We start from the raw sequence: 108,842 nt of genomic DNA, 5'->3' as shown, positions 1-108,842 counted from the left end.
TTGGAAACTTAATCCCCAATGCAACAGTGTTGAGAGCCGGGACCTTTATGAGGTAATCAGGTCATAAGGGCTCTATGCATTAATGCTGTTATTGCAGCATTTGAACCAGATTTGAACCAAAACTTTATTATTTACATGATATTAAGAATTAGGAAAAAAAGAATTAGAAATATGAGTGGTAATGGAGTAGATATAAGGATGTCACATTTTTATATTGCTTCATAGTTTACATGAAGTAACTTAGTATCCTAACTTAGTGGTAATTAAATGTCCTATATGATTTGTATCTGGCTTAAATACTCTCAGGAAAGCTAAGAAAACCATGCAGTTCCTGGAGGACTACTTCACAGTTGGTGTGTAATGGGCTCTGTGGTAAATTACCATACAGTTGATGCAGGTAAATATCGAAACCAAAAGCAGCATAATTTAGTGATTGAAAGCATGAGCTTTGGAGTCAGGCAGATTTGAGTTCAGACCCTGGGCTCTTACCTTGGGCAAGTCACTTATCCCTTCAGCTTCCATTTCTTCATTTGTAAAACAGAAACAACAATGCCAACCATACGATAGGTTAGGATTAAACAGGAGAATGCACACGAAACTGGCAGCACCTGGTGAGAACTCATTGAAAGTGTGGGTCTGCCTACCGATGAGGGAACCTGTTACAGCTGCCTGTCTGAAGAGATGAGATGAGGCAACCCTTGCTCTGGGAAGGCAGAGTCACCTGGTATCATCAAAGTATGATAAGAAAAAAGACTCTCTGGAGAGCAGGGTAATAATGACTTCATTATTCTGCTAGAATGTAAGCTTCCAAAGGGCAGTGATCTTTTTCTATGTTATACATTGATGCCCCCAAGTGCTTAGAAAAGTGTCTGGCACAAAGTGGCTGTTCAGAAATTATACGTTGAATGAATGAATGAATCATTTCCATTCTGATATTTGATCACTCATGTAAGCAGGCACTAAATGGAAATACCTATGTAAATATATATGGCCAAAATCTTAATATATTGTCAATATATTATCCTTTGTAATTTTTATTAGCTTTCCCTTCTTGATACCTGCTTTGCAACAGACTACAACTGGGAGTAGACTCCTTCATGTATTGTTTTATTTAATTATTCATTCAGCAAATGTTTCCTGGTTTATTGAGTGTCTTCTGTGGGTGAGGCACTGTGCGTGGTGTTGGGGAAATGAAAATGGAAAAAGCAAAGTTTTCTGTCATCATGAAGTTCACAGTTCAGCAGAGACAGACTAGTGGTGGAATAGTTAATAAGTCAAACGTGATCAATGATACATATAATAGTAGCAATACAGGAGCCAGTGGGAGGACAGAGGCAGGCATCGAAAACTTAACATGTTCCAAATCTTTATTTATACACCTTCAAATCCATCCCTCCTCCATTCTTCCCCTTCAATCTTCATTTCAGGAAACACAGTCAGCAAGAAAGTAGGAGGCTTCATTGATTCCTCCTCTTTTCTCAATGTAAGTTCCAGGATCTCTTCTCTCAAAACTGTCCTAAATATCCCCACTTCCCTGTATCACTACTGCTCTCCTCCTAGTCCAGCTGACTCATGCTCTACCTGGGTGTCTGCTGCAGAAGCTTCTTTCTTGCTCTCACTCCTCCCAGTCTTTCCACTCATACCCACCACCATAGCATAATCCAGGTTCCACAATGCAGTATTGTTGGAATATTGCATTCCACAAGCCAATATTGTGGAAATGCTGCATTGTGTAGTAAAACAATATTTTAAAGTGTGAATTAGAACAAATCATCTCTAAACCATGTAAAGATGTCCCATCCCATTTGGAATGACACCTTGTCTCCTTAAAAACATGATTATTTGCTTCCTTCCCAACCCTTCCATTCCTCCCTGCTCCCCTGCCTCACCATGTTGGGCTCCTTTTTCTGTTCTTTGAGCAAACTAGGCTCTCCCAGTCTAATAATTTTTTGCATTTTTCTCTCCCTGGGAAAAATATTCCTGTGTTCTTCATATAACTGTTTCCTTCTCCTTCTCAGGTCTCACCCCAATTGTCATCCGTTCAGAGATGACATTTGATGACCGCCTTTGACTATGAAATCAGCTCTTCACTCTCATTCTGTCATCACTCTACTTTTCTTTCATAGCCCATGTCATCATCTTCAGTCTTCTCTTGTGGTATTTATGTGTTGACTTGTTCATTGTATGGTCACTCTGAATGAGTATAGAAACTTCAGCATGATCAAAATCTTTTCAATCTTGGCGATTGCTTTATTCCCAGCCCCCAGGGGCTCAATACTATTTGCTGGGGTGGGGGGAAATGGGTCATTGGATTAATAGGACCCTTATGTCCACCCAAATTAGAAATCTTTACACTAACTACACCATGTTCTTGAAACACAATTATTTGGGCACACACACATATTCAAGTAGGTGAGATACAGGGCAGGTGGAAAATTACATTAAAAGTAGAGTGCAGAATAAATATTGTCAGTCTTCTTCATTAAGGCAATGAAAGTCTTGAAAATATGATTCTCTCTAAGCTGGAAGGGCCAAGTGTGAACTGTAGAAGATTTGTGGCTAAGACCTCTCTCTGCTTTTGGACAAATGGTGCCTAACAGAGCTGTGTGACAGAAAAAGGTGAGATCATTTTTAGCAGATGCCAGCCAACGTCAGAAGGGTTGACCGATGTGACAAAGTCTTTTCACAAAAAACTCAAATCAAAGAAGATGACTGACAGTGAAGTAAACATTTTAGAACTAGAGTAATTAGGAATATATTAGCAATTAAAATAAACTTATTATCATTAGCAAAATTGGCAGTTACTGGCAATTTCCCCAGGGGCCTCATTTCAAGTTTATCTTAGTTGATTATATTAAAAAGGATTAATGTGTTCAGAGATATGGTTTTAATTTTTGTGCATTTCATGTACTCACATCCCTATTCATAATTAGTTGAACTTAATGGTTCTGAAATAATAATCTTGTGGATACCACGTTTTCTATTAGTTGGACCCGGGTATTCTAACACTAAAACTGAATAAAGCTATTGTTTACTTACTTCTCAGAGAAAATTAAATTAGTTTCTTAGAATTATTAAATTAAATTAGATATGTTTCTTAGTTTTTTCCTCTTATAATTTCTTTAGGCCTTTAGCACCTGCTACCACTTGTCTGCTAGGAAGTAACAGAAAATGACAAAACCCCTGGACTTAAAGCAAATAAACTAACCAAGTAAAAACTCTGAACGCCACCCTTCTCAGATTAATAGGGTCTTCACTGTGTGGAAATGTGTGTGATGGATGAGACATCACATGGTAAGAGGGAAAGGATTGAACTCTCTATTTCCTTCACCCTTTGGTTCTTTTCTCACAATGGGGAGGCTACTTTTTAGCATCACAAGACATCAATGTTTTATCACTTAGCATTATTTATTGTTAGCAATGAAAATGACCCTGGCAACAGAATCAAAAGGATTAGAAGAATATTGGGGAGCTCATATGAATTATGGAAATCTGAGTAGGTTTGTAGCAAATAATTTGTCCTTGACCAAAGAGAAAGACTGGCCTTTGTGATCAGTTTCTAGGAGGCAACTCTAGTGTCTTTATTTATCTAGGGACATTGGGTAACACTGGTTAGTCCAACAATGTGATTTAGGGGACTCATGTAGTCTTAGGGTGGGGATTTTCCATGCCAGAAAGACCAATCATGTAACTTAGTATGGGGGTGAGGGCTTTGGATCACATGATATCAGTCAACCAAGCGACTGAGATTAACTACATGGACAATCAATCAGTCAATCAATTATGCCTATGTGATGAAACCCCAATAAAAAGTCTGGACAATGAAGTTCAGGTGAGCTTTTTTGGTTGGCAGTGTTCTATACCTGTGAGCAAACGTTGGTGCTGGGAGAGTAATGTGTCCTGACTCCACGAGGAGAGAGCAACAAAAGCCTCTGGACTCTGCCCCATGTATCTCTTCATTTGGCTGATTTAATCTACATCCTTTTTCTTTAATAAACTGTAGCTGTTTCTGTAACAACTTCCAGGAAGTTCTGTGAGTTCATCTAGTGAACTGATGAAACTGAGGGTGGTTTTTCGAAATCCCTGAAATTGCAGTTGGTGTCAGAAGTGAAGGAAGTGTTGTATGGAGAAAGTGCCTTCTAAAATTTCGTAGTTGGTCTTAAAAATTTGCTGTAGCTGCACCAAAGCTTGCAATGGGCAAAAACCGGGGGTGCCATGGAGTGCCAAGAAGGTAGAATCAAGAGGCATATCAACCAGGTGAAACAGTCTGGCCAGGACACCATGGGGATGACTCCACTAATCTTTCTGTCTACAGGTGTTCCCTAAAGAGAAGACCTACATGACCTCACCATATGAGCAAAGTGAGGTCATGTATTCCCACACTGGCCATTCTTCCAGGGGTGGTAGGAAAATAGGAGGGGTCACTTTTAGGTTTTCCAGCAGAAAACTGGCAACTGGACTTGTCCTCCAAAGAGATCCAGGGGAAAAGACACTGGGTACCAAACATGGCACATTCCTACTTCAAAAGTAACACATGAGAAACTATCAATAGCAGCAAGATTCCATTTTGTGTTAGAGATACTCTATGCAGAAGAACCTGAAGGCTTGGTCTCCTCCTACTGAGGCTGTGTAGGGGCCAGAAACAATAGCTGCCTACCCCCAGGGGCACTGGCAGGATGGAGCTGGGAGGCAAAGGAGAAGGCTGGACTGAGGGGTAAATAAGGAAACACGTCAGGAGACCAAAAAGAACGAGGGAGGGCATGTTATTCTAGGTGCCCATCCAAGAGTAGCTGACCTGGTGGGAGGCTGTGCTGGCTGGGTTGTTCTGGGCACATTGAGGATATGCCTCAATGGGCTCAGAGGGGGCCAAGGGGCGTCTTTAGCTCAATGATTTTCCAACCCTATTTTTGTGGAGTATCTTATGAGCTGGGTTCATGTGTTCCCCCTTCAACATCAAACAAAATCCAATACTTCTCTTTTCCCAGGTCTACATAGACAAGACATTGATTAGATTGTCTCAGTTCTCCTCAGGTTGGTCCTCATGGTCATTGACCCCTGGTTCAACCTGAAAAGATCCTTTTTTATTTGTCCTGTATATTAGGATTTGAATAGAAGATTTAGGCTGCTAAATCAAAGCTCAAATACCTTGGAATCCAGCTGCTATTATGTGGATTTGATTTTTCCCCTCCAAATCTCATTTTTAAAATTTGATTCCCAGTGTTGGAGGTGGGGCCTAATGGTGGTGTTTGAGTTATTGGAGCAGATCCCTAATAAATAGATGAGTGCCTTCCCTTGGGGGTGAGCGCATTCTCGCTCTGTTAATACCAGAGAGAGATGGTTGTTAAAAAGAGCCTTGTCTCTCTTGCCTCCTCTCTTGCCTTGTGGTCTCTGCACAGGCTAGCTCTCCATCATCCTCTGCCATGAGTGGAAGTATCCTGAAGCCCTTACCAGATGCAGTTGCCCAACCCTGAACTTTTCAGCCATCAGAATCATGAGCCAAATAAGTATTTTTTCTTTATAAATTACACAGCCTCATGTATTACTTTATAGCAACACAAAATGAGCTAAGACACTAGTTTGTTACCTACGTAAAGTGTCACCTTCTACTGGAAGAGTAATGTGTCCACACTGCTGACCTATCCCATTAAAAACAGTAGTGAAAGGGGCTTGTTCACTTCCCAAGTCAGTCAGTGTATTAAAATTAGTCCCATATTTAAAACAGATATTTGACTATATCTCATGATTCTGTGGGTCAAAAATTCTACCAGGGATCAGCTGGATGATTCTTCTGTTCCTTGTGGCATTGACAGTGGTCAGTCATTCAGTGATATTCAGCTGATGGATGAAATGGTTCAGAGAGTCCAAGACAGCATCAATGATGTGTCTGGTGCCTTGGCAGGGAGGGCTGGAAGGCTGGGGCTGGCCTGCAGGGGGCATCTACATTCCAGATGGAAAAAAAAGTTATCTCTTATATTGGATGCAACAGATCTACTTAAGCAATGCTGCCCTCCTCCAGTTTTCTCTGTGCAAGCAAAACAGTTAAGTTTGATTTTTTTCAGATCTTTTTCACTATGTTGATACAAAGCAAACAGAATTTCTTTATCTGTAAGATGGAGACAGTAATTGTACCCACTTTTTAGGGTAACCATCTATGGATTGCTTTGTTTCAAAAAAAAAAAAAAAAGGAATAGTTGGCTGGGTGTGGTTCCTCACACCTGTAATCCCAGCACTTTGGGAGACTGAGGCAGGTGGATAACGTGAGGTCAGGAGTTCAAGACCAGTCTAACCAACATGGAAAAACCCCATCTCTACTAAAAATACAAAATTAGCCAGGCGTGGTGGTACATGCCTGTAATCCCAGCTACTTGGGAGGCCGAGGCAGGAGAATCTCTTGAACCCAGAAAGCAGAGGTTGCAGTGAGCCGAGATCACACCATTACACTCCAGCCTGGGCAACAAGAGCAAAACTCCGTCTCAAAAAAAAAAAAAAAAAAAAAGTTATTGGGTGCAAAAGGAATTGCAAAAACCACAATTCCTTTTGCACCAACCTAAAAGCTCATACTGAGTATTTTCTACATGTTAAATACTCTTCTAAGTGTTTTACATGTAATGTGTCAATTAGTCCTCAAGGTGCCTGGTATATGGAAGGCACTCAATAAATACATGCTGATGGAAATAAAGAAGGAAGGAGGGAAGAAATGAACCAAGAAGGGAAGGAAGGAAGGGAGGGGGAAAAAAAAAGAAAGGAAGGAAGGGAAGAGAAGAGGGGGAAAGGGGTAAGAAAGAAGGGATAAGGCAAGAGGAGGATGAAAGGAAGGAACTGAGACTTGTAGTGGTGCTGGTAAACTTGGGAGGTTGGTTTACCTTTCATAAAGTTGCAATGAAGAAACTTTTCTGAAGAAAAAAATGCAAAGTATGGTGTAATTCTAGTCACAATATTGGTTACACATCAAAAAAATATGAACTTATGTAAATTAAAATGAAAATAAAAAGAACTAAATTGCTTTCTAGGCCAATGTCCCTGGAATTTATCCAGCATAAAAGAAGTAGGAGGACTATTTTGCTGTTACTGGAATTAATAAAAAAAAAAACCTGTTTAAGATTTATTTTTTCTACTTGTATACATGAAATGTCACAACTTTTTTCAGGAAGCACAGCTCATCTTGTTATAGTTCCAAGAGTCAAAGAAATAAGTCTATTTGGACAACAATTGGCATAAACAGACACATGTCGCAACTCTTTAAACTCTTTCATTCACTTTGAGTGAAATGAACTTGACTTACTTAAAGCTGTCACATTGTGATTTCCCGATTGTTCTCCCTGTCAGTGGACTGTGACAATCACAGCACACTGTACACATGTCCTTCATATCCCCTGGGTCCTCTGTTTCTAAGAAACACAGTGGCTGTGATGTTGGGTTGAGGAAGGACACATCATAACCAGCCCAGCCTGGCCCATGACAAACTGCAAAGAAGAGATTGTTGATTTCCTTGCTTTCTCATCCAAAGCTTTTCTCTGCTTGTATTAGTCTGTTTTCATGCTGCTGATAAAGACATACCCAAGACTGGGCAATGTGCAAAAGAAAGAGGTTTAACTGGACTTACAGTTCCATGTGGCTGGGAAGGCCTCACAATCATGGCAGAAGGCAACGAAGAGCAAGTCACATCTTATATGGATGTCAGCAGGCAAAGAGAAAAGCTTGTGCAGAGAAACTCTCAGTTTTAAAACCATCGGATCTTGTGAGATCCATTTACTACCACGAGAACAGCAAGAGAAAGACCCACCCCATGGTTTACCTCCCACCAGTTCCCTCCCACAACACGTGGGAATTATGGGCACTACAAGAGGAGAACTGGGTGGGGACACAGAGCCAAACACTGCTCCACCAGAGCGTCAGGACGATCTGTCAAGACCTTGCCTCTGGAACCAGATCTTATCCTAGATTTTGGTTAAAAAGTCCCAAGAAAAGGTACTGTCCAATGACCAGAGAATAAGGTACCCTTCCTGGTAAACCTGCTAGATCCCTTTACAGCAGGGACACCTCTGTGGTTGGTGATCCTACTGAAGTGACAAGATGTGGGCCTTACACCCAAGACAGCCAAGCTCTTGAAGAAACTGGCTCACCGACTCATTCATTCAATCATTCAACAAATATTTATTGAGCACCCAACGAGTGTCAGGAATTGTGCTGAGAGCTAGGATTCAGGGATGGAAACAAACAAACAACAACAACAAAATTTCCTCTCTGGCCTCGAGTAGCTCTCAGTCTAAAAAAGTGATGCAGTATAGAATTAAGGTTTAGGCACAACATTCTGATTCACCATGCTTTAGTAAAATAATATCACCGGGCTTTAGTTTCCTAATCTGTAATATGTTCATGACAGTATGACCTCCTTGAGGGTTACTGTGAGAATTGAGTTAGTAATTTCAAAGTACATGGGCAGTGTTGAGCGCACAGTGATTAAAAATACCTTAGAGATTTTTCTCCAGTAGAATGACAGCCTCGTTGTTTATTCATTTATGAATGAATGAACAGAATGCTTGAGTCCCACAGATATAAAATTTCACAGGAAAAAATTCAAGACACGTGTCCTAGTCTATTGGTACTTCTATAATGAAATATCTAAGACTAAGTCATTTATCAAGAATAAAAATTTATTTTTATTCTTGATAAAAGTCCAATATTGGAAGTCCAATATAAGGGCACTAGGCACCAGTTGCAGTAGCTCACGCCTATAATCTCAGCCCTTTAGGACGCCCAGGCGGGAGGATCCCTTGAGGCCAGGAGTTCAAGACCAGCCTGGGCAACATAGTGAGATCTTATCTCTACAAAAAAAAAAAAAAATTAAAAAAATATTAGCCAGACATGATGGTGCTCACACATAGTCCCAGCTACTTGGGAGGCTGAGGTGGGAGGACTGCTTGAGCTCAGGAGTTCAAGGCTGCAGTGAGCCATGATCACTGCACTTCATCCTGGGCGACACACTGAGACTCTGTGTCTAAAATAAAAATCAGGGTGCTGGTACGTTGGGTGCCTGATGAAGCCTGGTCTCCACTTCCAAGATGGTGCCTCATTGCTGCATTCTTCTGAGGAAAGGAGCCCTCTGTCCTCACATGACAGGAGGGATAGAAAAGGCGAAAAGGGGTGAACTCCATTTGGCTAGCCCTTTTATAAGGGCATCTCATCCTATTCATAAGGGTGGAGCCCCTACAACTCAATCACCTCCTTAAGGCCATGCCTCTTAATACTGCGACACAGGGGATTAAATTTCAACATGAATTTTGGAAGGGACAAAAACATTCAAACCACAGCAGCCCCTTTGACAACTAGAGAGTTTAAGAGTAAGATTGAAAGTTCAAGAGTGATGAGAAAGAAAATAAACTTTCCATCTGAGGAATGGGAGCCCCCTTTAAATTATCAGGCCCAGAGAGGCACTGAAATGTGACAGCAGTCAAGTTCCAGTCCCCCATCCCATTAAGCTAAGTAATTGTTTCAAAGTTGCCCGCCATAATGTCTCTAGACTGAGTGTTGCCACCGATGGCTATAAATTAACCTAACAATGCTGTACACTGGACATCATAACTCACTCCCCATAGTTTAACAACGTACAGCCAATAACTAATCAATGTTATTTCTGTAAACGAGTGAGAATTCCTAACAAGCAACTTTCATTGTCACCCCTCTCCTGATTAGTCCTTTTTTCTTTAAAACTGGAGCCTCAACTTTGTTCCGCAGAGCACTTCCCAGTGTTTCCCAGGCTTCAGTCCTCAACCTTGGCCCAAATAAAACTCTCTACCTATATTAATTTTACCTCAGTTTCTTTTTTTAGGTCAACAATGAGTAGGTCTGAGAATGAGGATAGAAGCTTAGAGCCAACATATCAAACACCTGGGTTGCAATTGCTCTTGAGAACTATCTACGGTCTGGAGTGGCTCCCTTTGTCTCCTGATCCAGAGGCTGAGATCCTTTATTTTTATTATTTTTAAAAATTTTTGTTAAGAGACATAGTTTCTTTGTGTCACCCAAGCTAGAGAGCAATGGCACAATCCTAGTTCACTGCAAGCTGAGATCCTTTATAGTAGGCCTGACCTCATGGCTCTGTCAGCTTAGAAACTAACCTTTCTACCCAGTAGCAGCTTCCTTCCAGAAGCTAGATCCTTTTTAGCCTTGATGAACCCCTTGTTGTTAAAATGCACAATTCAAGCCCAGGTGTATCTGCTAAACTTGCCTGCTGCTCATAGCATTTTATCTCCCTTGTGAGTAATCAGACATCAGTACTCAGAACTGTCAGTGGCACAGCCACGGATGTTTACCCATATTGTCATCTTCATGTGGAAATAGAGAAGTTTTAGCTTTCGAAGGTGAAGTCTGATGCCACACAGTAATAAATCCGTGTATTTAATCTATGTTTCCAATGCCAGAGCTAATACTGTTCACCTCACACTAACCTGCTTTCAGAAAAATAATAGTGGATGTCAGGCAAGTTTATAGTTTGAGTGCCTTTTGGCCTCCTTGGAAATCCAAATATTTCACTCCTTAGAAATCCAAATATTCAGGGAAATAGTGCCTGAAATCCCACTCTTCCAGTTCAATTCCTTTGGCCTGGCATTTAAGGCCCCCATTACCCCCGATCTAAACTCTCATTCTTACTGTTTGAAGATCTCTTCTATCTAGCTCTCTTTATTGTCAAACTAATGTGTCTGCTTCCCCCCATCACCTCACTCTGTTAGACTTTCCTGCCTCTCTGTCCAAGTTCATGAACTTGTCTCTACCTGGCAAACTCTAATAATTGCCAGCTGTAAATGCTTAACAGCTATTTGCTAGAAAAATTAATTTCTTTGCACTCAGCATTGCTCTAGGAATCTTCTTTTAAAATGCAAACATAATACACATATCAAGATAAGAAGCACGCACTCCATACTGTTTACGACGACTTTTGGAGAAGGGTCTGGGGAAACGTGAGGGGAGTGTGGGGCTGTAGGAGATATACTTCCTACATTTTACAATTAAGAGACTGGAGAATAGGGAAATTGATGGAGGGGGTAATGGGTGGCGTTTATGGAAAACTTGTTAGCCGGAAATGGGTGTTGGGGAGTGACTTTAAAAAACTGGACTATGACAATGACAACGAACCTTTATAGTGAGCCTGTTGATTTTATAGTGTCCTTCCTTCGTTCAAATTATCTAAAGCTTCACAGTGATCCTCTTAGGTTATTACTTCTCATCTTACAGATGTGGAAACTGAGGAGAAGTAAGTGTAAGGTCACGCCGCTGGTAGAGTAGAGGGCGAAATCCAGATCTCCTGGCTCTGGAAGCTTGAAATCAAACACAAAAAGGAAAAAGTCAAAGGCGGTCTGGAAGGCACAGGAAAGAGGAGCGTCCTGATTCTTTGTTCAGTCTGGACCAGTGGGAGAGGGAAGCAGTCTGTGGCAAGTCGGAGGTGGGACGAGGACGAAGACTGGGTTTGGGTTGGAGAGCCCCTGTCTGCTGAGACCCTTCTACTGCAGTCTCCTCCGCTTGCTCCGCGGAGCTCAGGAAACGCGGCGTGTCTTGGCCCCGCGCGGCCGCCGTAGAGTCCCCGTTGCCATGGCTCCCGAATTCCAATGGGGACGCGCTGAGGAGGGGAGGTGAAGGGTGAAAAGCGTCCTTCGGGGTCCGGGTCCGGCTTGCGGGGCCAGCGAACTGGAGAGGCGCCATGGGCTGGAGTAAGCCCCCCTCCACCTTCCGTCCTCGGTCGTTCCCCTTGTGGACATCGTCCCGGGTCCCGTGGGATCCTTGTCGCCGGCACCAGCCCCGCGCTGTCGGTTCCCCGGCGCCTGGGCGGACCCCAACCCCACCCGGCCCTCCGCCCCGCAGCCCCGGCTGCGCTAGGTCCTCTGCAGACTGGCCGGGCAGCCTGGCCTTTTCCAGCTCAGGTTCCTAATCTGTAAAATGGGCGGGGCCGTGGGAAGCAGAGGAAGAGGCAGAAAGGCACTGGACTCCAGGAAAGGGGGTCGGGGAAGGTGCAGGGTATTTGGCGTTAGACACACCGGGTTCCGGCCAAGCGGCTCCTGACTCGCTGTGAACGTGGGCCAGTTACTGTCTCCAAGCCGCAATCTTCGGACTCATTCCGGAAGGCAGTGTAGCCTAGCGGTGGAGGGTCCCGACTCTGGAGCCAGGGTTGAAGTCCTCCCTCTTCCTGTGACTTTGAGCGAGTGACTTCACCCCTTGGGCCTCAGCTTCTTCATCTCCAAAATAAAGGCAATCATAGTACTGTTTTAGACACAGTAAGTGTTATAAACGTGTTTTGTTGTTGTTGTTATTTTTGTTTGAGACGGAGTCTTGCTCTGTCGCCAGGCTGGAGTGCAGCGGCGCGATCTCAGCTCACTGCAGCTTCCGCCTCCCAGGTTCAAGCAATTCTCCTGCCTCAGCCTCCTGAGTAGCTGGGATTACAGGCGTGCGCCACCACGCCAGGCTAATTTTTGTATTTTTAGTAGAGACGGGGTTTCGCCATATTGGCCAGGCTGGTCTCGAACTCCTGACCTCAGGTGATCCACCCGCCTCGGCCTCCCAAAGTGCTGGGATTACAGGCGTGAGCCACCGCGCCCGGTCGTAAACGTGTTTCTTAAAAAATATACTAACAGACTGCAAGGTGATGCGGGTAAGTTATGTTGGATGAACCATTTTGATATCAACAACGTTTTTGAGCTCCCCATATGGCAGTTTTGTACAGCTCCACCTAAACGATCACTTATCATTGTAAAAATGTCATAATTAACTTCTTTTTAAATCAAGAGACTGCTCCAGATGATGGGCTTTCTGACCCGGAAAACCTGACAGCCTGCAAGTGGGAGGGGCGGGGTGGGGGGAGTGATTTGTAGATGTTAGAACTCCTTTCCTAAACCAGCTGCTGATAGTTCTTCCTCTCTTCTCAGGGCTGTTTCCCCATGCCCTGGTGTCACCCTAGTTGTTGTTGTTGTTGTTTTTTCCTTCTTCTTCTCATTAGCTTTTTTATGTCGTGAATTTTCCTTTGCCGCCTTTCTCTGAGTCGTGTCCACTTTGACTTGTTAAATCATTAACTTCTCAGACTTGCATTGGAGTGTTTACCTTGAGTCAGGTATTGAATGCAGGAAACAGTGAGGAAGGAGACAGATGTAGGCCTGCCCTCCTGGGGAGAGAGAAGACAAACACAAGCTTGGTGGTTACAGCCGGGAGAGAGAGGGGTGCCTGCACCCTGAGGGCATGGGTGGGTGGAGGCTTCTTTGAGGAAGTGGTGCTGTCTGGAAGGGAAACAGGAAGGCACAGTGAATTGCCCAAAGGTGAGAAAGAGCAGGGCTTCTTGGTGGCTAATTGTCACTGACAGGAACTGGTGTGAGACAGAAAGGAGGAGTGGAGGGCAAAGAGAGAAGCAAGGCCTGACAGGTGGGCAGGGATCGGCTTATACAGGTTTTGTACTTAAGATTTAGAAATTTATCAAAAGAGCCACAGGGAAACCAAAAGGTTTTGTTCACGGGCATGGCTTGGCCCTGTAGGAGACTGAGTGGGAGACAGTAGTCTGAACTGAGGTCATGGCAGCAGGACAGATGACAAGCACTCCTCCAATGAGTAGCTCTGATGTGCCAGGCTTGGTTAACATGCTTTACCTTCATTCTCCTGTTTGATCTTCCCAGCAGCCTTTTAAGGCAGGGAAGGATTACTGACATCACCATTTCTGAGGTGAGGCACAGAGAGTAAATCCCATAGTAACTGTCAGCGCTGGGAACAGAACCCATGAAGATTTCCTCTGGGTCCTGCATTACACTGCACTGCCTCCCACAGGACTGAGGCTAAGGGGACAGATTTGAAAGATGTGGGTGGAGAAAGTGGTCCTCTCTTGCTGTGCCACAAACCCTTTTTACGTGTTCTCTCTCTCCCGTGCTTCCCAATAAATGGCCTTCTGCCTCTTGCCAACATCTCCTGACTGCTCCTGTGTGCCCTTTTTTCCACTGCCTTTCCTGTATTTTCCAGAAAAATATGCAGGGATGTTATTAGTACAGGTTTTAGAGAGACCATGCTCAAAATATCATCTAGTGTACCTGTTCATTTTAGAGATGAGAAGGGGAACATTGATCCAACCAATGTCACATCCCGTCAGTCAGGAGAGATGTTGGACCTAGGATACGAGCTTCCCGGCTTTCACTGCTCTTTCCACAATTCTCAGCTTCCTACAGCTGAAGGAGAAATTTGGGCTCTGAGAAAGGATGATAATAATAGCTCACTCACACTTATTGAGCTGCTTATTGCCTTCTAGTCAGTATTCTGAAAGTTTCTGTGTGTGTGTACTCATTGAATTCTCACAAAAATCTTTTGAGGTAGTCACTAGTATCATCGTATCCACCTTGCAGATGAGGAATCTGGAGCACAAAGAGGTTAAGCAGGGTGCCCAGTGCCGCACAGTAAGTGGTATATCTGGGATGGTAAGCAGAGCCCGCACTCTTGTATATGGTTGCTATATTGTCTCTTAGGAGTAAGAGACGGGTGAGAAAAAGAGAGGTCATGGTGCAAATTCTCATGTAAAGTGGAAGAGGCCACTATTTTTGGTGTTCGTGTCTGCTCAGGAGGACCAATACTGAGCCTGGGGATGGTGGCGAGAGGAAAATGAATTAGGTCCTCTCTGTGCATTTAATCTGGTGTGTATTGTGATTTAGAGAAGATCTAGGGTCTTTGTTTTTAAATTTTATATGATCGAATGCATTTTGTATTACTGTGACACCTTTGTCATCTATGGATCTTCTTTGGTGAAATGACTTCAGGTATTTTGCCCATTTTATACATTGATTTGTTTTCTTATCATTGAGCTTTAAGAGTCCTCTATATATTCTGGATATAAGGTATCAGATATATGATTTGCAAATATTTTCTCCCCATCTATGGCTTACATTTTCCTTCTCTTAATTATTTTGAAAGAAGTTTTAAATTTTGAGGTTTAATTTATTATTTTATAGATCTTGCTTTTGGTGTCATATCCAAGAAATCTTTGCTAAGTTTACATAGATTTTTCTCTTTTTTTCCTAGAAATTTTATAAATTTTGGTTTTACACTATTCCATCATTCATTTGACTCAATTTTTGTATATGTGAGATGTAGATTAAATTGTTGTTGGGGTGTGTGTGTGTGTGTGTGTGTGTGTTTAATGTGGAAATCCAGTAGTACCAGCAACACTTGTTGAGGACTATGCTCTCTCCATTGAATTGAACCTTTGGATAAACCAGTAGCATGAATATGTGTGTTCTGGACTTTCTTTTCTGATTTATTGATTTATTTGTCTTCCTTTGTGCCAATTTCACACTCTCTTGATTACTGGAGCTTTGTAATAAGTAGTCTTGAAATCCAGTAGTGTTTTTCCTCTAAATTTTTTTATCTATCAAAGTTGTTTTAGGTATTCAGATCCTTTGCATTTCTCTATGAATTTGAGTAGTATCTTGCCAATTTGTACAAAAATAAGTCTCCTGGGATTTTGACCTGGATTGTGTGAAATCGGTAGCTCAATTTGGGGAGAATGAGCATCTTAACAATATTGAATCTTCTGACCCAAAAACAAGGGATATATCTCCATTTATTTAGATCTTACAAAATGTCTACAATATTTTTGAAGTTTTCAATAGACAGACTTTGCACATATTTTTCTGATTTATCTCTAAGTACTTCATATTTTTGATGGCATTGTAAATGGTTAATATATAGAAGTATACTTGATTCTTTCATATAGATCTTATATTCTGCAATCTTGCCAAACTTTCCTATTCAAGTAGCTTTTTATGTGAATTCCATTTGATGTTCTCTGTAAACAGTCATATCATCTGCAAATAGAAATAATTCTACTTCTCTACCATATAAATGCCTTTTTTTCCCTTGCCTATTGCTAGAACCTTCAGTATAATGTTGAAGAGGAGAGAATGGATTTCCTGGCCTTTTTTTCTGATTCTTAGGGGAAAAGTCTTTCTCCACTCGATATAATATTGCTTATAGGTCTTTTATGGATGCTCCTTATCAAGTTGAGTTCCTTTTTATTTCTGGTTTTCCGAGTTGTTGTCTTTTTAAAATCAGGAATGGATGGTGGATTTTGTCAACTGCTGTTTTGCATCTCCTGACATTATCACTTTGTTAGTTTATTAATATTGTATGTCACATGGATTTCTGAGCATTATATCAACCTTGTATACATTGGATAATCCCCCCCTTAGTTATAATGTATAATCTTTGTATTACATTATTGAATTGGATTTGCTAAATTTTTTGCCTAGGATTTTTACATATGTGTTCATGAGGTACATGGGTCTGTAGTTTTCTTTTCTTGTAATGCATTTGATTGGTTGTAATTCTGGCCTTACAGAATATAACGGGAAGTATTTTTCCTTTTCTATTTTCTACAAGAGTTTGTGTATATGGGGTATTATTTTCCCCTAAGTTCTTGGTAGAAGTAGTCAAATGAGACATCTGTGCCATAGTTTTATTTGTGGAAAGAAAGGTGTTTAACTACATATCCAGTAGATACAGGGCTGTTCAGCTCATCTATATATTCTTGAGTGAGTTTTTGTAAGTTGTGTCTTTTAAGGGATTCACCCATTTAATTTAAGTTCTTAAATTTATTGGCATAAAGTTACTTATATTTTTTATCATTTTAATATCTGTAGAATACATATGCTGTCACCTCTCTCACTCCTAATATTGTCAATTTGTGTATTCTCTCTTTTTTGCTGATAAGTCTGACTAAAAGTTTACCAATTTTATTTTCTTAAAGAGCCAGCTTTGATCTTTATTGATTTTTCTCTGTTTTTTCCTGCTTTTCATTTCATTGATTTCTGTTATAATCTTCATAATTTACTTTCTTCTGCTTATTTTGGATTTTATTTGTTCTTTTTCTAGATCCTTAAAGTGGAAGCCAATATTCGATACCTTTCTTTATTCCTACTATAAGTATTTAATGCTATACATTTACCAGTAAGTAATGTTTTAGCTGTATCCCGCAAATTTTGATATGTTGCTTTTTTGTGTGTAATTTTTAATTCTGTTCAAAATACTTTCTAATTTTCCTTTTTATTTCCTTATGCCCAAGTTTAAAAAATTACTTTTGTATGGTTTGTATAGATTTTTAGTTATTTTGGGCTAGAGGGTAAACCCTGTTTTATTACTCTATTATGTCCAGAACCTGATGTCACTGCTAATCTTATGATGAAGTACTGGTCCTAGCCCTCAGCTTTCTCTGTCCTCTGGTTTCAGGAAATGAAAACCTCTTCATAGTGCTCCCAATGCAGTCCTCTGGTTTTACACTTCCTCTGTCAGCCTTTCCTGATTAGTTGTGTTTAGCAGCAGCCTTTATACAATACAATATAATTGTTCTTTAAGTTAGAGTTTCTCTCACATTTCTCTAACACCTGACATGTTACACTTACTAGTACATTCCCTTCTACTTGTATCCTATCTCTGTTCAACACCAGGGCAAGTCTTTACAACTGCATATCTGCCTTGGGCCAGGCACTATCTATGTTCTGCCTACCAGGAATAACAGTGTCCTTGCCACTCAGGCAACCTGTAATCTGACTCTGAAATCCTATCTTCGTTAGCATCTGCTTTCATGCACCACTTCTGGTATCAACTCTTCCAGGTTGGGCTCTTCAGGAAGCTGAAATCTAGGTGGGAATTAGCATGCAGGAGGTTTATTAGGGAGCATTGTTAGGGTGGGTAGGAAAGAAATCAAAATTGAGCAGAGGGAGAAGTTGGGCTGTGATGCATCTAACAAAGACCTTAGGAAACCAACCAGGAGATCTGAACTTGGAATGAACCTTCTGACTTGCCCAAGTTGGGGTGAAGAACTGGGTCTTTACAGCCCCTACATTAACCAGTCATTGAATTTGGGCTTTCCCGGGAAAGGAAAGGGCATGACCTTGGTTGAACAATCTCTTCAGCTGAGGCAGCTCAGGAAGAAGGTGGGCAGCCGAGGGCTGTCTGTCAATAAAGCCCCCAGCAGCTAGAGGAATTAATCCTTCAGTTTTGAGGAGGGACCTGAGAAGTGCATCATGTCATCCACGATGGCCTGAGATGCTCTTTCCTGGTTTATCTAACAAACATCTACTCCCATTTCAAGATTCAGCTCAGGGCCGGGCACAGTGGCTCATGCCTGTAATCCCAGGACTTTGGGGGGCCGAGGTGGGTGGAACACGAGCTCAAGAGATCGACACCATCGTGGCTCGATCTCTATTAAGAGACCCCGTTTCTATTAAAAATACAAAAAAAAAAAAAAAAAATTAGCTGGGCATGGTGGCGGGTGCCTGTAGTCCCAGCTACTCGGGAGGCTGAGGCAGGAGAATGGTGTGAACCTGGGAGGCGGAGCTTGCTTTTAGTGAGCCGAGATCGCGCCGCTGCACTCCAGCCTGGGCGACAGAGCGAGACTCCGTCTCAAAAAAAAAAAAAAAAAAAAAAAAAAAAAAAAAAAAAAAAAAAAAAGATTCAGCTCAGACTCCTCCTCCATGAAGCTTCTTCTGACCTCCCTTTTCTCAGTAGCACCGATCACTCTCCTGCGCACTCATCATACTTTCTATGTGGTTCTCTCAGTGCCCCATAGCACTTAGTGCTTCTGAGTAGCACACTCTACTAAGTAGTCCCTAAAGATATCACTAGACTGGGGTGCCAAATGGCTATTGCCGCAAATTATGATGAGCCTGGGTCAGCAAGAAAAGACAGGCAAGTGTACAATCCTGCTTTTAAGAGTTTCCATTGAAAACGGTTAAAAAATGTTTTAAATGCTGCAAGAGGTGACCTTCACCCGTCTGTAACCCTTCATTCTATTAAATCTCAATTTTATGTACATATCTGATAGGTCTTTTAAGATGTCTGAAAATGCTACAAAATCTTCAATAAATACATATTGGTTGATTTTATTCTAATCTAGCAGGGAAAAAGAGTTGCTTACAAAACATGATGTAAAGCCTGAAGGAATGAACACTAAATTATTGGCTTTGGGAGTTTTTAGAACTTTGCTCAATGTAATGAAAAACTTTAGAAGCAAACACAGCAGGATAGCCTCCAGTGTCCCAGAAACCTCCTCAGTGTGCCCTCTGTCCCTGCTCCCTGCAAAGTCATTTTACTGATACACCCTCAAATTTTGGAGAACCCATTCATATTAACGAATTGGAAAGAAACTTAGGTGAGCTGGATGTGTTTTGTTAAACCCTTGGATCCCTTCACTGCATCTTTTAGTGAGGGGAGTATGTATCTGTGGTTGAAGCTGTCAATATCCTTCATCAAGTACTTATTTCTCCAGTCATGCAGGTATTGGTTAGCACTCACCCGTCTGCATCTTATATTTTGCTATTTGAAATTTCCTAAAATAAGGAAGTGAAAGCAGTATGTTTTATATTGTGCCTTGGCATGTTTTTCTTCCATACCACATAATAGGTACTATAATACCATTTCTCTTGAAATAGTCTTATGATAGCATATTAATGTTTCCAAAGCATTTTATTATTTATTTATTTACATACTTATAGAAGGAAGGGAACTAACATTTATTGACCAATGACTGTATACCAGGCACTGTGCTAAGGGCTTTACTTAATTATTTAATCCTCAAAAAAATTTTAAGAAATAATTACTAACATTATCTCCAGTTTACAGATGAGAAAACTGAAAATAGATGAACAGTTTTGCCCAAATCTATGTATCATAAACAGGTAGAGAATGGTGGGGCAAAGATTTGACATCATCTTTTCATGACAACTCTACACACCGCATCCCTTAGGTTACGTTCCGGTTCTAAATTATAGCACAAGTTCATTCTAAGTCCTTAGCTCTCCAGGGCTCTTTACCGTGGACTCAGACTTGCCTGGCTTTTTTATATTTCCCGATTCCTTCAATGCTTTGCTCCAGCCATAATGAATGCCACATAATTTACAGAATCCTCTATGGCCTCTCTTCTTCTGAGCTTGCTTCTTGGAATTGTCTTTTATCTGCCCCATTCTCTTGAATAATCTTACTCATCCTCCATGTCTCAGCTGAAGATAGGGGGCTTTCCATCTTCTCTGAAGACTGGATTAGAAGCTCTGGGTATCCCAGACCATCTACATGACCCCAGTGGTATGCACACCATACTTCTTGTCTGCCTGTTCTACCAGGCAACCTCCATGAAAGTAAGGACTGTCTGCCATTGTGTCTACAACATCATTACTGAAGGTATGTTCACTATATTCTTGCTGCAAAGTGAATGAAGATACCCTTGCTCCCTGGCCTTTGCACTGTGCTGTTTCTTCTGCTCCACTCTCTTCCTTTTTTCTGGTTAATTCTCATGTGTGCTGTGTATCTCTGTCAACATTCCCTGCTTCTGAAGCTGCAGCTGGGTTGGGTGCTCCTCCTAGGTGTTTCACAGTATCCAGCTCTTCTCTCAAGCTCATCATTCATCTTGCACTGTTGTCACTGCCTCTTACTAATTCTGGACTGAAAATTCCTCGAGGACAGAGTTTATATCTTTTTTTTATTTAACTTTTTAATTTTGTTTTCATTTGACACATTATTGTACATATTTATGGGATACATTGTGTTGTTTCCATACATATACTGTATAGTAATCAGATCAGGGTAATTAGCATATCCATTATCTAAAACATTTATCATTTCTTTGTGTTGGAAACTTTCAATATAGTCCTTCTAGCTATTCTAAACTGTGTATTATTGTTTTTAATTTTATATTCAGAGGATACATGTGCAGGTTTGTTACATGGGTATATTGGATGATGCTGGGGTCTGAGCTTCAAGTGAACCCCTCACCCAAATAGTGAACATAGTACCCAGTAGGTCATTTTTCAACCCTTCCCTCCCCTCCTTCCCCCATTTTGGAATCCCTAGTGTCTATTGTTTCCATCTTTATGTCCTTGTGTACCCACTGTTTAGCTCCCACTTGTAAGTGAGAACATGCGGTATTTGATTTTCTGTTTGTGCATGAATTCACTTAGGATAATGACCTCCAGCTGTATCCATGTTGCTGCCAAGGACATGTTTTTTTTTCTTTTTATGGCTGCATAGTATTCCATGGTGTATGTGTACCAGATTTTCTCTATCCAATCCGCTGTTGATGGGGACTTGGGTTGAATACATGACTCTGATATTGTGAATAGTGCTGCAGTAGCACATGAGTACAGGTGTCTTTGTGATTGAATGATTGATTTTCCTTTGGGTAGATACCCAGTAGTGAGATTGTTGGGTTGAATGTTCATTCTGTTTTTAATTCTTTGAGAAATCTCCATTCTGTTTTCCATAGGGGTTGAACTGATTTGCATTCCCACCAACAGAGTATAAGTGTTCCCTTTTCTCTGGATCCTTGCCAACATCTATTATTTTATGACTTTCATAATAATAGCCATTCTGACTGGTGTGAGATGGTATCTCATTGTAGTTTTAATTTGCATCTCTCTGATGACTAGTGATGTGGAGCTTTTTTTTATGTTTGTTGGGCACTTGTATGTCTTCCCAAAGCATTTTTAAATCTCTAGAATAATCTCACGTAAGTGCAGTGCTATATTATTTGGAGTAGAAATTTCTAAAGGCGAATAATGCTCCTTGGACTTAAAGAATGTTTGCTCTAAATTAGATAGTCTATAAAACTGAAAATGCTTTCCTGTTCAAAAGCATGAAACACTATAATCTCCATGCACCATGTAGATATCTTTATACATTTCTTCTTGGGAGCTCTGGTTTTTGTTCTGATGTTTGCCATTACAGGTGAAGCAGCATTGTGTAACAACAATTTCCTCCGTGCTATAAAACGGTAAGCCACATGGCGGTTTGCTTGTGATAGGAGAGTTTAGAAAAGGTCCACTGGGAAATTCCAGATCTTCACAGTTCTATCCTCCTCTGTGATTCTCCATTTTCTTTTAATGTATCCTAATTGTATATAATCATTGCTGTCCAGGCAAACGTCTCTGTTGTGCCTCTTCTTTCCTTTGTGTGTGTGTGTAATTTAGTTATTCATGCTAGGAGGTTCCCTAAACTCCACCTCTTTAAACTAATAGGGATTTTTCTCATCTTCAGTCTCATGGTTAGAACATATGAATCAACATAATTATTTCCTAATATCTACATGCCTTCAAAAGAGAAGATTTGACATTTGCATAAAGTTGTCGATTTTACACACATAATACCTTGATGAAGAGAGTTTCTTAGCTAGTCGCAGTGGCTCACACCTGTAATCCCAGTACTTTGGGAAGCCAAGGCAGGTGGATCGCTTGAGTCCAGGAGTCTGAGACCAACATGGGTACCATGGTGAAACCCTGTCTTTACAAAAAAAAAAAAAAAATTGGTGTGGTGGCGTATGCCTGTAGTTCCAGCTACTCAGGAGGCAGAGGTAGGAGGATCCCTTGATCCTGGGCTGCAGTGAACCATAATTGTGCCACTGCACCCCAGCCTGGGTGACAGAGTGAGACCCTGTCTCAACAGAAGAAAAAAAGAGTTTCTTAAATGTTCAGAGGTATAGCAAAAGAATACTAAAAGGATATTTGGTATTGGTAGAAACTTTGTCAACCCTGCAAATCTTTAAGAGTGGGCAATTTGGAAAAGTGTAGAGTGTAGACTAGAGGCACCTGTGATACCTTCAGAGTGTAGACTAGAGGTGCCTGTGACACCTTGAGCAGCCCTGCGAGTCAGAAAGTCCAACATGGCAATATGAGGCCAGAGACCAAGTGATGCTTAGGATACTATCAGAAGTCCCCTGAACACATTCGACTTAAGCGTGGATGACAGTCCTTTGGAATTCAAATTAGTTTATATCTTCAATATGGATACAAAACTAAGGCTTCAACCAGAATCTGAGGCAAGAGTATAAGTAAAGGCCTATGTATCAAGTTATAAACCAAACTGCTAAATAAAATACGTCTTCTTCCCTTAACAAGTATACTTTCATAACAACCCAAGGGCTGCATTTCCTATGCTGGAGTTCTATGACAGAGCATGGTGGCTTGGGGAAATCTTGCCCTCTGGCCCTCTCTTCCCTTTTCTTCCCATCTCTGACTCTATCCTGTCCCCTCACGCCCATGTATGAGCATGGACACTTCAGCCTGTACATCCATGCCATCCACCTCCCTGACAAACAGCTGATCCTTGGACACCCCTAGGCATTGGGATATATACCTGATGTCATGGTCTGTCTTCAGGAATGAACCTGGAGAAACTGCCATTGCAAGGTTTGGAGTAAGGCTTGGAGCCCCTTGGACAGAGAATCCCATCATTCCCTCCATGGATCATGGTCCAGAGAGGAAGACTTGGGCCCTGGATGGGCATGTCCTCCTGGCCCCATGGACTCCAGTTCTAATAGAAGCAAGGCCTCCAACAATCCACCCCCTTGCTCTATGGATTTGAGTAGTTTAAGTTACAGATATACCGTTAGTCATTGAGGGTCTTATTACTAGTGGTCAATAATTTCCACATTTTGTTAAATGTACAGATAACAAGGGTTGTGCCATCTCAACCCCTTGACCCATGTTGTATCCTTGCTAAGATAATTCTTATAGGCAAATAACAGATACAGATCATACATTTACTTTACATGGGAGCATTGCTCTATCCTCTGGCTGTACCCATTTATTCATTATCAGTTGATTTAAGCTGTTAGAACCAACTTTGGTTAGGAATATAGAGAGTAGTTTTAATGCTTTTCTCTTACAGGTTTGGTTTTTCTCTTTTCCTTGATTATAGCACTCTATTTAAGCTGGTTCGCAAACCATCAGTGAAATTCCAGGGACAGCTGAATGGTGCTGGCGGCAAGGGTGCCAGTGAGCCAGACTGGTGGTGTACTATTAGCCTCCTTCCTTGGTGCTTTGGGCTGTCCCTTACCAGGATCTGATTTGTTACTATTTCTGCCTGTTAGTTAAGCCAAGGCTTAGAGCAGCAAGGACTTTCCCCATGTATGGTATTTAAATCTCTCAACCCCTACATTACTCTGGTCCTTCTTCCAAAGAACTGTCATTGCCAGCACCCGTATCTCCTACCACTGAAAGTAGCAGAGAGTTTAGCTAACTCCACATGAATGATTAAGTTTTTACATGTTTTTACATTTAATAAAAAGGCAAACTCCACTTTTAAGGATGTGACATAGAGATGTGGTAGCAGAAGTTGCTGTGAAGAACTCTGTCTCAGTTAGAGGCGTCTGCACCTTCAGGAAACCTGGAATTTCTAGACGCCGTTATTTGCTTACACGTGAGGCAGTGGAGCATAGTGGTTAAGAGCAGGTGGTCTGGCACTGAACTGTGAATTTAAAACCTGGCTCTAGCACTTATCACCAAGACCCAGGTAAGTTATTTAAACTCTCTGTGCTTTATTTCCTCATCTGACAAATGGCAATAGTAACTCCAGATAGTCATATATTAATACATGCAAAGCATTTAGAATAGTACCTGGCACCTTGTAAGTGACAGTGAGTCTTTATTATCTCCTGGGGTAGACATACAATATTTCCACATCCTACAGAAGATGTGAGGGTTCAACAAATACCATTTTTAGTGGCAGTGGGAAATGCTTGGTTCCTACTTGTCGTTACCTCTTTGGTTTCAACGCATCTTTATGAAGATGATTCATGATCTTGTGCTTGGCTGTGACTGTGGACCATAGATAGCGCTATGTCCAGTCTCCTGGCGCCATCTTCATCACATACTGCTGACCTTCTGTGGCAGGCGAACCCAGGGCAACACATCACTCATGTCAGAGGGATGGGAGCTCCTATGACACCTCCTCCTGTGAGCGGCTTTCAAAAACAACTTCTCCTGGAAACACAACAAGTGGTGGCTGCTTTATAAGACTGCTGTGCAAGATCTAAGGTGTTCCTTTTCTTTCTTTCAAGCTTCAGTTAAATTAACAAACATTGGTTAAATAAATGACCCATGACCTTTATCTTCTGAATGGTGGAAGATGCTTTCATATTTCTGCCCTCTGACAGCCCAGTTGTGCCTCTCAGTAACAAGTTGCTCTGTCTCAGATTAGTTAGTGGATCTCATCCATTTTAACACGGTACCATCGTAAGATTCCATGTAAACATTTTTATAGCCATTAACTCTCAACTCCATCTCCATCCATACAGCAAAATATATGTAGACCCTTCACATTTAAAGGCAAATATAATATCATCATGTCTTCTTCTTCCCTCTGATTCACATCGTGGCATCACAAAAACTCCAGGAGGAGGTACCATTTTCTCTTTCACTTTGAAAATTGCTTGGGCCTGGAGAATTGACATTTAACTGCAAAAAATAAAATAAAATAAAAATGCGTTAACAACACAATAATCTTACATTGAACAATGGGGACAGAAATGTAATGTGTAACACATTTTCTTTCAGTCACAGAAGATCTTATTAGACGGAATGCTGAACACAATGACTGTGTCATTTTTTCCCTGGAGGAACTCTCCTTGCATCAGCAAGAAATAGAAAGACTAGAACACATTGATAAATGGTGCCGGGATTTAAAAATTCTCTATCTTCAAAATAATCTTATTGGGAAAATTGGTAAGTTTCAGTACTTAGTTCTTATGGTTTCTTTAACATTGTGAATGAGAGAACTTTGGAAAGTGCTGTGTTATTTTTAGAAGAAGACAATCACTGGAAAAGAATTCCATGGGAAAACAGACACAGCCATCTCTCAGTGGCTGTGTGGCGGACATTTGCCTAAACATTTCTGTGTGTAGTGAAAACAATTTCCAACAAGAAGTTGGGAGAGTAGGTAAAGGTGAGGAATACATTAGTTGACCTGATCATCTAAAAAGACAGAGAACACATCAGACCTGATTTTTTTTTTTAAGTTTGAAAGGGAGGAGGTATTTGTCATCATTTTACATCACACTGCAAGACGAATTTATATGAGAATTGAGGGAGTCCTTGTCAGGTGACTGCAGAATTCAATAGCTAGTTTTGCTATATTTATTGTGACCATATATGTGCAACGCATTGGGTTCAGTATTGGGTATTGAGGGGCTTCCAATTTGGAATGGAAATTAGAGGTAAATGCAGGAATCGGGTCAGTGAAGATAAAAATATCAGCATTATAACTGATAAAGCTCTTCTAAGAAAGTGGCTTAGACTTGCAGCCAAGTGGGCTTGCTAATATTGCCCTCAGAATTAACTTACCCACCCAGTTACATGCAGAATTGGACAACCACAAGTTTCTCCTACCCAGGTGGGCCTTTGCTTTATGTCAGGAGGTAGATAGAGACCATGTGCTGTCTTCTGGTAGGAAGATCCCAGAAACCAGGAAAGAGGGTAGGACTGGGCATGCTCAGTTTCTTCTCTTGATTAACCTATCAGATAAGTTGGTCTTCCTTCCCCCACCACACCTAACTTCTCTCACAGAAGAATGATGAATTAAAGGGCAGAGGGAAGGGAGGCATGTGGAGTTACTCTAATGGAGGTCCTGCCACATGGACACAGAAGGAGAATCCCCAGGACCCAGAAAGAGAAAGCACAGGCTCTGGCATCAGGTAGACCTGAGTCAGAACACTGCCTCTGCCGTCTCCCTCTACGCAGTGTGAAATTTGACAAGTCAGTTACTTGCCCAAGTCTTAGTTTTGCCATCTGTAAAATGGCTAATAATGCCTAATGTATAAATTGGCATAGGGATTACATGAAATGATATGCTTAGCGCTTGCTCACCATGAGGTAAGTACTCATTACAGGATAGCTGCTGTGCTGCTGCTGTTATCAATTTGATCATTTACCCCAGTGTCTCCAGGCTAGCCAAATGAAGGTAGGAGCAGAAAGGAGAAGCCAACGGAGTTGGAGGAAAAGGGATGGAGTCAGGGCTGATGAGGCAGAATGAGTGCCAACCCCTGTGTGCCCTGGCATGAGAACCCAGAGGTCAGCTTGCAGGATTATATTTAACTTCCCATGGTGATGTGCAGTGGTTCACAACAGGGGCATTTGGCAATGTCTGGAGATATTTTTAGTTGTCGCATGTGTATAGGAGGATGGGGAGGGGATGCTATTGGCATCTAGTGTACAGAGGCCAGGAATACTGCAAACCATCCTACAGGGTTCAGGATGCCCCCCACCCCCACAAGAAAGAGGCCCAAAATGCTAGTATTGCTGAGGTTGAGAAACCCTGGTGATGTGGTTGCTTCTAGTTTCGTGGATAATTGAAAATTGGCTTCAGGCTTGCAAAAAGCCTAGATTTGCATCATTTTTGGAAGATTTACTAAAATTCTCTGTATTTTTTCAGTTAATTATTTTTGGCATCTTTAACTTGACCAGAAATTAGAAACTCTGGCACATTGTTCAATTAAAAAGGCTATTACAGAAAACCACCAGCTTTTATGCATGGGGGCATGAAAGAACGGTTCTAATTGTACAGATCTAAAAGAGTTCCTAAAATTTTAATCTCCACAGCTGGGTCCATCACAATTACTAATTAGGAGCATGGTATTTCAGTCCTTTTCAGAGCTGTGAGAAAGCTTAAATTTTTGCTTCCAAAGTACTCTTAAATTAAACACTCTTTTAAATCCTAATAATGGGATTTTTCAGTGCTACTCCACCCCTAGGCATTTAGGCCCTTATTTAGCTAGTAAAACCACCCCTCTAGGATTCAGACTCGCTCTTGTGCCATTAAGGTAGAAGTTTGTGAAGCAATTGGCTTTCCTAAAGCCCTGTTGCCCACAGGAAGACACAGATGGTCTGCGGAGGAAGGTGCTGCTTAGAGGTGACCCAAGAGGGAGCCCAGGGGCCATGTGGGGTCTTGTCAAGTGCCCTGCCCCCAGACCTACTGAATCAGAACCTGTGGGCTCCTGGAATCAACCCTTTCAACAGCTTCCCAATGGACTGCATGCCTGGGCCAAGCTGAGAGCCACAGAGCTTCTTAAATCCCAGAGGCAGAGGGTCTACTCCAAGTTCATGGGCCTGCTTAGTTGAGAACTGTTTCTAGAATGGTCTCACTAGAACTCGGAGTCCCTTTTCACTACCCAAGAGGCTCTTCCATTTTGACTTACAGAGCCTTTTTTTTTCCCTCTCTGACCAAGTTGGGCCCTGTGGTTTTGAGGAATTAACTTAGGAAACCCTCCCTGAGCAAATCTTACTTTTCTATCATATGACTCCTTTAGCGTTTACAGGGTGATGCATATAACAAAGGTGGAGAAGGGAAATCCTATTTTGAAGAGGTATTTTATTGTGGGCTGGCCATTTTAACAATAATAAAGTATTTTGTTCAGGATGTGGATGAGACTCTCATAGTTCTTAGCACATAGAAACCTCCAAATCTGCTGGGCGCGGTGGCTCACGCCTGTAATCCCAACACTTTGGGAGGCTGAGGTGGGCGGATCACGAGATCAGGAGATCAAGACCATCCTGGCTAACACAGTGAAACTCTGATTCCAATAAAAATATGAAAATTAGTCGGGTATGGTGGCGGGTGCCTGTAGTACCAGCTACTCAGGAGGCTGAGGCAGGAGAATGGCGTGAACCTGGCAGGCGGAGCTTGCAGTGAGCCAAGATTGTGCCACTGCACTCCAGCCTGGGCAACAGAGTGAGACTCTGTCACTTAAAAAAAAAAAAAAAAGAAACTTCCTTATCTTTGACTCTTGAATGCTCAGATGTTTCTAAAAAGCTTTTTCAAACATTAGGATTACTTAGAATAATTTAAATTCTGAGAGAAACATTTGTAGTTTTTTCCCCCAAATCCTCCATTTAAACAATGCATAAATTGAGATTCAGAGATGTGAACTGTTATGTTCAGGTCTATGGAAACAAATATATGATGTTTTGTACATTTTAGATTAACTATTAGTGGTGATAAGGGTGATGATTATAAATCACCATGTTTGAGCTTCATGATACCCCTGAGAAATGGGCAGAGGATGCACTAGTTGAGTGAGGCTGCCCCCAGTGCACATTCCTTAGCAAAGTTTTCTACATTCCTGTCATCTTACTGTTCTTTTAAAGTGTACTATAATGATTTAGTTCCAGGTTCTGGAGTCAGATTTCCTAGCTCTACCACTTAACCTTGGACAAGTGAATTAATTCTCTGTACCTTGGCATTGTGATTTGTAAGAAGGAGACAATAGTTTTGACCTCATAGGTTTATGATGAGGATTAAATAAGGTAATACGTACTAAATGCTTAGAACATTGTGTGACATGTGATAAGCACTCTTGCTATGGTATTATTCACTGTTTTTCAAAGGCCCCATTCTGCAGCAATTCTGTGACTTGTTTATGCTTGTTGTTCTGCCTGTATGAGCTTTCATGTTTGTTAAATAAAATAATTCTGTATCAGGTTATTTTGGTTTCAAGTCAAAGAAACCCAACTAAATGTGGCAGAACAGTAAGGAAGTCAATTATCTTACCCAACTTTAAGTCTAGAGGTAGAGCAGACTCCAGAATCAGACAGGGTTGGTCGATTCCTTCTCTCTGCTCTACCAGCTCTCAGGCTTTGTCCTGCAGCTGCTTCCCTTATGATTGAGTATAAGTATCAATAGAGATAGTAATTCCTTATTAACATCCAGCAGGAAATAGAGATAAGAACCCTCCAAGCATGGAATATAGATCCTTCCCTTTTATCTGATTAGGAGCACTGGGTGTGCATGTCCTCTCCTGTATCACACAGTTGTCAAGAGACTGCCATGGCTTAAACTTAGGTTCCTGAGCCATCACTAGCGAGAGAGATTGGATTGTCATGCACTGGCCCAACTTGGCTAAACCTAATTGCCTGGAGTTAGGGCTAGGTAGAGACATGAGCAAAACTGGGTGTCATCAGGAAGGATGGAGGGAGCAATGGGTCCTCCTTAGGCAGCCACCATGTCTGATGTACAGGTATAGATTTGGAAAAGCAACATGGTTTTGATAACCATAATAATAATCTTTAGATTTTCTTTATTATTTTAGTAATAGATTACATAAAAGTGTCTTTATTTTGAAGATTATCTTAATTACATTATCTTGTATTTCAGAAAATGTTAGCAAACTCAAGAAACTTGAATATTTGAATTTAGCTTTAAACAACATTGAAAAAATAGAAAACTTGGAAGGTAAGAATGTTTCTTCTATTATGCTATTATGAATTAAAATTGAGATTTAAAGTTAGAAGGTCAGGTGTGGTGGCTCATTCCTGTAATCCCAGCGCTTTGGGAGGCCGAGGCAGGCAGATCACCTGAAGTCAGGAGTTCGAGACCAGTCTGACCAGTATGATGAAACCCCATCTCTACTAAAAATACAAATTTTAGCCAGGTGTGGTGGCATGCACCGGTAATTCCAGCTACCCAGGAGGCTGAGACAGAATTGCTTGAACCCTGGAGGCGGAGGTTGCAGTGAGCTAAGATCATGCCATTGCACTCCAGCCTGAACAACAAGAGTGAAACTCTGTCCCTGCCCCCCACCCAAAAAAGAAAAAAGTTAGATTTAAACAGTCTTGTAAAAAATAGGTATGCTTTTAAAATTAACATTTTACATACATCTTATAGTTATTCTTCTTATAAAAATTCAAGCAATAAGGTGATATGTAAATTCAAAAATGGAAGTCCACTTTACCCCTTCCTAAGTAGCCAGAATTAACACTTGGGTGTATACAGGTAGCCAGAATTAACACTTGGGTGTATACAGATAGCCAGAATTAACACTTGGGTGTATACAGGTGGCCAGAATTAACACTTGGGTGTATACAGGTAGCCAGAATTAACACTTGGGTGTATACAGGGTGATTTTATTTCATTTTGCTTTCTATTAATGGTATCATACTATGAGTATTGTTTTGAAAATTAGTTTTTTCCCTACAATTACCTTGCTTTTTTGATATCCAGGAAAGGGGGTGTGGGGCTACGTACTGGAATCACTGTAGACTGATTTATCTAACCATCTGTCTGCAAATGGACATTTGGGTGCGTTCCAGTGTTTTGCTATAAAAAACATGGCTACAGTGAGCCTCCTTCTACATTTTACTTTGTGTACATGTGCACAGTTTTTTCTAGGACAGACACTTAGAAATGGAATTCCTGCATTTAAATCAGCATATTTTGAAAGATACTGCCAAATTGTTCTCCAAAATATTTATTGTATCGATTTGTACTTATACTGATAGTCCATGTGAGTACCAACCTCTACACAGTTTCACTAATACTTTCTATAAACAATATTTTTTAAGATAGGAAGATATTTTTGTTTATTTTTATAGTAGCCATCCTATCCTAATAGGTGTGAAGTGGTATGTTATTGTGCTTCTGATTTGCGTTTACCTAATGACTAATGATGTTGAGCATTTTTTATGTGCTTACTGGCCATTTGAATATCTTCTTTGGAAAAATGTTTATTCAAAGCTTTGGCCCATTTTTAAATTAGTTATACTATTTGTCTTTTCACTGCTAAGTTATAAGTGTACTTTATATATTCTAGATGCTAGACTTTGATCAGATATTTGATTTGCAGATATATTCTTCCAATTTGCGGGTTTTCTTTTCAACTTTCGTGATGGTGACCTCTGGGGCACAATTGTTCTTAGTTTTGTCTGTAGTTTGTTTGTTTGTTTGTTTGTTTGTTTTCCCTATAAGTGTCTTTGGTTTTACTGTCTGGAGAGTATGGGCCTTTATAGAATGAGTTGAGAAGTGCTTCTTAATCAATTTTTTTCAAAGAGCTTGTAAAAAAGTTTGTGTTAATTCCTCTTTAAATATTTGTTAGAATACACCAGGAAAGCCATCTGGTCCTGGACCTTTCTTTGGGAAAATTTATTGATTATTAATTTAATCTCTTTGTTTGTTGGAGGTCTATTCAGATTTTCTGTTTCTTCTTGACTCAGTTTTGGAAGGTTATGTCTTTCTAGAATTTGTCTATTTCACTTAGGTTATCTCATTTTTCACCATACAGTTGTTTTTACTACTCCCTTGTCATCTTTTTCATTTTTTTACATGTCAACAGTAAAGGCTCATCTGTCATTCCTGATTTACTAAATTTGAGTGTTCTCTTTTTTTTCCGGTTAATGTGTAGCTAACAGTTTGTCAATCTGGTCAATCTTTTCAAAGAACCAACTTTTGATTTTGTTGATTTTGTCTATTGTTTTATATTCTCTATTTTGTTTGTTTCCATTGTAATCCTTATTATTTCTTTCTCTTTGTGTTTTCTCTTTTTTCTAGTTTCTTAAGACAGACAATTAGGTTATTGATTTGAGTCATTCTTTTTTATGGAGGTATAAATAAAATTATATGAATTTTCCTCTGAGCATTATTTTTTTTGCATCTGTTTTGATATGTTGTGCTTTTGTTTTAATTAATCTCAAAGTATTTTCTGATTTTTTTTGCAATTTTTTTCTTTAACCCATTACTTATATAGCAGTGTTAATTTCCACATCTTTGTGACTTTCCAACATTTTCTTATTTTACTGATTTCTAGTTTCATTCCATTGAGATCAAATAAATACTTTCTTTGATTTTAATTACTTTTAGCTTATTGAGACTTGTTTTATGGCCCAAAATTTGATCTATCCTAGAGGCTGTTCTGTGTACATTTGAGAAGAATGTACATTCTGCTATTCTTGGGTTCAATGCTCTAAATATGCGTGTTAGGTCTAGCCTTTTGTTTCTTTCTTTCCTACTCTTCTATTTCCTTGTTGATATTCTGTCTAATTGTTTTATCTATTATTAAAAGCAGGTTATTGATGTCTCCAACTATTATTGTTGAATTGTCTCTAGCTCTCTTCAATAATGTTAGTTTTTGCTTTATGTATTTTGGGACTCTGCTCTTAGGTGCATATGTGTTTATAATTATTTTATCTTTTTGATGAATTGATGTTATTATTATAAAATGTCATTTTTTGTCTATAGTAACAATGTTTGCCTTAAAGTTTATTTTGTCAGGTATTGATATAGTCACTCCAGCTCTCCCTTTTTTCTTTTTGGTTACCATTTGTATGGTATAACTTTTCCTATCTTTTACCTTTCCAACTATTTCTATCTTTGAATCTAAAATGCTTCTCTTTAAATAACGTACAGATGAATCATATTTTGATTTTTAATCTATCCTGTCAATCTCTGCCTTTTAATTGGGGAGATTAACCCATTTACACTTAATGTAATTAGCAATAAGGCAGAATTTCTGTCTGTTATTTGCAACGTTTTTCTATATATTTTATGTCAAACTTGTTCTTCTGTTTTTGGATTACTGTTTTCATTTTTGTTATTTTTGTGTGTACCATTTTAATTCCCTTGTTCTTTCTTTTATGTGTATTTTTGAGTTTTTTTAGTGGTTTCCATGGGAATTAAAATTCTAGTTCAAATTAATACCAACTTCATTTCAATAGTATACAGACTTTGCTCCTGTATAGTTTAGTTTCCCTCTCTTCATTTATGCTGTTATGGTCACATATCACATCTTCACATATCATATGCCTATTAACATAGATTTATAATTATTTCTTTTTGCAGTCATCTTTTAAATAATTTAGCAGAAGAAAATAGGTACAAACAAAAATAAATTTATGTTGTCTTTTATATTTACTTATATAGTTACCTTTAGTAATCATTCTTATTTTATTAAATGAATTTGAGTTTCTCCCTAGTGTCTTTTCATTTCAGCCTGAAATACACTCTTTACTATTTCTTGTAGCATAAATCTGTTAGTGAAAAACTCTCATTTTTTTCTATCTAAAAATACCTTAATTTATTTTCTATTTTTGAAGGAGAGTTTTCCCAGATAGAAAATTATTTTTTGACAATTACATTTTTACCATTTCTTCTTTCCTTCCTCCCTTCCTTCTTCCATCTATCCATCCATCTACCTATCTATTATCTTTTCCAATAACTTTTTTTGTGTTTTTTAAATCTCCCCAAGAACTTCTTTCAATTGGATTTTTAGTAGTATAATACTGATCTTTTGTGCCTTTTAACTTGCATCTTTTATTTAAATCCATTTTTGTTGATATTGTACATTTTGAAATATTTCACCAGATTCAAATTCCAAATAATCATTTCCTTTTCATCCCTGTTCGTTTTATAGTTCAGTCCATCTACAATTAACTCTTTAATTTGGCTATACTTTTTTTTATTATTTTAGTTTAAGTTCTGGGATACATGTGCAGAACGTGCAGGTTTGTTACATAGATATACACATGTCATGGTGGTTTGCTCCACCCATCAACCTATCATCTACATTAGGTATTTCTCCTAATGTTCTCCCTCACCTAGCCCCCCAACCCCCGACAGGCCCCAGTGTGTGATGTTCCCCTCCTGTGTCCATGTGTTCCTATTTTCAACTCCCAGTTATGAGTGAGAACGTGCAGTGTTTGGTTTTCTGTTCTTGTGTTAGTTTGCTGAGAATGATGGTTTCCAGCATCATCCATGTCCCTGCAAAGGACATGAACTCACCCTTTTTTATGGCTGCATAGTATTCCATGGTGTATATGTGAATTTTGGCCATGCTTTTTATTCTTCTGAACTTACTTCTATGTTCTGATTATTTCGTTCCTGTGGTGTGTATTCTTATTTTATGGATGAGATATCTTCTAAATCTCTTTGGAGATACTCGTTAGAAATTTTCGCTGCCATTTTTTTTTCATCCCCTGAATTATCTTCTTCATCTGAGGTTTTCTGTTTTATTTTGCAGACTTCTATCTTGTGCTATTTTTCTCTAAATGTCTGATAACATTTGGTGTCTGATTACAGTCACAAAGGATTTCGTGTATTAGGTGGCTTGTGTGACTTATGCTGCAGCTGTAAGGTTCTGCTTGCCTATCCAGCCTCAGCCTGCCTGGCAGAGCCACTGTGCACTCTGCCAGTGGGTGGGGCATGCTGACTGGCAGACTTCACTTTAGGGTGCAGGGCCATGGAATAGAGGCAGACAACCTGTTCTCTTCACCCCATTGCCATCTGCTAATAGCTGAAATTAGGAGGACTGTACTTAGGTCATGGTAGATTTTAGCCTATTTGCCTACTAGGGTAAAAATGGATATTCCAGTGATTATCAAGGTTAGGTATTTACAATTACATAAATCTGCCTCATATATTTTCATTTTTCCTTCTCAAAAAATTACCATTACCAAAGCCCTCAAACCTGGCCTCAGTCCTGGGATCAAGATGATCCTTTTAATCATTGGCATTTTTCTGCATTAGAAGTGGAGTCATTGCTGTCTCCCAGCTAACACTTTACAGCCCTATTCTCCTGTGAACAAATGGAATAACAAAATTTACTCTATGTCCATGTTTTGTGGTAATGAATTTTCTATCTAAAATGACAAAGAAATAATTAAAACTGGGACTCTTGGCTCAGTTGTCCAGGGCTTGTTAGTTTTATGAAGTAAGTATTCTCACACCCTATGAGAAGTTCTGTTTGTGTGATTTGTTTTATTTATGTACCACTAGAGGGCAGCATCGTCACTATTGTCTTTTTGAGCTTGGCAAACTGCAGGCCAGCCCCACTCCTGCCTTTTACCTGGACAGGTCTTTTTGTGCTCTGCCTTCCAGCTTTAACACGGATGAACTGGGTGTAGGGTAGGATTGTTTGGTGAGGGTGGTGGAGGGGGATGGGGGAATGGAGAATGCATCCTATCTGCTGGCAAATATGTACTTTTGTTTAATTTTAAGGGCTTGAGGTGACAGAGGAGGAAGATGGGGGTACACCTTCAGCCCACCTCCTTAAGTAAATCTCAAAATAATTTTAAAAATAAGTTGTTTTGCTTTTTTACTTTTTTTCCTTGGATGGCAAAAACATAGCTGGTATCTTTTTTTTTTTCCTCTCCTGTTGAGGATTCACCAGGGTAGAATAAAATGCTTTTGTTTTCCATCCCTTACCCTAACCTAGAAGGAGAGGTGGAATTTCCCATAGCATGAGCTCCCCCACCCACCTTGGGCAGTCAGTATTGTTGATTTCCGTGATTTTTAGACCCCAGAGGGTCACTGAGCTGGATCTTCGCAGAACAGGAGATAGAGGCTGGGACTCCACTGAAGGAAGCAGTGTTGAACTCCAGAGACGAGATTTTTCTCGAGCTTGGTCAGTTTGGCAAGAATTGTTCATGTTAAGGATGACAAACGTAGTTTAATTTCTTAATTGTAGGCCAAGTAGACATTACGATTTGACACTTTGAAAAATATAATGAACATTTGGAGCGTTCTTTATCTACAAAATTATAGCAACATCCAAAGATATATGACATTTTTACCTCATTGGAATCTTTCAAATGTCACTTTTTCTTATATGAAAGAAAAATGTAATTAAAATGTCTTCTGTAGCCTCCTAAATTAAACTTAAGAAATGCCACCTAACCTATCTTAAGTCAGTTTACCCCAAATATATCTTCCACATTTATAAAATTCATCTGTCATTTTGCCAATGTAAAATAAACATACAAACATAGAGATATAGACTTAGTTTTATTTATAGATATAGTTTTGTACACATCCTCCATATAGTGGCTGAGTCTACATTTTTATAATTTAACAACTGCATTATCAAGTTTATTGATGTGTTTTAAATGCAACCTTATTGTTTGGTGCTGGAGGTGTTTTTAATTATGTTCGTTATTATGAATATAACTGTTCTGAGCAGAACTGTACGAGTTACCTCTGTTTCCAGTTGAGATATTTGGCTCGGACTTTTTTTCCCCCAGATGAAATTCTAGCAATGGAGGAAAAAAAGAATTTAAAAGCCTATTTTATATATTGACAGATTGCATGCTGAAACGTATAACTCTTATGTCACAGGCTTGCTGATATATGTTTTTAATATTATCCACGTTTTTATTAATTTAATAGAAATGATTTTGTTTCTCCCTTTCATTTATATAATTATTTTTGAAGATGTGAAGTTAATGAATTTCACCTATATAGTAAAATCTAGAATATATAAAAGCATGTATTTGTTCTTGTACATTTTGGATATTTATCTTTTGCACAATCAATATTTTTAGCATAGTAATAGTTCACAAGGTCACAGTGCTATACTTATGTCCCTTGTCAATCCCCTCAGACCTCTAAGTCCTACTGCCCAGAGGTAGCTACTCACAATTCCCCTTGCTTGTTCTATTACAAGTGTCTAAATAATGCACTCAGTATTATGCTTATCTCCCAAGTATTGCACTTACATCATGCTTATCTGCTATTTCTTGATATTCCTATTTTAGATGTCATCTATTGACTTCCCAATGTGGAAGATGCAGATTTTGTTCTCTCACACCATCCACAAGGTTCTCAATTTTCTCCTACCCACCCTCCGTGTATTTTCATATAACATTAACAGGATATCATAATGAAATATGGGATATGGACCCATTTACAGGGACTGGTCTTTTGAATTAACTCTGTGTTGGGAGGAGATGTTACACTCGCTGCCCAACTCTCCCACATCTAATCTCTGGCCTTTCTTATCCCACCTGCCTCCTCCTGCCTTCTTCCAAGCTGGTCTGCCCGTCTCCACCTGTGCCATGAATTCCAGGCAGGTCAGTCCTGGGCCACGCCTCTGCTGGCTGGTGACAACTGCTTTTACTTACAGACTCAAATATGTGTTCCACAGAATTGTAGCTTGAGAATTGTAAGATGAAGATGATGATGATATTTTAGTAATAAATAGCTAACACTGGCAAAGAAACTCTGTAGCACAGGGGTCCCCAAACCCTGGCAGAGGACCCATACCTCTGGCCTGTTAGGAAGCCACCGCACAGCAGGAGGTGAGCAGTGGGCCAAGAGGGTCATAGTGTCTGAGCTCCACCTCCTGTCCGAACAGCCGCTGTTTTAGATCCTCATAGGAGCGGAGCCCCATTGTGAACTGGTCTTGCGAGGGATGTAGGTTGCGTGCTCCTATGAGAACTTAACTAATGCCTGATGATCTGAGGTGAGACAGTTTCATCCCGAAACCATCCCACCCCACCATCCGTGGAAAAATGGTCTTCCATGTAACCAGTCCCTGGTGCCAAAAAGGGTGGAGACCGCTGCTCTAACATATCAGTTCAGAGAATCTTTTCAGGTGGGCCAACCTGGGTCCAAATCTCAACTCATCCATTTAGGAGCTGTGTAAATTTTGGTAATTCCTTAGCTCATTTGCATTGCAGTTGCAAGTATCTATTGCCACATAGATCCCAGAAGCAGCCGTTGCTGGAGGCTCCACCTCCAAGATGGTTGCTTCAGTTACCATCTGGCGCCGCTTCTGGGTGTGTTTCTTTCCACAGAAGCGGGTTTCGTTCTCTCTCACTGCTTTACGATTCTCCAGGTGGCTCAGGGTCTCTGAGTGTGGTGGAGTAAAGGTAGCCAGACACTTGATGTGGCTTCTGACATGTCCCAGAGCAATTGTTTGTAGGGCAGTCCTTCCAGTGTGAGCATTTCAGACATCTAGGCAGCCCCAGAGCTTCAGTGGTGCCCCAGTCTGTTGGTCAGGCAAGTCCCTGGGGCCAGCCCCAGTGCAGAGAGAAGGCGAAGGATTCGATGCCATCTCTCCATGAGAAATGGCATGCATGCACATAATGATGGGCATCTCAGAGCCAAGTGCCCACACTGAGCTATCTGACCTTCAAATAAAGATAGTAATTGTGATATTTCTCTCATAGGCATGATGTTAGGATTGAATAAGATACTGTATATGGAAGAGCTTAATATAGTCAACAGCAAATAAATATTAGCCATGTAGTTAATAAGCTTTTTATGTACCTGGAGCATACTTATCACATTTGAGAAAACTATGCTAACTTATATCTTAGTTTTCTGTCAGTTTTATGTATTTTATCTATTTGTATACTTTAAAAAATTCCCAACTATAACCATGTTGCAAAATTTTGAAAAACAGAATGATGTTTAATCTTAATTCCACCATTGCTATTATCATTTTGCTGTATTTATTTTTCTGCCTTTTACATTGTTGTAATTTTGGCGCATGGGCGATGTTATATCTTACTTTTTCCATTTTCATTATATCATGAGCTCTCCTCTTCCATGCTGTGATAGTTTTCATAACCACCATTTTAGATGTACTTATAACATTAAACATTGAATAGATGTATTAGAGTTTGCTTAACCATTTTTCTACATTGAGTTTCTTCCTAATGTGCTTCTTTATTTTATATCATGTAATTATATTTACTAGAATTTAATGTCCAACTATAATAGTCACCTACACTCAGTCTTGTCAATTCCATTTTTCCCCTCAGTTGCTCAATTATCTTTAAAGTTGTCTTTCCTTTAGTTTTCACCTGAGCCAACTAACTAATCTATCTGTTGACTTATCTGCTGCACTTACCCATTTTCCTTCTTTGTCTTTCTCATTCTTTCTTTTCTCCTCCCCTCTCTTCCTCCTCTCATCTCTTCATTTCTTCTACAAGTATTTCTTGACCTTCTATCTTATGCCAAGGAATCTTTTACGTGTGGGAAATAAAGTAATTAACAAGTCAATCTTCCCCTCTCCATGGAGCTTAAATTCTAATGGGGAAGACAGGTCATAAACACTCAAACAAAAAAGAAAAACATCAGATATGACAAAGGATGTACACAAAATTAAAATGAAACAATATGTGTGTTAGAGAGTATCTGATTGCCCTAAAAAGAACCAAAGAAAAGACAGTGTCTACCAGGTTTCTCTACTGTAACATTACTATATTTCACTTTTAACCAATGAGTAATTTGTGGGAAGATACTTGAACATTATGTAGATATCCTATTCCTCATCATACTTTCATGCACTGGTTTTAACATTCTAATGACTTGTTTTCATTCCATCATTCTTTTCATATTTATTAGATGACATTCTTCCTTAAGAAAAAACTTTGCCTTCTCCCCCAATTTATTCGTATTTCTTATATTGGCATAGACTCATGGATTCTTGTTTTGTTCAACGAATTATGTTACTACCATTATTTAGTTTAATGATCACAATGTCCCAGGTTTGGCTACAGAAGCCCTTCCAAGTAGACTCTTCTGACATTTTAAAATGTTCTTATCTTTCTTTGAGTACTTTCTTGCTTAGTGGTACATCAAGAAGTTCTAGACTCCTCTTTTCTTTTCCTACTTTTATCTGTTCTTTCCTTCTTTCAAACTGTTTATATTCTTGAAATAAGTATATGAAGGAGATTATTACCATATTTCATTGCAAAAGGTGATAAGAACCTGGGGTATGGATAATAAGATTATACTAGACAGGAAGTATATGATAAAATTTAGGAGTTAAGGTCTCTGGGACTTGGCTAATGACATGAAGGAGTTAAGAGAGTAATTTAACTTTTAAATTTATGACTTGACCCTTAGATGTATCAAATTCATGTCTAAAACCAAAATAGTGATAGTATTGAAAGAGTTCAGACATAAACAAGGCAGAGAAGCTGTGTTGAGGAATAGAGAATAAGAGGAAATAGGGAGAATTCCATTTTGAACATGTTGAATGTAATATGTCTTACAGACATTTGGAAATAGGAGTATGATATTCAGATAGTGGGTTATCATTTGGAAATCATCAGAATCTGGGGTTAGTTAAACCAATAACCATGACTGTTGTCATCAAGAAGATGATGATAGAAAATACTGGGTCAAGGGTGGAACTCTGGGATATATCACCATTGAAGGGATAGAGAAGTTTATAAAAGAGATGAAGAAGAACAGACTACATTATAAGGAGAACAAGAAGAGAGTAGTATCACTGTTACCAAGACGGCTGAGAATTTTAAGAGATAATTCATGAATAATTGTGCCATATGCAGCAGATTGTTCTAGTGAAAAGTGGGTTGAAGACGGTCGATTAGACTGCTAATATCATGGTCCTTGGTCACCTTTAGAGAAGCAGATCTTATAGAATGCCAGGAACAATGGGTTGAGCAATGAATGGGAATTGAGAAACAACCAATGAATATAGGTTTAGGGTAGCTTTCAATGTCTAATGGGCATTGCCTACTTCTGGATTCTGTGTTTGCACATTTAATTTTCTTTTCCTTGTATTTTTTTTCTCTTTTTATATTTTCTCTATGTTAGACATAAGTGTGAACTCAGGGACTATGATTTTTTTTTTTTATCAGTTTATTCTAAAGACCTTGCTTAGCAACATCTATGTAGCAGGCACCCTGCAACTCCCGCGTGGGTGGATGAATGAATGGATAGATGGATATAGAGTGAGGTCATACATCTGAAAGTTCTAAGATAGAGGTTGCTTATTTGGAGGAGATTGGCTTGGGGTCTGACTTAATAAGAAGAAAACATGAAATTCTGGACCAGATTGAGTCAGGTGATAGAATAAGGGAACAGGAAGGGAACACCATCATTTAATGAAGTTGACTCCATTATATAGCCTTCAGAAATGAGGAAACCTCACCAAAGGTGACACAGTTGCATAGCTGTAAACCAATCCAAATCAAATTCATATTGATGACATTAATCTATCAGGAACTGAAATTCACTCTAAATTATATAGCCACAGAAAAATTACAAAAAAAAATAGATAATAAGGAATCATAACGGAAAGGTGTGTAGAACTTTGAAGAAATAAATGCAGAACAAGGTGGACCTGGGGTATTAGCTGGGGAAGGCTTTCTAGACATTGGAGGTTGCAAAATCTGCCATGTTAATCCCACAAGCATGAGGCAGTCATAGTGAGAGATAATCTTATATTGAACCAAGCCCACAAAGGCTGCTGCCTAAACTAGGTCAACTCTTCTTAGTTCACGGAAAGAAACTGTAAGGTTTCTGCTCATGAGACAGCTGTGCTTGCTTCCTTCCTTATAGGTACATTGTCCAAGAAGTCATATGGTAATTAGAGTGCTCATTGAGCTATTCTAATCATAGCTCATGTTTGCTGACACTCTCAGTGGCAAGCATTATGCTAAGCACTTTACATGAGTCATCTTATGTTATTTTCACAACTTCTGACTCTGGTACCAATACTATTATAATTCTATAGATGAGCAGGCTGAAGCTTGTAACTTACCCAAGGTCACATTAGCAAGGATGAGGTAGAGGAAGCACTTGAACTTGTATCTGTCTAATTCCCAAGTCTGGACTCCTAGCCACCAAATTTGCATGGAATGTGAATGAGGGGATTAATTCAAATTCAAATTTAGATTCGATTCAAGTTTCTATAGCATCTGGCTATCTCTGTAATGAAGGTGGATGGGTCAGATTTACTATAAAACCCTACTTCAGTGACTCACCCTTTTTCTATTATTCCTTTGAACATCAAAACATCTTATTCTTCACTTTTGTTAATACCTTCAGTTCAGTTCTTGGTGGCCTTAGAGCCATTCTCTCTCTGCTAGGTGACTTTGCAAATACTGGTTCTGATGCACTGGTTTTATGAAATGCCTTTCTTTTTGGAGAAACTTTCCACTATCACCCTCCAAGATGAAATATGTCCTACCGACCTGCTAAAACTCAAGAGGACAGGTTCCAGGTGCCCTCTCTAGTAGGAGTTTTGTTCTGAGGTAGCACCCACTGTAGTAGCAGCTTATACTTTTGCTTTTTTCATGCCAGATAGTGACCAAATCAAAAAAAAATAACCAGTCTTGTTGTAAGCAGGGAAAGTGATTTCCCCTGGCTGGAAGGACTCAGAGGGTGAAAATAAGGGGAGACAGAAATATAAAAATGAGTTAAGATGAAGCCTTTGAGTTGATATTTCTGAAAAATCACTTCATGGTAAGCAATGCAATAAATCAGCAGACTGAAAATACAACAACTGTTACTTCTATTATGTGCTATTACACATGTTTTATTACCACTGTGATTTTTCTTTATTTGCTTTGTTTTCATTTTATTTTTCTCAACAGGATGCGAAGAGCTGGCAAAACTTGACTTGACTGTAAATTTCATTGGAGAGCTGAGCAGCATTAAAACCTTGAAGCACAATATCCATCTGAAGGAGCTCTTTCTCATGGGGAACCCATGTGCTTTCTTTGACCACTATAGAGAGTTCGTGGTAGCAACTCTTCCACAACTAAAGGTATGGTTATTTTAATGGTGCAGAAATCACAGAGAAATGAGCATGAGCAACTATAATAATTCCTGCTTTACTTGCAGCAACAATGAATGTGTTGTTTCAGATAATGGAATATTCCAAAGAGCCCAAAGTAATTATCTGAATGGCTAGACCTTTAATATTGTTTAAATAGTTTTAATAAATCCCTGAAAAATAAATTGCATATTTTTCACCTTTCTCATCCAAAACTTACAGAACTTAATTTGACTTTTTCTCAATGAGTTCAAATCATAGTTACAAAGAACATTCATCATTACTGATTAGAATTCATTATTACTTGTAGCAAACCAAAAGTTTAGGGTTTTAGAAGTAGCTACAGCTATGTACCTTTGTATTACATAGTCTTAAGCTACTGTGCTTTTATAATTATTATTTTTTATCATTGCTTTTTCTTAACATTTTCTTTGTAGCAGTGGTTCACTGTCTTTTTTAAATTTTTCTTTTCTTTTTTTTTTTTTTTGAGAAGGAGTTTCGCTCTTGTTCTCTTCTTGCGCAGGCTGGAGTACAATGGCATGATCTCAGTTCACTGCAACCCACGCCTCCCAGGTTCAAGTGATTCTCCTGCCTCAGCTTCCCAAGTAGCTGGGATTACAGGCATGTGCCACCACACCCGCCTACTTTTGTATTTTTAGTAGAGATGAGATTTCACCATGTTGGCCAGGCTAGTCTTGAACTCCTGACCTCAGGTGATCCACCTGCCTCAGCCTCCCAAAGTGCTGGGATTACAGGCGTGAACTGCTGTGCCCGGCAAGTTCACAGTCTTTGGTGTGCATCAGAACATGTAGAGGCCTTTTCAAAACACAGACTGCTGTGCTCCTCCCCCAGGGTTTCTGTGTCAGGTCTGACATGGGGCCTGAGATTTCACATTTCTAACAAAATCTGTAAGTGCTGCTGCTGGTGCAGGGACCTCATTTGACAACTATGACTGTTTATGTTACTCTTATACCATATCCCCCCAATCGAATAATTTTAGAACTGAGGGAAAAATATTATTTCTTGAGAAATCATACAACAGAGAATATTAAAATAGCAATGTTAAGTTTCATGTAAGTCCAAGAGTTCCCAGCCTGCATGTGGCTCCATGTTCCTGGAAAGAGAATGCATGGATACATCGCCTGTGCAACAGGCATTTTTTCAGTTCTCAAAGGATATTTGTTTCTTAGACTTCTGTGTTCTCTGCAGTCAAGAGACTGCTGACTGCTGGATTAATGGAATACATTTCTTCTACTGTAAAATTTCTCAGATTAAGAGAATGAGTGATTCAGGTAATTGAATATAGAATAAATAATAAATTGTCTCATATGTAACCTAAACTGATCGTTATTATACAGTGATTTCCTAGAAAATGAACTGATGAGACCTAGACTATCATAGAACTAGGTCTTGTAGTGTAATGCTGTGAGCCATGCCCTTGGAAGGGCTAAGGGTCCAGGAGTCCTCATGGCCACCACAGCTGAGCCTGGTCAGGCTAAAGGTGTGAGAGCCATCATATGGCTGCCGCAGACAGGGTCAGAGGTTGTGCCAGGTACTTTGTGCACAGTGTTTCTGATCCTCCCAGACCCAATCAGGGAGACAATTAGGTGCATTCAGAGCTCGGGGAGTTAATGCTGCTTGTTTAGGCTGACAGATCTGACAAGTGACACCAGTGGGATTTGAACCTACATGAGTCCAACCTTGATGCCTCCACCATTCACACTATACCCACACTCACTGCTTCTCTCTGGGTTAAATTACAGGCTTTGGATCAAGTCTTTCCTTTCAGAAAGACTTCTCCAAATCAACTGCTTCAATAGAAAACAACCCCTTTTTGAAAAATAGCATTCATATATTTATTAATATTTTAAAATAGTTTGATATACTATAGAATCTTAATTACCATTTCATTGAAAGCTTGTGAGCTGCTTGAAAGGAATTGTGTTAATAAATGTATTACTTTCCTAGGGCTGCTGTAACAAAGTACTGCAAACTAGATGGCTTAAACAACAGAAATGTGTCATTTTATAGCTCTGAAGGCCAGACGTTCAAGTTCAAGATGTTGATGGGGTTGGTTCCTTCCAGGGGCTGCAAGGGAGAATCTGCTCCATGCCTCCCTCCTAGCTTCTGCTGATTTGCTGGCCAATCTTTGGCATTCTTGAGCTTGTAGACACATTACCTGAGGGTCTCTGCCTTCCTCTTCACAGAGCTCTCTCTTTATAAAGACACCAGTTATATTGGCTTGGAGCCCACCTGCTTCAGGATGATTTAGTCTCAACGAATTACATCCATAATGACTCTGTTGCCAAAAAGTCCATGATTTGAGCTGCTGGGGGTTAGGACTTCAACATCTTTTTTTGTCAATTTTACCCATAACAACAGAGTAGTTATTTTAGATAGTCACATAGAAGAGGTGTGAGGAGAGTCAGCCCTTTTCAAGGATTTTCTTCCCAGTGTCTGAGCCACTCCAGAAGTAGGTAGACCCTGCAGTGCAGTGGGAAACAGATTTGTTAGCAGACAAACCAAGGTCTGACACCTGCTTCCACTGCCTGTGAATTGCGTGCCTCATTTTACTGATGTATAGTGGGATCATAATTCCTACTTCAAGGGAGTTCTGTGAGGCCTTCAATACACCTTAGTGTCCCTTTCTCTGCTTCAGCACTTGCACGGTTATTACCAATAAGTGCGGACACTCCACCTTTGTGCTGCAGGAATCCTGGGTGAAGAAAGATAAAGAAACGCTCAGCTTAAAACTGAATCTATGATTCTTAGGCCTTCTAAACTCAGACGTGATTTTGGCTTGAAGGAAATGTGGGCCAATTTCAAAGATGAACAGAAATCACCAAAAAAGTGAGGTTCCTAGAATAGGTGCTGGGGTACAGTCCCGAACTTGTCATTAGTTATTATTATGAGGTCTTTTGCCTCCTGTCAGTAAAGTGACAGAGGGTTCAGTTGTCATAGCCTTTTAGGAATAGTAGTGCTAATTAAGTCAAAATACACTTAAACCGTTTATAAGACAGAAATCAATCAATCAATCAATGTACTTCAATTACAAAGAAGAAAAGATCACCTTGTTCCCCAGGGTTCTGTTGGGAAAAAATCTCAGTCGAAAGAAATTATCTGTAATAAGCTAGAGTTTTCTAGCTTATTATAATACACAGTTATATATAATGTATTTATGTTAATAATATATATTTATATATAAATTATACTATATAAATTAATATAACAAAGTACTACAAATTGGATGACTTAACAGAAATTTATGAAAGTACTATATTTATATAGTATTAATTATATATAAATATATTTATAATTATGTTGATTCATATATTTATATTAGTGTATTTACTTATGTACACTTACAAAATAAGTAAATTTCATTTATCCCAAAATTTCCAAATTGATTTGATCCCAACCCTGTATTAAACTAGATCAGATTAAGTATGTGGACCACAATTACTTAATGCCTTAAATAATAGGTTTTATTGCATTGGGTTCATCATTATGGCCTCATACATAATGGTATGAGGATACCTTTATTGAAGGATACTACAAGAAACAGCCCTATGAAACCTGTGACTGTATGGACATATTTCTGGAGAAACAATGCCTGACATCTCTCAAGGTCTCCATTATGAAACTCTGTGCTAGAAGTGTGTTTTAGAGCTGCATGTTAGAGGGAAGCTACAAACTATTTTTTCCTTAAAGACCATGAAAATTGTGTAACTAATTATGTTTTTCTATTTCACTTTGGCTGCCAAGAAGCTTGGAACCAAATCTGCAGCCCATCTATAGCAACCATATGAGTTCTTATGACCAAAGCATATTTGGAATTATCTTTTTACCAAATCTCTACATAATTTTGACTTATAATTCAGCTGATTCTAATAATTTTTTAATTTGTATTTTACTAAATCTTTCTGTGTATTTTTCCCCCTTTTATATGTTTCTTATTGCTGCTGTAACAAATTGAGACAAATTTAGTGACTTAAAACAATACAAATGTATTACCTTATGATTTTGGAGATCAAAAGCCTGAAATGGTTTCACTGGGCTAAAATCAAGGTGTTGTCAGGGCTATTCTTTCTTCAGGCTCTAGGAGAGAATCCCTTACTTTGCCCCTTTCAGCTTCTAGAGGATACTTGCATTTTTAGGCTCATGGCCTCTTCCTCCATCTCCAAAGACATCATTATGCCAACTTTACATCTCTCCCTAACTCTGACACTCATGTCTCTCTCTCGTACTTATAAGGACCTCTGTGGTCCTTACACGAATCACCCTGATCATCCAAGATCCTTAACCTAATCAAACCTGTAAAGTCCCTTTTGTCATGTAAGGTAACATTCATGGAGATTAGAACATGGACATTCTTGGGGAACCATTATCTTCCAACCACACCTTCCTAAATACCTCACCTCATTTTGCAGAATAAGGCTGGGTAGATAAATAGGTATCTTTAAACTGTTAGCTCTAACATTTTAGGTTTTAATTGACACTTTTATTTTAATATTTTACTTTGGAAAATCATAATTGAAGTATCAGATGTAAACAATGCTGTAACAATAGCCTATCTATCTTGTTAAGGGTGAAACACGGGCTCATTTGTATTAGAGGCCAATCATGCGTAATATTCAAGGACTTTTTTTTGCCTGTAGAGAGCTTTTGAGAAGTGCCATTGTTGTACTTGGAAGCTATGATTTGACTTAAGCATTGACATTTTTGACATAGTGAGCAATTATAAAATTAACATAAAATATTTTGAGAGTTTGTATTAATTATCATTTTTAACAGAAGACCTAATCATTATTATTGCCAGTAAAGGTATTTTTAAAACTGTGTAAATTGTATGAAATAAACATTGATTTAGAACAATGTTCTGATATTTCCCATTAATTATATTGTTTTAATTCTCTATCACTGTGGTGTATTATTATTTCTAAGTTTCAAAAGTTCTAATCAAAATCAACCTGGGGCTGATTCACACTGCTACTTTTGAACAATTGTACTATATTTATTGTTTTTTGTTTAAGTGGTTGGATGGTAAAGAAATAGAGCCTTCAGAAAGGATTAAGGCATTGCAGGAGTATTCAATAATTGAACCACAAATCAGAGAGCAGGAAAAAGATCACTGTCTTAAACGAGCCAAACTCAAGGAAGAGGCTCAGCGGAAACACCAAGAAGAGGATAAAAATGAAGACAAGAGAAGTAACGCAGGCTTTGACGGACGTTGGTACACAGACATCAATGCTACTCTGTATGTAAATTATTAGTTTACTTTCTAGTCAACTTTTGTTAAAAGCAGCAAACTGTATTCTCTTTCCAAGTTCTTTGCAGTACACTTATATTCCGGATTAATTTGAAGAATAAAACATGATGTGAATTTTGGATGGAAGAATATGAGCATCCCATTGCTTGTGACAATTCTGTAAGGCTTTCTTTCCTTGGGGGAAAAATTCCTTTTTAAACTAGTAACTTTAATTTCCATCTAAAATTATTCTCAGAAAAATCCATAAAATATGTACAGAAAAGATGAATTAACAGGTGTACTTTGATTTACAAACTAGGAGTATTTTAGAAAAGTTAAATACAAATCACAGTATTATAATTTGAATAATTCTAATTGTATCATACAACATTCTGTTTTCTTTATATACTGAATACATTCTTAATGTGATTAATAACTTTTTTAAATTAAAATTTTCATGTTTATTTATTTTAAGTGAATTGCAATTATAGTCAGTTGATTTGATTCCATACAGTTAAAGTGTAAGGTATTTAGATAACAGAATCCCTTAAAATTAGGGAAATAATACTTATAGAGTATTTCAGACATACATAAATGTTTGAAAATAGTTATATAGGCAGCTTGTAGTTCTACCACCTACATTTAATAAATGACAATATATTTGCTTTGGATCTTTTTTTAAATAAGAAATAAAATATCATTAAGAGTGTAGAAGCTCCTTAAGTACTTCCCCTTCATCCCATTCCTCTCTTCATCCTGGTGGCGTCTGCTATCCTGAAGCTGGTGCGTATTTGATATATGTTGATTCATTCATATTTTTAATACCTTTATTTCACAAGTATGCCTCCTTAAACAATAGTAGTTTGAGTATGTGTGTTTAGCATGAATGATATCTTTCTATAGCTTTGCTTTTCATGCAACATGTTTTTGAGATTTATGCATATAAATCTAATGTAAAACTAATTCATTTTAAGTATAGAATAATATCCAGTTGGATGAATAAATTATAATTTATCCCAGAGGTAATATTCAAAATAGTTAATAGCCAGTATTTCACTTGCCCTGACCAATCAGAAGGTGCAGCAGCTCCAACAACACATACAATCCTTCTAGTGGTGCCAGCCGGTCAACCTGGACACAGCCATCCCTCTTTGGCTGGCCATGCACGTTGTTTTCCCTATTCCCATTTCCAATTCTCACAAGAGTAGAATCTCCTGAAAGTAGCATCATGGTCTATCTTGGCCAGGGCTGTATCTCTGGTGCCTGGCACAACAGAAGATGCCCAATAAATATTTCTCGAATCCATGTTGAACATTTGTTGAGATATTCAAGCAATGTTGCCCTTGTCTCCTTGTTCAGGTATGAAAGTTTCTTCAGGGTATTTAGCAATGGCATTGCTACAACAATCATGATATCTTTTCAACTTTATACATACTGCCAAATTGTTTTCCAGAGTACTTGTAATAATTTATGCTAATATATCAATATACAGGAGTTTTCAATCTTTGCCAATACTGGATAATATATTTTAAAATATTGGCCAATCAAGTGTGTTGCATAGTGTATAGTATCCTCTATTTAAAAAAAAATTAATTTGCATTTCTATAGTTACTAGTGAATTTGAATATTTTAAATATGTTTTATATGTTTGTTGGTTATTCAGATATCCTCTATTCAAGTCCCCTACTTGTTTTAAATAAGTTGTTAAGTTTTTTTCTTATTGATAGTTCTTTTATATTCTGGATACAAATAAAAAATATATTCTTTGGTGGTTATGTGCTTTACAAGTGTCTTCTCCCAGTCTGTGACTTGTGTTTAATTATAAGTGCTTGTGTTTTATGAAGTTTAAAAATATTAATGTAGTTAAACTTATTTGTACATTTTTGTCTTGTTTATGGAATGCTTCTTTATCCCAGTACCATATCTGTTTGTATCTTTTTATCTGGAATTAACCTTTGCCAATGTATAGGGTAGGGTACTAATGGTTTTTCATATGGGTAGCTAATTGTCTCTGTACCATTTATTAAGGTGCTATTCTTTTCCCACTGATCTGAAATGCCACCCTTACTAATCCCTTCAAACCATGTATTCATGGGTTCATCTCTGAGTTCCCTAGACTGTTCCATAGGAGCACTTCTACCTGGTTTTAGTTTGTATAGATTTATAGCATATCTTGATATTTGGTAGGAGATATTCTCATTTTTCAAAGTTATCTTGGCTATTTTTAGTTCCTTACTTGTCTGTATGAGTTTTAGAATCCGCTGCTAATCAAATTCCTTAAAAATCCCTAGTGGAATTTTGATTGAAATTGCATTTAATTTGTATGTTAATTGGGGGAAAGTTGGCATCTTCATGACATTGATTCTTTCCTTGCTGAACTTTGGAAGAGCTCTATTTACTTAGACCTTCTTCTGAGTCATTCAATGAGGTTTTAAATTTTCACTATAAAAGTCTTAAACCATCTTTCATTGTCTCTATTTCTAAGTATCTTGTAGAATAAGATTTTAAAAATAGATGTAATTGGTTTTGCTGATATTTAAAGGGACAAATTATTTCTGTATACTGATACTGTATTAATCTTGCTAACCTTTATGAAAGAGGCAATCCTGCGTTTTCTAACTGGAAAAATACATTGTTTGTAAGCAGTAACTTGAAAATTGTTTTCCAATCCCTCTCCTTCTACTTTATTTTCTTCATGTTGCCTGCAAAGGTCTCCAGTATGGAGTGGAATAGTAGCGTTAAGAATGGGTATCTGTATCTTGTTTCTGACTTTAAAAAGAATGTTTGCAATTTCTCATCATTAAGTATAATGTTTGCTATGGGTTTTTGGGTCTTGTTAAGTAAGCTTCCTTCTATTCTTAGTTGATGAGGAGCTTTTATCATCACATGCATTATATTGATTTTTAAATGCTTTCCCCAAATTTATTGAGATAATAGTGTTTTTCTGTTACTGTGTTGAATTACATTAATAGAATTTCTAATGTTAAACCATCCTTGAATTTCTGGGATAAACATCCTTTGTCCATGATTATTTGCTAATGCATTGCTCCATTGATTTTGCTAATATCTTATTTTAATATTTGAACCTGTGTTCATTAGTGAGTTTATGCTATAATATCCTTGTCTCATTGTATTTTTTTCCTGCTGTTTGGCATCAAAGTTATGTAATAGGCACATACAATATCTTGGAGATAATTTACTATCCTTGGCTTTTAAAAGTTTACAAAAGTTAAAATGATCTGTTCCTTGTATTTTAGTAGAAGGTTACAGTGCGGTTTCTTGCAGGTGCCTTCTTGCCTCCCCCATAGACCTGGCTAATCCTTAAGTCTTCACCATTCTCACCCTATTTAGCCTGCTTGAACAGAAACATAGACATTCTGGAGGAGAATCATTGAAATCCTGAATCATTGAATTAGTTGGTGAGGAGTAGGAGGTTATTTCCCTCTCAAGGCTTCAAGAAGAAACACTACAGAGAATCAGAGGCTGCAAGAAAGGGAGATGGACATTTACCTCTTGACTAGGTAGAGCCTGCCTCCAGCCTGGAGAATTGAAAAGATAGAAAGTGACCTGGAGCAGAGGGATCAGGGAAGAAGGTATTAATGGCAACAGCTCACACTTCATATGCCAAGGATTTTGTGAATATCTTTTTTTTTTTTTTTTTTTTTTTTTATCAGACAGAGTCTCACTCTGTCTCCCAGGCTGGAGTGCAATGATGCGATCTCGGCTCACTGCAACCTCTCTGCCTCCTGGGTTCAAGCGATTCTCCTGCCTCAGCCTCCTGAGTAGCTGGGATTACAGGTGTGTGCCACCATGCCTGAGTAATTTTTGTACCTTTAGTAGAGATGGATTTCACCATGTTGGTCAGGCTAGTCTCTCACTCCTGACCTCGTGATATGCCCACCTCGGCCTCCCAAAGTGCTGGGATTACAGGCGTGAGCCACCCCACCCAGCCAGGATTTGTGAATATTGTATAGACCAAGTGGACATGGTAGAAGAGCTGGATTTGAACTGTCTTGAAGAGATGCTGTCCAATAGGACAGCAGCGATAAGAAACTAAGGGGTGGATTATCAGTGGCAGAAGCTGGGGAATTATCACAAAAGGAGCCAGGAAGTATATTGACCACCTCAACAGTGAACAGTACACTTGGAGGGTTCTTGTAGTGTCTCCAAGAATGACAAAGGTGCCTGCAGGAAGAGAAAGCCAGTATCTGGATATTGGTCCCAGCAAGGGTAGCAATAGCCAGGTTATAATAGGAGTGGTCATATAAGAGATGTTCACCTTCTCCTCATTCATCTTCCCAGGCCCCAAATTCTGAAGGCAGGAAGCCTCTGAACCTAAGAGGCCCAGTGGTATGGGATTCAGAGGAAGGAATGGATGACAATGAAAAGTAGGAGAGGGTGTCCCTCTTCCCATGCACACCCCAATCTGAAACAGGGCCAGGAGAGAGAATGGGTTGGAGAGGGAGGGAATGAATGGCTTCGATTTGAAACTTAGGTCTGAACTTTTATTTAAACTTTAGACCCTTTAGTATCTGAAAGTAAATGTTTAGCTGAGATTATACTGTTCTTAAAAGTGACTATAGAGCTGTGGGATCTGCTTATGGATGAGTAGAGAGTTCTGAGAGAGCAGGTTGGAAGGCAGTGGTTGAAGAGAAAGTTTTTTTGATCAGACACTAATGAGCTCACTTTGTTTCATCAACCAGCTACACACATTTATATGCATTTTGCCTTGGAGACATGTTATTTAGCTGATATCTCTGATAATTTTTCTTAAGTACTGTTATTTTTATGTTTTTATAATTATTATTTTAGCTTGCAAAAGGCCAGATTGAACCAATTAGTCACTTTCCAGGAAAAATATAATTTAAATGGTTAAATGAGAATGGAACCAATTATTTCAGTGGCAATTATCTAGAATATTGTAGAATATTATAGATACCCTTCATAGATTATTCTTTCAGTGCCATAAAGAACTGTAGCTGTATAGCAAAACATTTATTTATTTTCAGCAATTTGCATTATTTTGCTTATTAAAATATTTAGTTGCATTGTATCTGTAAAGACAGCAGAATTTTGCTATATATTCTATTGATGCTACTTAAATTTCATGTTCTAGTATTTTTGGTTCATCCCTTTGAAAAATATCTTTCACAATATTTTCGAGATAAAGAAAATATATTTGAAAAGATATTGTCAAAATGAAGAAAATATCTTTAGTTTGAAGATCAACTAAAGGAGCCTTTCTTGTCACCTCATTCAATAACAAAACCCAACATGTATTGAGTACCTACTATTTTCTATAGTTGGTATTAAAGGCATCATGTAATTTTTTTCATTTAATGTCATCTAATAAAGTGTCTATTCTAGGGAGAGGTAAGGGGAGAGAGACTATACCTAATGTTTATTGCTTGAATGATGTCATTTTCTTGCCACAAGAATAGAATCTCCCTGAAAGTAGTGTCATGGTTTGTGTAGGCCAGGGTTGTATCTCTGGTGTCTGGCACAACAGAAGATGCTCAATAAATATTTTTGGGATCCATGTTGAACAAATGTTGACTATCTCACATAATACCCATTTGGTGACGTATAGAGACATTGTTTAATTCTCTGACAGTCTACAAAACATGAATAAAAGGGAAGAGAGACCTGTTACCATATAAAGCTACATAATCAGAAGTTATCCATGAAAAATAAACTAGGTACAGGCCATACTATAAAAAGTGTCATATGTCCTACAAGCAAATTTTGGAGATAAGAGGGTCATTAAAAAACCTAGAAATAATGTGATCCAATTTGCCTGCTAGAAAAGTCCCTCTGGGAGTAGTGTGGAGAGTGTAATTGACAGGTACGAGATTAGAAGTGGGGTGATTGCTTGTCTGATCATCAGAATCTCCTGCAAAATATAAAACACAGATTCCCAGGCTTCAGATCTACTACTTCAGAACTACTTCAGATCTACTGAATAGGCTTTCTGATGAGAACCCAGGAATCTGTACTTTTTATAAAGCTCCCCAGGTGATTCTTAGCAGTCAGGTCTGTGAACCCTGGAATCTGATTACCTCAATATTCCTGATGATAGAGTATGAAGGTCTGCCCTATTCAACCTTTCAATGTAATGAATGTTAACAACCTTGGGTTGATCTCACTACATATCCAGGCCAGGGTAACCAGGCCTGGATAGACTGTCTTTCAGAGTCACTTTGTCATTCAAAGGTAAGAAGATAACATAAGAAAAGTATGTAGATATTAAAAGGCCAGCATTAAGGATGAAGCTCATGAATCCATTATTGTTCTTAAGTGCTCTGTTTTTCCTAGTTCCTCTTTAGAGAGCAAAGACCACCTACAGGCACCAGACACAGAGGAACACAACACAAAGAAATTAGACAACAGTGAAGATGACTTGGAATTCTGGAATAAGCCCTGCTTGTTTACTCCTGAATCGAGATTGGAAACTCTTAGACACATGGAAAAGCAACGGAAAAATCAGGAAAAATTAAGGTATTTCATTCTTTCCTATGAGAGGGAAGCAGTAGCCACTTATGAACTATATTTTCATGATTGCCCATTTTTTTCCCCCATTATTTGTGTTAAACCTTTAGCACTCATATATAGATTTTGTTTTTTCTAACTATAGCTTTTTGTTGAATTGTATTGGCTAACATTCATTAATATCAAAGTACCTTCTTTAGAACGTCATGAATTATGACATTTTAGGTAGAGGTTTTTTGTATGTCTTCAGCTTTTTACAACTTTTAATATACCCAATAATAGTGTATTAGGGTACACTAATACATTAGTATTTCTAGTCTAGAAAAAGTTCATTTTGTGGAATGAATGGGCTCCTTTTTGAGTCTGTTCTATTAATTTGCAAAGTGAAGAATTGGAAATTAGTTTTATTAGACATTTTATTTTCCTAATACAACTTTCTTCGACATTTAACACTATGATTTCACTTTTGAATTGTTTATCTATAATTTGATGATTTGTTAGAAACTAGGATGTTTATGCTATTATCTTCAGAGTAGATTTTTCAAAAACAGATTTTGTGTCATTCCATTTCATGTCATTGCTTAAGTCTAGTATGTAAAATATATAACTTATGGGAATACTTATTATTCATGAGCTTGAGAAAGTGATAAATTAGCCTTGAAATATAGTAATCTACATGGCAATGCCTCAAGTGAAACAAAACACAATATCTCTCTCTGTGATTAACAACTAAAAGCAAGAAAGTAGAAGTAAAAAAGATTTGAAATCTCAGCTGCTTTCATAAAATTTTCATTAATTAGAAATACAGGGAGGTATAACAATCAAAAATCAAATTTTATCTAAAATACTGGTTTGTAAAACGTGGGTGATTTTCACACTAAGGGACCACACAGCCCTTTGGGAAGAGCATTGAATAAGATTATGTATGCATGTCCTGACTCCACTATTACCCTCTGTGTGATGTTGGCAAGTACCTAACTTCTCCTTATCTGGTTCTTCATCTGCTAAACAGGGATTATCATACCTGTCTTACCTACCCCACTGTACTGTTAAGAAAATCAGATGAGCCCATCCATACATGTGAAAGTGCTTTGCAGACTCAAGAGCCCTTTAAAATGGAAGTTCTACATGTTTATAGACTGTGAAATATTTCTTACATATATACCCATACACACATATGGTATATTTATATATCTGTGGGTATATATAAATAATAACTAATCTATTATGTATTGAGCCTGAAATAAGGAGAATTTATTTTTACTCCCTGACACCTAATAAAGTAAGGCTGAATGGGATGGAGATCTGAGTCTCTATGTTTTGGACACCTTAGACTTCCCAATCCAGTGAGTCCCTGAGATGTTTGCCTCTGATTGTGTTGCCATTTTTATTAACTGGGTGTAAGCAGGGACAAAAGAAATATTTTATTCCTAACTCTGATCTGCTTTACACTGAGTAGGGTTAAGCCAAGGGCTTGTGAATGCCCCTTAATTGTCCTGAGTCATTGAAATATTAACTCCATTGGATCTGGAGGCCCAGCTTAAGATGCAGAAGAATGTGAATGATTTTTTCTAAAATAAAGTTAACTGATACAAAATCTGTATTAAAGTTACAATAGAAATTTAAGGCAAAGAATTGCCAACAGTTCCATCATCTAAACAAATTTTTCCATCTGATCTAGATATTGTCCATATTTGCCTATTTAAGTTTCTATATACTTTCAGTAATCTTTTAAATAGAATTTACATACTGCATTTTAATTTTATATTACTCAATTAATCTTCTATTATTTGCTTCCTTTATTTACCCCTTATCCAACCCTTCAACGTAATGAGTGTTGTTAGCAGGCTTGGGTTGATCTCTCTACATTTTTTTTAACCCTTTATAATTGTATAAATTATCTCTGCAAGTGTAGGATTTGGGGTCTTTTTGTAAAACAAATATGTATTTATGTTTTATATATTTTTGCTCACTAAAGACATCATAAACACTTTTCTAAATCAATAAGTAATGAGCAAGTACATTTTTAAATAGCTGCAAAATATGTTATAGCATGAATGAAGCACAGTTGATTCAACCATTCCTCCACTGATGGGCACTCACAACAGTTCCAGGGGTTTGCCACTGTAAATAACGCTGTGAGAAATATCCTTTTACATAGATTCTTCTGTGCTGATATTTTTATTTATATTGAATAGATTCTATTCAATTGGTATGTTAAATGTCATATTTTAGCTAAAGCAGAAGCTCTGTACACAAATGGAGAGTCGACAGTTATCTGGGTAAATCATGTATAAAATAGACTTATTTAAATATTAATAGACAGTCATGAAAAGGAGTTTTCTTCCCTCATTCAAATTATCTGGCAAATTGTCTTGGTCATTTTTTTGCTGTACAGATACAGATACAACCATGTAAAAAAATCTGGCTTGATTGTCAGTTCCCAGCATAGAATTAAAGGAATGGACTTCAGAACAATGAATTGCTGATGTGTTCATAAAAGTTCAATTAATTTTTTTAAAACTGTTTCACAAAAATGTATTAATTGCTTTTATATTCTCTTTGCTTATTTTTTCTTTCCATGCTGCCCCTTGTTCTCACCCACCATCAATCTTAAGTGAAAGAAAGAAGAAAGTGAAACCACCCAGGACTTTGATCACTGAAGATGGGAAAGCCCTAAATGTAAATGAGCCCAAGTATGTGAGGCCAAATAGAGAGTTAAAGACCCAAAAGTGTCAATCAATGGTGTTGGTCAATCATTGTTTCAATTCCAGGTTTGCTCTGCAAAGAATATATCTGACTGCTCTTAACAAGTTTGATGAGTCTAAAAATAATGTCATTTGGTGCATATTTAAAGGGAAAACATCTATTATGTTTTCAAATGCATAATTGTCTTGGCATCTAGCAAATGATCTTGGCATATGGAGATCTTAGTTATTTATGTACCCCATGAAACTTTGGACCATATACAGTTTTATGCCTGAAAATTGCCACCACATTGTTGTTGTATTTATGAATTTTTAAAACTCTGCCATGAGCAAGCTGGTGAGAATACTGATGTACCGTCTATACATCTACTTTATACTCTGGAGCACATATACAAAGCCTTTGAGAGCTAGGGAAGGAAATCAATATAATAACCTCAATGAATTTAATAGAGGACAGATACTCAAACTGGAAATCTTCAAGTATAATAATATCTAATCTACCCTCTTTATCTGTCTTAAAGTTTGAAATTAAAAAGCAGGACAGAAAAGCCTTTTGTGGCCAAAATACAGACCAAAGAGCCTACAGACTAAATCTCATTCACTTCATTTTATTACTCAAACCTATTTTCCGTCATGATTTCATTTGCTCTGTCATGATCATGGTGAAGGCACAATCTTGAATTATTTCTGGGCATCATTTATCTTCACGGCAATCACAGGTGGTAGACAGTATTTCTTTCTTACATGTCCAGCCTGGGCCTGAGAGAGGTGGAGTGACTTGCCCAAGGTCACACAGCTAATAGGTGGTGGTTCTGAGTTGCTCATGCTAACCTAGTTCTAGTGACTTCCATGATAAGATATATAATCCCTTCCCCTTACGCACCTACAGCAGACAGGAATGCAAGACAGAACACTAGGCTAGGCCCTGGGGATAGAGCAGTGACTATGACCAGTTTCTTTCTGACCTCATGGAGTTCAGAAATCGAGTTTAGGCCATCTCTCTTTAGTCTACAACAGAGCTCAAGGGAGACTCCCGGAACTCCATGTGTCTCTGGTAAGACCACCATTCTTCCCACACACTGCAGCCTCACCTGCCCCTAAAACCAGTTCTACTGAGGGTGATTCTATGAAGAACTGATTACCCACCACCTCCTCAGTGGCACTGCGTCCCGACATGCGATCGTCCCCTGTTCCTGCCCTCCCAGGTCATGCACCACTGTCCAGAATCTTATACCCAAATGGCACTGATCCAACTCAACTCATTCTCACCTCTTTTGGACCCCTGTGCCCTCTGGAGCTTGAGCCTGGACAGCAAAGCCTGAAGCCTCCACCATTTCTCCTCTTTCACTAACTGAAGTGGAGGATTCACTTCTGTGACTGCCCACTGTTCTTCCTCACCACATACACTACAGGGACAGTTACAGCCCATTGCCACTTTCAGGCCATCTTTCTCCCTTTCTCTGTTGAAGCACAAGCCATCTAGATATAGCACCCCTGCCCCTTCTTCCCGCAGTCATCTACATCACCCTGATCAACTCTCAACCCCAGCCTTCTCAATTCATTGAAGATCTTTCACCCACACCAGTGTCTCTCTCTGCCACTCCTGACATCATCAGTCTTGGTGATGACTTTATCAAACATGTAGGTGACCCACCAGAAGCCCTGGCCTCTCACTTCCCCAACCAGCTCACTTCTCCAGCTCAGCTCAACCACATGATTTCATTTTCATTCCTAGATTTGCCACCATCAATATCTCTTCCACATCAGAAACTTCACCGCGAGTGTCTCACTAGATACCATTTCTTATGTTCCTGGGGGAACTTCCTCGACTCCAACAACCAAATGCCCCCATGAAGACCATAAGATAATTCACTCTCCTATTTTTCTTACTCTCCGCTAACCCCTCATCTTCTCTTGCCGTGGTTTAGTTTCATGGTTCATCACAGAAATCAGTCCTTGGGCCAGGTGCAGTGGCTCATGCCTATAATCCCAGCACTTTGGGAGGCCGAGGCAGGCAGATCACTTGACGTCAGGAGTTTGAGACCAGCCTGGCCAACATGATGAAACCCCATGTCTACTAAAAATGCAAAAATTAGCTGGGAGTGGTGGCACACGCCTGTAATCCCAGCTACTTGGGAGTCTGTGACATGAGAATCGCTAGAACCCGGGAGGCAGAGGTTGCAGTGAGCTGAGATCATGCCACTGCACTCCTTCCTCGGCGACAGAGTGAGACCCTGTCTCAAGGAAAAAGGAAAAGAAAAAAGAAATCAATGTCATTTGTCTTCTGCTCTCTTATTTTTTTCTCTTTCCATCATCCTCACCTCACAAAACCCCAACCCTATTTAAATCTAGCACACTACCCACTCTTGGGCTGGTCCTCCTGTGTGGCTGGAGGAGACCATTCACTTCTACTTTCTGGTCTTACCTTAAATTCATAACCACAGATCTCAAATGGACTCTGGCAATCTTCCTTTATTTTCTTGGGCCGTCCATTCTCCCACTGTCCTGCAGGCTGCTCTCGTACCTTCTTTCTCCTTACTTCCAACATCATCTGACACTTCCACAGTCTTAACTGAGGACCTTGTTTCCTATTTCATTGAGAAAAAAAGCAATCAGGAGATGTTTTTTCCTCCCAACATCCAATTTACCAGTGTAGCTGGACCTGTCCCATGTACTCCCCTCTCTTCTGCTTGCTGACGGTGAACTTCCTATCCAAAATCAGTCTGTGTAAGCACCCTGACTCCATCCCCTCTGCCTATCAAGGACTTAGTTGCTCAGTTATCCTTGGTCTTCTGCACTAGTTCTCTCCACTCTGCTAGATCAATCTCACCCATATGCAAACAAATTCTAAAAATCTCTGTCTTAAACAAAACAAAAGCAACAATTTCCCTTCCCCTGGTTTTCCTTCCAGCCACAGCTCTTTTTCTCTGCCCCCATTTAATGGAATTGTCTGGACTTGGTCTCCAGTTCCTAACTTCACATTCCTTCTTGAAACCACTTCTGTGTATTCCATCATCCTAAAATTTCTTTAGCCATATTATTTCCACATTCAGTGTTCAATTCTTAGTCTTTGTCTTACTGGACATAGCAGATTTGAATCAAATTGTTCAGTACCATCCTTCTTAAAGCAATTTCTTTGCTTCTGATTTTTCTTCTACCTTACTGACTGCTCATCTTTCTAAGTTTTGATGTATCCCTTTGGTTTTGTTTTTTGGGTGCCCTATAGCAAACTCCTCAGCTGTCTTCCTTTTCGCATTAGCTCTTCATGGCTCTCACCAAATCCCATGGCTGTAAATACACTCTTTACATTGCTCCCAACTTGATCCAACCTCTTCTCTGAGCTCAAGACTTGTCTATTCAGTTATGTTGTTAAGAACATATAGTTCCTCTTCAAAGAGTTTTTGTTCCTGGTTCTTTGTTCTATTCTAAAAGGTAATCATACCCATTCATCTATCAGCCCTCCCTATCTCTGCTGTACCCAAACACCCTAAAATGTACCGTACCTGTCCTTCCTGTGAAACGCCCACCCTTGCCTCCTTTGATGAGGTCAACAGTAGCCAATCAGAATTAGCCTAGATTGTGCAGTCCATCCCCAGCCTGCAGGGGGAGGGCACAGGAACAGGGTCTGTGTTAGGGATAAAACACTCCTGCTCTCCTTTGTTTTGCCCGCTCTCCCTTGCCTCTGCCTTGCATGCAGGAAGTGCCCTTCTATAGAAGTATATTGCCTTGCTGAGAAAACTTTTGCCTGAGTGTTGGTTTCACTTTGTGGCATCAAAAATTTGTTTCTAACAATTAGAAGTTTGACATCACTGGGTGGATGTAAGAGAGTCACTGCACACTTATTATAGCTAAAAGAGAACCCCTGATTTCAAGCCTCACTACCACTCTCCAGCATCGTGTGCTTGTGTCCCTGTGTTCTCCATCTCAGTAACACACATCCACCCCTTGGCTAAGACCAGAAACCTTGGATTCTCCCTTGATTCTTCTCTCTGTCATCTTATCAGTGAGCCCTGTGAACTCTTCCTTCGATATTATTGGAATCCAGCCATGTCTCACTGACCCCACCACCACCTGTAGCTGACAGTAACTCTTGCTTGGACAGTTGCAATTGCTTATTAAGTAGTCTCCATCGTTCATCTGTTGGCCTCCTACATTCTGTTCTACTCAGCTAAATAAAGAAGAAAAAATGGAAGAAAGGACACATGCTCCTTTTCTTAAGGGACATTCTTAGAAAGTGCCATGCAACGACTGTCCCTCGCGTGACCTCACCTACCTTCAAAGGAGGCCACAGAATGCAACCTTTATTGTACATAGCCATGCACCTAGTTCAAACCATGGTTCCTGTCACTAGGAATAAAGGGGGAAGCAGATAGCAACTAAATAGCAATATGTGCCATAGGAAACTTCTCTGAAATTACTTTACAAGTAATAAGAAATCGAGGCAGAGCAGGAGCACATAGAAGGCTCCTGAGATGAGGTTCTACAAATGCATGGGCCATTTGAGACACTGAAGAAGTCCCACAGGCCTGGACTATTGAAAGCAATGAGACAATTTCTGCCACAAGCAGAAATGCTGCTAACAGCCACATCTATCTCTAACTTCACATTTTCCTAAACAGTTTAGCTTATGTTCTTTAATATTGTTGAGTTGTATATTTTATAGAGTAATACGATAAGTGAAGTGCTCAAAAGAAAATTGACCAGGCAACTCTGATAGCATGATGTTCAGTGTGGAATCTAGACCTAGGACTCAGCCTCAGGGTACAGTTGAAAGATGGTAGAGCTTTGAAATCCTGCCTAGCCAGGCTCGTGCAGACAAAGTGTAAAGGCATTTATTATAATTCAGCTATGCCAACCTCTTTGAACCTCTGTTTCTTCATCTATAAAACAGAGGTAATAGATAATGGGCAGTGTCTCAGCCTTTTTCAGGGCAATGGAAGGTCAGCGATGAAAGGAGAAGGAAAAAATAGCAAGAAAAAAGAAGGAAGACAGGACTCTTTAAAACCTAAGGAATCGCCATTCGAACTGGTGTGAGATGGTATCTCATTGTAGTTTTGATTTGCATTTCTCTGATGGCCAGTGATGATGAGCATTTTTTCATGTGTCTGTTGGCTGTATGAATGTCTTCTTTTGAGAAATGTCTGTTCATATCCTTTGCCCACTTTTTGATGGGGTTGTTTGTTTTTTTCTTGTAAATTTGTTTGAGTTCTTTGTAGGTTCTGGATATTAGCCCTTTGTCAGATGAGTAGATTGCAAAAATTTTCTCCCATTCTGTAGGTTGCCTGTTCACTCTGTGCTGGAGAGGATGTGGAGAAATAGGAACACTTTTACACTGTTGGTGGGATTGTAAACTAGTTCAACCATTATGGAAAACAGTATGGCGATTCCTCAAGGATCTAGAACTAGATGTACCATATGACCCAGCCATCCCATTACTGGGTATATACCCAAAGGATTATAAATTATGCTGCTATAAAGACACATGCACACGTATGTTTATTGCAGCACTATTCACAATAGCAAAGACTTGGAATCAACCCAAATGTCCATCAGTGACAGATTGGATTAAGAAAATGTGGCACATATACACCATGGAATACTATGCAGCCATCAAAAAGGATGAGTTTGTGTCCTTTGTAGGGACATGGATGCAGCTGGAAACCATCATTCTTAGCAAACTATCACAAGAACAGAAAACCAAACACCGCATGTTCTCACTCATAGGTGGGAACTGAACAATGAGATCACTTGGACTCAGGAAGGGGAACATCACACACTGGGGCCTATCATGGGGAGGGGGGAGGGGGGAGGGATTGCATTGGGAGTTATACCTGATGTAAATGACGAGTTGATGGGTGCAGCACACCAACATGGCACAAGTATACATATGTAACAAACCTGCACGTTATGCACATGTACCCTACAACTTAAAGTATAATAATAAATAAATTAAAAAACAACAACAACAAAAAAAAAAAAACCTAAGGAATCGAATGCAGGATAAAGGGGAGGCAAAAGCAACCTTTAGTTCTCCATAAATAATTCCAGTGTTTTAGTTTGCTTCTGGCAAACTCACATGAAACGGAAAAGAAAACTTTAGCCACCAGATGTCTCTATCTCTGCACCAAAGCTAATTTTTTTGTATGTAATTTACCTTAAGATTCTCACATTTAAACACTGTAAGCACAAATAATGTATTAATATGTTGTAGGTTTCGCTGAAATTTTAAAATTACCATTGACATTTGATTGTCCAACCACCAAAATAAGTTGTCATTGGACATTATTATAAAATTATTATCTAATTTGCTTCTGAATTTGTGAAGGGATTATCTATACAGTATCCTAACGTCATCTTTTTTTCCCCCAAATGTGTTATTCTTAGAATTGACTTCTCTTTGAAAGACAATGAAAAGCAGATCATCCTGGACCTTGCTGTCTATAGGTAAAGGCGTGTTCTATGTATTTATTTAATGACATTTCTGTCAGTTTTCATTCTCAGTAGTAATTTTTTAGTTCTGAGAAAATTGGAAATGGAATTGACTTAGACCTATAGTTAAATGAAGCTTATTTGTTAAGACAGAGAAGTTACTATAATTTTTCAAAGCATGAAAATGAAGGGAAAGGTAAATAAAGCCACAATTTCATGGCTATGAACTCAGGAATATCTAAGGCAGAGTTTAAATAATTCTGAGACCTATGCTGTTTTCTGATGCTGATACTACAAGGACCCCACTCTGCTCTTTGCTGGCATAGTCCTCTGTTTTTGTCTAAAATGCCTTCCCATAGTAACAGGTATCAGGTGGTTGGCTCCCCTCCCTCAGTCCCATCTCAGAGGCCTGGGGGAACACCTAGCAGCCTCTGTCACCAGTGGACCCTTCTTCCCTGCTGCCCTCACATCCTGCCTGTTTTCTCACCCATGGGTAGGAGTGGCACAGACCTCCTGCCTGCTCTCATCACCACACCCAAACTATTGTCGTTTTCTCCTCCCTAAACCTCCATGGCTTTGACACTCAAATCTTCAGCCTATATCACCTTCTGCCCTTCTTTGTGAAGCATCTAAAGGCAGCAGGTCACTCTGCCTCATTCCCTGAAGATTTTAGACCCTGGTTCGCTGTGCTGATACATCCTTCTGATGACCTCAGTGTCCCCTGGCACCATCTCAGAGGCTGCTTGCCTGTGCTTCCTTCTGCCTGTATCGCCCTCGGTGTCCTTGTAGCTTACTGCCTCGTGTCCTTCATGCCTCTGCTCAGATGTCACCTCATTAGAAGGGCCTCTCTGCCCCACCATCTGACATAAAGCAGTACCTGCCCCTGCCCAGCACTTCCTTCCACTCTCTCTACTTGGCTTCCTGCTGACAAAGTGTAAATGTACTTGTATTCTTAAAAGTTCGTGGTCAGAGCAGGAAGTTGTTTTGTTTGTTCTTTCCTCTCTACATCTCCACACCTAAAACCTGGCACCCGTTAGGTGCTCAATAAATACAAGAATGAATGAATGAATCAACAAATACTGATCATGGGAGTATGACATTGACATGCGCGAATGAATGGATATATGTTTACATGCATGAATTATAATAAATGCCTTTCTCTTTTTAATGGCTTTTGATGTACCCCATTTTATTTAATCTCTCAGTAACCCTGGGAGATAGGAGGGATTATTACCCAACAGGGGGTAAATTTTCCAAGAGTGAGTCTTGTCAAAGTAAACAGGGACCAAAGGAGCCAGAACATCAGCCCTCAGGACTTCAACCAACTTTGCTGTTTTGATTGTGGTAAAATACACATAACTTAAAATCAACCACTTCAACCATTTCACAATGGACAATACCATGGCATTTGATAAATTCACAATATTGTACAGCCATTACCATTGTTCCAGAAAATGTTTATCACCCCAGAAGGAAACCCTACGACCCTTAAGCAATCACTGCCCATTCTCCCTCTTCATGGCAACCACTAATCTGTTTTCTGTTTCTATAGATTTGCCTATTTGGAATCTTTCATATTAATGGAATCATACAACATGTGGCCTTTGTGTCTGGCTTCTTTAACTTCCCATAATGTCTTCAAGACTCATCCGTGTTGTAGCATGTGTCAGAATTTCTTTCCTTTTTATGGCCAAATAATATTCCATTGCATGGATATACCACACTTTGTTTATCTGTTCACTAGATGGTGGACATTTGGATTGTTTCCACCTTGGCTCTTGTGAACCAGGGCTAGCCTTAGTGTGGTCCCTTCCTCTCCACACCAAGCTCTCTCCGATCAGCTGTATGCCTCTTCACAGAATTCCTGTCAGTTCTTCTGCCTGCTTGCTGCCAGGTCATCTGCCTTTACAAAGATCCCAGCTCTTCTCCGGCTAGCTTCATATCCTCTGCTCTTCCAGCTTCCCAAGCTGCTGTTTCTACTGTTTGACAGACAAATCACTGTTTCATTCTAGTAAGTCCTTTCCATTTTTAGGCCCTATGCCTGGAGTTTAATGAATATATAACCCTTTCTTTTTCAGCTCTGTTGGCTGCTTCCTGTTCAGTTCTCAAATGGAAACATTCCTCATTCCCATGCATGTGCATTTTAAGGGGTGGTAATATTTCTCCAGTCTGTGTAGTAAAACTCTTTCATTCTCATGATTCTGTCTAAATGAATTATGCTGTAATTCTGTGTTTATGGGCACATGGGTATACCCTGGAAAGTTAAATTCATTCATTCACACCTGCTTCCTGCCTTTATTCAACAAGCATCTATAGAATACTTACTATGTGCCAGGCATGGGGAGACTGTAACTGGCATATTCTAAATCCAGTCATGATCTCCTATCACTTAGAGCCCTGTGGGGGAGGAGGACCGACAATAAATAAGCATCTGATGAGTTACAAAGGAAGAAGCCTGCTGTCAAGGAAAGGGACAGTGTTCAGGGATGGGAATAATGGTGTGTGGGGAGTGATCAGGGAAAGGGGGAGACACGAGCAATGATAATTGAAAGATAAGAAGTAGCTTGTTCTGCAAAGAACTGTCAGACAATTGTTTCTAGTGGAGAAAGGCCATGTAGGTAAAGATAGATGAACATTTTAGGGGGTCCAAGCATGGAAAATACTACACAATCCACTAAAGTGTAGATATCACATGTGAAGCTGTAGAAAACCTCATCTCTATTATTATTATAAAAATTGCTTTTAAATGCTGTATAATAATACTTGATTAACTCTAGCTATGTATTGGGCACTATACATGTTCCTTCCTAACAATCTTAGGGCTAGATGCTAGTAGTATCCCCATTTTACAGAAGAGGAAACTGAGACCTAGAGAGGTTAAGGAATGTGGTCCCAGGTAATAAAGCAGGAAGAGGTGGAGCCAGTTCCCCACAAGCCTGTGTGACTCCAAACCTAGGCCTGTAACCCTTGTATTAGCTTACCTGCCTTAACATTTGTGATTTTTAAAGCAGCTCTGCATTTTCTAATGTTCACAATTAGTATTTTGAAGTATATAAACGTAATTATTTGGCTAAGCTTCTGATTTTAATGAGCAATATGAAATCTAAATCTTTAATTTGCTCATGAGTGGAGGAGAATAATTGCCACCTGATCTTGAGGTCACTGCCATAAACAGAAGGGTTTGCTTATTCAGCAGGATGTGCCTTTGAGGGGAGAAGCAAGCTAGTCTTCCAGGAGAGATAGTATCAGGGCAGCTGCAGAACAGCTGCAGGGGATCCAGAGCCGCCGAGGAAGCAGGAGCTGGTGGTTGCAGGCCTCAAGCAGACTAGAATCAGCATTCCTGGCTATTCAAGTCTTAGGGGCTTAAAATAAAATATTTGTGAAAGAGCATGGCAAGCTGTTTTTTGCAAACCTCTGGTGTTTCAGACCTCAGATATTTTTGGGTTGGGGCAATCAATGCCAAGTGTACTTGTGGGTCTAAAAATGAAATTGCTGATACATTGAATTTCCTTTGGTCTGGGGATTAATTTAAAACTAATTTTTTAAAGACCCGTTTAGCATGGATATTTTAAAGTCCTTCATTTAAAATCGTCCTGTAAGTGTGAATTTGTATTTGCACTTCTTCAAACTTGATATATTTTTTAAATTATAAGATACTGTGTGTTTAATTTTGAAGGTACATGGATACCTCTTTAATCAATGTTGATGTGCAACCAACTTACGTGCGAGTAATGATCAAGGGAAAGGTAAGTAGAACCCTGTAGACTATTACAATTTCAAAAGCTAAGCTTTGAACTAAGCTGTGGTGCCTCACTTTTTTTAAAGTATTATTAAAATAGAAAAAGGGCCCAGGCGCAGTGACTCATGCCTGTGATCCGAGCACTTTGGGAGGCCAAGGCGGGTGGATCACCTGAGATCAGGAGCTGGAGACCAGTCTGGCCAACCTGGTGAAACCCCATCTCTACTAAAACTACAAAATTAGCCAGGCATGGTGGCTTATGCCCATAATCCCAGCTCCTCGGGAGACTGAAGCAGGATAATTGCTTGAACCTGGGAGGCGGAGGTTGCAGTGAGTCAAGATCACCCCATTGCACTCCAGTCTGGGCTACTAGAGTGAGATTCTGACTCAAAAATAAATAAATAAATAAATAAATAAATAAATAAATAAATATAATAAAACAAAACTAAATAGAAAAAGGGGAACCAAACAGAGTGCTATTTTTTAGCACATGGTTTTATATATGGGAGTGGTATATGGTGGGAATGACTGCTGACCATATGTAGTTGGATATCATTAATATTTTAAACCTGTTTCTATTGTGTTACACTTTTTTCAAAACTAATAACATAATCACATGTGTGGGAGCCTATGCATGAAATTAAATAGTACAGCCATTCTAAATTGTCAGTGATTTCATTCATAACAACTATAATTTTATAATTTCTAAAATACCAATTTTTGCTAATTTAGGCTACTATGGGCTTGAAGATTAGCTGAAAGATTTTTAAATGGAAATATGTTGGGTTTTTTTGACAAGGGTTTCTCTATAAATTGCTTTTTAGTCATAAATGAACCCATGAGCACTTCACTGTTTGTGATTGACAGCTGTTCTTTAGACTGTTTGTTAAAATAGGTAAAATAGTTCGTGTATAATGCTCATATAAACATTTTTAATAAGTTTAAGCACATTTCTTAATTGAAGGGTGTGTCTTGAATTTGTAATGAAAATGCCCCTTGTAGTCACCCTCTCATGTAACGTCCTTGCTCTCAATGATACTTTCTACTTATTTTCAGCCATTTCAGCTTGTCCTTCCTGCAGAAGTGAAACCCGATAGTAGTTCTGCTAAAAGATCTCAGACAACAGGTCATTTGGTCATCTGCATGCCCAAGGTAGGTCATGTCATTTGGGCCAATTTCGAGTCTGGATATGAGGGTTCTTGAAGGAACTTGACCTATCAGGACTAATGATGACTTCTGATTAAAGTACATTTTAGTTAGCAGCACCAGGAAATCTCATAGCAGCTGAGGTAGGAGAACAAAGGTCTATGAGAACAAATAACTCAGACTGGGGTGTGTTTAGGGCCTAAGGTGGTTTATCCTTTCCTGAAAGAACTTAAGGAAATTAAACTTAAAAAAATTAATTTGTCCATAGAAAGAACTTGGATTTGTTATTAGAAGCCATATGAATGAGTTGGGATATTTCCTGTGTAAGCTGTAGAAACCCCGAATAAAACTGGCTTTTATCATAAATAAATGGTTCATTTCTTGTAACAAGATAGGAGAAGGTGGGGGGTAGGGAGGCCAGGCACACTGGGTCAGGATCTTTCTGATATGTCAACTCTGTCCTCAGACTGGTTTTCTTCCATAAGATGTGCACTAGCAGTGACTTGGGCAGCATACTTTCTTGTTCCTATCTTGCATGAGATAAAAAGACAGAGGATCAGAGAAAGAAACACAGAGAACCTCTCCCATCACAATGAAACAGAAGTTCCCCTGGACTCATTAGGTCAGTTTAGCTGAAGAGCCCACTAAATCTTGATTAGCATAATCCTGAACCAATCTCTGGCCAAAAAGATGGTAGTACAATAGACTTCCATGGGTTCAGCATCCGTGGATTCAACCAACCAGGAATCAAAAATATTCAGGAAAAGAAGTGTGTCTGTACTGAACATGTACAGGCTTTTTTTTTTTCCTTGATTCCCAAGACAATACAGTATAATAACTACTTACATAACATTTACATTGTACTAGGTGTTATAAGTAATCTAGAGGTAGTTTAGGATGTACAGATGTGTGTGGGTTATATACAAATACTATGCCATTTTTTATTGGACACTTGAGCATCTGAAGATTTGGTGTCCAAGGGATGTCCTGGAACCAGTTCCCCACAGACACCAAGGAGTATTTTGATTGGTTTCTATTAATCATACCTCATCCCATAAGTTAGGGGCAGGGTCAACTTTGCCCAAGACATTTAGATTTCAAAGGAGAAGGGTAGTAAAACAGTCAAAATTGGGTTCTGCTGATGAGGAAAAAGAGGAGAATGAGGGAATGTCAGCTATGAAGAGTACAAACTTGATTAACCAAAAAGATTTTCTGTAATAATTTAATAATCCTGCATTTTCCTGTAGCCGATTTCCAACGGATTCATTATAGGTAATCAATTATGTATTTTTACTCAGAGGCAATAAAATAGCAAATACAATTTGTTGTCAAGTAATAAAATAACAAACACAACTGTGAGAATTGTATTGTCCTTGATGACTAAAACAAATTAAAGAAATGCTTCTATAGTAACCAGAATATTCTATAGGGAAATCTAACAGATAAGTTAATTACCTCTACTTTGATATAGACATTTATATAACACTGTGATTAGCAGCCTGTTGTTTTTGTGTCTGTGTGAAACTTCTAACTGGAAAACCAGACAATAAATAGAGACTGCTAATTCCTAAAGGGAAATCAAGACAGATGATCTGTGTGTCTTTTGCAGGGTGCCAGGCAATTGCTGAGAAAAGCTCTACTGTCACTGTTTATGAGTCTTAAACAACTGCAGCATTCTTTTCCCCTTTTCCTTTTTGTTTTTTATCTGTCTAAATTTTTCACATCAAAAACACATGAAAATAATAAATGGCTTATTGAGGAAAAAGCATTTTAGAAGTGCTTGATTGGAGATGAAATAATTTTTATATATATGGACTAGGAATAGTTCTATTTTCCTCATTAATAAATTAGGAATAATATTCTCCCTTGAGGGATATATTTTTTAAGATTTTCGACTAATATGTTAAAGTAATATTGATGTAGAAGTTCATCGTCTTCTATCATTATTCCTTTTAAAAGGTAGATAGTAAAAACAAACTTTGGGGAATAATTTCTTGCTGAAAATTAATCATCTTTTTCATCCGTAAGTAGTTATTTGCAAGGACTTTGAAGCTCAAACAACAGATCTTATAAACCACCAAAAGTTAAAAAAATTCTAATTGCATGTAGACTTAATATTAAAATGTATATTTCTGAAAATTAACATCTTTCTAATTATTATTGATTGAAACATTTTAAGTACCAAAGTTTAATCCATGGAGCTATTCTGTATTAGTCTAGACTTATGAACTTACTGTGGAATTGTGTGAGTCTGACCTGCATTATAATTACTGAGGGAAATTCTTGGAGTTATGAAACATACTGTAAGAATCAGCCTTTGTCCATCATCGACAAATTGATGAAGAAACTGTGATGTGTGTGTGTGTCACTGTTTAATATGCTAAAATATCATTCAGCCCTAAAGAGAGTGAGATTTTGCTATTTGCCACAACATGAATGAACCTGGGTATTATGCCAAGTGAATTAAGCTAGACACAGAAAGAGAAATATTGCATGATGTCATTTATGTATGGAATATTAAAAATAAATTCAAATGTACAGAGATAGAGAACAAACAGTGGTTACCAGTGATGAGGGGGATGGTGGATGGAGGAAGTAAATGGGAAGGTCAGAGGGTACAAATTAGCAGGTATGGAGGATGAACAAGTCTAGAGATGGAATGTACAAGATGATAATTATGGGTAGTAAAATTGTACCGTATTTGGGATTCATGCTAAATGAGTAAGTTTAGCTGCTCACTCTTGCCACAAAAAGAAAAAATGATGAGTAGCTCTGAGAGATGATGGATATTTTAATTTATTTCAGTATAGTAGCCTTTTTATTACTATCTATGTGTATGCCATAACATCATGTTGTATACTATAAATACACACAGTAACATCTATTCTTTAAAAATAACTTCACAATCTCTGCATCCAACAGAGGACTAATACCCAGAGTCTACAAAGAACTTAAAGAAATTAGCAAGAAAAAAGCAAACAATCCCATGAAAAAGTGGGCTAAGGACATGAATAGATACTTCTCAAAAGAAGATAACAGATTGCCAACAAACATGAAAAATTCACAACATCACTAATGATCAGGGAAATGCAAATCAAAACCACAATGTGATACCACCTTATTCCCACAAGAATGGCCATTATCAAAAATATTTAAAAAATAGACATTGGTATGGATGCCATGAAAAAGAGCAAGAATACTTCTACACAGCTGGTGGGAATGTTAACTAGTATAACCACTGTGGAAAACAGTGTGGAGATGCCTTAAAGAGCTAAAAGTAGAACTACCATTTGATCCCACAATCCCACTACTGGGTGGAATACTACTCAGCCATAAAAAGTAATGAATTGAATTAATGGCATTTGTAGCAGCCTGGATGGGATTGGAGACTATTATTCTAAGTGAAGTAACTCAGGAATGGAAAAGTAAACATCGTATGTTCTCATTCATTAAGTGGGAGCTATGAGGATGCAAAGGCATAAGAAGGATACAGTGGCCTTTGGGGACTAGGGGGAAAGGGTGGGAAGAGGATGAGGGATCAAATATTACAAATTAGGTTCAGTATATATTGCTCGGGTGATGGGTGCACCATCATCTCACAAATCACTGCTCAAGAAGTTACTCATATAACCAAATACCATCTGTTCCCCAAAAACCTATGGAAATAAAATAAAATAAAATAAAACATGTAACATAAAATTTACCAACTTGAAAAAAAAGAACACTGTATAATTGGAATGCCTTTGGCTTCAAGTAACAGAAACTCCTTACTCAAAGTGGTTTAAATAGTGAAAAAAAATACACTTGTTCACCTTAAAAAAAAAAAAAGGATGACATAGACACTTAGGTACAATTTCAATTCATTCACAGTATTGTATTGTCAACATGTTAAGTGATATTTAATAGTTCTAGAATAGTCTTTAATACTTTTTAATATTTGGATACTCTAAATCAATTTTTAAAATACTAGATTTGATGTTGAGTAGTTCTCTCTTTGTGTCAGCATTTGTAAAGAATACTGTGAAGGGCGGACCTTGTTTTGCCTATGCATGGGATGATTCTATCATGTGAATTCAATGATAATCTTTGTATACATTTTCTAGGGACACAACATTTGTCATTGAATCCACAAGTCTCTATGATATTTCATATTAGATACTTCATTCAGCATTTTTTCATGGTGTCAAATTAATATTTTTCTCTTTTCTTGCTCCTAAATGAGGCTGGGTCTATACACTCTGGGTAGTGACCACTAGGCAAATTTCATGAGTCTGTCTTTCCCCTGTCACGTGGGTCATGGCTATGTTTTGTGTTGCTACCATGTCAGTGGAGGTTCCCAGCTCAGCCCCTTGTTCCAGGAGGTTTCACTTTGTGCTAGCTCTGCAATCCCAGATGCTTTCCAACACTCACACCTGGGTCGATGGCATACTACAGATTGCTGTAATATGCAAATATCATAGTCCCTAGTATATGGCCAGGACTTTTGTCTCCATTTGCCATCTTTATATCTTACCTTGTGGGTATCACATTTCCCAGAAAGTCAGTTGTAACTGTACTTCCTCTACCGTTTTAACAAGGGTGACTGTCTAGGCTAGAAGTGGCAAGTGAATTAGTAGAAGAGGTGTACTCTGGCCATCTCATAAAGATAGCATCCAGCAATGGGGGAATCATAAAAAATGGTACACCTGCATAGAGCACTTACCAGGAATGGAGCCTGCAGGACTGGAAGTTGCTCTGGGTGAGTCAGCAAGTGAGTGGTGAGTGAATGGGAAGGTGCAGGATGACTATACACTACTGTGGCTTCATAAACAGTGTACACTAAATTTACTTTTTAAAAGGTTTCTTTCTTCAACAATAAATTAGCTTACTGTAACATTTTTACTTCATAAGCTTTGTAATTTTTTCCTAAGTTTTGACTCTTACTATAACATTTAGCTTAAAACACAAATACATTATATAGCTGTACGAAAATATTTCCTTTCTTTATACTCATATTCTATATGCTTTTTTCTATTTCTAAACATTTTTGGCCAGATGCAATGGCTCATGCCTGTAATCCCAGCACTTTGGAAGGTTGGGGCAGGAGCCCAGGAGCTTGAGACCAGCCTGGGCAACATAGTGAAGCCCAATTTGTACAAAAATGAAAATAAAAATCAGCCAGGCATGTGACTCATGCCTCTAGTCCCAGCTACTCAGGAGGCTAAGGCAGAAGGATGGCTTGAACCTGAGAGGTAGAGGCTACATTGAGCCTAAGAAGTCCAGAGGCTACATCGAGGCTGCACCGAGTACACCACCACACTCCAGCCTTGATAACAGAGCAAGACCCTGTCTCAAAAAACAAAAATTGTTTAATGTTTTATTTGTTTACTTTTTAAAATTTTTTGTTAAAGACTCAAACACACACATTAGCCTAGGCCTACACAGGGTCAGGATCACGAGTCTCTCTGTCTTCTGCCTCCACATCTTTTCCCACGGTAAGGTCTTCAGGGACAACATTATTTTTTTAAATGTAAGTAGAGGGAGCACACTCTAATATAATGATAAGAAGTATAGCACAATTAAACATATAAACCAGTAACATAGTCATTTATCATCACTATCAAGTATTATGTACTGTACATAATTGTATATGTATACTTTTATATGACTGGCAGTGCAGTAGGTTTGTTTATGCCAGGATCACCACAAACATGTGAGTAATTCATTGTTCTACTACATTGAGATAGTTACAGTGTTAGTAGGCAATAGGAATTTTTCAGATCCATTGTAATCTTATGGGACCACCACTGTATATGTGGTCCATTGTCATTGGAAATGCCATTATGTGACACCTGACTATATATGTAAGTCAGACCAAGTCACTCTTCCCATTTTATTCAGAGTTAAAGGCAGAGTCCCCTGATTAACCTGTCCCCCCACCCCATTATCTCCCTGACATCATCTTCTACCGCTTTCTTCCTAGTCATTGCAGCCGCATTGGCTTCCTTGCTATTTCACAAACATGACAAGCATCTTTCTACTTCAGGACTCTTGCACTTGCTGTTCTTTCTGCCGGAATGTCCTTCCCCCAGATGTCCTCATAATTTGCTTTCTGATCTCCTTCAGGTTGCTGCTCAAGTGTCACTATATCACTGAGGCCCTTCATGATACCCATATTTATAAAACATCTCCTCCCAGTCTCAGCATTCTGTATCCCTATTCCTGCTGTATTCTAAATCTCCTGTTCCTGCTGTACAGTCTAAATATTTAATTGTTTATTTCTTTTTCTGTTTTCCCCAACAAGAATTTAAGCTTTATGAGAACAGGGAGTGTTGTCTGTCCTTGTCAATGGCACCTAGAACAGAGCCTGGCAAAGAGTAGGTCTTCAGTAAATTTTTGTTGAATGAGTGAATACCTTAAATGTGTCTTTAAAATACATTTTAATATTTAGAACTTGCATCTCCCCTAAACTACTCTCCCTCTCAACTATTTCCTCATTGTTTTTCCGTACGTATTATTCCGGATTAACTTTAAAATGAGTTTCTCAAATTCCGCCTCTGAAAAGGCTGTTGGAATTTTTATTGCCATGGATTTAGAGGCAGTGGGAAGAAATGATTAAGGGAATGGGCTCTGGAGCCAGAGAACCTGAATTAAATTCTGATATTTCACTCAGCAACTGTGTGACCCTAGCAAATTATTCATCTCTCTGTGCCTCAGATTCCTCATTCATAAAATGATGTCAGTAGTAATTGAGGCCTCAAAAGGTTGTTTTGAGGATTATACAAATGAATATAAATAAAGTACCTAGGACAGCACTTGGGATATAATACACACTACATTAATGTTTACTGTTAATATTATTCATTGCTAGTAATGCATATTATTAAATAATATCAATTGCTACTAGCTAATATTTTATAATTATTAAGATTGCATTGAATTTATAGATTATAATAGGAATGAATCGATGTATTTACATTATCAAAACTGGATATTCAATAATGTGTTTCTCCATTATTACTCTTATTATATGTCCATTAGAAGGTTTTCTTTGTTGGTAGTTTTCTCTTTATAGTTGCTACACATGTCCTAAGTTTATTTATAGATATTACATGTATGATTTTAGTTTCTATTTTGGTTGGGGTTATTCCCCATCACATTTTCTAAGAGTTTATGTCTGGCCTTCATCCAAGTTCTTTAAAATGTGTAATCAAACTAAGTTCTATGTACATAATCTTTTCATCATCGTCCTGAGGATATCTAGCATATGATTTTACCACAGTCCAACTTAAGATTTAACTGGAATTTTGCATGCACTGAGAGGCTTGTTCACTCGCATCAAGTCATTAAATTAAACTGCCATCTCAATTCTTAAATGACAAGTTACAGGAACACTCCAAGAATATGCTGCATGATTTCCTTCGGGTGTTTCTTCAGAATAATTAACTGAGATTAAGGAAGTTGCCATGTGAACTGAACAGCAAAATATATTTACCACTTCAGTTGGTGAATATCTTGCTTAATTCTGTTTGTCCTGAGCACAAGAAGTGAAGGTCACGTATTAAGGTCAATAATGCAGACCATACTTCTAAAAAACACAATCTCAAACCAGCCTCCTCCTTCTTAGTTGCACATGTTCCACAGCACTTTTTCTCTGCTCAAATATACTTGTGATATACTCAACACAAATGCACTTTTATTCTCTGATTGTCAAGTGGGTCTATAGGGTTGCCTGGGCATCTTGCTAGGTTTTTCTTGTTTCATCCATACTTCTGCTCTTTTATTTCTCATTCTCAGCTCATTTATAAAACTTCCAACTGAAGTTCATTCCTGAAATTTCTAACTGAAAAAAGTGGAAGCCTCAAAAGATAATTTCCACAAACTTCAACCATGATGGCTACCAACCTACCTGCATTTATATCCCCTTGTGCAACCTGGCCTTCCTTCCTTCCTAATTCTATGAATGAACTCTCTGTGGTGTATGCAATCCCTCTAGGTGTGTTGGATCCTATTTCCACTTGCTTTTAAAAGACTCCCCACCCCGCCCCCGCCTTTGGCAGTTCTCTGCTTTCTATACTTTTTCTTTGAATGTCACCTCTGAATCTTACATTAGAAAACATTCTGAAAGGTCTCCCCTCTTAACAAAGACAGAACAAAATAAAAACATCCCCCTCTGTTTATTGCCCTGGTCCACTTTATTGCAAAACTTTTAAAAAAGACGCCTCTATTTGCTGTTTCAAATCTTTTCTCATTATCTGTCAAATCAACTCCAATTAGGCATTATCTCCTCCCCACCCCTTCCACTAAAACATCTCTCTTTGATGTCTCCAATAACCTCCAGATTACTAAACCTAGTGATCATCCCTGGGTCCTCCTGGTATTTAACCTTTTAGTAGGCTTTTTACCCCTTATGCAGTTCTCCATTTTTAAACCCTTTCTCACTTGGGTTTCAATACATGGCTTTCACTCTACCACCAGATACTTCTGTCCACTGGAGTCCCTTGCCACCAGGTGCTTCATTGCTGGTTGTTTCTTATACCTAGGCTTCTGCAAGTCGGTGCGTGCAATAGTTCAATTCTGAGACCTCTGTTCTTCTCTATTTGTACTCCTTCCTACATACTACCATCTTCTCTCATAACACCTCTAGAGCTCTGTCATCTGCTAATGGCCAACTAAGTCATAAGGAACAGCAATCACACTGAGAACTTAGGAAGAGGGACTAAATATTTTAAAAACATCTTAATAGTACAAATACCTACCAAGATAGTGAATAGCCACTGTCCTCTGAACAAAAAGAATCCTTCAGTGACCACATGGGTGGGAAGAAAACAGCTAAAGTCCACAGCCTGCCAAAAAGGGGACTCTAATAAATCACTCTCACTTTGGGATGTGATTCTGAAGGACCGTCACCTCTGAGTAAGGTGAGTAAGATATAAACCAATCATCAGAAGTCCTCACAGCCTGTCTTCACACTATCTAACTTGGACTTGAGCTTGAGTGAAGGTTGTCTCAGATAAGTAACACCCACACATGCCTGGCAAAACCCAGTGAAAATCCTTTCTAGAAGAGGCAGGCTCAAATTGTATATATTATAAACATACATGCATATGTATGTATGTGTGCTGTGTGTGTGTGTGTGTGTGTGTGTGTGTATATATTTCAAATCAAGTATCCAGCATGCAAAGATAAACTAGATACACACAGGGACATGAGTAGGATTCAGTAGAAACCCAGTCTAGCTTTGGAATTTGATTATGGCAGGTTGTTGCTCTTCTTCCTTGAGGGCAACCTTGAGGGTCCCACAGTTGCTGTAGGCATTAAATTGTTAGACACAAACTGTAAAACACTGTTTTAATTTGGTGTCTTTCAGAAGCAAAAATTTACATAGGGATTGTAGTAGAATAGTTTATTTGGAAGTATGGGAATGCTGGAAGGGAAGGCGGCCAATGGAGAGTTCTCTGTTAAACCAGCTTCCCTAGTGGGAAAACTCTAGGAGACAGTGCTAAACACATACCTCAGCACAACCCTACATAAGGGGCAATGGAACTGGGACATGTGTGCACCAGCTCCTGAGGATCCTTGGTTGATGGCCGCTCCCTGTTGTGGGGTGGTAGTGACATTGATGTTGGTACTTATTATGTTAGGAGGCAATCGTCAAGCATGAAATGTTTTATAAGGAACCAGAAAATACAAAAGTGGTTTAACATACTTGAAAATGAATGAAATAAAAAATTTTTTAGAATTGAAATATGATACATTTAAAATTTAATGAGTGGATTTAACAGCAGATTAGAAATAACTGAAGAGAGCACTGCTACACTGGAAAGGAAGAAGATTCAGAATGAAGCATAGAGAAAGAAAATATTAACACAGACCCTAAGAACATGTAGAATAGAGTGAGAAGGTCTAACATGTTTAGTTTAGTTAGTGTCATATGGAGAATAAAGGAAGAATTAGTAGAGATAATATTTAAAGAGATAATGGCTAACTACAGGATTTATACTTAGGATTTTTACATGTATACCCACTGCACAAACTGAAAACATTTTGTATGCCTTCAGTCTGGGAGATACTATGCTATACTTTTTATGAATAGAAAAATAAAATTGGCTTGGCCCCTGCCCTGAAAGACTTTACCACCTTCGGAGATATATCTACAATTATGACTATTTAGCAAAAATTGTATATACTCTGTGATAAACAATTTAAACAACTCACTTTCTGCAATAACCCTGTAACCTAGGGATTTTTATTATCCAGATTATTTAATGAGGCTTGCTGACGTTATATAAATTTCCCAAGGTCATAAATAGATGTGTCATGTCATAGAAAACACTAGATTGGGGTCATTAGTTCTCTTCTTTCAGAATCCTCTAATAAATGTGATACTTAGACACACCATTTAGGCTCTCGCTTTTATCCTTATACCAGTTAATAATAAACACAAAGACATAGCCACTATTTATTGAACATTTACCATGTGCCACACACAGTGTTGAATACTTTGAACATCTTATGGAGTAGGGGTGATTATCCTCATTTTGCAGAAGAGGAAATGAAATTCTGATGTTGCCTTAAATCATAGGGTATGTTTCCAAATGAACACAAACAATGCCTCATAATTTTCATCTACAGCCAGATTACTTTTGGATCATTAGCAGCTTAAACTAGTAAAGTGCTTCACCTTTAAAATTTTGTTCCCAGTATTTCTACTCTAAAATAAGGAAGTAGTTTAGGGTATTTCATGAGTATCAGTATCTTTGCAGTCTGTATTCTCCTGTGAAATTCCCTCCCAACCCCACTAAGAAAATTGTTGAGGATCAAATGTAGATACAATGAAATGTATCCTTTCTTCCATGATTCCTCATACCACTTTAATTGGAAGACACCTGCATAGTTACCCGGCTTGTTGTCAACTGGGAGACAAGGAAATACACATTATTTCCAGATAATTGTTTTCTTCAAGGTTATAGAGAAGCTTCTTTTCAAAATCGTGGACAGCTTCTCTAAAACCTTGCCTAGCCTCCTCCTGGACCAAGGGGTTGTCTTTTTTCTGTGTTTCCTGGAAGTGAAATAAACAAATGTCACTTAAATAATGAAATTTATTGCTGTCAACTTCATACATTCTTGTCAGAATAAACATACAGTAGATACCAGATGAAGGTCAGGCCCTAGCTGCTCAGAAGGTAAGTCAGATCTCACCAGGAGCTCCCTGCACAGCTGACCTTGATCCAAGAATGGAATCAGCTTTGTGGGCACTGGAAGCTCACAGGCCTCCTGTTGTGAGGTGAGGCTCCTAGGTATGAGGGAGGAGGGCTCCTCAGGGCTACACATAGGGCAGGTGGTGCTCTCAAGAATGGCAGTGCTCAGTGGGCTCTGGGGAACAGCCACATTTTGATACAGACCCATCAACTGCATCTTTCTTGTATTCTTTATCTCCATGAATCTGTATACGGTTATTTTAAAAATAAAATAAGAGGTGACCCAAGGCTAGCTCTCCACTGGTCAAGTGCTGTCTCTGTCCCTGACTGCAAAGGCTCCAAACACTGTCTTTCTGTGACTTGGTTTCATAGCTTCTCCAGAACTGCAAAGTTGACACTTAAAATGGGCTTTGTTCCTTCTTCCCATTGGCCAGTGGGGGTGGGTGACAGGTCATTCTTCTTATTGCCAGCAATGGGGAGGAAAACATAAGATAATATCAGACAACAATTCAAGGTAACCGGGAGAGGCCATAGACTGTGGCAATCCCCTGCACAGCTGTCCCTCGTCGGACAGATCTCACCACAGTCCCTTCGAGACTGGGAACCAGGCTGATGCCCCCATCACTCTGGATCCTTACAGGGGGCAACAGGAGAGGGAGTATTGCTCTTTGTTTCATTCCAGTGTTTCTGATATTGAAGCTTTCTCCTAGGCAGTGAGGCTAAAGTAGCCTAGGCAAGTCAGCCTGATTATTTGCTCACTTGATCACCTACTGTGAACAACGCTACTGTGAGTAGGAGAAGCCTCAGGTCCTGGGTACTTAGCCTGCAGTCAGACAGAGGGGTTGACTTCAGGATGTCATTTTTTTCCTGAAGCGCAAAACCCTCTTCAGCATCTTTACAGACTGTCTCTAGCAAGATTGTAAAAGAAAATTTTCTTTTCATTTTATACGTTATTCTCAGTCTTAATGTTTGTCCTAACTTAATAAAATATTTTCAGTTTTAGACTGCAATGTGTGAATGATCTTCTATGGGGGGAACTGTCAGAAGAGTGACCTTCCAAGTAGAAAATAATTTTGAAGGAATCAGTTGATAGTTAGATTTGTTCTCTGGTTACTCAAGACCATATAACTGCCTTGTGTAACTGTCAGTGTTGATTTTACATATACATATCAGTAACTGCATCTTTACAAATTTTCCTCATAATATAAATATTAGCAAATTATGGGCCTGAGAATCAATGACATTTTGTATGCACCTGCCAATTGACGGGCCACATAAATGCATGGTGAGGATGGACTTCCTATCCTGCCATTTTGCTGATATCCAGCCTCAATAATTTAAAATGGTCAAATGGACCCATGACTTCCTTGTGTAGACCGGCTCCTCCAATAGTCCTCCTTGTCTCAGAAAATGGCGCCATCAACTGATACCCAGTTGTTCAAGTCAATGATTAGGAGGCATCCTTAACTACATCTTGCGGGCATCACTACCAAAATATATCCTGAATTCAGTTACTTAGCACCACTCCCACCATCACCTCCCATCAAGCCAGTGTCCTCCCCCAACTGGACTACCTTGGACAGCCTTCTCACGGTTTGCCCTGCTCTGTTCTGTCCACTCTTTGATACTTTCTCCATAGGGAAGCCAGAATGCCCTTTTATTTATTTTTTTTGTTTATAGTTGAGTTTTAAAATATTTTTTCTTTCCTATTATGAAATTATTACTGTTGAAATACAACAAAATGTAAAGAAAAAAAATAACTCAATGGTCCCACTATCCGGATAAACATTTTGTTTTGTTTCTTTTCAGTCTTTTGTCTGTGCTCAGGTATAATTATTTCAAAGTGATTGCTATTTGTTTACTTTTTAAAGAAGTAATTTTTACAAAATAAAAAATGTACATCTTGCAAATAATAGCTTTATTCCCTTGTTGAAACCTACCAATGACTTTCCATAGCACTTGAAATATATTCAGACTTCTTGTTGTGGCCCAGAAGGCTGTGTACAAGGTAGTTTCTGCCTATGTTTGTGGTGCCTTCTTCCATTTTTCTCCTCTCATATTCTGGACACAGCTTTTTTTTTCTCTCTCTCTCTCTCTCTTTCTGGAACACAGAGGATTCTAATAAGGTTCTGAAACACAGGAAGTTCTAATAAGATTCTGGAATACAGAAGGTTCTAATAAGGTTCTAGAACCTTATTCCCACCGGCAGGACTTTTGTGTTTTCTGTGCTTTTTTTGTTAAAAGCATTTCTGCCCCTCTCTCTGTTTGTACCTGTATTAGTCTGTTTTCACATTGCTATAAATAAATACCCAAGACTGGGTAATTTATAAAGGAGAGAGGTTTAATTGACTCACAGTTCCATGTAGCTGGGGAGACCTCCAGATCACGGTGGAAGGTGAAGGGGAAGCCAACTTGGACCACAGCAGCAGGAGAGAGAGTGTGTGAGACATCCAGAAATACTACCATTTATCAAATCATCAGACCTCATGAGAATTCACTCATTATCGCAAGAACGTCATGGGGAAACTACCCCCATTCTTGGTACCAATTTCCTATGTTAGTCCGTTCTCACACTGCTCTAAAGAACTGCCTGAGACTGGGTAATTTATAAGGAAGAGAGATTTAATTGACTCACAGATCTGCATGGCGGGGGAGGCCTCAGGAAACTCACAGTCATGGTGGAAGGGGAAGCAGGCGCATCTTACATGGCAGCAGTTGAGAGCGTGTGAAGGAAGTGAAGGGGGATCAGGTCTCCTAAGAACTCCCTCACTATGAAGAGAACAGCCTGGGGGAAACCGCCCCCGTGATCTAATCACCTCCCTCCCTCCACACAGGGGGATTACAGGTCCCTCCTTGACACATGGGGATTACAATTCCAGGTGATATTTGGGTGGGGACACAGAGCCAAACCTTTTTGTATAAAATGGTTTTTATACAAACCAAATTGAGCCAAACAGATTTGTATAAAAAAAATACAAATCTGTTTCCTTTGTGTTATGCAGGTTTGGGCTCAAATATTACATTTTTAGAGGGACTTTTATTTTGAATACCAGAGCTAACATAGCCAGTCACAATCTCTCAGTCATCTTTCTCAGCCATATTACTTGGTTTATTTGATCACAGTATTTATTACTGTATGAAATGGCCTTATTTGTTAAATTTTGTGTGATTTGTCTTTACCTGTCGAAATGTGGGGATTATGAGAGAAGAGCCTCGATTCAGCCAATGAGTGGAGTAGTACTTGCCTTCCAGTAAATAAATATTACAACAAATAAATATTAGTTGAAGAATGAAACCTCCAAAGCTTCTTATTCATTCCTTATCATGCCTTATCTGATTTTTGAATATTTTCTGTTAGCCAGTGATTTGCTTATTATTTTATTCTGCTTATTATTTGTAAAATAAGCAGAAGTTTTGGCTTTGGTGAAATCTCATATGTTATTTTATTTCTATTTTGGTGATTACTTCCTTTTTCCTATTTATGACATCTTTAGCTTTAAAGATATTCTCCCACATTTTCTTTTAGAAGCTTTACCATTTTAGCTTTTACCTTTAAGTCTGGGATTCATTTCAGATGGGTTTTTATGTATGGTATGTAGTAGTGGATAAGGGCCATTTTTTTTTTCCCTTATGGATTTGAAGATCTAGCCCAAAAGATTTTACTTTCCCCATTGAGTTGCTTCAGCACCATTGTCAAAAATCAATGGCCTCATAAAGAAGGGTCTATTTTTAGGCCTGTATTTTTTTTCCCGTTGATCTCTTTATCCTTATGCCAATACTACCCTATACTAATAATTTTAGCTTTATAATACACCTTTAAGGCTGCAATTCTTACGGTTTGTTTGTTTCTTTTTGATGATCATTTTGTTTATTTTTGTATCAGTATATAAATTTAGAAATCAGTTTATCAATTTTCATACAAAAACATTGTTGGGATGCTAATTAGGATTTTATTGAATCTGTAGGTCAATCTGGGAAGATCTGACGTCTTAACATTATTAAGTTTGCCAATGTATGATCATGAGGTGTCTCTCTATGGGTGTTCTAAAATTTGTTTCTCAACAGCAACTTGTCATTTTCAAGGTAAAAGTCATTGGGCATTACATATATATATATGTACATGTATATATATATGCACATATATATGTATGTATATATTCTTTGAAGTTTATTATTTTTATCTGTCAGAAACTTCTATCGTACTGAACTGAGCTCAACAGAAAGTTTGTAACACTTACTTTACTTGATTTCTCCATTGTATGAGATATTGTTGGATTCTCCTCTTCCTTTTAATCTTGCTCTTAGTTTTATATAATCATGTACTCCTATTCTTTCTTCTACCTTTCTGTCCTTTCTTTTGCAGTCCTTTTTTGTAAGTACATCTTCCTTTGCTCATTTCTTAAATGTTCACTTTCTTTTGTGTTTCTTATCCAACTCTCCTCATTCTTACCCTCTCCTGATTGATCTTATCCATTGAATTGACTTCGGTTACTTCCTAAATATGATGGACTTTTAAATATGTATCTGCAGGATTTTCAGTTAAAATCTGAACTCTATTTCCCTTCCCACCTTACTACACCTCCCAAATCCCTTTTCTTAATGAATATTACCATCATCCACCCACTTGATATCATCTTTGTCATCTCCCTCTATCATCACTCTTTACATTCAAGTCTGCTAGATTTTTACCTCCTTCATACCTCAAATTCATTCTTTCTCTTTAATGCCAGTGTCTTTGTCTTGGCAGAGATAACAATTATCTCTTACCCTATTACTACAATGGTATTATAAATAGACTTCCTCTTTTCAGATTTTATTTCAATATATACTTTGCTTTCCAGCAACCTTCCAAAAGTGCAGACTTTATGGTGCCAGTTTCTCCTTTTATGAAGCCTATTAGTGGGGTCCCTCTCATCTTTAGAATAAAGTTATAACTGCTAAAACAGCCTACAATTCCTGCATGCTGTAGACCCTGCTTACATCGACAACCTCAGCTCCTACTGTCTCCCCTTCTAAAGCCCATGCACTAGGAATATGGAACAACTTACAGTTCCAGGAACTTGCTATTCTCTTTTACTTTTGTGCAAGTTTTCCTTCTCTGTGAGAGGCACTTTTCCTCCTTTCAACTGGATATTCCTTTTCTAGCTCAGATAATGCTCCCTTGGGAAATTTCCCTGAGCCCCCAAAGCTGGGATATGTCTGTCCTTGATGCTCCTACAGCACCCTGCATTTATTCTCTGTCTTATTGATCTCACTGCCCTAAAGCTGTGTGCTGACTTGTTTTCTCTTCCATTAAACCATAAGCTCCCTGAAACAAGAACTGTGTCTAGTTCAGTGGCGTGTTGTAAGTACTCAAAAAAATACCTGTTGATTGAAATTGAGTGAATTAATGAATATTTTAAAATAAAATTGGAGGATATTGGCTATTTGGAAAACATTAGTTCGTCAAATACACCAGACACCAAAATAAATTTCATATGGATTTTAAAGAATTGAGTGTTATTTTAAAAGCATTAAGAAAATAAATAAAGATAAATATCTACTTTCATTCTTTAAAGGATTTTCTAAACATAAAATAATTTCAAAAATCACCAAGGAAAAGCAATAGTTTTAATTATTTATAATCTACAATAATTAAATAATTATTTCATTATTTACAGTGTAAGAGTTGTATGTCAAAACCTACCATTCAGTAAATACTTTTTGTTCACTTGCATTTCATCTGTGTATTTATTCAACAAATAATTGTTGAGGGCTTACCACGTGCCCAACACAGAACTTCCTGTTCTCATGGAGTTTACATTTTAGTGAGGTAAAATAAACAAGTTAAGATATATTATTTTTAATGCCGATATGTCCCATTGCCAGAAAAAAAACCACAAAAGACTAAAGAAGGATAATATGTATAAATTCATAAAAGTATTTCAGAAAACAATTAAAACTCTACTAGCAAGGTGGGAAACGACAGTTACAAAAGAAACACAAAAGATATGAGAAATTTCCATTATATATTATAATAAAATATTATATTTTTTCATGTTATTATCAAACATTTAAAAACTTTTTACTGCTTCTTATTTATTTTTAAATAGATAATATATATTTACAGGACAGAATCCAAAAGCATTAAGTAACTTACAGTACAAAGCAATCCTTCCTTTCATCTCTCTTTCTCAACCATCTAGTTCTTCTTTCTAGAAGCAACCACTGCTGCCAAATTTAAAAAAAATTTTTTCAGTTCAATGCTAATGAGGGTTCATTGAAAGAGTACTCTCATAAACTGCTAGAGAAAATAGGAAATGATTTAATCTTTTTGGGAATAAAATTACTGACATATATCAAGCCTTAAAATGTACATTATGACTTAATAAATCTAAATTTGGATTCTCTCCTAACAAAATAGTTAGGTATATCATACAATATACAATTTATGTACATGGGTAGACACCATCATATAAGAAATTGGAAACAATCTAACTATTCAAAACCAGTCCATTAAATGATAGTGCACACATAAAACAGAATATTACACAATTATTATCTCTCATCTGTAGATCAAAGTATATAATTTTGAATAGCAATGTAAAATATTTCATCAGTGCAGTGACCATGTTTTTCTGGTTCATCCACAGCATCCCAGCTCCTAGAACAATTTCTGGAACACTAATAGGCATCTTGTAAATGTGGGTTGTATAAATTAAATTGCATCCAGAAAAGCCTGGAAGCTGCAGTATCAGCTAGGACTGTTTTCAAAACTCATCTAATCTAAGAATCACCTGGGGAGAGCTTGTTAAAAACTAGATTCCCAGGCCGCTATCTGCAGATTCTAACTAGAAGATGTGGGAATCTTGTTTTAATGACCGCCCCAAGGTGTGAGAAACACAACATAAATAATAAAGGGTCTAATGAGAAATCAGGAAACACTTGAGTATTGAAATGTATACAATACAGGATTTATAAGGGAATTTATTATTTAGGAGTAATTCAGGAAGAATATTACACAGATAACAGGAGATTTGAGAAGCCAAAGAAAGGAAAAAATGTGTACCATCAGGAAGTTACCACCATTCCTGCGACAGAGGGAGAAGTTGGTGTTGGCAGAAAGCAAACACCAAGGTCACCTGGAAAGGTCACCTGGAAGAAACCAAAACTGCAGTAGCCATCTTGGGCAGGGCCTGGAGCCACAGAGTAGATTCTACCACTGCTGGAGGAGTTGTTAATGCAGACAGGGATTGTGAAAGCGTGTAGGGTTCTTGGCCCTCCAGCTTCCCTCCATTGCCTCCCATTGGCCAGGCCCAGGTGGAAGTCAGTTAACATAGGAGGCCAGCAGGTTCTGTGGATAGTGATAGTGAAGCCAGCAGGGTTCTGTCTTCCTGTGATTTACAGAGCAGAGCAAAGACAGGGCAGGCAATGGATATGAGGACAGTCTCAGTGCCTGTACTATGCGTTAAGACACCATGTCACACCCATATGAAAATACTGCAAAGGTCTGCACTGAAGAGTGTAAAAATCATTTATTAATGTTCAGTTCATTTTAAGAAACTATCCCCTTAACTTCCATGATCTTCCACTCTGGGGCAATTGTGGACAATGGATTGTATTTCATGCAAATGACCCCTTTTAAGAGGATATATAAATGCTAAGTGATCTTGAATGCAGAGGCCAAGACCTACCTCCTATGAGACAGTGGTCTGCTAGAGAAATGGTGGTCTATAGGCAAACTAAAGCCCAACAGAACAGCACAATTAGCCAGTGATTCAAATGTGTGAATTTGTAGAATCTCTGTGATGGCCATTATGCACATTTAGACAGTTTCCCAACAGGATTGTGTGTCATGAGTATTTTCAGAGTGAGGTTGGGTGCAGGAACAGAAATTTGACTAAAATAGTCTAAAGAGAAAGGAAAGTATTTTTAGCTAGCTAGGCAAGAGAAAAAGACACTTTTCAAAAGCTATCACTCCACTGGAGTTAGTATTTTTGTTAACATCACACACCTTATCTAAGGAAAATAAGGATGTGTGTAAAATACTACTCTTGAGCTGAGGTAAGTAACTGTGTGACTTGGGAAGAAGGCATTGCAAAGTTCTCATCACCACTTATGCAAAGTCCAAGTGCCATGAAATAAATTCCCCCAAATCTCTCCTTTGTTCTTTAGCCTTCTCTCCAGCTACAGTCTGCCACATATTTCGTGCTAGTTTGTGTGGTCATTTACTTTCCTGTCTCTGCTCGTGCTTGTTTTCTCTTTCTGGAATATTCCTCATCTACTACATGACCTACGTCTTCTGGAAAATTCCTGCTTATCCTTTAAAATTCATATCAAACCTCACATCCCCCAGTAAGCCTTCTAATGGCCATTAGGCACATTTAGATAGCATCACAACAGGATTGATTTAGATTTGTGTCCCCACCCAAATCTCATGTTGAAATGTAATGCCCAGTGCTGGAGGTGGGGCCTGGTGGGAGACAGTTGGATCATGGGGTCGGTTTATAATGGTTTAGCACCATCCCCCTAGTGCTGTGTGATAGAGTTCTCTTGAGATCTGGTGGTCTAAAAGTGTGTGGCACCTCCTTCCCCTCTCTCTTGCTCCTCCTCCTGCCATATGAGATATGCCTGCTTCCCCTTCACCTTCTGCCATGATTGTAAGTTTCCTGAGGCCGTCCCAGAAGCTGATGCCATCATGTTTCCTATGTAGTCTGCACAGCTGTGAGTCAATTAAACCTCTTTTATTTATATATTACCCAGTCTCAGGTATTTCTTTATAGCAGTGTGAGAACAGATTACAATACCTTATTTGATTTCTGCTCTCTATCCTTTCTAGCATGGCTCCCTCCCTTGGGCTTCCATAGTAGTCTATGCATATATCTAGCAATTGTACTTTTTTCAGTGTATTTTAACTGTTTATGTATCTTTCTCCCTCATGAGATGATCAGGAATAATTTTTAATCTATCATTCCATATCTGCCTCTCAGTCCTATGCTTGGCATATAACAGATGCTCAGTAAAATTTCTTGGAGCAGATTTAATGGAGGTAATAGTTGAAACTGTGGGAGAAAGTGAAATCTCCAAGAGAAAGAGAAATTTACTGTGATTTTCATGTATACTTTTATTTAAGAAGCCAGGTTAAACTCACAGGAAAAAGTTAAAGTTGATTGATTTATGTTTTCTTTCTTAACAAGTATTCCTGATTGCATTCATGTCCTTTGTTCATTCCCTCTTAATTTACCAGTAGCATGTCTTCATCTGAAACAGAGTTATTGTTTGCTCATTTTTATTTAAATTCACTTAAATATTAAGTTAAACCATAAGAAATCATTTTTCATGGATCAAACATAGATATTGGCAATTTTTATGGTTCAACCCAAAGTATAAGGATTCAGAGCTAAGTAGCTTCGTTGCATCCATTTACTGTATTTTTACACAGCTCACATAGTCTATGTTTCTTGGTATGAGTAACTTTTATAGTTGATGTAGATCATCTCAATGCACGTACTGCCTCGGGATGTAATGAAACTTCAACCCAGGTACTATGTAAGTAAAAGTTGGAAAGTCATGCATCAGAAAAGCCTCAGAATGGACTTTTGTATTCTGTAGAAAAGTGAACTCTATTACTGCCTCCATGTTCACTCCCAACTTTCAATTGCATGGCTCTATGAGAGTTAAAATAATGTAACATTATTAAAATGTTAATTTGTTCCTTTATGCCTATCCCACAATTGAATTTTCAAGTAGTTGATTACATTTCTCTCTGTGGATTCAGGAAACCGTTAGTCTCACATTATCTAATTTACTAAACATATTTTGGCCCTTACAACTTTTCCATTAGTCATTCCTAAACACATTTAGCACAAATGAATAAGACGATATTTGATGTTAATGAGCATTGCTTCCTCGAGGCAGAGCAACCCGGGACTGCAGGTACAGTGGGAAACCAAATGTTAGGATTGCAAAACCTTGGAACACTGAACCTATAGACCTCTGCTTGGGCAAATTCGATCTTATCAGAAAAGGTAACCTACTATTAATATGAACGTTGACGTTAAGATGAATTTCAGTGTTATTATGTATGTTGGCATTAAGATGAATTTCAGTGTTATTATGAATGTTTGTGTTAATATTTTATTTACAGCTGACTCCTTAATTCCTTCTAACTTTTAAACTTAAAACAATCTTTGAAACTAAATGAGCTGAAAATACCTTTTAAAAGAAGAAACACATTTAGATTCTGGTGCACAGCAAATTCCCTGTGAATAAAAGTTCCAAATTTGTGATTCTATTTGCATTTCCATAAACACAGAGTCTTTGTGCTTATTATGTGACAAATAACAGTGTTAGAAATGGGGTGTTTTAAGACTCTAATTATGCATATGTTCCCATTCTCATTGGTGCATGTATTGAAATGTAAAGCTATACAAAACTTGTACTTTGGGTTCAAGAGCTTTCTTTTTTTTAAGCTGATATTTTAATGAATTTTAACTAACATTGACTTCATTTAAAGGAATTAAAATATTAAGAAGTTTAAAAGGTGCTAAGGTGCCACTGCTCCTTGGGAAGCAGATTCTGAAATGCAGATGAGCGTGCAAAATGTGTGTTAAGAAGTGTCCTGGGGGTCAACACCCGGAAAGGGAGGGAAGAAGCCAAGAGTGGGGAAAGGGAGAAGTTGAGCTGTGACGCAAGCCCGACAAAGGTCTCAGTCAACATCTCAGTGAGCTCCCTGGCTGACCTGAGTCTTTTCAATTGGCCGAATCAGGCACAGGGGAGTATCCTCCAGATCTCACATTGATCAGAGAGATTGGATTGTAGACCCCCAAGTTCTCACACTCACATGAGAGTTCCAGGTCCCAGGCATGGTAAGGAAGGAGCAGAGAGTTCCAGAACAGAAAAGACCATGTGGTCTAGACCACAGATGAATTACGGGTGGTTGGTACGGACAAGGTCGTTCACACCTGAAGAAGAATCCCAGTAGCCCATCACATGACCAACACACACGGGTTTGAAGCTGACTGTGGTTATGTTCCTATATCTCTTGCTAAATAAACATAAATTCAAATTAATTAAAATTTAATAAAAGCAAAACTTTAGTTTCTACATTGCAGTAACCACATCTCAAGTGCTTAGTAGCAACAGGCAGCTGGTAGCTATTGCGTTGGATAGCACAGAGCATTTCCACCAGAAATATTGAGATAGTAGGAAATATTGAAACACAGAATTGCAGAACATTTTGCTGGACAACACTGCTCCACATGTATTACACAGGCACATCTCTCAGAGGTCTTGCTGCCTCCCTGGGATACTTCCAGGAGGAGGCCCTTCCCCGCATTCTCTCTCTCCTTCTCTAAATCTAAGGAGAGTCTCTTTTTAATCTCCATAAAACATTAAGAAATACCTTCCCAATGCTATTTTTTACATTTATAATTGACATCTGATTTGGTTAACTATAACTGGAATCAACAGCAACTGAAAAGTGTTTTCATTCCCTTAAGAGAAGGGCAGGATATCAGGAAATATTTAGATTCATCCCACTCATTCAGTTAAAGAAAAAGAAGAAAACCAGTTGTTCTCATATTTAAACCATATAGACATTCATACCCTGCCACAGTAACATCCACAAATATAACATTGGTCAGCAAAAAATTAATGGAAAGCAATACAATTACATTAAGTCTATTTTAAAACCTAGAAAATACAACATTTTAGACTTAGCCTACTCCAAAATAAACCATGTTTGATAATACAAACCTGCTCCGTTGGGCAAGCCTTTCTGTGAGTCACCTTCTTTAATTATTCAGTAAACATTGTTTTGGTAGCTTTAGTTGCCAATTCTTCCATAGCATTCTTCTATGAGTTTTTGTAATGTGGACTGCATCGCTTTTGAAACATTTCTGAACAAACCCTTCTAGGCTTGGTATTTAAAGTTTTTAGTAGCATTCATTATTTTTTTCTTCTGGAGCTTCAGTAAAAGTCTTACCATCACATAAACCACTTGTGATTATTCTCTCCCAGTCTAGTGTTCAAAGCTGATATTGAAAGGGTGGAGCTGAAGATCTTTCCACATCACATATACACCCTCCCATGAGACCCATGGAAAGAGGAAGATATACTTCTTATGTTCATGGTCTCCAGTGAAAGGGAGCTGCACGACATCACACATACATACATGTGTTGCATTTTTACAAAATATAATTGAAAATTATACAACTGCACCATGTAAAAAAACTAGTCTGGCACCACTGTATGATGTTGACACAGGAGGACTGCCATCTAGGTGTGGGCATCCATCAGAGACCAAACCTCCCCGAGTTTGATGCTGCAGTCTCAGACTGGGAATCATTTCTTCATTGGTTCATTTATAATTTATTTATTGAAGCATACAGATGATAAACAATGGGCTAGGCTTTGGGGGTTTACTGGAGCCTAGAACCAAGAATCTCTAATTAAATAAGAAACAAATTACCCATGTATTAATATGATTAAGTGACCAACACTTCAGTATAGTAAAGCTTAGATAGGAGAATGTGGCTTAGTGTTAAGGCGAAATTGGGGCTTCCAATGCCCTTCCCAAATATATACTGTAAATCAAGATACATGCCTGAGCCAGTAGATGGGAGGCAGATGATGACAGACCCTTGAAGTCCAAGCCTAGTCTTTTCCCTAATCATTTGCGTGAGCCTGGATCACAGCTGTGCAGCACACCGAGTCTCAGGCAGAACAGAGAAAGGCAGATAGCCCTCACCCTTGAGATCAATGACCCTGCCCATCAGAGAGACGTGGCAGGTGAATGAGTCATTCCCCTGCCATAGAGAAGGGCCTGGTGAGGGTGGAGAGAGGAATGGACACCCACTCAAAGTCACTCTACTCCTTAAAAACAAAGGGCAGATGCCATATTGGTCAATGGACCCAGGCACATGAGAAGAGAGTTTTTAAACTTCTCTCCTCCTGCTAGCAATCCCTGTCTCATAGGAATGTTTAGGGGTGGGGAAATTAAATAAAATACAGTGTTGATATTGGTAGGTGTGTGTCTAGCACACCACTGGAGTCTGACAAGTAGCAGCAGGTTCTCTTTTCCTTCCCCTCTCTGATATCTTAGGAGTTTCTTGAGAGGAGGTATTGGGTCTGAATAATTTTTGCAGTACATTTGTTGAATGGAATCATTTTACTTATTGAGACTTCAACATGCTTAGCACTGAGCTTATTTAGTTTAAAAATGTTAGAATTATAGGATTTTTTAGACCAAAAAAGGGGCCTTTCAGATCGTAAACCAATTCCTTCATTTTACAGAGGAAGAAACCAGGGCCCAGTGAGCTGGGAGAATGAGGATTCAAGCTCCCATCTCAGAGTGCTTTCCACATTTCACTAGGAGCACCTCAAAGGCAGTGTTTCCATCACATCTGTATCCCCAACACCCCACAAAAGTATCTGGCATGTTGTTGTCTCTTAGATAATATTTGTTAAATACATTAATTCACCATATCTCCTGCTTGGCCTTTGACAGTTGTAGATAGCTTGTGGCTTTGCAAGACTATTATGATAGATACAATTCGTGATGTAACCTTCTGTACACTGCATGTAAGGGCTTCAAGATTGAGTCTTTCATGGAATATGTAGAAAAAAAATTAAAATGTTTTAGTATCTTTTAAAATACATATATGTATGTTTTTAAAGGTACATCAAGGAGTAATGCACCACGTGGTGTGTGTTTCATTTTTATTTTAGGTAGGAGAAGTAATCACAGGTGGTCAACGAGCATTCACATCTGTGAAAACTACCTCAGACAGGAGCAGAGAACACATAAATACAAGGTACCACCCTCCCAGTCTGTCCTTAGCTGTATGATATTGTTCTCTTCATTGTCATTTGTTGGTTGGAATGCAGCTTCCAAAATTATACAATTATTTAAAGTTCTGAGATGATTCATACCATGAATGTTAATGTTTGTTTCCCAAACCATAGACTCTTGCTTTGTAGGGCTCCTGATCCCTAAAATCAAATCTGTGTATATACAGGTCCCAATGTGTCGTCATGGTATAACATGACTGGTAATGTCAACACCAATGACGGCTAATGTTTACCAAGTGCTTGCTTCGTGTCAGGTGCTATTCTGTGTGGTTTACCCATATTCACACATTTAATCCTTGTAATTTTTATGCTCAATTTCCAGTTAGGGGAGCTGAGGGAGGGAGAAATTTAGAATGTACTGAAGGTCATGTAGCCGTGACATGCTGGGACAACCTCGCTGGTACCGTTGCTGTCACTGCCTCCCTTTTAAGATCTGTGTGTCACTCCACAGACGCCTCAACTCTCAACGGTACTAGGGCCCCTCCTGTCAATCTCCTGACTGTTGGTCATTTTCTGGCCTTTGCTTAAATTCCTTTCCCAACAGGACCCTCATCCTCTCAAGACAGTATTCATTCCCTTCTTGGTATCCTCTACTGTTAGACAGCCTCTCTCTGTCTCTCTTTGATTCCTAAGTGAAGGCCCAGGCTCTGCTTCCTGGAGACCGTCAAAACCAAGCCAATCTCCCTTAAGCAATGACATCCCATAAAGTAATTTGCACAAAGCTCTCCCCTTTCTCAGTTCTTCTCTAGAATGAGATCCCAGTTCTTCCAACTGTCCTTCTGCTTCTTATGATTTTCAGACTCTTATCATCCAGATGGTAAAATCTATTTTGAAGTAAGGCAAACTATCTTTGTGATACAAATGTATATGCTAGAATTACCATCATAAAAATACCTGAACAAGAGCTATATTTATGTGTTGTATAATAAAGCAGTCAGGCACTGGTATGTTCAAAGACAACTGCTGAACTTTTGTAGAGATTTTTAAACATGGGATTTGTTTGAACAACAGGTATGCAATTGAATTCCTACTGAAAAACGGGTTGCTGTTTTTAACCTTGGAAATCCACTCTATTTCCCAGCTTAGTGATTTCCATTGCACATACAAGATTCACGGGTATTATGTCTATTATGAATATTCACAGTCATAATTAACCCCCAGCAGCATCAACACATGGAAAGAGTCTGAATCTAATTTGTGAGGAATCAGCAATGGAAAGTCAAATCATTGCAAACAGTTCAGAGCTGGTTTTCAGACCCCAGGAAAACTATCATTACTGTGATTACACTTGAGGATTCAAGATGTCTTAGCACGATTCTTCATAGCAGTCCCTCCTGTGGTATTTTTGCGAAGCCTTTCTTTTTCATTTTGATGACTGAGAAATGATCACACCACAATCACATATAAAATGCCTGTGGGAAGGTAGTTGTGTGGTGCTCCTTCATCACTGGCAAACTCTATTGTGCGCGTTATCCCAGCCTCAGGCCGGGCAACCGCATTAACCAAGCAGCTGCCCGTTCAAGCTGCTCACGGGAACTGAGATCAGGCAGGATTGTTGGTTTTAGGCAAAGGACTATGGATGCAGCGGTCCACCGGGAGGGCCACAAGAGGCCCCTTGACCCTCTCTTGGCAGAGTGGTTTGTTTCTCATGCTGGGGAGAAAGTGAATGGAGGGGGAAGAGAAACTGGGGTAGGGTTTTATTCATCAGGGCTGGAGGGTAACACTCAGTGACCTCTTGTGCCCTTAACACTGTAAAATGAAAGAAGATGCACAAATTCCTCCAAATGAAGGGATTTATTGAGTGCTGACTCTGCTACATAATGTTATGTGTTGTCTGTCTTTCATCTTCAAGAATAAAACTGCAGATAAATACTATTATTTATAATTTACTGAGATTGAGAGATGGCATTTGCCCAAGATGTTAAAGCCGGTAACATCTGAACCAGGATTATACAACCTCAGACTTGCCTCCTTCTTCTTCTTCTTCTTCTTCTTCTTCTTCTTCTTCTTCTTCTTCTTCTTCCTTCTTCCTTCTTCCTTCTTCCTTCTTCCTTCTTCCTTCTTCCTTCTTCCTTCTTCCTTCTTCCTTCTTTCTTCTTTCTCTTTCTTCTTCTTCTTCTTCTTCTTCTTCTTTCTTGTTTTTTTATTTATTTATTTATTTAATTTATTTATTTTTTTTTTTTTTTTGAGGCAGAGTCTCGCTCTTATCAAGTGCAGTAGCAGGAGGCTGGAGTACAGTGGCAGGATCTCGGCTCACTACAACCTCTGTCTCCCAGATTCAAGCGATTCTCCTGCCTCAGCCTCCCAAGTAGCTAGGACTACTGGTGCCTGCCACCATGCCTGGTTAATTTTTATATTTTTAGTAGAGATGAGGTTTCGTAATGTTGGCCAGGCTGGTTTCAAACTCCTAACCTCCTGTGATCTGCCTGCCTTGGCCTCCCAAAGTGCTGGGATTACAGATGTGTGCCACCACACCGGGACAGGCTTGCCTTCTTAATCTCTTCCTGGTGTCATTTGATGAACAGAAGATTTTGATTTTAAAATAATTAAAATTATTAAACTTTTATATGGTTAATTATTTTATGTTTGTTCTGTTGTAGAAATTCTATCCTGCCCTGAGGTCATAAAGGTAGTCCTTTATGTTGTAAGGCTTTATACTTTTGCCTTTCACATTTAGGTATAATTTGAGGAAACATCTAATCCATCAGGAATTAAGTTTGTTTAAAGTATGACAATTTAACATGTTTAAAGTATGACAATTTAATTTTTCCCAGTGTGGACACCCTACTGTCCCTGTGTCTCTTATTAAAATGGTTATTCTGTCTACATTAGTTACCAAGGCCACCTCTGTCATAGACCAGGTGTCCACATCTGTATGGGTTTGCCTCTGGTCTCTATTCTGCTCTACTTCCTTAATTTCCATAGTCTTATAATGAGTTTTATAACTGGCAGGAAGTATCCTCTCACCTTGTTCTTCTTGAAGAGTGAGTTGGCTAATTTTATCCCTTTGCACTTACATATATATTTCAGAATCAACTAAGGAAGTTTTACTCACACACAAACACACACACACAGGTATGTATTGGGATTTTCTTTGGAATTGTATTGACCACATAGATCAATTTAGGGAGAACAGTTCTTATAGTATAATATCTCTCTGTCCTTTCTTCAATCTTATTTGATATCTCTTTATAACTTTTCCATAAACATACCAATGTTTTATTAATTTTTAGGTGTATGATATTTTGATGCTATCACAAATGTATTATTTATTTTATTTTTTTCTCTGCTGCTGGTATATAGATTGCAATTTACTTTTTCATTGTGGTAAAATACACATTACCTCAAATTTACCATTGTAATCATTTAAAAGTGTACAATTCAGTGGCATTTAGTATATTCACAATGTTGTGCAACCATCGCCACTAAGTAGTCTACTTTTGTGTTTGATTTTGTAGCCAGCAACTTTACTAATCTCTCTCATTATTTTATTAACGTATCTGTGGGTTCTTTTAGATTTTCTATATGCCTGCAAAGAATGGCAGCTTGCTTGCTTGCTTGCTTTCCGATTGATCCTTATCTCTTTTATTTCCTCTTCATACCTTACTGCACAGGGAAAAGCTCTGGGATAGTGGTGAGTAGTGGAGTGAGGGCAGCATCTTTGTTGTTCTGCTGAGTCCAGAGGGAAGCTTTCCATCTTTTACTAGGAAGTCTGAGACATGTTATTTAAACATAGTAATTGTAGTGGTTTTGTAGTTCATGTTTTCATATTCCAATATCTGAAGTTTTTATATTTCTATTTCTGTTCTTGTTAATTCTATTGGTTCTTGTGGGTTTTTTTTTTCCTTGAGTAGTCATCTTTTTTTTGTTGTTCATTTATTTGTTTTTTTGAGACAGAGTTTCTCCTTTGTTGCCCAGGCTGGAATGCGATGGCATGATCTTGGCTCACTGCAATCTCCGCCTCCAGGTTCAAGCGATTATTGTGCCTCAGCCTCCTGAATACCTGGGACCCACAGGCACGTGCCACCATGCCCAGCTAATTTTTTGGTGTTTTTAGTAGAGACAGGTTTTTGCCATGTTGGCCAGGCTGGTCTCAAACTCCTGACCTCAAGTGATCCTTCCACCTCAGACTCCCAAAGTGCTGGGATTACAGGCATGAGCCACTATGCCTGGCCTAGTTGTTTATTTTTTACTGTGAGCTACTGCATATAGAACAGTTCTCTGAGTGACCTTGGACCAACCCTTTCCCCCTACTTTCTTAGTTGTAGTTCACAAGAATAATTGTGGAATGTGCTGGGAATACAACATCTTGAGATAAGAGGGAGCTGGCTGAAATAGCCTCAGTTCTGTTTCAGTCGCCTTCCCTACCCCGGAAACATATGTCCTTCAAAGCTTCATCCCAGTGATCATGTGGTCCAGGGGTATACAATCCAGGACGGGCTGCTTCCTGGGGTCCCTGTGCTGTGGTACAAGTGGGGCATGTGCAGAAGAGATGCCATCTGCTTCCCAGGCAGCTTTCCTGAGCTTTGGGGTGCAGCCCCCAATGCACCTATGGTTTCTGTTGTTCTCTGCTGCCTGTCTATAAGGAATAAATCTGCTTCATGCAGCCTGTTGTATATGGGGGTGTTCTGTTTTACTGGACTCCGGCAAGTTGGTAACCAGTGCACAGGCAACTTGCTTCACACTCCACTGCCTAGGAAAATAGTCTGGTGCTTCCTTAGAGGCCTGGGAGGTACTTGGCCAGGGAACATTGGCATGTGCTGCAGAGAAAAACACTGCCAATTTGGAACCACTTTCATCTAAATTCAAGATTGAGGATTTTTAACCAAAAACTGCTATAAACTTTCTAGCTTGTGGTGACAACTCAGTTTTCCTCGGCCCCACTGAAGCAGCTTTCCTCAAAGTGCCTTGCAGAGGTGAGCAGTGGGCATTTACTTCTCCTTCACTCTTAAAACAAGAGAAGCTCTTTGGCACTGCACCCTTACTATGGAGAGGGTGTCCCGTTAGACTGCCCACCTGGCATGTTCAGGGCCTTGGCCTCTGTCTTCAGACTCCGTAAGGTCAGATTGACCAAAGCACAACTTCAAGGGCTCCCCAACTGCTCTCAGGGCAAGGTGACTTCAGGCCTCTGCTCCTCCTTCTGAGTTCCCACTTCCCTTGATTTCTGACCTTGTAGTTCCTTGTGATCTTATCAAGTCTTTCATGATCTCAAGAAAGTTTTCAGTGGGAGGTGGGAGTCTTTGGTCCAAACATGCTAGCTTACTAGGACACCAGAAAAAAGTTCTTTCTTTATGTTTTTTTGATAAAAGGAATGAATCTCTGATGTGTTTTGCACTTAGTGATTGATTTTAGGCATTTTCTTTTTTCTTGCTTACTTCCATGATGATAAATCTGTTGATTTTGTCTTCCAGCTAGTCTTACTGGATTCTAGAGGTGATGTTTCTGAAGGTCAGGTGGTGGGTAAGACCAGTGATGGGCATCTGTCCTCTGACATTAAGGCGGGGAAAACAAAAGAGAAAAGGCCCCTCTTCTCTTTATTTTGGAGATTACTATGATCCTCAAGTGCCCCAGGCTTAGCTGCTCACTGTTTCTGACTCCAGAGATCCATGAGTAATTGAAATCCTCTATTGTGATTGAGTTCACAGCACTTTGGGAGGCCAAGGCAGTCGGATCACCTGAGGTCAGAAGTTCAAGACCAGCCTGGCCAACTTTCGGCAAAACCCCGTTTCTCCTAAAAATGCAAAAATTAGCCAGACATGGTGGTGTGCACCTGTAGCCCCAGCTACTTGGGAGTCTGAAGTGGGAGGATCACTTGAACACAGGAGGTGGAGGTTGCCATGAGCCAAGATTGCACTACCGCACTCCAGCCTGGGCAACAGAGCAGGACTCCATCTGAAAAAAAAATTTTAAACTACCGTGTCAATATCAGTGGCTATTGTTATTAACATCACTATTAATTATTTGTACAACTGAATAACTCTACTAAATGATAACTACAATTATAAAAACTTAATCATAACTGGTCTAATTTACCTATGTAAAGATTCACATTAGGTTATGGGATTCCTGGTTCCCAGGGAGAAGTTGGCATTCTTTTCCCTATGTTTCTATATGTACTGATAGATGACATTTGGACCTGACTTGTATCAGGATATATTTGTCTACTAGTAATAGAATACCTAAAATGGACTTTAAAATGTAGGATGTTTTATTGCCTCAAAGAACAATTATTCTGGAAGAAGGTGCTTTTGTAGGTGGTTCGCCAGCTTAGCAGTTAAGACCCCAGGTCAGCATCTTTGTATTCTATTGGCCTTTCCTTGAGTGTCACAGATGAACTCTGGAGTTTCAAATAGCAAATCCTCATACTAGCACCCTCCGTGAGAAGGAAGGCTTGGTAGGCAAAATGGTAGCCTCCAAGATGGTGGTTTCAGTGGGGGCATCATGGCTGGAAGGGCAAGTAGGAGCTCCTAGAATGCTGATAATGTTCTGCTTCTTAATCCACGGTGCATTCAATTAATGAAAGTTTCACTCTTATGATTTGGTCACTTTTCTATACATGTATTGCACTCAATAAAAAGGCTTAAAAAGAATTAAAATCACCACATAAGAAATGAAGTATCTGTGCTTGCCCCAATCCTGAGCCTGACCCTCAGCTTCAGCCTCTAATGGACCCCTGCCCCTCTCCCTTCTCCCACATCTGCATCAGTGAGGAGGGGAAGGGATGGGGGCGCTCAGTGATGGTGTGAGCATCAGATAAGACTGTGAACATACAGGTTGAGTATCCCTTATCCAAAATGCTTAGGACCAGGCTTGCTTTTATTTTGGATTTTTTCAGATTGTGAAATATTTGCATGATACCAGTTCAACATTCCTAACTGGAAAATCTGAAGTGCTCCATTGAGCATTTCCTTTGAGCATTATGTCAGTGCTCAAAAAAGTTTAGATTTGGGGGCATTCTGGATTTCGGAACTTCAGGTTAGGGATACCCAACTTATATTGAGAGATGATTAAAAACAGCAACACATCCCTTTCAATTCACCAAAACAACTGGGTCAATTTGGTCAGTCAAATTGTCTCACTTGGGCACACATCATATAGCTTCTTTAAGTACAATAATGACTATATAACATCTCTTTTTCCTAATGACAATAGTATTATTTTATCTTCTTAGTAAGCTTATTGAGGATAGGAAGACAGCTTTTCATTTTCAGTCTCCAGGACACACACAAACCTGGGTGCATAGTAGGTACTCAGTAAACACTTATTGAATGAACGGGTACATGAATTGTGAGAAGCCAATGAAAGAGAAGGTAAATTATCTTGTTGTGACAAATAGCAATTAAAGAAAAATTGGAAACTTAGCAGGACAGTAACAAGAAGTAGTGTCAGTGTTCTGTTTTCTAACTATATTTACATGACACTAAATATAATAAATAGGTTGTTAAACATCATTCCCTTACTTGAAAAATCCGTCTCTAACTTTCCTAAAAATAAGCACACTCCTTACTGCTTGAGTATCTAAAAGTGAAAAGAAAAATGTGATGGGCGAGGTGCCCCAGTTCCCAAGAGTTGTGGCACCAGCACTTGCCGCAGAGCTGAAGACTTTCAGCGTCTTACCTTAAACACTTCTCCAGGCAGCCTCCTCAACAGATTACCTTACCCAGCCATCCAAGCTTCCCTCACTCACCCAGGCCCTACCCTGACTGGACTGGGCCAGACACTCCCACTCTTTCCCCCATCCCCACCTTGGGTACCTCACTCTCTGCAGATATCAGGCTAAGAGTAAGCAGAACAAATATTTTCTTACCTGTTGTCAGTGTTACCTCTCCGGAATGTTCTTCCTCCTCAAAATCTTGGAAAATACCACCCCCACCCTGCCCCCAGTACCAGGTGCCAGTTCCCTTACTCTATGATTCCTACCGTAATTCCTTCCAGGCCTTGGTGATGTTGTCTCCTTGTGCTTTAACCTGACTTGTTTATCCTGCTTGCAGAGCCCTTGCCACCCTGGTGCAAAATAGCCAAGTATATGTGTGTCCTCCTCCTTTGATTATGGGCACACACCATGTCTTACTCATCTTTAAATTCCTGGCACTGATTACAGCACTGCACACCTAAAAGATGTGTGCTGAAAAGCATAGTGAATTGCATTACCAACTCTTACCCATATCCTAGTACATACTGACTGATGCCACCCTTTTCCTACATGGCACTGACACTTATGGAATGCCTGCTGTGTTTCTGGCACTTCTCTGTGTCCTTTACATGGATGAACTCATTTGATCTTGACAGCGGCCTTATGTTCATTGTCATCATCCCTATTTTAAAGATGAGGTCTTTGAGGCACAAAGTGGCTGAGTAACTCACAAGGGCCAACAGCTTAGCAGGTAGAAGCCAGGATCTTGCAAGCTACCCTAGACGCTCTACTGCCTCTTGACTTGCAGTAACGAACTTTGTTTCTTGATTACCAAGAAATAAATGAGACGAAAGAGGGCCTAGCAGGTTGTGGGTTTACTGTGTCGTAACACAATTGGTTTCAATATTCATGCTGACCTGGAGAACTGTTTGTTTTGATGGATATAAGCTTATGTGCCAAATGTCAAGAATAGAAAGCCCCTCTTTATGCTGTGTGTTTGGTGCCTCATTTTCTGTGAGGAACAGTATGGTGATGTGAATACCAGAGATTTGGATTCAGTTCCCAGCTAGTTCTGCCTGTGTATATCTGTGGGACCTTGGCTGACTATTCCTCTTGTCCTCCCACTGGGTCTGAGGATTTGATGACACAAGTAAAGGCCTTAGCATGGGGCTCAACAAAAGACAGTGTGTCGAGGGTCCCCAGGATGACCCCAGGTTCAGAGATTAATTAGAGGAACTCACAGGACTCAGCATATAATTACACTCATGGCTAAGATTTATTGCAGCAAAAGAATAGGAGGCAAAATCAGCAAAAGCCTAAGTCCAGAAAAAGCCAGGTGCAAGCTTCTAAGGGTCCTTTCCCTGTGGAGTCACACAAGACATGCTTAATTCCTCCTGCAATGGGTTGCAACAACACATGTGAAATGTTGTCCATCAGGGACGTTCATTAGAGACTGAATGCTCAGGGTTTTGTTGGGTGCCGGTGGTAGGCACCCTCTGCCTAGCAGGTGCCAATGTTATGCAGTCCCAGAAGGAAAGCATAAACCAAATTGACTGCACACATTGCACATTGCAAGGCATAGTGAGCTACCCTTATTGTTTAGGGAAAGTTTCTCGTGGCTGTAGGGAACAGCTTACCAGCCAATGCCCAACCTTGCAGGCCTACCTTCTAAAGATAGTCATCTCTGGTCTGCCATGTTTACTGTTTTCTGCACAGTCAGCCACCAACCTTATGATGACTGACTATGCAGAAAAGAATAAGCAGCATCATAGCTGACACCACAAAACTCTATTCTTTTAAAGGCAGGTGGTTCAGTGAATACTGTGGCACCAAGTCATCTGAGAGGAAGGTATGTTCAGGACATGACCACAGCACCATTCATTTCTCTGGAGCATTAATTCTGTCTTTACTGCTCACCCACATTCCTTCACATCTTTCAGAGCATCTTTGAATTCCCACCTCTGTCACCCCTTCAGAGGCTACACAAGCCCCTTTCCATTTTTTCTCCTTCCTGTGGCATATGGAGTTTATGGTATGCTGTTTGGACTTCTGAATATACTATTTCATATTCTTTGTATATTTTGTATTTTTTCTTCAGCAGGTCCTTGTGTATTACTCAAAATAGCGTGAAGGATCAAAAATTCAAATGCCTTCAAGGGCTAGGCAGATTACAGAAATGAAGGGAGATGGTTGCAAAGACAATAGAGAGCTGACACTTTCAAAAGAAAATGGAATCTTCCTGCCCTGACAAAGGGTGTTCACTGGATGAGCTTAGTCTGAAGGCATCAGTTTAGAGCTCCTGGATTCAACTGACTGTGATTTTCTTTAGGTCAGAGATAATTTCTTATATAATTTCATTATTTCCCCAATAGAAAAAAAAATTTTTTTTCACCTATTCAACAACATTTATTCAATACAGCCATCTGCCTAGGATAAAAGATGAAAAAGACAAAATCTTTGCATCAAAGATACAAGTATTGTGTGAAAACAGACACATAATGAAACAGGTATATGACAGTGTCATAAATTCTATGTTCAAGCCACATTGTGCTATAAGATATTACCAGGAACCAGGTCTGTTTGCACAGACCATGGTTTCCCTGGTGCCTATACAGCACCTGGAATATCATAGATATTTAACATGTATCTGTTCAATGAACATTTGAATGAATGGTGCAGTGACTCCAAAACAATTTGACTGATTATCAATATAATTTGGGGGAATGTTATAAAAATACAGGCCACCGGGCCCAACTCCAATCTTATTGAATCAAAATTGCAGGGAATGCAGTCCAGAGACCTGATTACCTACAGTTTTCTATCTGACCATGATATTGGGAACATTGGCCAACCGAGGTGCCCCCTTCTTCTGTTTCATGCTCGCTATTGCCGAGAGAACTGAGTGAGCGCAGAAGGCACAGGCTCTTGTGGGAGGAGAGGTTGCTGGGGCTGCACTTTGCTATGCCCCTGAACTTGTCGTGTAGATGCCCCTGCCAAACCCCTACAAGTTAGATTGTCTGAAGCAGGAGGGTTCAGAAGCCTGATGAGCTGCATTAAGGAATAAGACCTCCCTGGAAGGATTCAGTTATTAATCTTGGCTGTAGGGCTTTGCTTCCTGTATCATTTCAGTTATCAAATACAAATTCTTAGGGAGGTAAAGTTTCACAGGTGACATCTCCTCCAATTGCCTGTGCACTAGCAGAAGCCCAGTGACTTTTTTTTTTTTTTTTTTTTTTTTTTTTAGTACTTTTCTTCTCCACAGGTCAGAATCTACAAGGCTCTAAGCTTCTTGACGCTAGGGACATTCTCTCTCTCTCTCTCTCTCTCTCTCTCTCTCTCTCTCTCTCTCTCTCTCTCTCTATTTCTAAGCTCCAGGGACATTACTTGCCAATGTTTGCTGAATAAATGGATGGGTGAGTTGAATCTATTTGAAATTTTAAAGGATGTAGTATCCGTTTCTGTTTGTCTTTTTTTTTGTTATTGTAGAAGCAAGCACATGGAGAAACTAGAAGTAGATCCTAGCAAGCACTCATTCCCTGATGTGACTAACATAGTTCAAGAGAAAAAACACACACCCAGAAGACGACCTGAACCCAAAATTATACCAAGCGAGGAAGACCCAACCTTTGAAGACAACCCTGAAGTGCCTCCGCTGATTTGAAATATCTGGCTGCATTGCCACTGGCTGGGACCCACCAGGTCCAGTTTTGGTTGGTGTAGAGACCACATGCATATTATTCCTGGGATTAACACAGAGTTATTTGTCAATATCGCTACTCCAGTGTTTTAACTTACTTTGCATAGTAATATCCTTAAGCTAGCTTAAAATTAAAATGTATGTCTTAAATGCTATAACTCATCATTTGCCTATAATAAAGGGTTGGTATTGAAAATGTTTAGTAAGATCATAGAACTATTGCATAAAACATTGATTATAAATCCCAAAATTGTCTACTTATACAAAGTATTAATTCATAGATAAAAGGACTGAGTATTAAATTGGTACTTCAGCAAATTGGTCAAGCTTAGAAGTTAAACCTATAATTTCAGACCCAACTGGAATACTTTAATATGATTTTAAACAGCATTTCCATTTTCCTTCTCATGATGTGTCTGCTTTCTCTGGTGGCATGGTATAATGGCAAGAATACGAGTTTTTAAGCCAGACACCCTGTGTTTGGATTTCAGCTCAATCACTTTGTAAAGACCTTCAGCAAGTCCTTTAATTCTCTGAGCTTTAGTGGCTTCATGTATAATCTGGGAATAATAACACTTGCCTCACAGGTTTGTCTCAAGATAAATGGCAGAAAGCACTTAGTACAGTGTCAGCCATTCATTGAGAGCCTCCTCTCCTTCTTCCATTTCTCCTCTCTCTCCTCCTCCCCTTCTCCTCTCTCTCCTCCTCCCTGCTCCTTCTTCCCCTCCCTCCCCAATTACTTTTCTCCCCTTATTCTCTTTCTTCACTTTTTTACTCCCCATCCCACTCTTCCTCCACTATTTCCTTCTTTACTTTTTAAATATCTTACCTCTTCTTTATCTAGAACATTATGAATTCAATATTTCACATACATTGTAGGACAAATTACTGTTACTCTGATCATGATATAGCAGCATTTGAATCAGTTTCCCCAAATATTCATTCAACAAATACTTATTAAGCAACTATTCAGTGCTAGCCCCCTCTCTGTTCATCAGGGATTTAGTAGTAACAAAGCAGACAAATACATACACACAGACTATGTCAGGTGGTGTTCAGAGCTGTGAAGGAGAGTCAGAGTGAGGGGATCAAGGGTGATGGGTGCTTTTTCAGACAGGGTCATTCTCTATTAAACAGGCTTCCAATGGAAGACTCTGCTAATGTTTAGCAGATAACAAAATGCATCAGTTAGAAAAAATGTGATGAGAATGAGGGACTGGTTGTAGGAATGCAATTGGACACAACTGTGGGAAGAGCTGTGTAGTGAAGCTCTGGAAGGGAGAGGTAGAGAATTGGAAGAAGCAGCATTGGCGCAGGTAGACAATTCAGAACTTGCACAGAATCTGAGAAGCTGAAGTAGGACTGTGACTGGGAGCTTGTGGAGAGGTCTATGGAAATGATCATGCTGCTGGAATTGTTGCCTCTATTTATCTGCTACCCCTCTGGTCCATGGCCAAGATCCTGGTGGGTGGGCTTGAAGCCAGCCTTCGTCAGCAGGCCTGCAGTAAGAAAGATGGGATGGACGCACAGCGGTGGAGATCGAGGGTCAGCTGCAGCAGACTGACCCTCTGCATCTCTCCGTCACTGCAACTGATGGAGATGATTGAGTGTAACACCTTTCTTCATGGTCAACTCTACCCAGGGACCACATAGGGAAGGAAATTCTGGAAAATGGTTCCCAGCCTTAGCCAACTTGACATATTATAATCCACCAGAACTCAAACTCTACCAACTTGGAAATCATGTACATTTGTCAGGACTGTATTTAACTTCTACATAAAGAGAAAGCAAAATTATACTTTTGACCAAACTAATACAATTATCCATTAAACAAACAAAACTGTGCTATCTGTTATGGACTGAATAATTGTGTACTCACAAAATCCATATGTGGAAGCCCTAACCCCCAGTGTGATGGTATTTGGAGGTGGGCCTTTGGGAGATAATTGGATTAAATAGTATCAGGAGGGTTGGTTCCTCATGATGGGATCTGTGTTCTAAAGAGGAAGAGACACTGGAGACTGCGCTCTCTCAGTCATCTGAGGACATAGTACTAAGTCAGGAGGAGATCTCGGACTTCTGGCCTCCAGAACTGGGAGAAATAAATTTCTGTTGTTTTAAGTACCCAGTCTCTGGTACTTTTTCGTGGCAGCCCAAGCAGATGAGGACGTTATCCCTCTCCCAAAAAAGATATACAGAGTCCTACATGTGACCTTATTCATCCATGACTGACGGTTATTTCTCTTCTAGAGGAGTCATGCTCTCATTTTTATACCCTATGAATTAACTATTGAGATATAAAGTTAGCCACTATTAACACCTCTTATTTTAGAATGGAAAAAAAAGAAACAAAGTGAAGGGATTTACGTCTATAGATAAATTCCTATGTGGATGGAAATATGTGGTCCACGGTGTTGTTTTGGGTCCCCAGGAATTACCATTGTTTCAGAGTCAATGTCCAGTAATCCCTGAAATGTCTGGGTGTTTCTTTCCTCTCAGTGCACAGTCACCCTCGTAAATGCGGGTCCCTTTGCAGAAAGCTAGAAGGAAGATTTATAGAATAAAATTTTGGCAGTATAGCAGGGTTCTTCCCCAAGGAGATCCAGCTGTCAGGTAGTAAACCAGGAGGATATCTGCGGGAAAAGTGTTCCAAAACCTAGCCAGATTTTTATATATGGATATGTGTGTTTACACACATACATATTCGTATCAAAGCAAGGAAGAAATACCATCACTACTATAGATCTTGTGTTTGAAGCTGATCAGTGGCTGCAGCTGGTAACATATTTATACCCTTCTTCTTCCACTACTTATTTCATGTTACCTTTCCTTCAGCAAGCCACTCCACGGGGTAGTTCCTGACGTCATGGGGCAACTCAGTCTTCATTCCTGCACATTCCTAGCTACTGACAGTCCTATCTGTATTGGGCTGTTTAGTTTTCCATTTACTGTTACCACAAAACTGGAGGTACTAAAAAGATGCCCCCAAAATTATCTGCATTTCAGTTAAATCCCTCCATCTTCTTTCCTATTGCCCGTGAGCAGTAACTATTCATTTTCTTGTGACAGTGAAATCACCCAGCCAGTACACTGACTTCCTTCTTTGCCTGTTAGTTCACAGCACAAAGACCCCAACATGGCCAGATTTGTCTCCACTTGCAATCAGAAGGCAGCATTGTTGTGTTTTCTGATGAAAGCACTCTTTCCTTTGGAACCAATCTCTCTAAACCAGCAGAGCCCCAGGTTCCAGAGGCAGGAAGTAAAATGTTGTCAAGTTAATTAGTAGGGGCAGTAGTAAGCAGGCCATACTCATTCCCATCCCTTGGTCCCAGATCTGTGCATCTTGGCTGTGAGAGAAACAGCACCATATATTGAATGGGGATTCAGATTCTATGTTATATCCCAAGGAACATTACCTCATCCACAAAAAAGCATTATATCACATGCTGGCACTTTAATTAAACCTTCAAAAGGCCACTTCATTGTTCTATCAGGCCAGCTGCTCCGGGTAAGTTCATTGAATTCTATAGCATCATTCTATTGGCATGCTTCATTTGCTGGAAATTGAGTCGCTGGTTAGAAGTGACGCTCCATGAAATACTATGACAGTGAATATGGCATTTGTTAGGTAAGTCCACAGATGGTGGTTTTGGCAGAAGCGTCGTAGGGAAGGAAGAAAGATTTATGTTCAGAATAAGTGCATTTTCCAGTGAAAATAAGGGTCTTTCTCTTCCATAATAGAATTGTTCTTGTATAATCAACTTGCCACCAGGTGGCTGGCTGGTCCTATAGGGCCTTTAAGTGGCTATATGTGGGACTAAGTGTTGGCTTCTACTTTTGTCATATTTGTCACTGTGAAAGTCCAAAAACATCTGCAAATTACT

General features: G+C 39.0%; 1 protein-coding gene across 6 annotated transcripts; it reads left to right on the top strand.

Annotated features, from left to right (window-relative positions):
* The first annotated feature begins 11,629 nt into the window (after nucleotides 1–11,629).
* Nucleotides 11,630–106,803, top strand: DNAAF11 (dynein axonemal assembly factor 11). Of its 6 annotated transcripts, none has more exons than XM_065519640.2 (12): nucleotides 11,630–11,705; nucleotides 25,335–25,502; nucleotides 29,926–30,003; nucleotides 42,675–42,847; nucleotides 47,890–48,113; nucleotides 54,420–54,602; nucleotides 57,212–57,289; nucleotides 63,686–63,745; nucleotides 67,407–67,476; nucleotides 68,526–68,625; nucleotides 93,510–93,591; nucleotides 104,748–106,803. In XM_065519640.2, exons 1-12 carry the CDS (start codon nucleotides 11,696–11,698, stop codon nucleotides 104,920–104,922), a joined length of 1,401 nt encoding a protein of 466 aa, XP_065375712.1. In that variant the 5' UTR covers nucleotides 11,630–11,695; the 3' UTR covers nucleotides 104,923–106,803. The 6 variants fall into 6 exon arrangements, 5 of the variants coding, with proteins under 5 accessions (XP_065375712.1, XP_065375711.1, XP_073855571.1 ...); XM_065519639.2 differs by having other exon boundaries at nucleotides 11,630–11,915; XM_073999470.1 differs by having other exon boundaries at nucleotides 11,630–12,266.
* The last annotated feature ends 2,039 nt before the right edge of the window (nucleotides 106,804–108,842 follow it).

The sequence above is a fragment of the Macaca fascicularis genome, chromosome 8 (genome assembly GCF_037993035.2).
Source record: "Macaca fascicularis isolate 582-1 chromosome 8, T2T-MFA8v1.1".
Taxonomy (NCBI): domain Eukaryota; kingdom Metazoa; phylum Chordata; class Mammalia; order Primates; family Cercopithecidae; genus Macaca; species Macaca fascicularis.
This window is presented reverse-complemented; position numbering and strand designations above follow the sequence as displayed.

Coding starts and splice junctions, on each gene's coding strand:
- DNAAF11 (XM_065519639.2), top strand. CDS start 11,696: ATGGGCTGGAGTAAGCCCCCCTCCACCTTCCGTCCTCGGTCGTTCCCC. Junction 54,603..57,211: donor AAAAATCAGGAAAAATTAAG/GTATTTCATTCT, acceptor ATCAATCTTAAG/TGAAAGAAAGAAGAAAGTGA. Junction 63,746..67,406: donor CTGGACCTTGCTGTCTATAG/GTAAAGGCGTGT, acceptor TTAATTTTGAAG/GTACATGGATACCTCTTTAA.